General features: G+C 41.8%; 2 protein-coding genes and 1 non-coding gene across 3 annotated transcripts; 1 reads left to right on the top strand and 2 right to left on the bottom strand.

The window, feature by feature from the left end:
* The first annotated feature begins 5,591 nt into the window (after positions 1 to 5,591).
* SNX3 (sorting nexin 3) lies at positions 5,592 to 56,511 on the top strand. The gene is made up of 4 exons (XM_030316081.1): positions 5,592 to 6,019; positions 44,508 to 44,603; positions 54,376 to 54,500; positions 55,899 to 56,511. The coding sequence occupies exons 1-4, from the start codon at positions 5,858 to 5,860 to the stop codon at positions 56,002 to 56,004; spliced, it is 489 nt and encodes a 162-aa protein (XP_030171941.1). The 5' UTR covers positions 5,592 to 5,857; the 3' UTR covers positions 56,005 to 56,511.
* LOC115515198 lies at positions 10,785 to 10,891 on the bottom strand. The gene has a single exon (XR_003969229.1). It is a non-coding gene; the product is annotated as a U6 spliceosomal RNA (small nuclear RNA).
* Positions 56,512 to 78,875: 22,364 nt separating the features above from the next.
* Positions 78,876 to 94,858, bottom strand: NR2E1 (nuclear receptor subfamily 2 group E member 1). The gene is made up of 9 exons (XM_032593345.1): positions 94,777 to 94,858; positions 94,350 to 94,495; positions 90,824 to 90,911; positions 88,990 to 89,225; positions 87,503 to 87,649; positions 85,280 to 85,376; positions 84,743 to 84,892; positions 84,384 to 84,489; positions 78,876 to 80,494 (listed from the first exon to the last, which is right to left on the bottom strand). The coding sequence occupies exons 1-9, from the start codon at positions 94,856 to 94,858 to the stop codon at positions 80,332 to 80,334; spliced, it is 1,215 nt and encodes a 404-aa protein (XP_032449236.1). The 3' UTR covers positions 78,876 to 80,331.
* Between the last annotated feature and the right edge of the window lie 27,038 nt (positions 94,859 to 121,896).

Genomic DNA, 121,896 nt, shown 5'->3' with positions numbered 1-121,896 from the left:
GAGCAGTCTTCAGCCATTGGTTGGGAGCAGCTCATGGGAAATGTGGCCTTGGAGCAAATGCAGTAATGAATTTCAGAGCACAGCAGCTGAGGCCATAGGTTAATTATGTTTCCTGAGGCTGGAGATCTGAGAGGCACATTCTCATGGCTACCACAAAGAGAATGGAGAAGATATAGGAAAAAAGGAATAATTAGTGGAGAAGAATTTGAAAAAAACAAAAGAGAGTGGTTCTGATGTTAATACAACCAGCTGGACACTGCCTGCTTTACCAAAACAGAAGAGGCACTAAATAAAAAAAAGGGGGGGGGGCAGAATTATTTGTTTTGGAAGAGATATTTTGTACAGGATCTCAGGGTGGGAATTAAGACTCCTCAAAGGGCATGCCTAAAACACAGCAGGTGGTTACTAACCTGCCTGCTGACACTTAGAGTCACTTTACCCATAGGTTTTCTTTGTTGAGTGGGGTATGAAACCAGGGCCTGCCTGGCTAGCTCCAGTTCCAGGAACACTTAGCCTCTTTAAATAAAACTGTAAACAAATATACAAAGAAAATCAGTGTTAAGATGTATTTAGCTAAAGTATAAGCCTCCCAGAGACTCCAAACTCTTAGACTGTTTAAGGAGCAACCACATGCTGATCTCCTTGACTGTGGAAGTAGAGAGGTTAACCTCTGAGAGTAGAAGGATCTGTCTGATGTGCAACTAGAACAGAGTAACATCATCTCCAAAGCCTCTGATTCTCCAACACCAATTCAGTGTCCAACAATTCAAATCCATTCTGACACAAACTGCCTGAACACTTCAGACACCAGCCTATGCCAACGGGGTGCCAAAGCTATCCACTTCTGCCCCGTCAACTACACATTTGGGGCTTTCTCATAATCTCCTCCCTCTCAGGTTTGATAATTCAACTCAAAGATATCAGAAAAACACTTTCCTTATGCTTGCTGGTTTGTCCCTTCCATTTGGCTCAGGAACAGCCAAATGGAAGAGATGCATAGGGCAAGGTCTGGGGAAGAGATGTGTGGAATTTTTATTTCCTCTCCTGCCTGCCACCTTCCAGAAGATGAGGGTAGGGGAGGGGGTTAACATTTCCCATCCTCTCCTCAAGTATTTGGTCTTTCTGGTGACCAGCTCCCATCCTGAAGCTATCTAGGGGACCTGCCCTGACTCACCTCATTAACATAAACTCAGGTGTGATCAAAAGGGGTTCCTTAGAAATAACAAAAGACACTCCTACCACTCAGAAAATTCCAAAGGTTTTAGGAACTCAGTGCTAGGATCCAGGGATAAAAACTAGTATATTTTTTATTACACCAGATACAGTCTCAGGTACAGGAATGAATGAGAAATACAATTCTCATGTGACTTTAAGTGTAATAATACAACCATCTCCAGGCACCTGGGTGGCTCAGTCGGTTAAGCATCTGACTTCAGCTCAGGTCATGAGTTTAAGCCCAGCATTGGGCTCTGTGCTATTGATCCTGCTTCGGATCTTCTGTCTCCCTCTCTCTCTGCTTCTCCCCCTTGCATTCTCTCTCTCTCAAGAATAAATAAACATTAACAAAAATTAATAACCAAACCATCTCAAATCATTGAGTAAATAATAGATTTTTAAAAAATAGATTGCTTAATAAATGGTGTAGGAACAACTAGGTAGTCAAATGGGGGGAAATTTAGATCCATACTTATACTAAAAGAAATACTAGATACATCAAATATATTTTTTAAAAACTATAAATATTCTAGAAAAAAACGAATTTTTTTTATAAGATGAGGGGGACTTTCTAAGCATGCTTCAAAACTCAGAAGCCCATAAAAGATTGATAAATTCCACTACATAAGTTATATACAGAGTACATGGTAAAAACCGTTATCGGCAGAGTCAAAAGTTAAACTGAGGAAGATGTTTGCAATTTATATCACATGAAAGGGTTACCTTTTAATATTTAATAAACTCCAACACTAAAAAAAGGAAGTCAATGGAAAAATGGGCAAAGAATTTGAACATGTACATCACCAAAAAAGGAAATATGAATAGCTTATAAACATATGAAGAGATGCTCAACTGTGCTCAGTTGAATAAGGAATATGCAAATAAAAATACCATTTAGATTAGTGAAGATTAAAAAGTTTTATAACACTTCATGTTGGTGAAGGTATGGACAAAGAGGTACCTTCGTACATTGCTGAACAGGGTGTAAGCTGGTTAAACCTGTACAGAGGAAATTTTGCAATATCTCTGATAAGTATCTATACCTGTATATCCTTTAGACCCAGTAATTCCATTCACAGCAATTTATCCTATAAATATAATACCATGTGTGTGTAATGATGGCATATTCAAGGCAATTCATCACAATACTGTAATAATGAAAGGTTGAGACCCCATATATATTTGTTAATAGGTGACAAGTTAAATTATGGCACACCGCGTAATGGAATACTTTGCTGCAGTACAAGTATGGAACTATCTTCAAGATACATTGTTAAGTGAAATAAGATACAAAACTGTGTATCCTATGGTGTTATATATACCCTAATAGACTACTGAAGGGACACAATTTTTATCTCTCATGGCCCCATAGTAATACAGGCACACTATAATTTATTTTTTCTAATGTTAGGCGCTTAGGAAAACATAAAATTAGTAATATATTTCTAACATCTTAGCCTATCCCTGGAATATGCTGATGTCTTCCCATTCCTATCCCCACTACAATTGCCAATCTCTCTTGAGTTACCAGTATTAATACCCTGGTTATATATCTTTCCACACTTTGTCCCATGAACATACAAAAATATGCACATATAGATGTACATATCTTTATTATTTTTTTGTTCTGTTTGTTTACCCAAATGAGATAATATATTGGACATATTTTTCTGTGATCTTCACCAATACACCATGGATATTCCTCTTTTAATCCTAATAACTAAAAATAAATATAGTCTTCATTCTGACTAGACATTGCCTGGACAGAGAAAAACTATAAATAGGGTCTTTACTTTCATTCAGTCACTAAATTCTCCTGTTAATTCTAGCAGCTTATTCTTTTTGGGTCTTTCTAGGAATACAATCATATCTCCTGAAAAACAATTTTCCTGCCAATGTTTATACCAGGAAGCTCTTCTTAGCTGTACGACTGCTATAATGCTGGGTTACTATCCTCTCTGACTGCTTCCCACTGCAGGCAACTGTTGCTGCTGTCCAAAACTGCTCTGAGTGGCCTTCAATGAATGAGACAGGAGCTTTCTATGAGAACACCTCAGGATATTTTGTTCAAGTGTCACAGATGACAGCACAATGCAGCAGTTCCTGATCTCTTAGTTCTCATATACTCTAATTCAAAGTGTCATCTTGTAGGGGCCAAGAGCACACCATCCTAAAATATGCTACTTTGGCATACTATTTTCAATTTTTTTAGAGTTTGTTTTGAAAGAGAGAGAAAGAGAGAGAATAAGCAGGGTAGGGGTAGAGAGAGGGGAACAGAGGATCCGAAGCAGGTCTCTGTTGACAGCAGAAAGCCGATGGGGGGTTGAACTCAAGAACAGTGAGATGGTTACCTGAACTGAAATCAAGAGTCAGACTCTTAACCGACTGAGCCACCCAGGTGCCCCTGGCATGTTATTTTACATAAAAGTTACTTGGGAAACAGTGGGTGCAAGCACAGTCAGACCCTTCTCTCTGCCCCCTGAAAGCAGGAAATAAATCTCCCACATGAAAGGTATCCTTTTCACACTAAGTTAAAAAAAAAAAAAAAAAAAAAAAAAGCCTTATCACCAGAGATAGGGACTTTAAAGCCTAGAATGCTATAGAAAAAACCTTGGTACTTTTTACTAATCTATCATCCTAGCCCAAATTCTGCTCAGAATTCCTTACTAATTAAAGCTCCCAAGCTTTAATTAAGCTCTGTGTCAATTCTTCACAGATTTATTGGCTTTTTGTCTAAAAAGTATAAAAATTGCCTGCCTTAGTCATTTCTTTGGATCTCAATTTTCATTCTCATTGGGCCTCCATGAGCATGTAATTAAATTTTGGTGTTTTTCTCCTGTTAATCTGTCTTATGTCAGTTTGACTCTCAAACCAGCTGGAAGATCTTAAAGGGTAGAAGGAAATTTTTTTCCTCCCCCACAATCTGTACTCATTTCTTGAACTCACTGTTGTAATAATACAAGCCAAGTTCCCATTTGGTCTCTGGCAACAGGACACAGGCCCAGAAGAGTCCTGTCTGAGCATACTTATTCTGCTATTCCCTTTACTCTCTGAAAGAGGTATATTCTTGGAGAGGATTTTTCTGACCACCCTGTCTAATGAGCTTGTCTCATTCTCTATTACGTTATCCCAGTTTTATTTTCCTTTTTTTTTTTTTGTTCTTTGTTTTTGCAGTTTTACTTTCCTTACAGCACCAATCATATTGGCAAATTTATTATTTATTTGACTTATTGACTTATTATGTCCCCCCAAGATAGACCATATACTACACTATAAACTTGATGAATTTAGAGAATTTCCAGTCTTATTTGCCCTTAGCTCTCTAGCATGTACAACTGAAAAACACCTACTAGACCTTCAACAAACAAGTGTTGAATCAACAAATGTTGAGTTTTCTGGATAATAGTCTATATCATGTTAAAGTAATTTCTTTATTCCAACTGCTCCTAGTGTCATTAGGTTGCCAATGATCTGGGCAATTTTTCAACTTAAGGGACAGATCCAATTATTTAAAGTGAATGAGGTTTCTGAAACTCAACATACTTTTAAAAATGTAGATACAATTGCAGAGCTATGACATAAACAGAGACAACTCTCTAGGTAGATTTTTATCCTTCTACCTCAATGTTCCAAATCTGCATTTGCTAGAGATGAACTACCATCTACTTGTTTTAGCTTTTTTTTTTTTCATTTCTTATAAAGGCTTATCTGAGTTTCATTTCAAATATTGTAAAAATACGTTTTTGTTTTGTCTTGAACTTACTGGAACTTTAGGGAAATGAGGGAAGAAAGTTGCAGGTCACCCAAAATAGGTCATGAAAGGCAGATTTCAGCCTACTTACAACGTTATTTTGTTTTAGACAGCCGACCAGTCCCCAAATGGTGTGACCTTAGTGCTGTGATCTGCCAAGGTCTTTTGTCTGTATTCCACTCTACTACTTTATCTCCCTCCGTTTATCAATCCATACACGTGTATGGTCAAACTGTCAAGTTGATATCAAAATCATGACGTGAGGCACTTGTTAATGGTTGCCTAGAAAGGCATTTTCAGTGGTTCACGGTGAGACGTTTGGTAGGCTGCGACAGTTTTGTTTCGAATGCGGGCACACCCTCCAAAACTCGCCGTTTAACTTTTGTCCCCGCAGCAAGGCCGCGAAGACCATTTCCGTTGTTCCTCCCAACGCTCCAAGCCCAAGCTGCTTGCAGAAAGACAGGAAGCGCCCACCCCCGAGCCCCTAGGTCCCGCAGCACCTCGGCCGCAGCCAGGCGGCGACGCGCCCTCCCGGTGCATTATGGGCGCTGTAGTCTGGCCGGAACCTGCTCGCGACCAGAAGTCCCGTGACTGTCGCCGCTCCTCCGCCGTCTAGCCTGCAGTCCCCCTCCGCGGCCTCAGCTGGGCTTTCCGAGCCCAGGTCGCGGCGTCCCGGAGAGTCAGCTGTTTTTCCCCTGGGCATAAGAGGCGGAAGCCGAAAGGACGCAGGGAGGGGCTTCGCGCGCTGGGTGAACGCCCGTCCTACGTGCTCGTTCGCTTCGCGACCGCTGTGCGCGAGCCCGGTGTCCCCGCGGCGGGCAGCAGCGGCGGCGTCGGTGGAACTCGGAGGGGGCGGAGGGAGTCCGCGGCGGCGGCGGCTGCAGCAGCGAAATGGCGGAGACCGTGGCGGACACCCGGCGGCTGATCACCAAGCCCCAGAACCTTAATGATGCCTACGGGCCGCCCAGCAACTTCCTCGAGATCGATGTGAGCAACCCGCAGACGGTGGGGGTCGGCCGGGGCCGCTTCACCACCTACGAAATCAGGGTCAAGGTGAGGCCGTCTTTTCCCCTTCCAGGGAGACCCCCTCCCGCCCTCCGTGGTCGTCCCCAGCCAACCCACTAGCGAACCCCCTCTGGTGGCTACAGCCGCCCCGGCCAGGAGCCCTGGGCTGACTCGGTCGGGCAGCCTTGTCCACGGGCGGGGTCTTGGGCCAGGGCCCTTTTTCATGTAGGGTTTGGAAGGGGGCTGCGGAGTGAGCTGAGCCCAGCACTGGCCCTGGGAGAAGGTGCTCGAAGAAGAGGGCGTGGGTTGAGCGCCGCTTGCCCCTCAAGCAGCTGATCTGGGAATGACATTTGAGTTGGAAAGGTGTAGATCTTTCGAGAACGCTGTACTTCATCCGGAGGGGAGCTACATGTGATTGAAAGGGGGTTTGCGCAAAGTTGAAGTTTTCCCAGTTTTCTTTTCCCGGAGACTTTTTCCAGAGGTGGCCAAGCTGGTTATTCCAGGCCCTTCCTGAGCTACCAAAGTAATGTAGGTTGTACACTTTTCTGAACAGAATCTAGTGGCAGCTCACAAAAGCCTGACGAATTTGGTAGGGCTGAGCCTGGCGAGAACGGAGAATTGACCTTAGCATTCTGGGCCACAGTCGTGCTAAAGGCTGAGGTGTGGCAAGTGTTGTCTACTTCCCAATCCAAAATTACAACTGCCTTAAGAAAGCCTATTCATTTAGGGATCTTGCTCTCTTAATTTCGAGATTTGCACTTCACTGAATGAAGGAATCAGCTGAAGTAGAAACACACTTATAATTTCATAGCTAGTATTTGATGGCAGTAAGTAATTCAGATGATTTGAAAGATGCTAATTGAGAATAGTGCTTCACTTTCACTGTAGTTCACAATTAAAGAACTTGCTCGTGTATGGAAGTATCTTTAAAAATTAATTACATAAAACGAATCTAGCTGTTAAAAACGACAACAAACTGTTTTACTAAAAATTAAGTATAATAAGAATTTCACTTCAGAGTAATTGAAATTTACATAACAAGTTACTATAAATAAATTGAGTAATTTCTCATTAACTTGTGCACTTTCAGCGTGTGTGGTTAAAAAAAAAACCAAAACCTGTAATCTACCATCTTAACGCTCATTAGGTATACAGTTCAGTAGCGTTAAGTATATTCATATTGTGACACTTATGTACATAAAAATGATTTATCATGTATTGCTATGAAAATGTTAATGATCAAACTTTAAGATATGAAACTAATAGTTTAATGTTATAAGCCACCCTTGTGTCCCTTTGGATGTGTAAAATGTGGACCCTAAGCAGTCTTATTATAGTGAAATTGCAAACTCCAGGCTCCAGTATACTTAGCGAAGTACTTTACCACATAAGCCTAGTGAAAAAGGCCTTCCTTCCTTTCTTTTTTTTTTTTAAACTTTTGGTATGATTTTGGATACATGACAGATTGTTCACTAAGAAGAACTTCCTCTTATACCCTTATTTACCACCATGTTTTCCTTTCCTGTACTAAAACAGAACTTGGTATTCCTGTTTCTAAACTTCCATAGCTTGTACTTCCTGTCATGCAACTGAAGCAAAATCTCCTGCCTACACTTCCTCCATTTAATAACTTTGTGTTTATGTTGCTGAGTGCAGGGTATTAAATACACTCTAGTATAGCTTAATTATTTAAAAAAAATACATCTGATACTTTACTGAATAGCTGATGTGACACTTAAAATATAGTGTTCATTTGTATTTTTGAGACTAATTTTTTTTAATATTGGTTAATGAGTTATGGAATTAATAAAGTATACACCCACATCGGTTTTTTTTGGGGGGGGGGGAATGATGTTTATAGTCATAAATGCAAGTATCCTCTAAAAAACTGTGGGTTTCTAATGCTTATGAAATGCCACTGGAGTTTTTCTTAATATATAATATAAGTATAAACTTAGGATACCATATAGTAAAGACAATAGGTTTTAAGGAGCATGTGATTTTTGAGAGTAATTACAATCTTGTGTTAAGGGAGAATGGCCAGCGAGATGAATAGGTAAATCATTTTGTAATTTTATTTATTACTGCCTTTCTAAAATGTTGCTGCTGTCCCTAGCCCCTACTGCCTGCATTTTGCTGTTGAATTGCCATGTGGAGTTTGGGCCCTTAAACTATCTTCTAGTTACTCTCTAATTCTGGTCTTGAGAAAAATGTTCAATTTTATAGGCTCTGATTGAAATTACTCTAATTTACAGAGTAATTTTATCTAGATGGTGGCACTTTAGAATGCAAGTTTCCCAATCTCCATTTATCTTTTGGTTTAAGGGTAGTGTTTAAGACTATTAGGATCACTTGATTAGTATCTCTGGGCTTTTGAAAATAATTGGTACATTGTTAATGTTTTTAAAAATTGTTCTAATGGGTAGGTACAGCAGAGAGCACCATAAATGATGAAAGGTTTAGGAAAGCTCAGGGTCTAGAATTATTTTGTCATATTAAAGAGAAGTCTAAAGGGGAAATTCAGTCACTGTTTATGAAGTTTGTACTATAATGTAACCTTAATTTTCTGGGGATTTTGAATTAGTTAAGATCTTCTGTTGTAACTAGAGACAGTTGTCTCAAACAGGAATGAAGTTAAGGATCTTTCTTGAGCCCTGAGTTCAAAGAATAGATTTATCATTTATTAGCAGAATAAGGTACACAATCTAAGTTCCACTTCCCCTCTGTAAAATAGGTATGCTAACAATAGCATCTACATTGTAAGACTAAATGAGATAACGCACATAGAAGTCTCTTGAGCATTGACTGATAATACTAAGTGTTCAAAAGTTACCTTTTTCTAAATGTGGGTATCTTCTAATTTAAAAGGCAGTTATCAATTAACTACATTTTCTGTATTACTGTGCAGTTGAATTAACTAAAGTTGTTAGATTTTCTTGGCATGGAAGTATACTTTCATTGAGGCAAGCGTGGCATAGAAGAAGCCGTCTTGTTTAGTACTTAACCAAGTAGCTTGTTTGTTTTAAATTTTTATTTTTTGTGTGATTCCATGTAGAAAGTTGTGATGCCATTTGGAAGGTGGTAAATTGCATATTAAGCCCAAAAATATTGAGTAGAGTATTTCATATTTTAAGGTACCACATTTCCTATGATGGTACTAGTATTTTTTCCAGTTTTATTGAGGTATAATTGCTATGTAATGTTCATGTTTAAGGTGTTCAACAGAATGATTTGCTATATGTATATATTATGAAATGATTACTGCAGTAAGTTTAGCTAACATTTAACTCCTCATGTAGTTCATATAGTTACAGAAGTAGCCTTTTAAAATTGAGGCTTATTAAAATAAAAAGCTGAATAGTAAAGTTTGATAAACATTTTGACAAGAAAGATGGTCAGTAAAAGTATCATCTTGATAGTGTTTGCCATTCTAAACCTGTATTGGTGATTTTTCTCTAGGTGAGTCCACTCTTTTTTTTTTTTTTTTTTAAAGATTCTTTATTGATTTTTATTTGTTTTTTGAGAGAGAGAGACAGAGAACAAACCGGGGAGGGGCAGAGAGAGAGAGGGAGACATAGAATCTGAAGCAGGCTCCAGGCTCTGAGCTGTCAGCACAGAGCCTGACGTGGGGCTCAAACTCACAAACTGTGAGATCATGACCTGAGCCGAAGTCAGAGGCTTAACTGACTGAGCCACCCAGGCACCCTGAGTCCTCTCATTTTAAATTGGGAGTTATTAATATCCAGGTTGGAAGCTGAGAAATAAATTAATTCTTAGACTTGTTTTTAGGATTTATAAGAATGTATCATTAAAGGGCCAAAGTAATATTTTAAAGAATCAAGGTATTTTAGTGCCAAAGGACATCTGCAGTATCTATGCAGCTTTCTCAGTTGGCCATGAGATGTCTGATACACATCTTTGCTGCTGGCTAAGGTTGACATCCAGTATCTCCGTTAAGGAAGGGCATGTGGGGGCACCTGGGTGGCTCAGTTGGTTGAGCGTCCGACTTCAGCTCAGGTCATAATCTCACAGTCTGTGAGTTCAAGCCCTGCATTGGGCTCTGTGTTGCCAGCTCAGAGCCTGGAGCCTGCTTCAGATTCTGTGTCTCCTTCTCTGCCCCATCCCCCCTTTCAAAAATAAATAAACATTAAAAAATTTTTTTTTAAAAAAAGGAAGGGTATATAACTAGCTTTGAAGATTCTGTTCTTACTTAGTCCATCCCTTAAGTTGGGAAGAGGGAGTGGCCTTGCTATATTGGGTTATTAGGGACTGTTCTATCTGTATTGTTCATTTTAGTACATCAGGGGCCCAAGGCACAGAAAGTTATCTCTTACCCAAAGTAAATTATCTAACTAGTATTAGAGCCAGGGTTAGATTTGAAGTATTCTGGTCCTGGTTCAGAACTGCTTCACAGCCACAGTTCATTTAATTCAAAACAGTACATTAAAACCTTTGTTATCAACAGCCTACTGTTGGAGCATCCTCAGGTGTCTGAACCTTTTGAAGGAAATCCCATAGTTGGCACTATGCGGTAATCCACAGTAGGTCGGATGCACGCAGGAGAGAACAACTGCAAAGAGCTTGCTGTTAAATTTTGTGCTCTGATGAGATGACCTGAAGAGAAAGTGTTGTTGACTGGCTAATGATGTTATAAAAGAGATTTTTTTTTCCTGTGTGTGTTGAAGCTGAAGAAGAGATTTATAACTTGAGTACTTATTCTGTTCAGGGCATTGTGCATTTATATATACGTGCCATATATATATATATGTATGTGTGTGTGTATATATATATATATATATATACATATATATATATAAATATGGAATGCTTCACGAATTTGCATGTCATCCTTGTGCAGGGGCTGTGCTAATCTTCTCTGTATCATTCCAATTTTAGTATGTGTGCTGCTGAAGCGAGCACTGTTAAATCTATATAATGTGATCTTTGAGGTAACTAAAGAGAACAAATAATAATCCTGTTTTGCAGGTGTAAAAGCTGGGGTCCCTGTTGATCCTTTCTTGTCCCTCCCTCATTCTTACTTTTTGTTCCAGTCCTACTGAACTACTTGTATTTCCTGAAGAAGCTGAATTCTCTTTTATCTAGGCCTCTTGTATCTATACACTTCTTCTGCTGTTAAAAATAGTCTTTCTGGGGTGTCCAACTGGCTTGGTTGATGAAGCATGTGACTCTTGACCTTGGGGTTGTAGGTTTGAGCACCGCGTTAGGTGTGGAGATTACTTAAAAAAATAAAATCTTAAAAAAACAAAACAAAACAGTCTTTTCTTTAGTGGCCTCATTTGGCTACTATTACTTGTCCTGTAGGGCTTAGCCTTACTGTCACCTTTTTAGAGATTTTGTTCATCCTTAGAATTTAGACTGGACTTCCTTCTTGTGTGCGCTTGTAGCCCTATTGGGATTACGTTGTTTGCTGGTCTGTGATTTCCTTTAGTTCCTGTATCTTCCAGTGTAAGCTCCTAGAGGACAGGGACTGTCATTATCACCCTTACTCAACACCTGGCACTGTGCTTGGTGCATAGTGACATTATGAATAAGTGAAATTTAGGAAGGTTAAGTAACTTGCCCAAAGTCATGGGTATTAAATGGCAGAACTTGGATTTGAATCTAGATTCTTCTGACCTTCAGAGCCTTTAGTGAACATTCACCTGGAGCTTTGGACACTGTTGAGATTCTCATTTCATTAGGTAGGGGTGGGATATGGAAAGTGGGAGTTTAAAAAGCACCCCAGCAAGAGCACTTAACTGGTAACACAGCAAGGCTTGTTCCTGGATGCACCATGCTCTCTGTCTCTGAGAAGTATGAGAAAAATATATGGAAGCACAGTGATTGGTAGCCATGATGGGATTTAAAAAGGCAAATTCTAAATAAATAGAAATAAACAAATCAACAACTAACGAAAACAAAACAGTGCATCCTGACAGAGATCCGAGAGCAGAGAGGAAAACCAATGACATTTGCCAAAGATAGAAAACTGTTTTTGGAGGGGAGGCAATTTAGATAGTAGCTGAAAGCATAGCAACTTGTACAGCTTAGCTTTTTGGGAAGAAGGGGAGAATTTTACTGTATTCGGCCAAGAGAGATCTCTTCCCCCTTGCACCACCCTTGTCTATATCACTGTGTAATAATCATGGAGGTAAGCTGGGAGTTCAGAAAATGCAAAATATATATCCATATAAGAAATTACTTGGGGCGCCTGGGTGGCGCAGTCGGTTAAGCGTCCGACTTCAGCCAGGTCACGATCTCGCGGTCCATGAGTTCGAGCCCCGCGTCAGGCTCTGGGCTGATGGCTCAGAGCCTGGAGCCTGTTTCCGATTCTGTGTCTCCCTCTCTCTCTGCCCCTCCCCCGTTCATGCTCTGTCTCTCTCTGTCCCAAAAATAAATAAACATTGAAAAAAAAAATTAAAAAAAAAAGAAATTACTATATTTTATTAGTATTGCCGTTCTGTCTTTAAAGTGGAACAATCTAAAAGCACTTAACCTTTAGCTATCTTGGTGATTCTTTGTTCATAGAGATTTTCCCTCTCTTCACCATCATAATCATGCTTACCAAAAAACAAAAAAGAAAAATGCTGAACTGTTGTTTTTAGATACTTTGATGTTGTACCATATTGTGTTGCTTTTATATAAGCAGACCCAGCAATTTTTTGAATATCAGATAAGAAAGATGGTGTCCAAGAAAAGCAATACTATAATCTTGGTACAGCTGTTTACTGATTTATTAGTTAGATGACTTGAGGCTTTCAACCAAAGTTTTACTTCCTTAAGGAAATACTTAATTTAGAGCCTAGGAATTTTGACATGATGGTAAAGTGGGACATTTGATGTAGCTTTTGCAAGAAAGGTTGGATCAGTTAGGATACAGTTTGGGCCATTCTCATGGAGACTTCAACAGTAGTTTATTTTTTTACATGAGAGGTCTCAAGGGCAGTCCTGGGCTGGTACATGACTTGACTGTCTGCTTCCAGCATCACATCCATCTTCTAGCCAAGGGAAGGCATGTTCCTGCCCAATGCCCTTTCCCACAAAGGAAGCTGGGAAATTTAGTCTATCTGGGCAGCCTTGTGAAGATAGGGAGAACACTGTACTTTGCTTTGCCACAGTAGCAAATAAGTGATTGGGATTAGTTCCTGTAGGGTGTGGCTTTAGCAACATTCTGATCATCTTTCTTCATTCTTTCCTTTTTTTTTTTTTTTGTCTGTGCCTGATACTTCAGAGTTTAGAGAGAGTTCATTTGATTTGTAAGAAATAAAATTGATTTCTCATTAGTTTTGACAGTCTTCAATGTGAATGAGTTCTGATCTCTACCTGAGAATTAATTTTGATGAGTTGAGAAAGGAGACAAACATGAAGATATGGCATATCTGATACAGGGGTGTACCACGGGATTGGGGTTGGATTAGAGATACTGAAAATAGATGATTAACCTTTTTTTTCTTTTCTTTAGTGGCTGTATAAAACTATGTAGGCAGTTAGGACTAGCATTTTAACTGATGGTATTGAATGAGTATATAATTTGAGCCACGAATATAAATGAGATCAGTATCTCTTATCAGAGAATCATAGGAAGACTTAAAATAATTTTTATAAAATTACTTTGTGTCTCATAATATCAGAATGGGCACTTTCTAATTCTTTGCTCTTTAGACTTTGATTTTATCACTGATAAAAGCATCTACGTTTGCTTGGCTTTCCTTAAATTATTCCCACACCTGCCACCTATAGATTGCTTGCTGTTTTTCCCCATTCCTGCCTTGTGGGATGTTTGTCTATTCCATAGTAAGAAACAACATTTTGGGGCACCAGGGTGGCTTAGTCAGTTAAGTGTCCTACTTTGGCTCAGGTCATGGTCTCATGGTTCACAAGTTCAAGCCCCGCATTGGGCTCTACACTGACAGTTCAGAGCCTGGAGCCTGCTTCGGATTCTGTGTCTCCCTCTCTCTCTCTGCCCTTCCCCTGCTTATGCTCTGTCTCTCTTTCTCTCAAAAATAAATAAACATTTTTAAAAACCCAATATTTTGACAAGTGCAGTCTACTTAAATTTACAAATGCAATGACTTAAGATATGTAAACTCATTATAAAGTCAAAAATATTTCATAGTTTAACTAAAGAGGGGCACCTGGCTAGCTCAGTTGGTAGAGCATGCAACTCTTGATCTCAGGGTCGTGAGTTTGAGCCTTATGTTGGGCTTAGGATCTACTTAAAAAAAAAAAAAAAAAGTTGGGTACCTTACTTAAATAGGCTGTAGAGAATTATTTTTCCAAACTGAATAGAAAATTACCAAAAGACGAAGTCACTTTAGCTGTTCAGGTATAGGTCAAGATTAATACCACTAAACGACCAGTGCAGTTTTGTTTTTTTTCTTTTAAACTGAGTATAAGAGAAAGGAACCACATAGTCTTTGATACAGTGGTTTATCCTTGTGATCTTACGCCTTCTCATATGAAGGCACTAACTTCTAAAACTAGACAAATGTAAAATTATGAGTACTATATGGTGAATACTGTAGGTTATTGGCTTTTGGTTACAACTTAACTCAGAAAAGGTGTCATGCTTATTGTTAGGCCTCTGACCCTCCATAATTCCAAGCAAGGTCTTGGAAGCAATAATATCTTCCATTTACTGCACACATTAGGAGAAAAATACTTTGACTTTAGCAACTTGTGATTCCAGGTCTCAAAGTCTAAAATATATTTAAGTATTTCGGGCGATAAATGTATAACTACACAATTTCTTCTGATGTTACATTTTTTTTGTTTGTTTCTTGGTTTCTATTTTGAAAAGAAACCTGCATGTTAACTTCAGGCATTTATTTATAATGAGCGGGAATAATTTGTTCTTTTAAAAAATCCAGATCCATTTGTGACAGGATAGATTTTAAAAATCCAACTTAGAAGACTATGAAGTAAGGGCAGCTGGCTGACTCAGTCAGTAAAGCATGCAACTCTTGATCTCAGTGTTGTGAGTTCGAGCACCATGCTGGGTATAGATATTACTTAAAAAAAATTTTTTTAAATAAATAAAAGGCTATGAAGTAAAAAAATACATGTATCAAATATGTAAGGCACCCAGAGCTGCTATATGAAGAAAGTTCAAGAATGTCAAAGCTAAGGAAGCATTGTAGAAGAATTCTAATTATATAAAATCTGGTAAAACATTCATAAAAGTGAGAAAGGCTTTATAGGTTGGAGTAGGCCATCAGTTATGAATAAAAGTTCAGTGGATTATTTAGAAGGAATATGTTCTTCGATTTGCTTTTCACTAGAATTTTGGATATGCCTTTGTCTAAAACTGTTCTAACATAGTAGCCATTAGCCATGTAGGGCTGTTTAAATCAAAGTGTTAGATTCAAACTTCCAGACATCTATTTGTCCAGTTTCCCTGGAATGAAAGTTGACTTGTTGTTAGTTCATTATAAGTGATAATTGGCCTTGAATATACAGGATGGTTCATATATAAAGGAACCAGTATATATATAGGGCTGCTTCTCCTGAATTTCTTTAACCTTTTTGCCCCTTTTCACTGTGTTTGTAGTCATTGGTCCCTCCATAGTCTGTTCACTGTTCCCCTGTGCCAAACTCCAAGCATGCACTGATTTCAAACACCCTGTTCTCTGCTGATTAAGATAGACAAAATTGGGGGCTCATCTGTCTCTTGGTTTTGGCTCAGGTCGTGTCCCAGGGTCATGGGATCAAGCCTTGCATTTGGCTCCATGCTAACAGTGCAGAGCCTGCCTGGGTTCTGTCTCTTTCCCTATCTCTCTGCCCCTCCCCTTCTCGCTCACGTGTGCATGATGTTTTCTCTCTCTCAAAACAAACACATTTTTTAAAGATGTATGAAAAAAATCTCTAATGCTTTAAGAAAAAAAGGAGGAGGGCACCTGGGTGGCTTAGTTAAGTGTCTGACTTCAGCTCAGGTCATGATCTCATGGTTCATGAGATGCTAACTGACTGAGCCACACAGGTGCCCCAAAAGAGAAAATTTCTTAATCCAGCCAAAGGTTACAGACTTTTCTTTGTAGGATAATGGTTTTATATTAGGAAATTGAGCACACATCTATAAATTGTAGTTAGACTATAGCTTAATATAGCTTAACCGAAAGAACTGGGATGAGAGTAAATGGTGCCATTCAGAATGCATAGAATTTCCCTTTTCTTCAGTCCTGTACAGGTAGATGTAAAATCTGTGTGGTTCAGACAGATTTCAGTTGTATTTGCTTTCAGGTCTGTAGAGAGCCCCAAGGCCTTCCCAGGATATTTACATTAGGGCCCCTGAAGTAATTTCCTATTCTGCAATGAAGTTGGGTCTCTTACAGGCCTTGCTGTGGCCAGTGAAGAGGAAATGCTTCCCAAAATCCCTTCCTGCCCCACTTCCTCAAGGGTTTTTTATGAGGGCCTCAGAAAAAGTCTGTTAGATTAAAACATTTTGAAGTCTTTATGACTAAATTCTCATGTAGGCAAACTAAAAGCAACTCACCAGTGGATATTACGTCCAGATTTTAAAGCACTTTCGTAAATCAGTGTTGTTCCGCACTATACACTTTAATACCTTCTTTTCTTAAATACCTGAAGTTGGTGAGGAGTCCGCGTTGGCTGCAAAGGATTGAACAAGCTGTGAAACAAAAACAGCTTCAGATGTAGATTCATTGAAATGTCCTAGAGAACTTCCATTTTTATAACTTCCTAACTTAAATTCTTGGTTGTTGTTATAAAGATTGTTTGAATTGTTGCAACACTTTCTTTTAAATTAAAAAAAAAATTTTTTTTTAACGTTTATTTTTGAGAGACAGAGCATGAACAGGGGAGAGGCAGAGAGAGAGAGAGGGAGACACAGATCCGAAGCAGGTTGCAGGCTCTGAGCTGTCAGCACAGAGCCCAATGTGGGGCCTGAACTCACAGACTGCGAGATCATGACCTGAGCCGAAGTTGGATGCTCAACTGACTGAGATACCCAGGGACCCCTCTTTCGCAATTTTTAAAAAAATTTACATCCAAGTTAGTTAGCATATAGTGCAACAGTGATTTCAGGAGTAGATTCCTTAATGCCCCTTACCCATTTAGCCCACCCACCCCCACAACCCCTCCAGTAACCCTCTGTTTGTTCTCCATATTTAAGAGTCTCTTATGTTTTGTCCCCCTCCCTGTTTTTATATTATTTTTGCTTCCCTTCCCTTATGTTCATCTGTTTTGTATCTTAAAGTTCTCATATGAACGAAGTCACATGATATTTGTCTTTCTCTGACTAATTTCGCTTAACATAATACCCTCTAGTTCTATCCGCATAGTTGCAAATGGCAAGATTTCATTCTTTATGATTGCCGAGTAATACTCCATTATATATATATATATATATATATATATATATATATATATATATACACACACACACACACACACACACACACCACATCTTCTTTATCCATTCATCCATCGATGGACATTTGGGCTCTTTCCATACTTTGGCTGTTGTTGATAGTGCTGCTATAAACATTGGGGTGCATGTGCGCCTTTCAAACAGCATACCTATATCCCTTGAATAAATACCTAATAGTGCAATTGCTGGGTCGTAGGGTAGTTTTATTTTTAATTTTTTTTTTTTAATTTTTTTTTTTTCAACGTTTATTTATTTTGGGGACAGAGAGAGACAGAGCATGAATGGGGGAGGGGCAGAGAGAGAGGGAGACACAGAATCGGAAACAGGCTCCAGGCTCTGAGCCATCAGCCCAGAGCCCGACGCGGGGCTCGAACTCCCGGACCGCGAGATCATGACCTGGCTGAAGTCGGACGCTTAACCGACTGCGCCACCCAGGCGCCCCCTTTTTTTTTTTTTTTTTAATTTTTTGAGGAACGTTCACACTGTTTTCCAGAGTGGCTGCACCAGCTTGCGTTCCCACCAGCAGTGCAAAAGAGTTCCTCTTTCTCCGCATCGTTGCCAGCATCTGTTGTTGCCTGAGTTGTTAATGTTAGCCATTCTGACAGGTGTGAGGTGGTATCTTGTTGTGGTTTTGATTTGTATTTCCTGGATGATGAATGATGTTGAGCATTTTTTCATGTGTCGTTTGGCCATCTGGATATCTTCTTTGCCCATTTCTTCACTGGATTATCGGTTTTTTGGGTGTTGAGTTTGATAAGTTCTCTATAGATTTTGGATACTAACCCTTTATCTGATACGTCATTTGAAAATATCTTCTCCCATTGTGTCTGTTGCCTTTTAGTTTTGCTGATTGTTTCCTTCACTGTGCAGAAGCTTTTTATTTTGATGAGGTTCGAATAGTTCATTTTTGCTTTGGTTTCCCTTGTGTCCAGAGACGTGTTGAGTAAGAAGTTGCTGCAGCGAAGATCAAAGAGATTTTTGCCTGCTTTCTCCTCGAGTATTTTGATGGCTTCCTGTCTTACATTTAGGTCTTTCACCCATTTTGAGTTTATTTTTGTGTGTGGTGTAAGAAAGTGGTCCAGGTTCATTCTTCTGCATGTCACTGTCCAGTTTTCCCAGCACCACTTGCCGAAAGACTGTCTTTATTCCATTGGATATTCTTTCCTGCTTTGTCAAAGATTCGTTGACCATATGTTTGTGGGTCCATTTCTGGGTTCTCTATTCTGTTCCATTGATCTGGATGTCTGCTTTTGTGCCACTCTTTGGCAATTTTTGATGGCTTGTGGTTCTTATTAGCATTTGTTCTGTATTCACCTGACTTTATTGAGAGAGCACAGTTTATCAGTATCGTGGTTACAGAGACATCTTGGCAGTTTTTTGCTATCGGTATTGTCAGAAATTCTATATTCTGTGTCAGAATGTGCCGAGAAATTTTATTCTCTTAATTTATATATGCTGTTATTACTATTAATCCCTACACTTGCCCTGATACTACATTTTGTTGTTCTCATTCTCCATCAGTCCCTGTGTAGGGCTCCATACCCCTACCTCACTAACAGTCCTCATTTCTTGTTGGGTTTTGACTGATTTCATTCTCAGGGAAGCTAGACTTCTCTCCCAGTTGGTCTAAGCATCTGAGGCTATCTTTCCCTACCCAGTGATGGTAGAAAAGAACTGGAAACAGACTTGAGTATTATATGTGTGGGGAGGAGGTCGGGCGGGGGAGGTTGTAGCAGAGGAGCAAAACTGTTGCATACCTGCATAGCATGGACTTCCTTTTTTAAAAAAAAAAAATTTTGTAAAGTTTATTTTTAGTTATTTTGAGAGGAAGAGGGAGGGGCAGAGAGAGAGGGAGACAGAATCCAAGCAGAATCCACCCTGTCAATGCAGAGCCTGATGCGGGGCTCAAACCCATGAACAGTGAGATCATGACTTGAGCTGAAACCAGGAGCTGGATGCTTAACTGACTGAGCTACCCAGATGCCCCAGCATTTTTTTTTTTAAGTTTTTTTTTTTTTTTTTTTTTTTTAAGTAATCCTAGTGCCCAGTGTGGGTCTTGAACTCATGATCCTGAGATCAAGAGTTGTGTGCATCTCCAACTGAGCCAGTCAGGCACCCCTATAGCATAGACTTCCATTTTTTTAGAATTTCCACTGTTTTTGTTCTTTGGGGGATAGTGTTTATCTAAGAACACTTAAATTATGAATGTGAATTCATATCCCAGTTTGCCCAGCCTGTTGAGTGCCCTTGGGCAATTAACCCCTCTGAACCTGTTTTCCATCCTAAAGATGACAGTGTTAGTATGTTCCTTAGAGTTACATGAGAATTAAATGATATGTGTTATGGACTTTAAACACTGTCTCATTAGGGTGCCTAGGTGGCTGGGTAGGTTGAGCATCCAACTCTTGATTTTGGCTCAGGTAAGATCCCAGGTCAGGCTTTGAGCTGGGTGTGAAGCCTGCTTAAGATTCTCTATCCCCTCCATCTCCCCACCCCCACCCCCCACCTCTTTCCCCAACTCGTGCACTTTCTCTTTCTCTCTCTCTCTCAGATAAAAAATAAATAAAAATAAATACTGTCTTATTTAATATTAACTGTTATTATTATTACTATTATTATTACTATTATTATTGAGTTGGCTCTAGCTTTCTATTGCACTATCAGAAAAGAGAAGGGGGTATCTGGCTGGCTCAGTCAATAGAGCATGTGACTCGTGATATCGGGGGTTGTTAGTTTGAGCCCCAGGTTAGGGCACAGTTTACTTTAAAAAAAAAAAAAATACCGATTTCAGTAAATGGTTTTCTGACATACAGTACCAAATCTGCATTTTCTCCCAAAACTCTTCAGAATCTCTTATATTATTATAGAGTATATTATTTTAAACATGGCAGTGGATAGGGGCACCTGGGTGACTCAGTCGGTTAAGCATCTGACTTTGGCTCAGGTCATGATCTTGTGGTTCGTGGGTTCGAGCCCCGTGTTGGGCTCTGTACTGACAGCTCAGAGCCTGGAGCCTGCTTCGGATTCTGTGTCTCTCTCTTTCTCTGCTCCTCCCCTGTTTATACTCTGTCTCTCTCTCTCTCTCTCTCTCGCTCAAAAATAAACATTAAAAAAAAAAAATTTGAAACATGGCAGTGGATGGTAGTGATGGTTGCACAACAATGTTAATGTACTTAATGCTTCAGAATTCTGAGGGGCACCTGGGTGGCTCAGTCGGTTAAGCAGCCGACTTTGGCTCAGGTCATGATCTCGCGGTCCGTGAGTTCAAGCCCCGCGTCGGGCTCTGTGCTGACAGCTCAGAGCCTGGAGCCTGTTTCGGATTCTGTGTCTCCCTCTGACCCTCCCCCGTTCATGCTCTGTCTCTCTCTGTCTCAAAAATAAATCAACGTTAAAAAAAAAAAAAGAATTCTGTATACTTAAAAATGTATATTCTGTAACATAAAATGTGTGTTTTATCATTATAAAAAAACATGGAAACAGAAATAATGGAGGAGGGATAGTTGTTTAAGTTTATATGGTAGTCTTTTCTTTCAGATTACCAAAGCAGGGGAGGAAAGCAGTTCTTCATGACCCTTTAACAAGAATCTTGGTCCTTATTCATTTATCTTGTCTTAAAGTCAATTTTACCTGTTATTAATATAGTCACTCCAGCTTTCTTATGATTTTTGTAGGCAATATTATTTTCCAACCTTTCACTTTTAACCCATTTCTGTTTTTGAATGTTAAATGTGTCTCTTGTAGACAGTTTATAATGGGATCTTAGTTTTTAAAACTTTTTTTTTTAATGTTTATTTCTGAGACAGAGAGAAACAGAGCATGAGAGGGGGAGGGGCAGAGAGAGAGGGAGACACAGAATCTGAAGCAGGCTCCAGGCTCTGAGCTGTCAGCACAGAGCCCAACGCGGGGCTCGAACTCACAAACCGTGAGATCATGACCTGAGCCGAAGTCAGACGCTTAACCAACTGAGCCACACAGGTGCCCCAGGATCTTAGTTTTTAATCCAGGCTGAAAATGTTTTTTTTTTTTTTTTAAATTTTTTTTTTTTTCAACGTTTATTTATTTTTGGGACAGAGAGAGACAGAGCATGAACGGGGGAGGGGCAGAGAGAGAGGGAGACACAGAATCGGAAACAGGCTCCAGGCTCCGAGCCATCAGCCCAGAGCCTGACGCGGGGCTCGAACTCACGGACCGCGAGATCGTGACCTGGCTGAAGTCGGACGCTTAACCGACTGCGCCACCCAGGCGCCCCTGAAAATGTTTTTTGATTGAAGTGTTTAATCATTTTATGTTTAGTGAAATTACTGGTGTGATGGGTTTATTTCTGACATTTGATACTTACTTTCTTCTTTTTTTTCAGGTTTTTAGTTTAATTCCAGTTAGCTAACATACAACGTTTATATTAGTTTCAGGTATGCAGTACAGTGATTCAGCAATCCCATATATCACCTGGTGCTCATCACAAGTGCACTCCTTAATAACTTACTTTCTATGTCGCATTTTTGTTTTTCTATTCCTCCTTTATTGCTTTTTTGTTAAATAGATATTTTCTAGGTTTTAATTCCTAAGACCCTTTAAAATTCTTTTTAAAATTATTAGTGTTTGATCTAGGAATTACAGTGACTTAGCTTTTCACAGTGTAATTCAGATTAATGCTAACTTAATTCCAGTAAAATATAGTAACTTTGTTCCAATATACCTCTAGTTCCTCCCCCTTCCTTTGTTCTATTATGTCATGTGTATTATATCTTTATATGTTATGGGGGCAACAATACAGGTTTATAATTGTTTCATGCAGTTTTCTTTTTAATCATCTAAGAGAAGAAAAGAGAAAAGCACATTTATACATTTACCTGTGTAATTACCTTTACTGCTGCTTTTTATTTCTTCATGTGGACCCAAGTAACATCTGTTATCATTTCTTTTGAGCCTAAAGGGCTTTGTTTAGTATTTCTTGTAAGGCAGATCTACTTAACTTTCAATCCTTGTTCATCTGGGAATGTCTTATTTCATCTTTATTTTTGGAGGATAGTTTTGTTGGATGTATTAGTTTTCTATTACTGTATTAAAAATTATCATAAATGTAGCACCTCAGAATATTACCTTGCCTCTTTCTGTAAGTCAGAAATCTGGGCATGGCTTAGCTGGGCCCTTTGCTCAGATCTTAACAAGGCCTACAGTCAGAGTGTTGTTCAGGATTGTGGTCTCCTGTAAGGCCTGGGATTCCTTCTAGGCTCACATGGTTGTTGGGAGAATTCATTTTCTTGTAGCTGTAGAACTTACAGTGGCCTTCCTCTTCAAGGCCAACAGGAAAAATTTTCTTGATTTCAGGGGAACTGAAACCCTCTTTTAAGGGGCTCACCTGATTAAGTCAGGTGCACCCAAACATTTTTTGATGAACTCAAAGTCAAACTGGTTAGGGACTTTAATTTCATCTACAAAAGCCCTTCACCTTTGCCACAAAATGTAACCTAATCATGGAAGTGACCTCCCATCATATTCATAGGCCTCACCTACACACATATGGGAGGTGTATACAGCAGGGGTTCCCATATCACATTTCTGTCTAACACTGAATATAGATTTCTTTGTTGTTTTTCTTTTAGCTTTCTGAATTGAATATTCCACTGCTTTTTGGTTTCCATTAAGGGGAGAAGTCATCTGTTAATCTTACTGTGTGTCTCCCTATATATGATGAGTTGTTCTTCTTTGCCATTTTCAAGATTTTCTGGTTTTTGGCGTTTAACAGTTTGACCATGATGGGTACGTGTGGATCTCTTTATGTTTCTCCTACTTGGAATTCATGGAACTGCACAGATGTGTAGATTAAAGATTTTAGTCACATTTGGGAAGTCTTTGGCCATTCTTTATTGTTTTTTCTCTCACTGTGAGACACCCATTACATGTGTGTTGGTTCCTATGATGGCGTCTCACAGGTCTTTGAGGCTGTTTGTTCTGTTTTCTTCCTGTTTTTTAGAATGAACAATTTTTATTGATCTGTCATTTACTGATTTCTTTTGTCTGCCAGCTCAAATCTGTTGAGCTCATCCAGTGAATTTTTAATTTTAGTTACTACACTTTTCAACTCCATCAATTCCAATGTGAGTCTTCCTTATAATCTCTTTGTTGAGATGCTCTATTCATTGAATCACTGTCATCATTATTTCCTCAAATTCTATAAGCATAGTTTCTTTTAGTTGTTTGGACATATTTATTGTGTTAGCTGTTTTGAAATCCTTGTCAGCTAAGTCCAACATCTGAACCTCTTCAGAGAGTTTTGGTTTTTTTTAATGTTTATTTTTTTTGAGAGAGTGCACCCATGAGCAGGGTAGGGGCAGAGAGGGAGAGAGGGAATCCCAAACAGGCTCCACACTGTCAGCACAGAGCCCAATGCAAGGCTCAGTCCCATGAACCGTGAGATCATGACCTGAGCCCAAATCAGGAGTCAGATGCTCAACCGACTGAGCCACACAGGTGTCCCAAGATAGTTTCTGTTGAAAACAATTCTGTTTTTTCCCTGTATATGGAATACACTTTCCTGTTTCTTTGCATGTTTCATAATATTTTTTTGTTAAGCTGATCATTTTAGATAATAGAGACTCATGAGTTATGTCACCTCTCGCCCCTCTCCAGTAGGGAGAGGGTCTGTTACTGTATCTTTATTTTTTTAAGGACCTGCCTGCATGAAGTCTGGAGTATGCTGTTGCTAATATCTCTGATTTTTTTTCCCCACAATTTTTGTTTGTTTTTTAAGCCTGGTTTCCTAGAGGTCACCCTTGGATCAGTATAACCTAATGGTCAGCCAGTGACTTGGTCAGAGGTTGTGCATAAACACCTAGAGCCATGAAAGCTTCTGCCCTTTGACAGTGAATTTGTATGTAGGTTGAGGAATGAATTCAAAGCATAGGCCGTTTACAAGTTCTAACTTTTAGTTTGTGCCAAGTCTTCTCATGTCCATGGCTCTTCTGTATCTGTGAAAGACCTCACAGCCAGAGATCTGTAGATAAGTAGGGTCCTTGCCATCTTTTCTGAGTCTGCATGCAGCTTTGTGCAAGGACACAGCCTTTGAGACCACCAGGGATAAGGGGGAACTTAATTAAGGCCCATCATGGTTGTGCCATTCTTAGGACATCTCTGCTAAGCTTCCATCAAGTCTGCTGATTTGTTTCTTGTCCTAGTCAACCTTGGAATTGTCCAAAGTCAATCTTTGGCTGCTGCAATATTGGCCTTCCCCTTGTTTGCCACCAAGATCCCTACTGTTCTCAACAATATGCCCTGCATCTGGAACTTTTCTGCATTCTTATTTTAATCAAGTCACTCCCCTCTGGCAGTGATGGTGCTGGTTTAACCCCACTGGTAAAACTACCACAGATGGAGCTGTTAAAACAGCACAGACTTCACTGTTCTTACCTGAGGTTCACTATTTTTTCTTGAATAAGTGTTTTTCAATTTGTTACAGGTCTTTAGTCAGTTTTCAGAATCCTGATAGGGTTGTCTTTGACATGTTTGTCTAGGTTTTTTGTTTTTTGTTTTTGTTTTTTCTTTTGAGAGAGAGCAGGGGGGAGAGGGCAGAGAGAGAGAATCCCAAGCAGGATCTGTGCTGTAGCACAGAGCCTTACACAGGGCTCAAACTCACAAACCGTGAGATCATGACCTGAGCTGAAACCCAAGAGTCAGGTGCTTAACCTACTGAGTCACCCAAGTGTCCCTAGGTTTTTTTGTTTTTTGTTTTGTATCTAATGTTTATTTGTTTATTTAGAGAGAGGGGGAGGGAGGGACGGAAGGAGAATCCCAAGCAGGCTGCACACTGTCATTGCAGAGCCAACGTGGGGCTTGATCTCACAGACCATGAGATCATGACCTGAGCCTAAATCAAGAGTCGGATAGATGCTCAACTGACTGAGCCAGCCAGGCACACCAACACGTTCATCTAGTTTTTATCACTGATTTTTTGTAGAGGGGGAGGCTTTGCTTATTAGCTTTTTACTCCACCATTCCAGCAGCTCTACCCTTACCTTTTTTTTTTAATTTTTTTTTTTTAACATTTATTTTTGAGAGGCAGGAGGAGACAGAGTATGAGTGGGGCAGGGGAAGAGAGAGAGAGAGACAGACAGACAGACAGACAGACAGAATCCAAAGCAAGCTCCAGGCTCTGAGCTGTCAGCACAGAGCCCAATGTGGGGCTCAAAGTCATGAACCATGAGGTCATGACCTGAGCCGAAGTTGGCGCTTAACTGACTGAACCACCCAGGTGACCCTACCCTTACCTTTTTAAAAATTTTTATTAAAAAAATTTTTTTAATGTTTACTTTTTTTTTTATTTTTGAGAGAGAGAGAGAGAGAGAGAGACATGGAGCATGAGTTGGGGAGGGGCAGAGAGAAAAGGAGACACAGAATTCAAAGCAGGCTCCATGTTGTCAGCACAAACCATGAAATCATGACCTGAGCTGAAGTCAGATGCTTAACCAACTGAGCCATCCAGGCACCCCCACCCTTACCTTTTTACATTATACTTTTCTTTGAGATTTCATATTTTTAAGAGATCTTACTAATATTATTATGCTTTTAATGTTAACTTATGTGTGCTCAGAAGCACTTTTTGTGCAATGTTCAAGTGTTTTTAAAGGCTTCTTGATCAAGTTATTACTTAGTTTCTTGCACATAGTAGTTGTTTAGGTACTTATTAGATGCTTAGTGGAGTTTTTAAAGTTTTATTTATTTAACATCTGGTTTGGGTTAGGTACTATAAGTGTGCCTTAAGAGCATGTACTTTGAACTTGAACATGAATTCCCTCTCTCTCTGCCTATTTGTATGCATGTGACCCTAAGCAAATTACCTCACTCCACATTTTGAGTTTCTTCAGCCATAAAATGAGACTTCAGAGGATTAAATGTGACATATGGCATGACATTTGCCCTATACTAGGTAGCCAATAAGTGATAATGTGTGAAGTAATAGTAGTTCCTCTTTAATTATTGAGGTAAATGGCAGTATCTTCATTTTAAAGATGATGCAACTCAGATTTAGAGAAGGAAAGTAACTTGACATGGTCATACTGTTTATGAGTTCCAGAGGAGAACTTGAGCCCAGGTCTGTTTGAGTAATTTATCTGTTTCTTACTGCTTCCAGAAATCAGAAATGGTATCACAAATTTATGATTAGCTCCTACTATGCTAAGTTTAGAAATTTACAAAGGAAACATTGAATGAATATATACACTCACATATATTTGCTTGCATTCCCTCCCCCCCCCCATAATGTAGCATGTCAGAAACTTCCACTGAAAGTGGAATAACAATAGTTTAAACCTAAGATACAAGCGTACTCACTAGAACCTTGAATATCCTGGTGAGTGGAAAAAGCAGGGACTTTAAACTCTTCATCTACAGAATTGAACATCTAAACTTGAAGTTTTTTCATACATAATGATGTACACATAAAAGTATACCTAGAAAATATTTTTATTAGCTTTGAAAGGTTGTGTATACATGTCTTTTTCATAATAATGTACTCCCCAAACTGTGTACTGTCTTACAGAAGCTTGCCCCATGGTATCCTACTATTCTTAATTTCTCTGTCCTTACCCTTACCTATCCTTGTCTGTATAAAGTCTGCTAAATCAGGGACCATGTCCATGTACTTAGTGTTCATGGTAGATTCTCAATTAATGCCTTTTATTCTGTATTGTTTTTAGCACTCCAGGTAACATTAGTGGCTTATGAGACTTCATAATTAATACTTATAGATGTTATGACTTAAAATGTATCATTTGCCATACTTCCAAGTAGGGTTTGGGAGCTAGAAGTGAAGGATCTGGAATGATTTCCTTTCCTTACAAACTTCACAATTCAGAGGAGACAGCAGGGAAAGGAAAGTATGAGGAGAAAAGAAGCTAGACTGGGCCGCCTGGATGGCTCAGTCGGTTATACATCCAACTTTGGGTCAGGTCATGATCTCGCAGTCTGTGAATTCGAGCCCCACGTCAGGCTCTGTGCTGACAGCTCGGAGCCTGGAGCCTGCTTCAGATTCTGTCTCCCTCTCACTCTGCCCTTCCCCTGCCATGCTCTGTCTCTCTCTCAAAAATAAATAAGCATTAAAAAAAATTTTTTTTTTAAAAGAGGCTAGACCAGGTACTCAGAAATGAACTTAAATTATGAGGGACAGAACCAGAATACCCTGCTCTCCAGCCCCCCACCCCACTGCCAACACTGAGTATACCTAACAGTTAAAGAGAGTATGCTGACAAGAAAATTTTTTGAATTATACGGACTTAATAATGTATTGAAATCTTTGATGACAAGTTACAACTCCTCTTGTGACCTGTGCTCTTTCCAGTAGTTTATTATGAGGGTTCTTGAGAGAGTTATGTACTGTTTCTAATAAAAGGGTTTTGTGTTAGTGATTTGAGTACCTTCGGGTTATTAGAGCAATAATCACTCTTTGTGGGGCTTTATGAAAGGAATAAAGTATTGTAATGACACTGCTGTCAGTCTCTACATTTAAAGCATGCCATGTATATAGTATTTAATATCATTGTCTAGTTGCTCTTATTATAGCTAATCACTCTCCCAAGAAGAGAAAGGAGTCTATTAATATAGGTATCACTCATGTCTTAGAGAATTAAGACTCATTAAATATGCTTTTTCATGTTTTCATGTTACAGGTAATATTTCATTCTTTGAAGAAACACCTCAGCTTCTTTCTTTTATAATGTAGGTGGCAAATTATTTCATACTATCTATTCTTAGAAGTTTATCAGGTTAGTGCAGAGAAAGCAATTTAGTCTTAAATTACAACTTTTGTTTTGGGACCTTGCTTTTGTTTAGAGTAGGAAATCTTCAGTTCCATCAACTTCTTAAGTTACAGAGGAACACTTCCTTAACCGAATATTCCATAATCAATTAACTATTTTAGCTTTTCTGGGAACCTCAGCTGCTCAGAACATAGTTAAGAGCTAATAAGGAAGCAAAAAAGTTAGCAGCAAGGAGTTAATTAGGTACCGTATTTTTATAAGTGAAATACTGCCCTCTCAATATGCTTCTTATTTAGCATAATTCTGCCAAAGTCAGGTTACTGATTCAGTTATCTGTTACTGTGTAACAGACAACCCCAAAAGTTGGTGGCTTAAAACAACTAACATTCACTTTATCACATTTCTGCAGTTTGGTTCGGTCTTAGAAGGAACATCTTATCTCTGTTTTCCTTGATATCTGCTGGAGCAGCTTGACTGGGGCTGGAGGATTTATTTCCAAGATGATTCAGTCATATGGCTAGCTGGCAAGTTGATGCTGGCTACCGACTGGGAGTTCAGCTGGGGCTATTGATCAGGTCCTGAGTTTCCTCCATGTGGATGACTAGACTTTTTTTTTTTTTTATGTTTCTTTATTTTTGAGAGAGAAACAGAGTATGAGTGGGGGAGGGGCAAAGAGAGAGGGAGACACAGAATCCAAAGCAGGCTCCAGCTCTGAGCTGTCAGCACAGAGCCTGATGCAGAACTCGAACCCATGAACCACGAGATCATGACCTGATCCAAAGTTGGACACTTAACCGACTGAGCTACCCAGGCACCCCTGGATAACTAGACTTCTAAAAGAATAGTGGTGTCTGGGTTCCAAGAGAGAATGTCTTTATGAACAGATGTTCCAAGAAGACAAGCCCCATTCACAAATACTTGCTAATATACCATTCATCAAAGGCGTTCACATGGCCAAGTCAATATAGGAGATGATACAGAAAGCTACTGGGAGGCATGATTTTTTGCAGGCAATGTAAGTAATAGCCTACTACAGTTATGTACCTCCTCAATCTACAGCATAGTATAACCTCTTTGGAGGATATTTTGAAGCCTTAACATTTACAGCCTTTGGCTCAGTAATTTCACCTTTAGGACTTTGTCCTAAGCAAAGTATATAAACTCCCTGGATCTGTATCAAGGCTTCATCTAGCTCTCATCCATAGCATTTTGCCAAGGGTGAGATAGCTGGTTAATGCAGGAGTTGGGATTAAAACCAGATTGTCTGGTTCCAGAGCTGCATACTTAATTATTGTATTATACCACCTCTCGTATAAGTAATGTGTATATAATCATGTTAGTGATACCAATTGAGAAGCTCATAACATAGTTAATAAAAATAGAAGTTGTACACATAAAAGTCTGAAAGGATATATATCAAAATGAAATCTCTACAAAGGAATGTGTATTACTGTTCTAATTTTTTAATTGTATTGGACAGTTTTTGTTTGTTTATTTTGAGAGAGAGAAAGAAAGAGCATGTGCATGCAGGGGAGGGGCAGAGGGAGAAGGAGAGACAGCCTGCATACAGGGCTCAATCTCCGGAACTATGAGATTGTGACTTGAGCCAAAATCAACCTGAGCTTAATTGACTGAACCACTAAGGTGCCCCTAATTTTAAGGATACTTTTTATGAGCCTGCTATGCAAACTTAATGTGTTCTTCATATGTATGTGGTGGGTTTTTTTTTTTTAGATTAAAAAATTTTTATTTATTTTATTTCATTATTTTTTTAGTGTTTGTTTGTTTATTTTGAGAGAGAGGGGAGAGTGAATTCCAAGCAGGCTCTGCACTGTCATCATGAGCCTGATACGGAGCTCAAACCCATGAACCATGAGATCATGTCCTGAGCCAAAACCAAGAGTGGGACATTTAACTGACTGAGCCACCCAGGCACCCCTTATTTTATTTTTTAAGTTTATTTATTTTGAGAAAGAAAGTGCAAGTGGGGGAGGGGCAGAGAAAGAGAGGGAGAGAGAATCCCAAGCAGGCTCTGCACTGTCAGTGCATGTCCCAATGTGGGGCTCAAACCCACCAACGATGAGATTGTGACCTGAGCTGAAGTCAGATGCTTAACCAATTGAGCCACCCAGGCGCCCCAAAATTTTTTATTTTTAATCTCTACACCCAATTTGGGACTCAAACTCACAACCCCAAGATCAAGAGTTGTATGCTGCACTGACTGAGCCAGGCAGGCACCTCTTTATTTTATTTCTACTCTACCTCTTTAAACCCTCCCCACCCTCTGATTTCATGCTGTATCTCTTGAGATCTTTTTTTTTTTTAAAGGTTTTTTTTTAAATTTTTTTTTATTAATGTTTATTTATTTTTGAGACAGAGAGAGACAGAGCATGAATGGGGGAGGGTCAGAGAGAGGGAGACACAGAATCCGAAGCAGACTCCAGGCTCTGAGCTGTCAGCACAGAGCCCGACGCGGGGCTCAAACTCATGGACTGTGAGATCATGACCTGAGCCGAAGTTGGACACTTAACCGACTGAGCCACCCAGGCGCCCCTCTTGAGATCTTTTTTAGATCCCTGTAGTCCATATGTGCCTGATAGTACATAAATAGAAGTTTAGAATACACTTAATGAATAGTTTCTTAACTAATATTCTTTCATTGGTTTCCACATTAAAGTTTTCTTAACAGTGACTTTGCATCCCATTTCCACTTACCCTCCTAAGGATTAGTTCCAAATCACTGTCCTTGAGGAGGTAAAATATTGTTGCCCATAATTGTCCTGGCTAAACTCACTTGGTGGTCTTACAGATTCCTTAGCTCCCCTACCCTGTTTCACAGTTAGTAGGTATAGGACAGTGGTTCTAGAGCAGTGATTCTCGACCCTGGCTGCACCTTAGAATTACCTAAAAATACTGATGTTTAGGTTCCACCTCAAACTAATTTGAATGAAATTCTGTAGGTGGTAGCACTGGGGATGTGTGTGGGGGGGGTTGTGTGGGAGTGGGTGGGTGTTTAAAACTCCTGAGACAGTTCTAACCATGAAGCATGTTGGGAAGATACAGAAAATAATTTTGTACTTTTAAAATTGTTCAAAAAAGCTCGTAAGCTATTAATAGGCAGTTTTCTTTCAGGAGAAGCCTATATAAGCTTATGTAAATGTTCATAAACTATTACAAACAAATTTTTCTTTACAGTAGAATTATTACTGCTCGGTTTCCTTAAAGGTTGCTCATTGGAAACCTTGCATGAGCTCATAAAATGAGTCTTGTTGCCGATTCACAAGTGAAAGACTATGGACGAAGTAGGAAAAGTATATGGAATTACTTGATTTATGCATTAAAACAGTCTAGATAATTTCTTCTCTACTGTTTTGGAAATTATGCCGTAAAGGATACTTCTTTCGTGTTGTGCACCTGAAACTAATATCATATTGTATGTCAACTATACTTCAGTTTTTTTAAAAAAGGATACTGCTTTTAAAATAATGGGAAATTGTATCACTAGAAGGCCATGTCCTTATTTTTTTTATTTTTTTTAAAGAAAGAAACTAAACTAAATACCTTGGCTTAGTGACAATCTACATTTCAAAGGTTCTCTGGACTAAAAGCTTATTCTTCACTTAAATGACTTCTCCCCAGCCATATTTAGAGTTCATCTAGGTTATAAACCATATCTCCAGTTATTCATGCTGTTCCAGATTGGGTAAAACAAGTATCAAAAGTACTGAAGGGCGAGGTAATAGCTTAAGCACTTCTCAGCTTATCCTTTATCTCTAGATGTAGATATTTGGAGAAATGCAGCCGTTTAATGAGAACTCGAGTGAGGCATCCATTTACATCTCTTAGGATTGGTTAAATAGAGTATGGTCTATTGAGTATACTTTTGATGTTGTTGCCAGTCTCTTTTTTTCAAATGTACACGTGACACTATCTGAAGAAATACTAGAAACACCTAGTAAACATTTTTCTAATATCTATTGTTAAGCTATATTCAGGTGATCACATTTTGAGGCTCGGTTTTCTGTTTGGCTACCAGTGATAATCAGGTTACATATAGGATATCTATGAGCTGCTGACTTTAATAGGTCAGCCTATGTAAATGTGTAAGACCCAGCTTTTTGGAGACCAGTGTGACTGTTTCCTCTGCTTACATGTGAAGGGAACACTTATTTTAGAGCTCTATACTGTGGTTTCAAAAATCTGTTCTTCAGTATATAATGTCTGTTTCGATTCCTGATGATTTTACTCTGTGTGATTAGTAATATCTTCTGGGAAATGGCTGGTTTCTCTTTTATACAAATGGCAGGGTTTTTAACTGTTTATATTTGTGTATAGTTGACACAGTGTTATATTAGTTTTGGGTGTACAGCACAGTGATTTAAAATGTCTACAGGTTGTCCTATGCTCACCACTAAATAGCAGTTTTAGAGTCCAGGCATACAGACATCTCATGATGTTTCATCCTTTTGGAGTTTTGTTTCTAGTATATTATTAGAACAAATAAAAACCAACTAAATAATACTGAATAGTTTTCTTTAAGCCTTTACTCTCATTCTTTTCAAGTTTTCTAAATATCCCAGGTATCTGATATAATTAGCCCATCACCTTTTCACATGCTCTGCAAAATATATTCTCTTGCAAATGAAAAGGCAAGATATACAGAAGCTTGAGAATTGCCCTGAATTTCTCCTAAAACAAGTACAGATATCCATGGCTTCGTTTAGACTATAAATCCTCTTCTTAATCTATTTACTAAATCAAATTGTGAACATAATATACTTACAGATCTGTATGTTGACACTATATTTGGCAGAGAGTAGGACTTTCATGAAGTAAGCCAGCCTCCTCATCGTTAAAGTCAGGCAGATAACTTCACCTGAAAGTGTAAATTTCTCCAAGAAGCAGAATGCATTTTGTGCTCTGACGGTTCTGTAAGTTTAAGTTTAGGTGGATAAATTCCAAATGGCACTAAATTTTATTATGAGGGCCAAGTGCAAAAATAAGAAAAAACTTAGTATAAAAAGGAAAAAAGGTAATTTTACATTGGAGAAATCTGGCTGACTTAACCTTCATCAAGTGAGCCAATAATAGGACAAACTGACATCATGTCCCTTCTGATGTGATGATGCACTGAGAAAGCTTCGACATTCCTGCCATTAGGAACATTGCTGCCAGAAATGCAGGACATGAAACTGGTCATGAGGAAACAGACAAACTCAAATGTATAAAGTATCTCAAATATCTGGCCTGCACTGTGTAAAATTGTCAATGTCTTGAGTGACAAAAAAGTCAGGAAGGCTGTTCTAAGTTGAAAGACTAAAGAGATAAGACAGAACTTGATTCTTTTTTTTCCCCCCTAAAATATTTATCCTTTGTATGGTTTCCCAAGTAGTAAAAAAGAAATTATCTGGGCTAGTTTAACTTCTAAACCATCCATTTTGATATACTTTCACATTATTACCCCCAGTTTATATAGGTGAGCAAATTGAAAAACAGGTTAACTTGCCCAAGTCATACAGCTAAATGATAGTGCTGGAATTTGAACCTAGACAGAGCCTGAGCTCTTAACCACTGTTGTAATGTAGAATATTATAAAGTGTATGCTTTCATATTGAATGAATGAATCTCTGAGATTTGAAGGTAAGAATGACAAAGAGTAGGGTTACTGACTTTAATTTTCTTTGACTATAGAAGGAATAGTATGACTGCCTGTCGAAAGTTTTATAAAACAAGGTATTAAAAATAATCTTTAATTTCACTAAAATGTCATTTATTTGAAGCATTGAATGCTTTTCTTTTATATTTTCCCTTTTTCTGTTCTGTATTTCATTTGTTTCCACTTATTATTTCCTTCCTTGTTTTTTATTTAGTTTGTTCTTCTAGTTACCTAAGGTGGAAGTTTATTCATTTGAGATATTTCATCTTTTTTATTTTTTATTTTATTTTATTTTTTAAGGTTTATTTTTGAGACAGAGAGAGACAGAGCATGAACGGGGGAGGGTCAGAGAGAGGGAGACACAGAATCTGAAGTAGGCTCCAGGCTGTCAGCACAGAGCCGACGCGGGGCTGGAACTCAAACTGCGAGATCATGCCCTGAGCCAAAGTTGGTCACTCAATCAACTGAGCCACCCAGGCCCCCCTTGTCTTTTTTAATGTGGACATTTACAGCTGTAAATTCCATCTCAGCACTGTGTAGCTGCTTGTTGTATGATCTTTTGAACCAGTCACACGTGTTATAGTTTCTAAGCTTGTGTATTAATCATCTGGGGAACTTTTTTAAAGGCCTCTTTCCGCTAGAAACTGAAGAGGGGGAAGGCCTCTTTCCCCTAGAAACTGAAGAGGGGGAAGGCCTCTTTCCCCTAGAAACTGATATAATGGCTCTGAGGTAGTCCTCAAGACTGGTTGTTTGGTTTGGTTTGGTTTTTAGAGACTACCCAGATTACTACCATTTGAGAATGTATTGAGCTATACGTATACCTCAATGTTATTTGTTCACTTTTCTCTACTTGTGTTATATTTCCATTTAAGAAATTGTTTTAAGCTGGGCACCTGGGTGGCTCAGTCGGTTAAGCATCTGACTTCAGCTCAGGTCATGATCTCACGGTTCATGAGTTTGAGCCCCGTGTCAGGCTCTGTGCTGACAGCTTAGTGCCTGGAACCTGCTTCAGATTCTGCATCTCCCCCTCTCTCTGCTCCTCTCCTGCTCATGGTCTGTGTCTCTCTTTCTCTCAAAAATGAATAAATGTTTAAAAAAAAAATTTTTTTTTAAAGAAATTGTTTTAAGCTGCCTACATAGTTCTGAAGCATAACTGGGTTGAAGAATCACTGATGTCTTTGATTTTGGTAGTAGTGGTAGGATATAGAGTAGAAATTTTGGATTTTTTTTCTCTTTTTAACATTGTGTCCCATTTTTAGATGTATATTTTAAAGTTCCTTTCAGTGCCAGATGTGAACATTTCTTGTCGTCTCAGCTTTTGCCTCCCTTGATAATATAGGTAATTTATTTTATAGTTTTCCAAAGAAATGTTATTAAGTACTGGTGACAAATTTACTAGTATTTGGGTTATAATGATTAAAAAGGCATATTTTGGAATGGTGAATAGTTTTTATAGACTTTGTGAATTCCAGGCACCAACCTACTTATTTTCGAGAGGCAAATAAATGTAATTCTTTGCCTTTTAAATGTTAGTTTGGGCCATAGCCCTGACATAGCTTTAAGTGATTGTTGACATTGTGTTTCTTATATAGATCCTATGGGAATAGTTGATGGAAATGTTCGTAGGAGTCTGTGTCTTTCCTTCAGATGTATAGTGACACCTGATTTGTTCAGCTTTCATAATTCCATGAATGTAATTGAGAAGACCAGGCCTATTCAAACTTGCCTTCAGTTCTTACTAATGATACATACTTCCCAAATAGATGAAGACTATGACTTAGTTTATTGTTCTTGCCTGATAGTGGACTTAAGTTTTACTTGTCTCAATCTTGCCTGTCTCTGGTCACTGTTCCTACTAATAAAATACTGTTATTTTATACAAATGGCTGAGTTTGACACTTTTACTTACTAGGTAAAGTAACAGCTAGGCAGTAAATAGTGGCTTCTAGTTTATGCTCAGTGTGAGTTTAGATCACCTTCTAAAATTAGGGAGAAAATATGAATGTCAGGGTTACAGAATACTAAATGTTGCCTTTTAAAAGATTCAGAAGTTTTAGTCATCTTAAGTAAGTTAACCATATTTAAGTCTAATTTACATTTAATTTCAGAATTCATTTTATTTCTCTCGGGGTAAGTCTAAAGCATTTTAAATGAAATCCAAAGTAAAACTTATAAGGAACTTTTGCTATAATTTGCCTCCATAGTTTGGCTTTTGTCCATATTCTACAAGCAGATAAACCCTAGAAATAGCTAGAACCAACTTTTTTATTTTTAAGGTACAGTTGATGTATTATATTAGTTTCAGGTGTACAGCATAATGATTCCATATTTATGTACACTGTGAAGTGATCATAGGAAGCCTAGTTATCATCTCTCACCATACATAATTAAAAATTTTCTTGTGATGAGAGAACCAGCTTTTCTTCATGCTGCCTCATGCACAACATGTAGCTAATCTGTCCAGTTCTGTGACTTCAACTTTTGTGGTAACTTCTCTGTCCTATTTTTCTGTGTCAAAGTTATTTTCCTGTTGGGAGATGTTTATTAACTCCTGGTTCTAACAGATACATACTTCCGCCAGATACTCAGGGTACAGTTTAACCTTTTCAGTTTTCCCATGATCTGTGCACTTTAGACTACTCTGCATGTAGTTCACACTGTTTTCACCATTCTCCACGGTCTTCCTATAGTATGGCTTACTCCGTGTGTTAAAAGAAAACTGGCCAAATCAATTGTCAATTCCTTTATTATTATAGGAATATTATAATATTATTATATAGTATATATATACTTTACATATTTAATATATATAATATGTTATATATAAAAATACCATTATGATAAAAATGGTATCATACTGTATATACTGTTCTGAAAGTTCTTTTATAAGATTTTATTTTTTTATGTAATCTCTGCCCCCAACATGGGGGTTGAACTCCCGACACTGAGATCCAGAGTCGCATGCTCAAAAAAAAAAAAAAAAAAGAGTAGTATACTCTACTGACCGAGCCAGCCAGTCTCCCCTGTTCTGAAACTTATACTTAATATGTCTCAGGCAGGCTTTCCAATCAGTCTGGCTAAATTGTAGTTTGTAAAAGCTGTATAATATTTCATTTTATGTTTGTAACAGTTTTACTAGGTTTTGTTTGTTTTACTGTTACATGAACATGCTTAAGTAAATTTCTATATGCCAATATCTTTTTGTATATGTGGAAATATTTGTAGGATTAATTCCTAGTGGGATTGTTGGCTTAAAACATATATGCATTTAAAAGAGTGATAGATGTCACCAAAATGCCTTTCTTTTTTTTTTTTTTTTTAATTTTTTTTCAACGTTTTTTTATTTTTTTTATTTTTTTTTTATTTTTGGGACAGAGAGAGACAGAGCATGAACGGGGGAGGGGCAGAGTGAGAGGGAGACACAGAATCGGAAACAGGCTCCAGGCTCCGAGCCATCAGCCCGGAGCCTGACGCGGGGCTCGAACTCACGGACCCCGAGATCGTGACCCGGACCGCGAGATCGTGACCTGGCTGAAGTTGGAGGCTTAACCGACTGCGCCACCCAGGCGCCCCACCAAAATGCCTTTCTTAAAGATTGTACAGTTTTTACTACCATCAGCAGATTTTTCAAGTGTCTCTGTCTCTCCCCATACCTCCACTAGGTATTAAAATGTAATACCTGGCTGTCTGATGAGTGAAAATGGGATCTTACTGTTTTAACTAGCATTTCTTGTGTGAGTGAAGTTGAACATTATTGCCATGAGTCTTTCTGTGTTCTGCCGGTTTTATTCATCTTTATCCTTCACTGTCTCTAAGTTCTTTACATTTTAATAAAGCTATCCTTTTGTTTTATGTTGCAAATATTTCTTACAGTTTGTTCTTGGTCTTTCCGCTTTGTTTTTGTTTATGGTGTATGTTATTTTTAACCACGTAGATTTAAACTTTTTAACCTCCCTGTTATAGTATAAGCTTCATAAGGGCTGGGGCTCCATCTCAGTCATCTTTATATTCCCCACCTTACCTAGCACTAGCCCTATTATAGATGTTCCCAAACTGTAATTATAGCTTGAATCTTCCTAAACCTGTAGGGAAAAAAGTAATCATCCTAACCCTTCCCTGTTTAAAACACCAAACTGGAACGTTTTATGAGTGTTAAATAAGTTGAAAGTGACCAATGAAGTGTTTGTAATTAACAGTGGCTTAAAGAAAACACCTCACTTTTTCATTTTTATTTTGATCAAATTGAGTTGAAAAATAGTGTTGATCAAGAGGAAGTTAACAAGCAAACTTGCCACTCCAAATGTAATGTGTAAATATTAAGAATTACATGATGCAGGGAGCCTGGGTGGCTCAGTTGGGTGTCCGGCTCTTGATTTCAGTTTGGCTCATGATCCCAGAGTCATGGGATTGAGCCCCACGTTGGGCTCCACACCTAGCATGGAGACTACTTAAAATTCTCTTTCTCCCTCAGCCCCTCTTCCCTGCCCACTGTGTGCACTCTCACTCTCTCAAAATGAAAAATTAAATTTAAAATTAAAATTCCCTTAAAAAAACCAAATTGCATAATGTGACTTGATCAAAACTCTAAAGCAGTTCTCATATAAAGAGAAATCCTACCCAGCTGAGGAAACTAAATAAAAGAATTTTAAAATATATAATCTATCAAACTATTAGCTAATCATAGAAAGGAATGGACTTTTTCTCCATTCTCCCACTCCTCTTCTATTAAAGTGAATCAGATATAGTCATGATTGTGTCAAAAGTTCAAAAGGGAAAATGGAAGGTAAAATGAGCTGAATTGGCACTCTTCCCTCAACATTGTACCTGTAAGCTTGATATGTTGTTTCAGAGATTAACTTTATGGACTTCCGTACCCAGAAGTATGAAAATTCTTAGGGAACTCTTTCACAAGCTTGATCTTAACATATTGAATAAAGAGAGCAGCTAATCCCTTTTGTAAAGTAATTTGAGAGGAGGGAATTCAAAATGTAAAATCTCACCTGCAGAAAACACTCAATTCTATAAAAGCCTTTCTATCTTTAGACACTTACAAAGACTTAATATTTTAATGCGGAAGGGTGAGCTTGGTTAAAAAGCCAATGGGTGAAATTAGAGAGAAATAATCCAGTGCTTTCTTTCTGGGAATTATCATCCTGCTCCCCAGGGGACCTAATTTTATTCCCTGTGGGGAATGAGAATACCCTTCTGTATAGCAAGCCAGCATCTCTAAATATAAGCTTGACTTTTAGTATAATAAGAGTCTTGTTAGGTGCAATTTTGCTCTTAGTCATTAATACAATGAACAAATGTTGTGGTTACCTGGGAAAGAAAATTCAAGTGCTTTTAAACCTCCTGTGAGATTTGGTTTCATGCTTGAAACCTATCCAGTGTTCTGCCCAATAGCATCTGTAGAGGATTCCAAGCTATAAGGTATACAACATAGAGAAGCTAATACACTTTGGAAAAAATTGAGAATACTACAAAATGGGTTTAAGGTCCTGAATAAAAAGCTTTTCTTTTGCTGAATGACAATAACTTATCAGTGGCATTAAGCTTAACAGATGATTGAAATTTTCTTTTAAGAGTGAGTTTTACATAATGGATGATGTCCCTATATACAATGTATTTCTTCTGGTGACACTTTATTCTTTTCAACTGTAAAACATTTTGCTGTTCTATAAGTACAGAGACTGAATTAAAGACAAAATGTAATCTAAGAGTATATAGGGTTTTTTGTTTTTTTTTTTTATTTTGAGACACAGAAAGCACACGTGGGGGAGGGGCAGAGAGAGAGAATCCCGAACAGGCTCCACACTGCCAGCAGGGATCCTGGAGCGGGGCTTGAACCCACAAACTGTGAGTTCATGAGCTGAACCAAAGTCAGATGCTTAACCAACTGAGTCAACCAGGTGCCCCCTAAGAGTGTATAGTCTTAAATAGCATATTCAGTATGGTATGGCATTAATTGTTTTAGATCATTTTTGTCCCTTATAAACGTTGTGATATTATATGCATTTTAAGTTCTATTCTTGATAATAAAGTCATGGTGACATACTGCTTCTGCTAATAGTCCTTAATCATAAGCCATTCTAAATTGGGTTTGGTAGTATATTTTCTCTCTTTATAGGATCAGTATAAGATAATAGAAATCTTTCTTGTTACTTTAAGTTTAGAGGTTGTCATAAGTGGTACTTGCTATCTTGTAAAGAACAGTCTCCATTCCAATATAACCGCAAAGTACTGGGTATTATATTTTCAATTCTTAAACTTGCTGTCAGCCTGTAAAGCTGTGGATCTAATGTATGTAACTCATAATTTCACACTAGTAGTAAGAGTGCAGACATTGCACTCTTTCCCTACTAGTTTCTGGCATTCTTTTTGAAGACCATTAAGAATAATCTTTTATTAGAGGTCACAACTAACACTGCAGAAATACAAACAATAATAAGGGAATATTATGAGCAGTTATAAGACAATAAATTGGGCAATCTGGAAGAAATGGACAAATTCCTAGAAACATATAAACTACCCACACTGAAACAGGAAGAAATAGAAAACTTGAACAGACCCATAACCAGTAAAGAAATCGAATTAGTAATCAAAAATCTCCCAAAACACAAGAGTCCAGGGCCAGATAGCTTTCCAGGGGAATTCTACCAAACATTTAAAGAAGAGTTGACACCTATTCTATTGAAGCTGTTCCAAAAAATAGAAATGGAAGGAAAACTTCCAGTCTCATTCTATGGGGCCAGCATTACCTTGATTCCAAAACCAAAGACCCCACTGAAAAGGAGAACTATAGACCAACTTCCCTGATGAACATGGATGCAAAAATTCACAAGATACTAGCCAACCAGATCCAACAATACATTAAAAGAATTATTTACCATGATCAAGTGGGATTTATGCCTGGGATGCAGGGCTGGTTCAATATCGACAAATCAATAAATGTGATACATCACATTAATAAAAGAAAAGACAGTGGGGTGTCTGGTTGCTCAGTCAGTCATGCATGATCTCACTGCTCACGATTTTGAGCCCTGCATTGGGCTCTGTGCTGACAGCTCAGAACCTGGAGCCTGGTTTGGATTCTGTGTCTGCCTCTCTGTCTCTCTCTCTCTGCCCCTCCCCTGCTTGCGCTCTGTCTCTGTCTCTCAAAAATAAAAAAAACATTAAAAAAATTAACAAAACAAAGGACAAGAACCACATGATCGTCTCAATAGATGTAGAGAAAGCATTTGACAAAATACAGAATCCTTTCTTGATAAAAGCCCTAAAGAAAGTAGGGATAGAAGGATCATACCTCAAGACCATAAAAGCCATATACAAAAGACCCACTGTTAATGTCATCCTCAATGGGGAAAAACTGAGAGCTTTCCCCCTAAGATCAGGAACGGGGCAGAGATGTCCACTCTTCACCACTGTTATTCAACATAGTACTGGAAGTCCAGCCTCAGCAATCAGATAACACAAATAAAAGTCATCCATATCGGCAAGGAGGGTGTCAAACTTTCACTCTTTGTTGATGACATGATACTCTATATGGAAAACCCAAAAAATTTCACCAAAAACTGCTAGAACTGATCCATGAATTTAGCAAAGTCACAGGATATAAAAGCGCACAGAAATCAGTTGCATTTCTATATGCCAATAATGAAGCAGCAGAAAGAGAAATCAAGGAATCGATCCCATTTACAGTTGCACCAAAAATCATAAAATACCTAGGAATAAACCTAATCAAAGAGGTGAAAAATCTATACACTGGAAACTACAGAAAGCTTATGAAAAAATTGAAGACATAAAAAAATGGAAAAATATTCCATGTTCATGGACTGGAGGAACAAATACTGTTCAAGTGTCAGTGCTACCCAAAGCAATCTACATATTCAGTACGATCCCTATCAAAATAACACCAGCATTCTTCACAGAGCTAGAACAAACAATCCTAAAATTTGTATGGAACCAGAAAAGACCTCAAATAATCAAAGCAATACCGAGAAAGAAAACCAAAGCTGGCGGCTTCATAATTCTGGACTTGAAGCTGTATTACAAAACTGCGATCCTCAAGACATTATGGTACTTGCACAAAAACAGACCCTTAGATCAGTGGGACAGAATAGAGAACCCAGAAATGGACCTGCAAACGTATGGCCAATGAATTTTTGACAAAGCAGGAAAGAATATCCAATGGAATAAAGAGTCTCTTTAGCAAATGGTGTTGGGGAAAGTGAACAGCGACATGCAGAAGAATGAATCTGGACCACTTTCTTACAGCATACACAAAAATAAATTCAAAATGGATGAAAGACTTAAACGTAAGACAGGAAGTCATCAAAATCCTGGAGGAGAAAGCAGGCAAATACCTCTGACCTCAGCCACAGCAACTTCTTACTCAACATGTCTCCAGAGGCAAGGGAAAAAAACAAAGCAAAAATGAACTGTTGGGACCTCGTCAAGATACAAACTTCTGCATGGCAAAGGAAACAATCAGCAAAACTAAAAGGCAACCTACAGAATGGGAGAAAATATTTGCAAATGACATATCACATTAAGGGTTAGTATCCAAAATCTGTAAAAAAAACTTATCAAACTCAAACCCAAATCCAATCCAGTGAAAAATGGGCAGAAGACATGAATAGACACTTTCCCAAAGAAGACATCCAGATGGCTAACAGACACATGAAAAAAATGGTTAACATCATTCGTCATCAGGGAAATACAAATGAAAACCACAATGAGAGACCACTTCACACCTGACAGAATGGCTAACATTAACAACTCAGGCAACAACAGATATTGGCAAAGATGTGGAAAAAGAGGAACATTTTTGCACTGTTGGTGGGAATGCAAACTGGTGCAGTCACTCTGGAAAACAGTATGGAGGTTCCTCAAAAAATTAGAACTACCCTATGACCCAGCAATTGCACTACTAGGTATTTATCCAAAGGATACAGGTATGTTGTTTTCAAGGGGCACATGCACCCCAATGTTTATATCAGTGCTATTGATAACGGCCAATGTATGGAAAGAGCCCAAATATCCATCAACAGATGAATAGATAAGGAAGATGTGGTATATATAAACACAATGGAGTATTACTTGGCCATCAAAAAGAATGACGTCTTGAGGCACCTAGTAGCTCAGTTGGCTAAGCATCCAACTTCAGTTCACATCAGGATCTCACGGTTCATGGGTTTGGGCCCCACATTGGGCTCTGCACTGACAACTTGGAACCTGGAGCCTGCTTCAGATTCTCTCTGTCTCTTTCTTTATCAGAAATAAACATTAAAAAAAAAAAGTAGTCTTGCCATTTGCAATAACATGGATGGAACTAGAGTGTATTATGTTAAGTGAAATTAGAGAAAGACAAATATATGACTTCACTCATGTAGAATTTAAGACACAAAACAGATGAACATAAGGGAAGGGAAGCAAAAATAATATAAAAACAGGGAGGGGGATAAAACATAAGAGACTCTTAAATATAGAGAACAAACAGAAGGTTGCTGGAGGGATTATGGGTGGAGGGATGGGCTAAATGGGCAAGGAGTATTAAGGAGGATACTTGTTGGGATGATAACTGGGTGTTACATGTAGGGGATGAATCACTGGATTCTACTCCTGAAATCATTATTGCACTATATGCTAACTGGGATGTAAATTTTTATATATATGTATATGTGTGTGCGTGTATATATATATATATATATATACACACACATACATATGTATGTATGTATATATATATGTATATATATGTATGTATGTATATATATGTAAATTCATATATATAATTATATATAATAAAGAATAATCCTTTATTTCTTTTATTGTGAAGCATCTAATCTAATCATAATAACAAAATATTTTTTATTCCATTTCAAAGCAGTTAAGGTCTCTTTCCCCTGTGAGCATTGTATAGTAAGGTACTATCTAAACCAGCTCACAGCAGTCGGAGCTAGCTTTATTCTCACTCCTGTTCAGTTGACATTTGTACAGCTCACTGAAATAGAAAAAAAAATGGACTATATTTATGTAGCTGACCTCAGGCAGAATGATATCCTAAAGCATATGTACAGACATGCATTTTATTTTTTTTTTGTTTTTGTTTTTTTTTTTTAATTTTTTTTTCAACGTTTATTTATTTTTGGGACAGAGAGAGACAGAGCATGAACGGGGGAGGGGCAGAGAGAGAGGGAGACACAGAATCGGAAACAGGCTCCAGGCTCCGAGCCATCAGCCCAGAGCCTGACGCGGGGCTCGAACTCACGGACCGCGAGATCGTGACCTGGCTGAAGTCGGACGCTTAACCGACTGCGCCACCCAGGCGCCCCCAGACATGCATTTTAAAGGTTGTACTCTAGGGGTGCCAGGGTGGCTTAGTTGGTTTGAGTGTCCCACTCTTGATTTCAGCTCAAGTCATGATTCCAGGGTCGTGGGATCAAGCCCCATATCGGGCTCCGTGCTGAGTGCTTGGAACCTGCTTGAGATTCTCTTTCCCTCTCTCTAAAAATTAAAAATAAATAAATTGTACTGTTGTGTAAATGATACACGTTTTTAACATTTAGTGAAGTTTTATTTTGTTAGAGGTAAAAATGTCATCTTGATAACTTCATGATTTTCTTAAGATAACCAGGCTTGCCATATTATCAATTTGACAAACAGATCCCCCAGCCTCCTTATTTTGAAGTCCCTGTCCCATGCTTCAACTTAGGAATGATTTTTTTTTTTTAATTTCAGACAAATCTGCCTATTTTCAAGCTGAAGGAATCTACTGTTAGAAGAAGATACAGTGACTTTGAGTGGCTGCGAAGTGAATTAGAAAGAGAGAGCAAGGTAAGAATTATCTGTAATAGGACTTTAAAGCAAAACACTCTGACTTTTAATGTTTAAGAACCTTTCAGAAAACTTACCTAGAATGAAGGAGGTAAAAGCATATATGATTTCTTCATTTCAAGGAGTTCGATTTTATCTTATGGGAGATAGAGGAAGTCTAATTTTTGCTCAGAACTCTTTCTTGTTTACTTAAAGGCCCAGTTGAGGTCTTTACTAAGTCATAGTTGAGTAACACTTACTTCTTAGAACTTTTTTGCTATTACTTCCTTCCTTTCCCTCATCTTCCTATTCAGTCTTGCCCTCCCACAAACTCCTTGCCAAGTTTGTCTTCCTTAATACATCTCATGTATCAGTGGATTTCCAGGGTTTTTTTTTACTGACTCATAATAAATATTTTATTTCATCATCACACATGTATATATAACAAAAATTTTCAAAAACCAGTACTTACCTTACTCTGTGATATGTCCTTTCTTCAGCTTAGCTTTTTAAATGACGGTCATGGTCTCATAGGTTGCTACATGCGGTTTTTTTTCAAGTTTATTTATTTATTTTGAGAGAGAGCAGGGGAGGGACAGAAAGAGAAGGGGAGAGAGAGAATCCTAAACAGGCTCTGCACTGTCACCGATGCAGGGCTCAAACTTATGAACTGTCAAATCATGACCTGAACTGAAATCAAGAGTCAGACGCTTAACTGACTGAGCCACTCAGGCGCCCAACTACATGCAATTTTAAAACTGTTATATACCTTGGTAAGAATCATCTCCTCTTAAAAGAAAATTTGGTGACTTTGGCTGCAAAAAAAATCAGCAAGGCAAGGTCTCCTACTAGTCCCTTATTTCAGCCCTATGTCAGAAGAACATCAACAACATAGAGTTCTGGAAGGGCATGGTGTGCTCAGAATGATGAAAAGTTACTTTGTGACTACAGTATAATAGGAAACAAGTTGATATGGTAGGAGCCCTGAAGTAGGGTCGCTTCTACTCATTTCTCAAGTGTGATAAGTTGAAGCGGAAGGAAAACTTCCTTAACCAGACCTGTGGCTGGATAGAGAACAATATACACAAATCATAGCATTCCACCAAAATTTAAAGGAAAAACAACTTTACTCAACAGACTATCAAAGTATAGGGGCACCTGGGTGGCTCGGTCGGTTGTCTGACTCTTAATTTCGGCTCAGGTCATGATCTCACAATTCATGGCTTTGAGCCCTGCATGGGGGCTCTGCGCTGACAGTGCGGAGCCTGCTTGGAATTCTCTCTCTCCACCTCCCCTGCTCATTCTTGCTCTCTCTCTTTCAAAATAAATAAATAAAATTTAAAAAAAAAAAGACTATCAAAGTATAAAATGTTTATAAGTAAAAAAGAAATGTAAGACCATGTAAAGAAAATTTCAAAACTTAGAAATACTACATTCTTGTTTTGGAATATTCACTTTTTTTTTTAACTTGTTTTATTTTTTATTTTTTTAACTTTACATCCAAATTAGCATATAGTGCAACAATGATTTCAGGAGTAGATTCCTTAGTGCTCCTTATCCATTTAGCCCATCCCCCCTCCGGTAACTCTCAGTTTGTTCTCCATATTTATGAGTCTCTTCTGTTTTGTCCCCCTCCCTGTTTTTATATTATTTTTGTTTCCCTTTCCTTATGTTCATCTGTTTTGTATCTTAAAGTCCTCATATGAGTGAAGTCATATGATTTTTGTCTTTCTCTGACTAATTTCACTTAGCATAATACCCTCCCGTTCCATCCATGTAAGTTGCAAATGGCAAGATTTCATTCTTTTTGATTGCCGAGTAATACTCCATTGTATATACATACCACATCTTCTTTATCCATTCATCCATCGATGGACATTTGGGCTCTTTCCATACTTTGGCTATTGTTGATAGTGCTGCTATAAACATGGGGGTGCATGTGTCCCTTCGAAACAGCACACTTGTATCCCTTGGATAAATGCCTAGTAGTGCAATTGCTGGGTCGTAGGGTAGTTCTATTTTTAGTTTCTTGAGGAACTTCCATCCTGTTTTCCAGAGTGGCTGCACCAGCTTGCATTTCCATGGAATATTCACTTTTTTTAAACTTGTTTTATTTTTACTCTGTAAACATTTACTCTGTAAACATTTGAGAGCTAATTCTTTATGTTCTATGAGTTATAGATAGAGCTGTGAATAAATTAAGTTCCCACTTCTATGATGTTTACATTCAATTGGGAAAGTTGGGGTTGTGGTGAAGGAAAAGCAGAAAAAATAGTAAGATATATAGTATGTCTGATAGGAATATGTTCTAAAAAAACCAAAAACTATAGGAAGCAAGGAATTCCAGGAGAGTACTCTTTTATAGAGTAGTCAAAGGAAGCCCTCACTTAGAGGTGACATTTTAGCAGTAAACCTGATCAAAGTAAAGCATTACCTCCTAACTTACTTATGAATTCTTAAAATTCTAACAGAAATCTTAATGTTTTTTTTAATGAACTTGCAGATTTATATCTGAGCTTTATAATCCAAGAAAGCTCAAGAAGAGTCAGAAATTATTTTCAGCATGTACTAATAAGCATATGCAGACATCAGAGTTTATCTTAAGCTATAGTAATTAAAATAGTTTGCTATTGCTTTAGGAATAGGCAAATAGATTAGTTGAATGTAGTAGAACTTAGAATGAATGTATAGATCTTAGCAGCTGACTTACGTTTTTATTAGAAATTTAGTTCAGAACAAAAATAACATTGTCATTCAGTAGGGAAAAGAATTTATATTCAGTAAATGGAGTTGAAACATTTGGCTGTCTAGGAATAAAAATTTATAACTGTGTATAAATTACATGGTTTTAAGCTCTAAATGTACAAACCAAGTTAGAAAAGTTATGGGTAACAAAGAAGAAATGTTTTATGACCATAGGGAAGAAGTGTCCTTTTTCCCCAGCTTTAAAATTGAGATATAATTGAGGTGCCTGGTGGCTCAGTCGGTTAAGCATCTGACTTGAGCTCAGGTCATGGTCTCACATCACAGTTCATGAATTCAAGCCCCACGCTGGGCTCTGTGCTGACAGCTCGGAGCTTGGAGCCTGGTTTGGATTCTGTGTCTCTCTGTCTCTCTCTGCCCCTCCCCTGCTCGCACCCTCTCTCTGTCTCTCTCTCTCTCAAAAGTAAACACTAAAAAAAAAATTTTTTTAAATAATAAAATTAGGATATAATTGACAGATAACATTATGTAAGTTTAAGGCATACAGTATAATGATTTGTTATATGTATATATTGTGAAATGATGAACTCAATAAGCTTAGTTCCTATACCATCACTTCACATAGTTACTTTTTTTTTCCGTGGTGGTGGTGGTAAGAACATTTCAGATATGCTTCTCTTGGCAATTTTTAAATATATGATACATTATTGTTAACTATACTCCCCATGCTCTACTTTAGATCCCCAGAACTTACTCATCCTATAACTGGAAGTTTGTACCTTTTGACTAGCATGTTACCATTTCTCCCACCTGCCAATCCCTGGCAACCACTAGTCTCTGCTACTCTCTGTTGCTATGAGTTTGATTTATTTTAGATTCCACCTATAAGTGAGATCATACAGTATTTGTCTTTCTCTGACTTACGGGAAGAAGTGTCTTGATGGGCTTTGGGCTTTGCTTAACATAGTGCATGGCATGTTAGAGTGTTTAATAAACATTTGGTGAATGTATATAGCACTTTTTGAAAAAATAACAGCTTTATTGACATATAATTCACATGCCATACAATTCACCCATTTAAAGTGTAAAATTCAGGGGCCCCTGGGTGGCTCAGTTGGTTAAGAATCTGACTCTTGATTTCAGCTTAGGTCTTGATCTCATTGTTTGTGAGATCGAGCCCTAAGTCGGGCTCTGTGCTGACAGCACGGAGCCTGCTTGGGATTTCCTCTCTCCTCTCTCTCTGTGCCTCCCCCTGCTCACACACACATTCTCTCTCTCAAAATAAATAAATAAAAATAAACTTTGAAGAGTAAAATTCAGTGGTTCTTGATATATTCATAAAGTTGTGCAACAATCACTAGTCAGTTTTAGAACATCTTAATTACTCCATAAAAGAAATCCCATACCTATTAATAGTCGCTACCAATTTCTCCCCCAGCCCCTCCTCACCCAACCCTATACAGCCATTAATCTACTTTCTCTATGGATTTGCTTGTTCTGGACATTTCATATAAATAGCATAGAATATTTAGCCTTCTGTGTCTGGCTTCTTTCACTGAGTGTGTTTTCAACATTAAACACTACTTTTTTCTTTTCTTTTTTTTTTTTTTTAATTTTTTTCTTAATGTTTTTATTTATTTTTGAGACAGAGAGAGACAGAGCATGAGCAGGGGAGGGGCAGAGAGAGAGGGAGACACAAAATCCAAAGCAGGCTCCAGGCTCTGAGCCATCAGCACAGAGCCCGATGCGGGGCTCAAACTCACAGACTGTGAGATCATGACCTGAGCCGAAGTCGGACGCTCAACCGACTGAGCCACCCAGGGGCCCCACTAGTTCTTTTTTTCTTAACTCATTTCTTTTCATTGCCCAATAATAGTATTCTGTTGTGTGGATATAACACATTTATTAATCAGTTTGCAGACATTTGGTTGTTTCTACTTTTTGACTATTATAGATAATGCTGCTGTGAACATTTGTTTACAGGTTTTTGTTTGGACATATATTTTCATTTATCTTGAGTATATACCTAGAAGTGGATTTACTGGGTCCTGTGACAACTCTCTTTAATTTTGAGGAACTCCCAGACTGTTTACCAAAGCAGCTGAACCATTTTACATTCCCACCAACAATGTGCGAGAGTTCCCGTGTACTCCACATCCTCACCAACACATAACTATTATGTCTTCTTTATTATAGCTGTCCTAGTATGTGTGAAGTTGGAATATCATTATAGTTTGAATTTTCATTTTCCCAGTGGCTGATGATGTTGATCATCTTTCCATGTATTTATCAGATATATATATTTATTTATTTATATTTATATTTATATTTATTATCAGTTATATATATATATTTTTTCAGATCCTTTGCCCATTTAATCGAGTGTTTTGTCTTTATTATTGAGTTGTACCTAGAATATACAAAAAACTCTTAAAAGTCTCTTACAAGATAGTTGATTTGCCAAAATCTCTTTATCTGTGAATTGTTTCCACTTATTACTGTCCTTTGAAGCACAATACTTCAGTTTTAACAATAGACCAGTTAAATCTCTGAGGGATTTAACCTATGTGAAAGTTGTATTTTTATTATAGTATTGCTAAGAACAATTAATCAAGTTATTTTAAGTACCTTTTTTTTTTAATTTTTAAGTTTTTTTTTAGTTTTTATTTTTGAGAGAGGGAGACAGAGTGTGAGTGGGGGAGGAGCAGAGAGAGATGGAGACACAGAATCCAAAGCAGGCTCCAGGCTCTGAGCTGTCAGCACAGAGCCCAACACGGGGCTTAAACTTACGAGCTGTGAGACCATGGCCCAAGCCGAAGTCAGATGCTTAACTGAGTGAGCCACCCAGGAGCCCCTGTTTATAAGTATTTTTAATTAAATAAGATCTGTTATATGAGGCTAGGAAGTAGATGATATTTATTGTGTTTACTGGTCATTTATAGTGATATCTTTTTAGCTTTTATTTTAGTATGCTTTCACTATATTATGCTGGCCAAGTATTTTCCTGTCTACTTCTAACCCCACGTGTACACACGTATCTTTGGATTAATGATGATTAGATTGGTATAAGAATTCTATCAGACTTCAAGCTGTATTACAAATCTGTAATCATTAAGACAATATGGTACTGGCACAAACACAGACACTCAAATCAATGGGACAGAATAGAGAACCCAGAAATGAACCCATAAATATATGGCCAACTAATCTTAGAGCAGGAAAGAATATCCAATGGAATAAAGACAGTCTCTTCAGCAAATGGTTTTGGGAAAACTGGACTGTGACATGCAGAAAAATGAACCCGGACCACTTTCTTACACCATACATAAAAATAAACTCAAAATGGTTGAAAGACCTAAATGTAAGACAGGAAGCCATCAAAATCCTCAAGGAGAAAGCAGGCAAAAACTTTTTTGACCTTGGCAGCAACAGCTTCTTACTCAACACGTCTCTGAAGGCAAGGGAGACCAAAGCAAAAATGAACTACTGGGACCTCATCAAAATAAAAAGCTTCTGCACAGCAAAGGAAATAATCAGCAAAACTAAAAGGCAACTGATGGAATGGGAGAAGTATCAGATAAAGGGTTAGTATCCAAAATCTGTAGAGAATGTATCAAACTCAACACCCAAAAAACAGATAATCTAGTGAAGAAATGGGCAAAAGACATGAATAGACACCTCTCCCAAGAAGACATCCAGATGGCCAACACATGAAAAAATGCTCAACATCACTCATCATCAGGGAAATACAAATCAAAACCACAATGAGATACCACCTCACACCTGTCAGAATGGCTAACATTAACAACTCAGGCAACAACAGATGTTGGCGAGGATGTGGAGAAAAAGGATCTCTTTTGCACTGCTGGTGGGAATGCAAACTGGTGCAGCCACTCTGGAAAACAGGATGGAGGTTCCTCAAAAAATTAAAAATAGAACTACCCTATGACCCAGCAATGGCACTACTAGGTATTTATCCAAGGGATACAGGTATGCTGTTTTGAAGGGGCACATGCACCCCAATGTTTATAGCAGCACTACTGACAATAGACAAGGTATGGGAAGAGCCCAAATGTCCATCAATGGATGAATGGATAAAGAAGAAGTGGTATATATACAATGGAGTATTACTCGGCAATCAAAAAGAATGAAATCTTGCCATTTGCAACTACATGGATGGAACTAGAGGGTATTGTGCTAAGCAAAATTAGAGAAAGACAAATATCATATGACTTTACTCATATGAGGACTTTAAGAACATAAGGGAAGGGAAACAAAAATAATAAAAAACAGGGAGGGGGACAAAACATAAGAGACTCTTAAATATGGAGCATTGCTGGAGGGGATGGGGGGGTGGGCTAAATGGGTAAGGGGCATTAAGGAATCTACTCCTGAAATCATTGTTGCACCATATGCTGACTTGGATATAATTTTAAAAAGTAAATAAATTATTAATGAAAAATTAAAAAATTAAAAAAATTAAAAAATTCTAACTAGATCTTTCCAGACTTGTTCAGCAAAACTAATTTGATGTTGAAGAGGATCTTTGGACTCTTAGCTGGGCAAGCCACTCAAGATTTTTGTAGATCATTAAATCCTGTTACCTACAACCTCACCATCCATTTCAGTGACTGTTTTGAATATTATGTTAGGAAGAATATATCTCTGCAGATAATACATACTGATCTTAGGGGCGCCTGGGTGGCGCAGTCAGTTAAGCGTCCGACTTCAGCCAGGTCACGATCTCGTGGTCCGTGAGTTCGAGCCCCGCGTCGGGCTCTGGGCTGATGGCTCAGAGCCTGGAGCCTGTTTCCGATTCTGTGTCTCCCTCTCTCTCTGCCCCTCCCCCGTTCATGCTCTGTCTCTCTCTGTCCCAAAAATAAATAAATGTAAAAAAAAAAAAAAATACATACTGATCTTAAATTTCATGCTGAATTATGTCCTGAATTAATGGTAGTCATTTGTTTAGTGCATTGGTTCTAGATTCTTTAATAGTAGTTTCATAGATACAGATGTTTTCCCCTGTCCTTCAGAAAAACCATTCTGCTGGAGCTCTGTTAATGGTCATGATGTGTTTCTCAGTTGTAAGGTCTCTGCAGGTTTTAACACTCTACTTCACAAATATCAATGTAGGGAGAGAGATTCAAGAATACTGAGGCAGAGTTACAGAGACAAATCTCTAGATGTGTTAATCATTGGTCCCGGAGAGAAGACTACATTTAGGAAGGAATCATGAATTTTATGTTGGGTATTTGGTTTTGTGTTTCTTTTTTGCTGTCATTTTGTTCTTTGCTATTCTTTATGAAGTTGTGTTGCTCTTTCCCTTTTTTTACCCAGCTGGGTTATTGTTTTAGGATAGAAACTGCATCAGGGGTTTAAAATTTTTCCTCTTTTAGGGTATGTACAATTACTTCTGTTTACTATTTATATTTCTTCTTGTTTGATTTGTCACTTACACCTTCTCTCTGTTTTGGTGTAAGATATGGATCCCGCTAAGTGGTTAGTCATTTAACAGATATTTGAGTGTCTGTTGTGTTGTGTGCCCAACTTTTCTTTAAATAACCATAGGAAGCCTGAGACAGGATCCTTGAGTTGAAGGCATTAGTAGGATAAGTTGGTTTTCCACCAGTGCCTGTTTTATCCCCCAGGAGACATTTGACAGGGTCTGGAGACTGTTTTTATTGTCACTACTGGGTGCTACCCAGTCTAGTGGGTAGAGGCCTGGGATGCTGTTAAACATTCTGCAGTGCACCAAGAAACTCCTTCCCCTACTCTCCCCCCTCTACAAAGAATAATGTGACTCAAAATGTTAATAGTGCCATGGGTGAGAAACCCTAACTAACCTGTGAAGTAAGTAGCTAGGTGCTATTTAACTCAAATATTTGAGCTCTAGATAATTCCTAGAAGAGATCAGTATAAGTTGACCCTAGAGGATAGTTAGACTTTGAAGGGGAAAAATAGGATATTGCTATGTAGGAAGAAAGAAATGACAGGTCTTTGGGGAAAGATGGAGTAGTAGATTTGGGAGAATGTTGACATGTTTCTTAACATAGAAAAAGGAAGTGTGGGGCACCTGAGCAGCTTAGTCGGTTAAGCATCCAACTCTTGATTTCAGCTCAGGTAATGATCTCATGCTTCAGGAGATGGAGCCCTGCGTCAGGCTCTTTGCTGACAGTGTGGAGCCTGCTTGGGATTCTCTCTCTCTGTCCTGTCTTTCTCTCTGTCCCTCCCCCTGCTTGCATGTGTGCTGTCTCTCTCTCTCAAGTAAACATTAAAAAAAAAAAAAAAAATGGAAGCATGGTGACAGAATTGTCGACTTTTTTATCATCACCTCAAACACAAGTAGGAAAGACTGTATGAAGATGGTATGAGGGGCGCCTGGGTGGCGCAGTCGGTTAAGCGTCTGACTTCAGCCAGGTCACGATCTCGCGGTCCGTGAGTTCGAGCCCCGCGTCGGGCTCTGGGCTGATGGCTCGGAGCCTGGAGCCTGTTTCCAATTCTGTGTCTCCCTCTCTCTTTTCCGCTCCCCCGTTCATGCTCTGTCTCTCTCTGTCCCAAAAATAAATAAATAAACGTTGGAAAAAAAAAATTAAAAAAAAAAAAAGATGGTATGAGGTGGAGGAAATAGACCACAGCCCATGCTGGAGAGAATGTTGTTAATATTTTATTTCTTCATTAATTGAAAGTTGATTTTGATCTCTGTAGTTTTACATTGTAATAAAGCATGGTCTTCCCAGAGTGGCATCAAAACTGGAGGCATCGTAGGCTTCATTTCAGCATTGCTTGAATGCTCTTTTTGTATACTTATGCTTCAATAAGTTCAGGAAAACCTTAAGCTATGGGCCATGCCATTAAGGAGCATTGATCTAATGGGCTATTTATTGTCTACCTTTGGTTATCTTGCCTCCAAAACATTGACTGTTTTTTAGTGTGGTTTTTTTTTCAATGTGTTCTTTACTGATTTTTTTATTTAAACTAGTTGAACAGTGGAATAGCTGTCACAGTGAACATATACTTTGTCTTCATGTTGTGCTCTATAAATTTTCACAACCCAGTCAACATCTTCAAGAACTTTCCTATGTTTTTTTAGGTTGTAGTTCCCCCGCTCCCTGGAAAAGCATTTTTGCGTCAGCTTCCTTTCAGAGGAGATGATGGAATATTTGATGATAATTTTATTGAAGAAAGGAAGCAAGGGCTGGAGCAGTTTATAAACAAGTAAGTACTTCCTGTACCTCAAGAGGTATAAGAGCGAATAGTGTTCTGAGACAACTTTAAGCAAATACTCAAAATTTAGATATTAAGCTAAACTGTAGTATTGCTTTTCTTTTTTGGCCATTTCCTAACTAACATTTTGTATCATTTAAATAAAGTAAAAGTATATAACAAGTTGAATATCATGTGATAAATATTAACACACTTGAGTGATTAAAATGAGTATCTTTGTGTTGACCTAAGTTTTGTATTTGTTTTTCTTGGTTAATTTATGCAAATTACATTTAAAATTGCAGCATTTAAAAAATAGTTTTACTTATGATTCTTTCTCATTTAAGGTATGTTCTAGCATGAACAATAAAACTTGCGGTACACTTGCAATCATTTTGTTTGATTGCAAATGGAGGTATTATCAGCATGTCTTGTGTAAAGGTGCACATTCAAAATTTTCACAGCAAAATGTTTCTTTCCAAAATGCAAGAAGACTTTCAATTGTTTATCTTTTACTTTAGGAACTCTTAAACCAAAATTTCTAGCTTTTAATTTTATTCTTAATTTGAAATATAGCCATTTTTAAAAGCCAAAGTAACAGAGCTAATGTCAGGAAGGGGCTTGCTATAAATTGTGCATTGGCCTTAAATTTGACCAAATGAAGTCAAATGCTGAAGAATATAGTTGTACGAGGTTACATACTAACCAACAACTTCAATTTTTAGTAATTTGAAGATCTGTGAGTGGTAAACAGGAGGGAAAGTTGTACAAAGCCTTTAACTTTTAGTTTAGCACATAGCCTTCATTGTCTTTTATGAACATGCTTTCCTTTTGGAGAAGGTACTGTTAGCTGAGGTACTTTTGAATTCAGAAATAGAAGTCTGGTTACCCATTTTGATCTTGTGTTTAGTCTGCAATGGGAACCTTTAAAGCAGGCCAAAAAAAGGAAAAAGAAGAAAAACCTGGACACACTTGTGCCTCTTTCTTAGTGTTTTGGGCTTTTATTGAACTTCAGTGTATTTTTTTTTTTTTCAAATTCAGTATATTTCTCATTTTGATCCTATATCTTTTCCTTCTTTAAAATGGGTTCTTAGAATTAATGACATGTTTCACTTTTAACATTAAAATTCATTTAGGTTTTTTGTGAATGTACAAACTGCTATATAAAGAAGTTTATTGGGTACATGTGCCAGAAGCAGTGCAAATACAGTGATTAAATGTTTTCTAAATGACCCTTGTGAACCAAAGGAAATTTCCCATTAGTTGATAGAGCATAGCCTAATGGGCAGTCCAGAATAACACTTATTATTGCTAAATCATACATGCTTTTTAACTATAGAATATGTGTGTGTGACTCCTGACCCCACTTTTATAAAGTATTGGGACTAAAGTTGTAATTTTTATTCCTAGGGTCGCTGGTCATCCTCTGGCACAGAATGAACGTTGTCTTCACATGTTTTTACAGGACGAAATTATAGATAAAAGCTATACTCCATCTAAAATAAGACATGCCTGAAATTTGGTGAGAAGGGGCAAAAAAAAAAAAAAAACAAACCTCCTGTGACTATTAATGATTCGTATGCACCAGTGAAGAAGTTCTATCTAACTTTTAGCATGCTGCACAGAAACTGGTATAACATGCCTTCAGTATACTAACATTCATATGCTCAGTTCTGTTTTGTTTTGTTTTGGCAGTTGACAAGAAGTTAATTTGCTTTAGTGAAAATCCCTTGTTCCAGCCTTTCTCGCTCTTCCTTGCTGTTTTAATGTGGTACACGCTATAACCCCACAAACCTGTTACTCCAGTATGATCTGCAGTGTCCTAACTAAAGTTACTGACTTGGTCTTATCTGCACAGTTTTTGTGTCCTGTTTGCTTCTTGAATCTGATTAACTAGAATATTTCTCTTACCCCTTTTTAATATGTGATGTCACTTGTCCTAATTTATGTGTAGAAGCACTACACCATTGGTTTCCAGTCCCCTACGTGTGAGATACACACTTGTGTGCAGAAAGTATCTCCCTTCAGGCTTGTAATACCCTTCACATGGAAGATCAATGAGGGAAATCTTTATATTCTGTATAAAAACAAAATCCAATTTATATACTAAAATCATTTGTCTAAAAATTTAAGTTGTTTTCAAATAAAAATAAAAATGCATTTCTGATATGCACTGATTGTGTTGCCTCCAGCTTCTTTTTTTCCCCCTTTACGGCTGTCCTACTTAACTCACTTGTTGAGAGGGATTATTTACTAATTATATACTTCTCATTCCTGTAACTCCATTCCTCTTAAACAGGGGTGATATCAAATATGCTACCACCCTTTGAATTGGGGTATTTTCTTTTATACAACAAAAAAAGTGATGTACTAAAAGAAGCATTCCTTAAAGCTTACTGAGTTGTTATGAAGCACTTTGTGTATTTGAAAAATGCTTTGTAATCTCAAGTCATTCTTAAAAGGCCTTTTAAGATAAGTCAACACTGTGCCTCCTGTTTTTCAGAGGAATTTTTTTCCTAGTTCATCTAAGTGACTTGTTTAAACAAACTTAGCAAGGGTATAATAACGCTTTTCTTGATCAGCAGATTCACGCTTTCTCTTTAATTTGGCTTGGGATGGTGGCACACTTTATCCTCTTTAATCAAGGGAAAAGGGCACAGCGTTCTAGCCCGACTTGTATAAGTGATAAGAAACCAGAAAATGCATGACTCCTTGCTGTCTAACTTGTGTTGTAGCCAGACCTTTGCAGCCAGAATGTGGTCTCTGATTTGAATTTGAACATCTGGTGGTTTGGGAGGGTCCCATTGTGACCTAGAGTTAAACCACGAGGTAAGGAAGGTTCGCCTTCCCACTCCAGTGGTGTCTCCTCTAGAGACAGGTCAGTTCATTTGAGAGGACCAGCTTTGGTCTTAGCCAGACTAGGATGTCCACCTAGCAGACTGGAAGTCCTAGGAATTAGAGCAGCCCTGTAAGACCTTTTGTTGCTTAAATAATATTTCACAATTCCATAAACTGGACATTTCTGTTACTATAAATTAAGAAGGTACAAAGCTAAACAACATGTGAACTTTATTTCAGGGAGCTAGAGAAGTAAACTCAAAAGGCTGTCGGTTTTTGATACGCAGAACAGAGTCATGGTAGCTCTGAATCAGTTCCTCTCAAGCAGTGTTTCTCAAGCAGAGATGAGTTTGCCCCCAGGGCAATTTGGCAATATCTCGAGACATTTTTGGTTGTCAGAACTGGGGAATGCTATTGGAATCTAGTGGGCAGAAGTTAGACATGCTGTTAAACCTCCCACAGCGCACAGGACTGCCTCCTACAACAGAAAAACCTCAGTAGTGTGGATGTTTCTGCTCACTGGAATTCTTTTGATTTTGATCATTTATAGACAAAGGAATAATGTGGCTTAGGATGGGTTGTACTGGCCTGCTTACTTTTTTTTTTTTAATGTTTATTTGTTTTTGAGAGAGAGAGTGCAAGTGGGGGAGGGGCATAGAGAGGGGGAGACACAGAATCCAGAGCAGGCTCCAGGCTCCAAGCTGTCGGCACAGAGCCTGTTGCGGGACTTGAACTCACAAATGGTGAGATCCTGACTTGAGCCGAAATTGGACACTTAACTGACTGAGCCACCCAGGTGCCCCTGGCCTGCTTACTTTTAACCTCTACAATTGCATTAGGGTAGGTATAATCCTTAGAAATTTGAAGATTTGGGGGCGCTCTATAGCTCAGTCAGTTAAGCGTCTGACTTTGGCTCAGGTTATGATCTCAAGGTTCATGAATTCAAGCTCCACGTCGGGCTCTGTGCTGACAGCTTGGAGCCTGGAGCCTGCTTAGTATTCTGTCTCCCTCTCTATCTGCCCCTCCCCCACTCACACTCACTCTCTCTTTCTCAAAAATAAACATTAATTAAAGTTTTTTGTTTTTGTTTTTTAAAGAAAGTTGAAGGTTTTGGGGCACCTGGGTGGCTCAATCGGCTAAGCATCCAATTTTGGCTCAAGACATGTTTTCACAGTTTGTGAATTTGAGCCCCACTTCGAACTTGCTGTTGTCAGCACATGGCCTGCTTCAGATCCTCTGATCCCCTTTCTCTCTGCCCCTCTCCCACTCTCCCTCAAAAACAAAACAAAAAAAAAGTTGAAAGTTTCAAGTTAGGTGAAATGTTGCTTATTTCAGGTGATATGTTTTTGCCTAATGTGGGCAGGCACTTCTCACTGTTGTCTCTTAGAGAATTAAAACCATGGTCCATTTTAAAAGGACACCTTTAATCCTGTGAAGTAAAATGTAGTTGCAATTAACTCTAACCATATAGGAGGTTCTGGAAGCCCATAAGGGTCTCCTAAAAGTAGAAGTTAATTTGGCAGTAAGTTCTGTTACAAGAGCCTCAGGCTGTGTCCTCTCAGCAAGTCATTGCCTTATCTTGGCTGTTAGTTGTAAAAGGTGAGCATCAGTGGTACCTTTAGTAACTTAGAGTTTTTGAGGACTAAGTGTAAACTCCACAGAACAACAGTATCTGGGACATATAAAGACTTAATTATTTGATGGCAGTGATAGTGATCAATACATTAGTAGTAGCAGCAAATGGCACCATTAAATCCATGGCAGTTCATAGATAGGTTTATCTGGTATTTGGCTTCCTTGGAGGTTCTGCCATCATGACCCTTGGTTGTGATGATGACCTCTGAAGGGAGGATGTGGGGTGGGGGGTGGTGAGGGGCACATCTTTTTATTACATCCTGTGGCTTTCAAGCTCAGCCCTCTTGTTATGGTCACCTCTAGATTAAAAGTCCTTGTCCTGGGGCACCTGGCTGACTCAGTCGGTAGAGCATGTGACTCTAGATATCAGGGTTAGGAGTTTGAGCCTCATGTTGGGGGTAGAGGTTACTTAAAAATAAAATCTTTAAAAAAAAAAAAAAGTCCTTGTCCTGTTGTTTCAGCTTGCTTTGTCTATTTTGGTTAGTGGAGTGAGGATAAGTACAGCCAATCAAGGAGGAGGCTGCTGGCCTCCAGGCCTTCACAGTTAAAATTTGACATGTGGCTGGACTGATAGCATAACACTGCCTGGCATACAGGTTAACTGCTCATTGAGTACCAGCTGTGATTATTTCAGCGTGCAAGTGTTTGGACTGGAAATGAGCTAGAAACTGCTTTAGGAGGATGGAGTGTAAGTCTTCCTCAACACTTTGTGATCTCTGTCACAGAACCCTATGAAGTAAGTGATATTCTCCCTTATAGATGAGAAGACTGAGGCCCTGCAAGCTTAAGTGACATGCTCACAGTTACCCAGGATGTGATGGCTCTGGATGTAGGTTGTACGGATGTCTGACTCTCAAAGCCATGCATGAGCACAGTTCCTTCTTTTGGACAGGGCCTGTGACTTGGTAACCAGCCCTTACCTGGTGCGCAATAAATTTAGCGAATGAAGAGTGAATTTTTGATAACATTTCCTGTGTCCTCTAGGCTGAACATGAATGAATGAATGGATCAGTTTTGTTTGTTTTTTTTAGTTAGATTAAGTGTGGGTAAAAAAAGCACTTTTGGACATGAATAGCTCACTGATCAGAGGTATCTTATTTTTCTACACTTAGCTGTATACCACAATTACTCCCTAAGACTGAGTCCAAGAATTTTTTTTAAAGCTTCCTAGATAATTCTGCAACAGCTAGGTTTGGACATTTAGCCAGAAGGCCCTTTTCCTAGGATTTGGTCAGATTTGATCTTAACCTAGCTACTTAAGTCATTACAAAACGAAGTCAGGAAATCAAGAGAAAGACAAATATATGATTTCACTCATGTGGAGTGTAAAAAGCAAAACAAGCAAAGGGGGAAAAAGAAAGGCAAACCAAGAAACAGACTCTTAACTGTAGAGAACAAACTGATAGTTACCAGAGGGGAGGTGGGTGGGGGAATGGGTTAAATAGGTGATGGGGATTAAGGAGGGAATTTGTGATGAGCAGTGGGTGTTTTTTGGAACTGTGGGATGACTGTATTGTATACCTAAAACTAGTGTTACACTGTATGTTAGCTAACTGGAATTTATCTTTTTTTTTTTTTTAATTTTAATGTTTATATTTCAGAAAGAAACAGTGGTGGGGGGAGGGGCAGAGAGAGAGGGAGACACAGAATCTGAAGCAGGCTCCAGTCTCTGAGATGTCAGGACAGAACCCAAAGGCGGCTCAAACTTGTAAGCAGTGAGATCCATGACCTGAGCCAAAGTCCTACACTTAACCGACTGAGCCACCCAGGTGGCCCCTCTTTATTTTTTAATGTGGGGCTCCACACCTAACCTGGGGCTTGAATTCACAACCCTGAAATTCAGAGTCACAAGCTCTACTGACTAAGCCAACCAGGAGCCCCTAACTAACTGGAATTTAAATAAAAACTTAAGGGGTGCCTGGGTGGCGCAGTCGGTTAAGCGTCCGACTTCAGCCAGGTCACGATCTCGCGGTCCGTGAGTTCGAGCCCCGCATCAGGCTCTGGGCTGATGGCTCAGAGCCTGGAGCCTGTTTCGGATTCTGTGTCTCCCTCTCTCTCTGCCCTCCCCCGTTCATGCTCTGTCTCTCTCTGTCCCAAAAATAAATAAACGTTGGAAAAAAAAATTAAAAAAAAAATAATAAAAACTTAAAATGAAAAGGAAAAAAGAGTAAGGACTTCTCAGATCTTGAGAAGTTACTTTTGCAAATCTCGATTTACAATAAGTGAAATTTGCATTATTCCAACCTTGCTAAGAAAAGAAGACCTTGTGTTGTATGGAAACCAATTTGTCAATAAACTTCATATAAAAAAAAAAAATAAATATGATAATAACAAAAAAAAAAAAAAAAAAAAGAAAATAAAGTCACTATGTGGAGGTGAATAGGGCTAAATCCAGACACCAAGAGAAGCTATTTCTGATGACCTCAACTGAACTGTAGACAAGCTGAACCTGAAGCTTGCTCTACCATGAGACTTTGCAAATAAATAAGTCAATAATTTTCATTGAAGCCCAAAAAAAAAAAAAAAAAAAAAAAAAAAAAAAAAAAAAAAAAAAAAAGAAAAGAAGACCTTGATTCAGAGATGACAATGATTCATTTAAAAGCACAAAAGGGGGGCACCTGGGTTGCTCAGTCGGTTGAGCATCCAACTTCGGCTCAGGTCATGATCCCACAGTTCGTGAGTTCGAGGGCTCTGTGCTAACAGCTGGGGGCCTGGAGCCTGCTTCAGATTCTGTGTCTCCCTCTCCCTCTGCTCCTCCCCTGCTCACACGCTGTCTCTCTCTCAAAAATAAATAAAAATTAAAAGCACAAAAGGAAGTTTAGAGGACACTGGGTAACATCTCACCAGATGATTTGTACTGTTAGAATGTTAGAATGAAGGCCATAAATGGAAGGGATCCAATAAAGTCAAACAGCAGCACTAGACGTTTCACATATACAAAATATGAACATAGGCAAGAGGTTAACCATGGCCTCTTTTCTCAAGAAACTCAGTCTTGTTTCGACATCATCATGAAAAGACTCAGCTAGCATAGCCAGAGAAAGGTACAGCAAGAAGGGACACGGGAGTTCAAATGGAGGGAAGGGAATGGCTGTTCAGAATAAAGGGGACTTCCAGTTTTGGCTCTGACATGTACAGAGCTTAAAAGTTGGCACTCTTGTCCTTACAACAAATAAAAGCTGGACAAACTGAAAATCCGTGTCTTTTCCTGGACCCACCCATCAGAGAATTGAGATTGCAGGGCAAACAAACCATCACCCCAAAGTCTGGAGAGAGGGGCTCATCGAGAATTGATAGTCAAAATCTTTTCCTGCAACAGAAAGTGCTGGAGCCATAAACTGGTAGGAACGCTTACACAGTAATAATGGATTGCCAGAGGTTGAGTGTGGTCTAGCCTGAGAGTAAGAAATTCCTGGAGACTGCAGTGTTAGAGGAACTGCATATGTTCTTGGGCTTTTTACCCCCAGATACCCACAGTGAAGATCAAGGGAGATCCCCATATGGCTCTGGCAGGGAGAGATGAGTAATCATTGTGAAATACACCCAGAACCTTCTTTATTACAAAGGCCCACTCTCCAGGGTAAAAGACTTTGCCAGAGCCCTATCCCAGTTGGGGGAAGGGCATTCTTCTCACACCAGCCCCTTCAGCCTTGCTATCTCACCTAAGAGGAAAAATATATACAGTCAACAAGGGTCAAGACCTCAAGGAAACAGACTGGGAATGCTGTAGCCAGAGAAGGGAGGAAGGGGCAGAGGGGCAAGGCTATACCACTGCAGAAATACTTGTAGAGGTCACAGGCCCACCAAAACACAGAGATTTGATCTGGACATAATAGAATGCACACAAACCCCCTTCTTTACCCCCATACCCGCAGGGCCCCAGTAGAGTCACAGTGGATTCCAGCTGAAAGATGCAAGACAGGGGCACATGGGTGGCTTAGGCGGTTACGCGTCTGACTCTTGGTTTCGGCCTAGGTCATGATCTCACGGTTCATGAGTTTGAGCCCTATGTCAGGCTCTGGGCAGACAGCACAGATCCTGCTTGGGATTCTCTCTCTCTTCCTCTCTCTCTGCCCCTCCCCTTCTCTTTCTCCCTCTCTAAGTAAACTTCAAAAAAATTTTTTTAAAAAGATTCAAGACAGACTGCAGAGGAGTAATGAGGGGAACCCAAAGTTAAGAGACAAAAGCAGACACTAGAGGAATTTGAATCCTGTGGCACTGTAACTACAGCAAACACTGAACACATTCACTCCCTAGCCAGATTACCATAAATCTTCATAGACGCCTATTTACCTCACTTTCTGTTACCCAATACAAAATGGTCTGGCTTTCAACAAAAAATTACAAGGCATGCCAAAAGGCAAGAAGAAGTCTGAAGAGAGAAAGCAGTCATCACAACCAGAGTCAGGAAGGACACAGATTTTGGAGTTATCAAGCAAGGAATTTAAAATAACCGTGATTAATGTTAAAGGTTTAAAATTTTTTTTTTCAATGTTTATTTATTTTTGGGACAGAGAGAGACAGAGCATGAACGGGGGAGGGGCAGAGTGAGAGGGAGACACAGAATCGGAAACAGGCTCCAGGCTCCGAGCCATCAGCCCGGAGCCTGACGCGGGGCTCGAACTCACGGACCGCGAGATCGTGACCTGGCTGAAGTCGGACGCTTAACCGACTGCGCCACCCAGGCGCCCCAATGTTAAAGGTTTTAATAGGAAAAGACAACGTGTAAGAACACAAGGGTAATATAACCAGAGACATGGAAATTAAGAATCAAAAGGAAGTGCTAGAAATCGAAGTCACTGTAATAGAAATGAAGAACACCTTCCATGAGCTCCTTAGTAGGTTTAACAGTTTAGGAGGCATCCGCGAATCTGACAATAGAAAGTTCTCAAATTGGGGCATCTGGGTAGCTCAGTCAGTTGAGCATCCAACTCTTTTGACTAAGGTCATGATCTCACAGTTGGGGGATTGAGCCCCTCATTGGGCTCCATGCTGAGTGTGGAGCCTGCTTGAGATTCTCTCTCTCACCCTCTCCCTCTCCCCTGCTTGTGTGCACTCTCTCTAAAATTAAAAAGAAACCTCTCAAACAAATGCAAAGAAAAAACTAAAAAACCACCAGCAGAACTTGCAAAAACCGTGGGATACTTTCATAAGGTGTAACTGGAATGCCAGAAGGGAAAGAGAACGGAGCAAAAGAAATGCCGAAATAATCATGGCTGAGAATCTTCCAAAAATTAGAGACACTGAACCACAGGTCCGGGAAGCTGAGAGGATAGATATCATGTGGGACAAATTCAAAACAAAACAACATGTAGGCATATCATTTTCTAACTGCAGAAAATGAAAGACCAACAGAATATCTTGAGAGAAGCCAGAGTGAAAGAGTAAAGGGATCAAGAATCTCAGGCTCTTCCGACTGAACCAGCAAGGAGCCCCTGACTTGACAGTTTTTAAATGCTTTTTATCAGTAATCTTGAGGCCAGAGGTGGTGATATTGTTTAATCTAGAGTCTGAATCTGGATGGGGAAAAAAGTTGCATCTTTATACTTCATATTCTCTCACTGGAATTTAGGATTTCTTCCATTATGAAAGTAAGAGCAAACCATAGTAGTGGTATAAGCAGAACTTGTGATTGTCACCAATTTTAAAATGCAAGTATGGGGGCGCCTGGGTGGCTCAGTTGGTTAAGCATCTGACTCTTGATCTCTGCTCAGGTCATGATTTCGCAGTTCATGGGTTCAACGACCCCACATTGGGCTCTGTGTTCATGGTGTGGAGCCTGCTTGGGATTCTGTCTTTCCTTCTCTCTGCCCCTCACCTCCTTGTGCTTTCTCTCTCAAAATAAATAAACTTTAAAAAGATGCAAGTATGAATGTCATATTTGTTGTTGCAGATCTTGAAATACACTGATCACTACTTTATTATTTTTTTAATGTTTATTTATTTTTGAGAGAGACAGAGAGACAGAGCATGAGTGGGGGAGGGGCAGAGGGAAAGGGAGACACAGAATCCAAAGCAGGCTCCAGGCTCTGAGCTGCCAGCACAGAACCCGACACGGGGCTCAAACTCACAAGCCACGAGATCGTGACCTGAGCCAAAGTCGGACGCTCAACTGGCTGAGCCACCCAGGCGCCCCACTGATCACTACTTTAAAATGATTGTCGTTATTAGACCTACCGTGGACTCTTATTTAACGTGTTAAAGAAAGGCCTGTGTATTATTTTAACACAAGTTTTAAAAAACACTTTAAGTGTATTCAACAAACTGGCTTTCTTTGGAGTCATGTGTGTTTCATCTTATACTTTTATAAACATCTGAGTCAGGATCTTTGGTACAAAAAGGGTTAGGAGCCCATGATATAACAGATTCTGAAGCCTCCTGTCACAGAGTAAGATCTGAACGTGGCCCAAGATTGGAAGACAACCAGCCTCCTATCTGTTGGGTTCTTCAGTTTCAGCCTGGGCTTTTCCCATGTATTATCTCATTTAATTCTCAAAACAGCCTATTGGGTGGGTATTCTCACTTTACTAAGAGAAGAACTGAGACAGTATAAGTTGTTTGCCTAAGGTCACACAGTCAGTAAAAAGTGAAACTGGGATACAAACCCAGGTCTTTCTAATTATGGAACCTGTGCCTGTGCGATGCTGACCCCAATGTGCACTGTACGGGCTGCTGGCAGGCCAGGCCCACGCTGAACATCTGCCATGATAGCCTGTGCCTCCAGACTCTGGTGTGCCAGGGCCTGTGGCCTCCTGGGCATCGATGCTCCTAGCGCTCATACAGTTGCCTTGATACCCGTGTTGTTATCAGAGAGGCCTATGCAAACAGAGACTCGTTATCTGGATCTAAAGGAAAGTTAAACATTTAGGAAAACTTGGTTATAAAACTGGAATGTCCATCCATGCTTGGTACATATAAACACTGCAGCTTTGTCCTTACTTAGCGTTCTGGGTACATTTCCTTTCCTTTCTAGCTAGATTATACTTTAATCCAGTTGTTTTCATGTTCAGTAAATCCAAACCATGTTTAACCGGTTTATTCATTGGAGAATCTCTGAGGTGAAGAAAGTTTTGTCCTTTCAAGTGAACTGGGGATTTGCTGTCTTCTTTCTGTAAAGGGATTTTCCTGAACCTGTAATCTGAACATTTTGACCTGTGGGGTTTTTCTTCCCCCCGCTATGAGCAAATTTGTGAGGCTTGACCCTTTGTGTGCTGTGGAGCCGAGACAATGCCCTTCTGTGAACGTCTTCTCCTGAGGACAGTGGTAATTGACGTCAGGAATGTTAATCATTGGGCTGCCCCTCTTCACAGTCTGGCTGCACCCGGCTGGCCACTGCGGCCACCCCCCACTTGCCTGGGCTGCGTGCCTCAGAATGGACCCACCGTTCCGTGACAGCATTCTGCAGACGTTTGCTCATGAGCATTTCGGGAGCTGGCAGTCGGATAAGACTGAGGTGAACTGGTCTCGCAGACAAGTCTGTGAGGGTGAAACGGCAGGTGCTCATACATATACCTTGCCCGCTGGGAGGAGGAACTGTTGGCACAACTTCCAGGGAAGGCAATTTGGCAATAACAAAACTAGAAGCCCAACAATTCGCTTTGAGGACTGTATCTCACAGACACACTTTTGGTTTTGAGAAAGGATATTTATACGATATGGATACTTTCTCTGATTATTAGTTGAGTATCTCTGAAAGATTATGTAAGAAACAGGTAACACTGGTCCCCTGGCTGGGGAGGAACCCAGTCCCCTGACTGGGTGGCCCAAGGACAGAGGCGAGAGGACATGTCACTGTGTGCTCCAAAACAAAACACTTTTTATTTTGAAATAATTGAGACGCGCCTGGGTGGCTCAGTCAGTTGAGCATCCAACTCTCGATTCAGCTCAGGTCATGATCTCAGGGTTGTGGGACTGAGCCCCTCGTGGGGCTCCACACTGAGCATGGAGCCTGCTTAAGATTCTCTCTGTCCCTCTGCCCCTCTTCCCCAGTTCATGCACTCCCTCTCTCCCTCCCTACATCCCTCTCTTAAGTTAATTAATTAATTAATTAATTCTACAGAAAAGCTATAAAGATAATACAAAAGTTCCCATGTGGGGCGCCTGGGTGGCTCAGTCGGTTAAGTGTCCGACTTCAGCTCAGGTCACCATCTCACATTCCGTGAGTTCGAGCCCTGCGTCGGGCTCTGGGCTGATGGCTCAGAGCCTGGAGCCTGCTTCCGGTTCTGTGTCTCCCTCTATCTCTGCCCCTCCCCCGTTCATGCTCTGTCTCTCTCTGTCTCAAAATACATAAACGTTAAAAAAAAAAAAAAGAGTTCCCATGTACCCCCTCACCCAGTTGACATCTCATATGACCAGGGTATTTTTCGCAACACTAAGAAACCAGCACTGGGGGGCACCTGGGTGGCTCAGTCGGTTGAGCGTCTGGCTTTGACTCAGGTCATGATTTCCCAGTTCATGAATTTGAGCACCACATCGGGCTCTCCACTCTCAGCACAGAGCCCTTTGGATCCTCTAGCCCCCTCTCTCTCTGCCCCTCCCCTGCTCATATTCTCTCTCCCTCTCTCAGACATAAATAAACATAAAAAATAAATAAATTAAATAAATAGACTTATAGAGTCTAGGATGTTAGAGCTGTAAGGAATCTCAGAAGCAATCCAACCCAAGCCTCTTATTTTTCAGACACAGAGAGGGACTTGTCCAGAGCCCTCCCCTAACAGCAGCCCAGAGTCCAGACCAAAAGCCAAAAGGTGGGGGCCAAGGAATAGGAGAAAGAGGATAAGCTTCAAAGTCAACCAGACTTGGGTTCAAATCTCAGCTCTGTGTCCTCGGGCTAGGTGGTAAATTTTTTGTCTGGATTCTTTCACTCAACATGTTTTAAGATTCAGCTATGTTGTTGCATGTATCAGTAATTTGTTTTAAAGACCAAACAATAGTTCTTTGAGGAAGTAGTCATGATTTCTAAGAATTTGTTGAGAAAAGAAAGTGTTCTTTCATCCCTGATCTCTACTTGTACAGAAATGTGACACCACTGACCAAACTCTCTTCCCTTCCTGGAAACACGCACATGGAATCGCCAGGCCCCTGTACCGCCCAAGGGGAAGCAGTGGGAAGGGAAACTGAGAGATGAAAGCCTTCATTCCCCTGGGAGAGGGAGTGAGAAGAAAAGTAATTTCCCAACAGAGGCACTGAGTAGATACATTCCGCAGTAAGCAGCAGGGAATTGGTCTTTTGTATGGACTGCAAAATTCAGTTTGGGAAGCTGGGGAGAGTCTGAGCTCTGGGTCAGCGCCACTGCCTGACCTTGAACATGTCACTGACCTGCCTGGGCCTCCGTGTGAAGTGACGGGGTGCACAGCCCATCTCTAAATCCTGTTGGGTTCTTGCTGTCGTTTCTCTTTGCCACTCACTTACACCTCTCACAGATCTGCCTCTTCGGCTTCCACGCCCTTGTTTTCCCTGTAGGCATTAATGAGACACCATGGATAGGTAGATTTTCCCTGAACTTGCTTAGCAATTCCCAAGAAGGCAGGTACCTCCTTATACCTGCCAGAGTGCACGTACCTACCTCCACAGACCCTCCAGGACCCTAGGGGACCCCACAGCCAGAACTAAGGCAGACTGTGCTCCAGCCTTGGAAATTTTATTTTTTTAATGTGTATTTATTTACTTTGAAAGAGAGGGATGGAGAGAGAGAGAGAATCCCAAGGAGGCTCCGTGCTGCCAGCACAGAGCCCAAGGCAGGGCTCGATCCCCAAACCATGAGATCATGACCTGGGCAGAAATCAAGAGTCAGATGCTCAACCAACTGAGCCACCCAGGTGCCCCCCAGCTTTGGAAATTTTAAATAAATTTGTTAACTGTAAAAACAAATATAAATAATGAAAAAACTACCAACACAGATATAAATACAAGAAATATGTCAAGCTATTAAAAATAATAAAACCACCTCGTGGCGCCTGGGTGGCTCAGTTGGTTGAGTGTCCGACTTCAGCTCAAGTCATGATCGCAAGCTTGTGGGTTCGAGCCCAACACCAGGCTCTGTGGAGACAGCTTGGAGCCTGGAGCCTGTTCTGAGTTCTGTGTCTCCCTCTCTCTCTGCCCCTTCCCTGCTCCCACTCTGTCTCTCTCTCTCGAAAATAAATAAACATTAAAATAATAACAAAACCACCTGATCAATTGTTTAGGAAGTAGATAAAAAATAACTTACCCACAATTCCACTATTTTTGCCTATGCAAATTTTCATACACTAATACCTCCATATAATTTTGCAGATACAACAATTAATGTGGAGGGTATACTAAATGTATTTGTGTTACCTTCTAATATTGGAGATTTTTATTATTTCCATTATTATAAATAATAGTATGGTAAGCACCTCTGTGCATAAAACTCTTGCTATGTGGGGCACCTCAGTGGCTTAGTCAGTTAAGCATCCAACTTTAGCTCGGGTCATGATCTCACAGTTTGTGGGTTCAAGCCTCGCATTGGGTTCTGTGCTGATATCTCAGAGCCTGAAGCCTGCTTCGGATTCTGTGTCTCCCTCTCTCTCTGCCCCTCCCCTGCACATGCTGTCTCTCAAAAATAAACGTTAAAAAAAAATTTTGTTTTTAACTCTTGCTATGTTTTAGGGGGTTTTTTGAGCTAGAGCTCCAGAAATACATCTTAAGATATGAATGAATATCTTTGGCTTGTGATACAAGTTGCTAGGTTGTTTTCACAAGAGTTATGTACTAATTCACTGATATAAGCCTTTTGTAAAAATGCCTAATTCACTGTGGCAACTTTTCCTTTGGGGAAGGGGCCTCGTTGTCGGTGTATTCTTTCAGCAGGCAGGAAGCTGGCGTTCTAACTCCTCTGCTGGCTTGCTCTCTGGAAGAGAATACTATTCCCAGGCCTTAGCCAGCTATTTGGGCAATACAGCCTGCTGACCTTATCCTGTCTGGTGTTGACTGCTGACGTTCCTCAACTGTCATTGAGGCAGTGGTACAGAGTAGGCTGGACTGCTACCATTTTCTTTCTTCAGCAGTGTCTGAGTTTTACTTGCAGGTAAGGTGAATTAAAAAATAATAATAAGGTGAAGTGCTTTGGGACAGTGCAATATAAAGGAATCCATGAACAGACATCACACATTGGATTATGCTGAAGAGTTTGGTGGAAAACACAGGAGTCAATAATTCCTAAAGGGATTCAAGGTGACCACAGAGGTGTACTGACTGCTATTAGAGAAAGTCCCTAAGCCCCTCATGTTTTGGTCTTGACACCTGTCAAATGGATCAATGGAACCTATCTCCTCAGTATAATTAATTGACTCCATACACTCTACAGTAACACATCTCTTTATTCAACAAATGCTGACTGCTTTCAAAGTACGTCGGGGACCTGGGTGTCACAGTCTAGCAGGGACTGAAGGTGTGTCGGTACATAACAACTCAAGGCCGAAATCAATGCCTAAAGATATCTACACCCTCCAGAATCAGATTCCAATCTTGTTTCAAACATACCTACCATCAGCCGCTACCAACATATCCTCAACCTCTGAAGCTTCAACCTAAATATGACACTCAAACAGGCATTTGCACATGCTGTTCCAGCTAAACTGCTGAACCCAACTGGTCAGAACCTGGTTCACCCCTGCTCATCATTCAAAAGTCAGCATAACTGCCACCAGCTCGGCGAAGGCTTACTGCGTGTCCCAGGGTAGAGGTAAGATTCTTCTGCTCTCATGTCCCCTTAGCAAAGTGTCCCTGTCTCCATTTATGATGGCCCTCATCACTGCACTGTAATTTGTGTAATAGTCTCCCTTGCTAAACTGTGAATGAGCTTCTTGAAGGCTTTATCATTCCTCTCTGTGTCCTGACCGTGGAGCTCAGTCCCAGTACACAGAGGGCCCTTGGTGAGCCTTACCAGGTGAAGAAATGAGTGAATTATGAATATCGTAACCCATGGCGTTATGGCATCTCATTCCCTTACCCCAGTCAAAATTCTTATTTTGGATTATGGTGCTGGAAAGCCAGAATTGGACAAGAGTTTTCATATCTCTCTATTTTCACCCATTTCACAGTTCAAATGATTCACCAGCTCCTTAGAGTTAATGGAGGAGGATTCAAATGAAACTCTCACTATAATTTGGGGCACCTGGGTGGTTCAGTAGGTTCAGCATCCAACTCTTGATTTCGGCTCAGGTCATGATCTCATGGTTCGGGAGTTTGAGCCCTGAGTCAGGTTCAAACTAAACATGGAGCCTGCTTAAGATTCTCTCTCCCTCTCCCTCTCCCTCTGCCCCTCCCCTGCGCTCTCTCTCTCTCTCTCAATAAATAACTCCCCTACAATTCAAATTGCAGAAATATGCAATTTCTTTAGTTTTTCTACAATTCAACTGGTCTTCACAAATGCACATCTACTGTTTAGAGATAAACATTAACGTTGCATCTTATCTTGTGAGGGTGATTTAAATAGCCCTTTACGTAGTTTTCAGTCTCCCAGAGAGTGACCCCTTGTCCGTGCTTTTCTCCCCAAAAAGGTGCCCCCATATAATGGGGACTAGTGGCACAGAAGTGTGCTCCTAGCTGTAGGAAGAGCTGAGGTCCTCAGGCACAGCGCTCCCGGCCCACTGGACTCTGGAAACGTCTCTGCTGAGGGGCTGTCCACCAGTAGGTATTTGCACTGAGTATTGCAGCAGCTGTTAAGTTGTGGTCTGGGCTCCAGGTTTGGTCCTAGCCTGTGGCAGTCCCTGGGCAACAGGGCTCCACTTTAGCTCTTGTGACTCCTAGACCTCTGCCAAATTCTCCAGACAGTCGTCGACTGTCTGTTGGAATCCAGGAATCCACACCTACCCTCTGCTGACCAGTCTGTCACATTGCCCGTCGGTGGCCAGCCCCTAGTTCTTGAGTCAGCTTCCACATAACAAGAGAATGGAGAGAAACGGAAACCTTAGGACCTCACTTTTCTTTCCCCATGTTGTAGCCACGTTGCTATGGCTCACCCCAAGAGTATTGTGGAAGCAGCCTCAGAGTACTGTGGGTCACCAGAATCCAGGTTTAGAAGCAGAAAGCTCCTTCCCTGGAAGTTATCCTAACTTCCCCATGCCCCTCCCCCACACCGGGGGAAAGGTCCGGAAGTTGGGGAGCGCCTGGGTAGCTCAGTCCCTTGAGGGTCCAACTTCAGCTCAGGTCATTACCTTATGGTTCACGAATTCCAGCTCCGCATCAAGTTCGCTGCTGTCAGCGTCAAGCCCAGCCGGCTCAGGATCCTCTGTCCCGGTGTCTGCCTCGCCCCCGCGTTTGTGAACAAGCTCGGGGCACACGCATGCGCATACTTGCTCTCGCGCGCGCACCCGCACGCGCTCTCTCGCGCGCTCAAAAATAAAGATTTTTTTAAAAAAAAAGTTTGGGGCCCCTGAGTGCCTCAGTCGGACTGAAGTTTGGACTTCAGCTCAGGTCATCATCTCCGTGTTCATGAGTCCGAGCCCCGCATCGGGCTCTGTGCTGACAGCTCAGAGCCTGGAGCCTGCTTCGGATTCTTTGTCTCCCTCTCCCTCTGCCCCTCCCTGGTTCATGCTGTCTCTCTCTGTCTCTCAAAAATAAGTAAGTGTAAAAAAAAAAAAAAAAAGTCTGGAAGTTGGGACACAGACATGAGCCTTGTTTCCTCCACTTGACCCTGTTTTTCCTTCTTCCCATCATACTCAAGAAGTAGGAAGGAAGGAGCTTTTCTTTTACTTCCTCCCTTTACTTCGACCATCAAGCAGCACACTTCTTGGCTGCACTGTCATAGGCCAAAGCAGAATTTTCTCTTCACTACAGAACTCTGTGAACTCTAGGCTCCCACTTTGAAAAGGCAGAGAATGAAGTATTTGGAAAACTCAAAATAATAGCCTGGCTTGTAATGTTACGTTATTGTTTAAACCTATTTTTCAGATCAGAGGCAGGATCTTCATCCTCCTCCCCTTTCATTCCCTTTTATAGCAAATCCCAGTATTTCTCGCAGCCAAATGGATGGACATCTCAGCCACACAAAGGCAAGGGCAAAATGTTCAGAAAGGGATGCAAACAATATATTAAATCATTTTCAAAATGCTTCAAATATACAGGTACATGCATAAGAACCAGAAAAAATAGGCAAACATGGAAATAGTTGTGTTAAGGAGGTGGAATTATAGATGATTTTTCCCCTCCAGATTTTCCCATTTTTATCTAATAAAAGAAAGTCACTTTTAATGTTGTAATAATGTTTTATTTAAAATAAAAATAACTCCCCTATCACCTCTGGTCCACGAGTCACCCACCATGTATATATGAGATAATCCATTAGGCACTGTGTGTTCTAGAAACTGAATGAGCTAAGTCAACCCTCCCAGGAGGGGGAACTCAGCTACTGTCCCAAGGCCATTGTGTTCGCAAGCTCCCTGCACACAGGAGGAAGCCTGGAGGTACTCTGGGCTGGGGAAGGAAGCACAGGGTGTGCACTGCTCCAGGCTTAGCTGTTGTTTATGGGTTTCTGAAGTATCTCTGAACAACGGGATTGGGGAGGAGTGTTACTCCCTTAGGACTGACAGCCTGGACCCCCCTTCTGAACTGCAGATAATCTGGACCCACTGCCCCTTCCCGACAAGACTCTGAGTTGCCCAGTGTCTAAAGAATCCGTTGCTCTTTCCTATTCCCAAGTTCTGCAGAGTTTGGGGTGGGCAAGGGGTGGCCTGAAGTGCAGTTGCCAAGAACTGGTTTCCTCCTTTTGACATTTAGGGCTGCTGAAGCTGGGAGCTCGCTGGCCCCTGAGGAAGGAGGCCACAAAGGGCTTGCGGACTAAGTACAAGGGGGCACAGCCCCTCCCTGCGCACCAGGCCCTCCCCTCCTTCAGCCTCCCCACAGCCCCTGGATGCTCTGCTCCGAATCACAGGCCGCTGCCAATTACAAAAGGACTCTTAACTCTGTTTCGCAGCCCCTTGATTGATAGCACTGGTGAGTGAAATTATAAGCCTTAATGATCACATTAATTTCTGGGGAAAGGGAAGCGGTCAGAAGAGGTTCTCAATCACAAGCGCCACAATCAGCTGGGTGAGTTCAATGACAGGCCAGAGCAGAGAAAGAGGGGAAAGAATTAACTTTTTTAAAGGTCATCAGTGAGTAGTGGGAGAGTAACCAGACATGAGAGATGAGGGGCACAGAGGATCCTGGAGCCAGAACGTGAGCCCCCTTCCCAGGGCTCCTGACCAAAGGCTGGCATCAGTGCTCCTCATCCTTGGCCTTACACTGGAATCCTCGGGAAGCCTTCAAAGGCTGATGCCTGGGCCCTGCCTCAGAGATTCTGCTACAGTTGCACTTGGAATGCAGCTTGGGCACTGACAGCTGTGAGAGCTGCCCATGTGATTCTAGGAGCAGCCAAGGTTGAGAACGACTTGTCTAAATGAAAGGGTTTGGGGGCAAGTAGTCAGGATTGAGCACATTTGGAAATCCACTTAATCTGATCGGTTCTTGCCACCAAGGAGAATTTCTTCTGCTGCTCTCTTGGCCCCACGTGAAGACAAGAGTGAGAGTAAGAAGGGAAATTAGGCATCACTGCACCCAGTGCTCCTTTGTTCAGATGAAAACACTGAGGTACGCTGAGGTTAGCTGACTCGCCCAGGATCACATCGTCCATCCTGGAACCCCAGCCTCTTCATCCTAGCCAGTGCCCCTTCCACAAGGCTCATCGCTGGGCCAATGAAAAGAAGATGCCCTAGGAGGGCGTCTGTGTGGCTCAGTTGGTAAAGTGGTGGACTCTTGGTTTCAGCTCAGGTCATGATCTCATGGATTGTGGGATCCAGCCCCACGTCAGGCTCTGCACTGACAGCATGGAACCTGCTTGGGATTCTCTCTCCCCTTCTCTCTCTGCCCCTCCCCTGCTCATGCGTGCACATACTCTTTCTCTCTCAAAATCAATAAATAAACTTAGAAACAAGAAAAAGAAGATGCTCTGAATGACACTCGATGGGGCAGGAGCTGGGGGCTGTTCTCCAGCCTTCACGGTGGAGAAGCCAAGGCCTCTGCAGGCCCTTGCTCAGTGGCCGGGACATACTAATTGACGGATACTATAGATTACAGGGCCAAGACGGATAAGGACACCTGGCTCCCCCGAGGATGAAACCTAGGACCTTGGCTTCCTCAAAGCACTCACCCTACTCACAGTTTCCCAACAGAGCACTGCAACATTGGGGTATGTCAGGAAGCTCCCTGGGCTATGTGGCAACATCCTGGTTACCCCATTGGAGAGTCTGCCCTCTGCACATTGCTGAGGAACCCCACTCAGAGGCGGCCGAAAGCTCTGATGACCCTCCCTAATGGTCTCTATACAGGTCAGGGATAATCAGAGCAAAAAGCTACTTCACATTCCAAAAGAGGATTCACAAATTTAAAAAGATGATTTTAAAATACAGATGACATAAAATAAACCATTAGTCATTCATGGTAAAGGCACTGGAGTTAATCAAACTGAGTTATTGTTCAATTTCCCCGAGTGATTATAAAAAATGTTCTTGTAAAATGAGTGGCTTGAGATTCTTAGAACAGCATTTCAGCAGCAGAAAGTGTTTGCCAAGCTGCTTCTACATAATCATATATCAAAAAACAAAAACAAAAACGTTGTCATTTATCTACTTTCTCTCAACCTTCCTCGTGACATGGGTGTGCTCAGAAGTCTGCAGAAGGGGCCCGGACTGGAAAAACTGGGGGAGTCAAGCTCTACCATGGGTACAGGGTGAGATCTACTTCATGAGCCCAGTAAGCAGAGGCATATTCATAATAGAAACACAGGCATTCTCTGTATTTTTCTAACAGCTTCTGAAGTGTTCATCAAGCCTGTGTCTGATTAAGTACTTTTAAATTCTGAGCAATGAAATGGGCCCTCTCAGACCCTCTTGGCAGAAGCGCAAATTGATACGACCCTTTTGGAGAGCCATTTGGTTGTATGTATCAAAATTAAAAATGCATATAATCTTTGACTCAGAAATGCCACTTCTAAGAATTTATCCTACAGAAATAACCCCACATTCATGGAAGTGTACATAGAAAGATGGTTCTTTGCAGTCTAATTTATTACAGTGAAAAACTGTGAGTAACTCAAAGTCCACCAGTAAGGAATTAGTTGAATAAACTGTAGTTAATCCATAAAATGGAATACTAGGCAGATGTTTAAAAAAAAAAATGAAGTAGAGCCATATGTACCACCCGAAGGGACAGCCATACACACAAAAATAATCTACAGAAAAAATAGAGGGTTTCCATTTTTATTTAATTTTTTTAATGTTTATTTTTGAGAGACAGAGAGAGAGAGAGAGAGAGAGAGACAAGAGTGTGAGCAGTAGAGGGTAAGAGAGAGAGAGACACACACACAGAATCTGAAGCAGGCTCCAGGCTCTGAGCTGTCAGCCCAGAGCCTAATGTGGGGCTTGAACTCATGAACCGTGAGATCATGACATGAGTCGAAGTCAGACACTCAACTGACTGAGCCACCCAGGTGCCCCTCGGGTTTCCATTTTTATTTAATTTTTTTAATGTTTATTTTTGAGAGAGAGAGAGAGAGAGACAAGAGTGTGAGCAGTGAGACACAGAATCTGAAGCAGGCTCCAGGCTCTGAGCTGTCAGCCCAGAGCCCGATGTGGGGCTTGAACTCATGAACCGTGAGATCATGACATGAGTCGAAGTCAGACACTCAACTGACTGAGCCACCCAGGTGCCCCTAGGGTTTCCATTTTTATAAGGATTAAGGACAGCAACCACAGTGCCCACCTCTGGTCAAGGGGTTCAGTTCTTGGGCTCCTAAATTGGACTAAAAATCCCTAAACTATAAGTGAAATATTTTGGGGTCCTTAATTCAGTTTGTAAGTTAACCTCCTGTTCTTTCTCTTCCCCAGTATCAAAGGACAACTACAAATGATTCAAACACAAATGTAAGACCCCCTCACCTAATTGTCACAACATGGAAATAATACTTTTGAAAAGCAGCCCTCCCCGATTGAGAAAAACCATTTGTTAAAGGAGCACGGAGGATTGGTTTTGGGCTGCAGTAATCACTTGCCTAGGTCCATCTTCTCTTGTTTGTATATTCAAATTGCATATATTGGAATGGTAGGACTTAAATCTGTATATTCAGAGACTACCGTGTCACATCCCCCACAACTCTGCCGCCAACACCAGCCATGGAGGATATCTGCCTTAAAATCCATGCAAGCACTGAGGTTCTTAAAGTACCCAAACTGCATCCAGTAGAGATCCTAAAGTCCCCGAAGAGAGCGCTCTGAGGTTTTTAATTCTGGGCTTTTTCAAATCTTGAAAGCCAGCTTTGATTCTTGCCTAGAATGGTGGAGATGCCCAAAACAAAGGCGGTGGGAATCCCAGTGGGAATCTATTCTGTGGCATGTCCCAGGAAACTTACTCCTTTTTAACTTCACTAAGAATGTTTTCAGTGGATTAAGATAGATTATATGATTGTGACAGATTTTATTGTAGGTCAGCGATACCCTTCCGTCCCCCTCCTCCACAAGAGGAGTATACATCCCTGCCCACAGGAAGTTGGGTTTGGCCACATGTGTCTGGCTTGGGCCAGTGGAAAGCGAAAGAATGTGACATGAGCAGCAGCTTCAGACGCGTCTGCGTGGTTTGATTCCGCATCTTGCACTTCTGCATTCTGCCATGCGAAGAAGCTGCTTCGGGCAAGCAGCTAGTCCAGAATGAGGAAACACTGGAGCACACTTGAACCCAAACTCCAGCCTGGAACCAGGCCCGGCCGAGCCCCCAGGGACAGGCAGCCTCCCGTGAGCAAGAAATACAAGTCTGCTATCGTAAGCTCTGAGGGCTATTTGCTATTTAGTATTATTGAAGCAAAACTTGACTAATACATGGATGGATAGCCTCAGAGCCATTGCTCAGCTTTACCAGATCTTGTTATTGATCTCAGATTTGTTTCTGATTCGCTTTTGTCTTATGAAACAAGCCACTTCAGAAACATTTTCGAATCTTTTTGGTGCCTTTCACTAATCTCATACATTCCCAAAGGTAACCACTATTGTGCAGTTCGTGTGTATCCTACTCGTGTTTGTTTTAAATATTTGTGATATATTTATATACCCATAAACATAATCTGGTATTGTTCTGTAGGTTGTAAAACTTTACATAAACACTCAGCTGTATGTATGTTTTGTGATTCACTTTCCACCCACCCCCACACTGCATTTCACAACACGTACCCATGTCGAATACATTGGCTCTAGTCTATTCACTTTAACGAGGGTAATACTGTATACACCCGTGGACATTTTCATTGTCAAACATGAACAGTGTTGCAAGGAACATTCCTGCACTCATCTTTGAGTACCTTGCTTTTCTTTAATGCAACTTCTCCTCTCTGTGGACTCAGCAGAGGAGTGCGTGCCTGACTGAACTTCCACACGTGCAATCCCTAAGGTCGATTTAGCCAAGATTTGCTAGTACCTCTCCTCCAGACTGTTGCTGGAGCTGCTGCCTAGAAGGAGCCCAAAGTGCCCATGGCCTTGGGCACCTGGGATTTCCACCCCTGGCCTCTGGTGGTGCGGCCAGTGCCCTGAGATTTGCTGGGAACATCTGAACGCACTTTCTACTGCTCCTTCCACATCTTACTCACCAATGTAGATCGTCACACTTTATCTTTTTGATCACTAAATGATTTCAAGCTCCTGGTCAGGACTGAAATGTTGGCAAGAGAGAGGAGCGAGTGAATGAAGACTCTGCTAATCGGCCTCTTTCTTCTTCACACAGCAATTTTCCTAACAGATGCAATTACATTTGAGAGCTTCAGAGAACAGAATCTTATGTTTTATTTCTTTATTCATCATTTTACAAATGGGATTCACTGTAAAAAGGAAATTGCCTTTGTGGTTCGGTTCTTCAGGCTGGAGTGCTCTGAGCTTCAGTTTTTACACCAGCTGCTGCTGCCACCTTTTCTCTGGTGGGTGAGAACCAGCCAGGGAGGGAGGCTAAGAAATCAGGTAGAGTTCCTTTAAATCCAATATATTTTTATTCTTTGTAAATACAATGAGTACAACCTTTTAACTTCACAAATCAGTTAATTCACTTTGTACAAGAAAAGTTTTACTCATCCTATGATAGTCCAAGTGCTGAATATTTTTCCTCAGTGCTAGTACCTAATAAATCAAAATGTGAAAAGTACAGCAGCTATTTTAAAATGTTTGTTCTACATTTCCATAAGTATAGATTCATACCAAAGGAGCAGCTTATAGTGTAGGACGGTGTGTGTGTGTGTGTGTGTGTGTGCATGTATGCGTGCATGCGCATTCAAGGCTTTACTAGAAACCGGTTTTCTGAAAGGCATTGAAGAGTCTCAGGCTGTTAGCAACGGATCGATCAAGAAAGCTTTTAGCCTCCATCTCCTTGGGGTTCCTTCTGGCATCATGTCTCTGTTCATTTACTCTCTGGTGCGACTGACTGAAACACGAGTTCGGACCCCCATTGCCTTTGGTCGCAGCACTTTGTTAACGGGACAGCAATCTGCCTCATCATCCATCTCCACTTTATTTGGTTTGGCTGTTTTAATTCATCCTCCCTCAATTTGCATTCTTTTAGTAAAGCTCTTCAATTTTTGAGATGTTATCCAACCTGAAGTCTTGGTGAGAGTCTCCTTTTCGTCCACCAATTCCTTTGACAAGGTTGCCTGGCCTATGGTATCAAAGAGAAGTGGGGGGGTGGGGAGGAGAGGGGAAGAAGGGGAAGGAGGGGAAGCAGAAGGAGAAAAACAAAAGAAAGACAAAGGAAAGAAAAAAGATAGAGAAAAGCAAGCCTCACGGCATAAGCTACCTTTCATTCACTAACTCGGTTCTGAAGGCCACTTCATGATGTATTACGATAGAAGAAAAACTTTTGATAAAACTTTTGATTTAAGACCTAACCATTATTTTTAAAATAATTTCTCCAACATAAAATAGTTCTGAAGGCTGCTGTCTGATGTTATATACAGAACTATATTTGGTTACCCAACATTATCTGCTAAAAAGGAAAAGAAAGTTCTACCGATGTTTCAGCTTTTGAGAGTTCAGCCTGATCTTCCAGGTAAGAAGCAGAATGGCATGGCCTGTGGCAACCTCCCTACTATGGCCCCCCTTCCCAGGGAGCGGCTCTGCTCAGGTGGTCCTGTGACAACCCCTTTCCTTCCCAGGCTGCCCTACCCTGGCCGAGGCAGCAGGTCAAAGCGACTGGAACTGTTTTGTGTCAATTGGCATTTTTTTTTTCCTGAAGGCTACACATTCCCAGGTTTATGCTTCCTGAAGGGTTTGTTAGTTGAGGCTTATTCTCCGTGGGTAGAAGTTCATCAGATACTGTCCCATCCTGAAAAGTGGGGACTCAGAGCTTAGATGTCACTGGATTTGTACATATCTGAAAGCAGTCTTGTAATTGGCACGTTGCCGATGGTTTTTTTGAAAAACACTTCTTCTATCGTTGACGGACTAATAGAACGTAAAGCTGGCAAAAGCAACAGGAGTTTCCCAAAGCGACAGGGTTGAGTGGGATATCTGGAATAGGAGAAGCCATGACAGCAAGGTAAGAGCAACGACTCATGGGAATTCACATCTCATACGTGAACGCACACCATCTTCAGCACAATTTCCTGATTGGGCCTCTTTAATACCACACTCTCCCTGCGACAGAGACCTACGCAGGTGCTACTGGCCCTGTTGTGTGGGTTGAATACTTGAGGCATGAAGAACATAAATGATGCTGCCAAAATCACTGTCTTTACATTAGCAAAGGGGTTGCATTTCATTTGGAGAACAGGTAAGTTTAAGAAATACAGTTACTGGGGTGCCCAGGTGGCTCAATCGGTTAAGCCTCCGACTTTGGCTCAGGTCATGATCTCACTGTTCGTGAGTTCGAGCCCCGCGTCGGGCTCTGTGCTGACAGCTCGGAGCTCGGAGCCTGGAGCCTGCTTCAGATTCTGTGTCTCCCTCTCCCCCTGCCCCTCCCCCACTCGGCTCTGTCTTTCTCTCAAAAATAAATAAACATTTAAAAAAATTTTTTAAAGAAATATAGTGCTAAGTGTAGGTCAAATAATACACTAAAGGTTGCCAGTGTCGAAAATAACCATGGTGTTGATGATAAAAGTAGTGATAACATTCACATTTTCTGATTCTCAAGGCTCCCTCATCAGGCTAGTTCCCTCAAATAAAATGGTTTCCTTCTCGAAGCAATTCTCCAAATTATTATTCAGGCATTATACTTAGTCACTCTCAGGAATAATTCCATCCTTATTACACTGCAAATTAAAGACTAAGTTCTGTTGGGTGGCAGTGCCACCCAACTTTCATGTCAATGAAATTGGCATATAATTAAAGATGTGAGAAATTGCTTAACAATTTCCTCTCTTGATGTCCAACATGCGTCTGTGCTCAGATGTGCAAGTTCGATTTTCTGCTGCCTTTAGATGCCTGTAAGCCACTTCCTCACTGTAGCCCTGATATTTCTTCAGTCAATTGTTTGGAATCAGGCATCCACATACTTTACAGGGAGGTCTCCCTCCACTACAACAAATCACCTGGAGGACTGAGCTCCAGGGACACCTGTCTGTACCCAAGCTGGGTCTAACCCCTGGCCACAAGGTGCTAGAAACTGACAGATATCAAAATTCCTTTATAGGAGCTAGGTAGCTGAACACTGCATTTAACTGACCAATCACTCCAACCTGCAAATAGAATCCAGGGGAGAAATTGTCATGGCTGTCTGTTAGCTTTGGGTACCCAGGAGTCCCTCTCTTCCACCTGATTCGAGGCTGATCATTCTTTCTGAGCCTCTGAGGACCCCAATTGGCTCCTTCACTGCCCACCTTCATAATCACCCAGGGACAAGGACCACCAGACCACATTTAATAATGTGGTATGGAAATGGTGGAGCTTAGCTACATTTTTTTAAATACCCTAATCCCATCACTTATTCTCCTTGCTCAAAATATCTTCTATGTTTCCTGGAAAGTAATCCCCAAGACCCCCATCTCCCTTCCCCCTTGGTCATTTACTCTCTTCAACAGCTCCCAGGGTCAGGCCGAGCAGCAAGAACCCTGCATTGCGTACGCAGGGGCTGCCTAGACAAGCCTCCGCCATGTCTGCAGCACTCACCCAACATGCTGGAAGTTTCCTACAGTGAGGAACCACTGTGGGAAATAGTAACTTTCAGAAAGGATAGATTTGGGGGAATCCATAGACCATTAACTCTTGATTTTCTGCAAGTAGAAAATCCACTCACCTACTTACCCACTCCTTTCATTTCCTACTTAGGAAAGGACTGGATAGTCAACAAGAATTAATTGTCTGTTAGATGTCGAGTACTGTACTACCTAGAAACAATAACAATGCGTGTGTTTGTGTGTGTGTGTGTGTGTGAGAGAGAGAGAGAGAGAGAGAGAGACAGACAGACAGGCAGAGACATTGAGAGAGTCTGACTAATCAACATTAATTTTTAGAATATAGGGGCACCTGCGTGGCTCAGTCAGTTAAGTGTTTGACTCTTGATTTCGGCTCAGGTCATGATCTCATGGTTTGTGAGATCGAGTCCCACGTTGGGCTCTGTGCTGACAGCACAGAGCCTGCTTGGGATTCTCTGTCTCTCTCTCTCTGTCTCTCTCTCTGTCTCTCTCTCTCTCTCTGTCCCTCCCCACTCTCAAAATAAATAAACATTTAATGAACAAAATTCCATGTCAAAGCAGTTGTGTTCTTTCAATCAATAATTTCCTTGTTTTGAGGCTGGGGTAGAAGTAATATACTTGTCATTTTCCTAAAATAGACTTCTGTTAATTTGTGGTTTAGCTCTCTCAGGTCACCCTAGGAGAAGCTTCTGGTGCACCAGGCCCTCTCAGGCTCCCCTTCCTCTTTGCTGGCACCTCCCATGGCACCTCTACCAGTCCCTCTACTGGCTGTCCCTGCAGCCCTTCTCCCCTGCTGAAGTCCTGCCATTCAAGGACCAGCTCACATGTCATCTCCTCCATCACCCAGCCTTTCCAGACTTTCCTCAGCAACTAGAACTCATCCCTCCCACTCCACACTTTGCTTTTTCTCTCTTCTCTGTCCTCAATTGAATGAATACTTCTGCCTACTTCACGCAATGATAAGGGAAAGTGTCTTTTTCTTTCTAGTGTCCCACAATACTCACCAGGAGCCCCTCACGTAGCAGAGTACTCAGCAAATGCTTGACTGAATCAGTAAGTGGATATCACATTCTTTTCAGTGTAATGTTCTTTATGCCTCAATGACTATAGATGTCAGAGGTCAGATATGACATACAAGTTCGTTTTTAGTGGGGCGGGGGGGGGGGTAGTGCCCAAATTATGTACTGTTCCATTTTATAATTTTGAACAAATATTAAGTGCTTACTATACATTCTGAAATTTAACATGGATTTAAATGTTTAAAACCATAGCACTTTAATTTGAAAGACATATACACATGTACTATCACTCAGCACAGGTTCACTGATATTCCATGGACAAGGAATGGTTTTATTCATTAGTTTTCAAAAGAGGATTTATAATAGAAATAAGCAGATCATAGCAGAAGTGGTATCACCCCCAGTGAATACAGGTGACTTGGTATTTCGCCGACCCCTTAGGTGAGAGAGACATTAACTGCCTCTACCCTCTCAATGTAGTTACTCCTAACAGAGAGTCTATGGGTGATGTTGAGATGATCAAGACAGGTTTGTATGGGCTTCCTTTCAAGGTCAATTGAAGAATAAACAACAGTAGCAACTCTTTTCTAACCTTAGATCTACCACAGTCCTAACTTAAGAAGCTAGCAGGATTCCACCAACTCTTTAAAAGCCTTTTTTTTTTTCATCTTAAAATGGAATCAGAAAGTCTATAACTCTTGGTGGACTTGTCCATTGGTGCCAGGAGGAGTACTGCTGGAGCTCCAGTGGCTGAGAGGTCCTACAACTAGCCAAGAATATTCTCTGCCAGTGGGCCCTGCTTGGCCAGAAGTTGCTATGACTCAACAGAACTCAGTGGATACCAGTCATCAAAGCCAAACAGCAATCATGATGGGGCTAAAGATGGCCTCTCAAGGATGATGTGACCACTCTCTAATATATCAACTAATATACCACTTTGGCCTTCATTTTTGACCTTTCCCATATCAGGGTCCATTCACACAAATGTGTTCAAATGTTTTGATGGATCAACTTGTTCAGCCAGGACAGCCATAAGGGGTCTGGCAATGCTTTCATCTGGATGATCTAATCTTATCTGCTCCTCTCACCCATCCTGTGCAATAGGTGAGGACACAGATTCTAGCTAAATTAACTGGCTGGCAACAGGATGATTAGTCACAGGGTCTGTACTGGCTTATTACTGCCTGCTCACACATTCACAATGGAAGCAATTTTCTTAAGTGCACGTTCAAGGCAAACAAGAGTCACCTGGTATGGATGTAGCTGTTGAGGGTTAGCTGAGCCTCATCTTGAAGGGCTGCGATGGCAGCCGCATTCCGGAAACTTCTCAGTTCAGAACCACTGTGTGTAGGAACTAGAAATGAAGACCAGGAAACTGTGATAAGCGACACAGGAAATGCAGACGGGAAAGCAGCTCTCTGGACATGGATGGCTAGCAGGAGAACAGTAGGGTCCCCACTGTCGAGAATGGGGCCAGCCTAAAAGTATCAACTCCCTTAAAAACCATCACCTCTTTTTGCAATGATCAGTCTGGACTTTGAGATGGCAGAATTAGGGAGGTGGCAAAACTGTGGAAGGAGAAGAGACAGGGGTTGGCGTCTGCCTACCAGCTTTGAAAGTGACGATGCATTTTAGACAGGCAAATTCGGTAGCATCTAACCGGAGTTGTCTAAACCGAGCCACCACCTCTTGTAAAGCTTGTATTTCAGATATGATCTTGTTCAGCTTCTGGGAATCTGTGTTGTCACCATTCATGCCTAGAATAGAAATATGGAATAAATGCTCTAATATGAAGGCATTTTCATGATTTAATATTGATTTTTGACAGAATTCTGCATATCAATATCTATTCAATTGTCACTCTAAGATATCTGATTCCGTGTAAACTGGCTATATTGTATGAAAGTTAATATAAAATCTTCTCTTGGATGATAACAAACACAGTAATTTGCATTTAAATAACAATGCAAGCAGTCATGAATACAACAAAACAACATTATTTGCATTTAAATATAGATTTATAAATGACAGGTATACTCTATTGTTCAGCAGGAATTTGTTATTCTTTACATGTTGTTCTTTTTTCAGTAATGTATTTTTATGGTAATTTCTACAACAAAGTCATTAAATTGTGCAATTCTTACCAGATACAGCCAGTAGAGTGTTAGCATCAACCGGAATGGCCCATTGTGCTATTCCTAGAACAAACAGTTCTCTCCAAGCATCTTCCAAAAGCATCAGCTGTCATACAATAGATGTATAATATAATATAGTGTGTAATTTATAAATTTATAAACAATTTCAATATGTAAATTTCCATTATTTTAAACAGTGTTTTAAATGCCTGTCTTGGTAATTTTTCCCCTGAATATTCTAGCTTTCTTTTCTTTTCCATATTTTCTTTTTTGAAAAGGTGCCTATAGATAAGCACATGCATCTGAGAGTCAGCCATTCCAATTCCCCAAACTTTGCTTCCTCTGGAAAGGGGTTTACCCTTCATTTCCTTGCATCCATTCATTCCTGACCACCTAGAAACTTCTCCAGAGACCCAGGCTCTATGAAATGCCACCAGCAGCTCAGCAGGTGATCCCTTTCATATAAAATACTGATATTATCAGGGTCGAGGATTACAGACGAAGCGTGCAGATCTGGGCCCCCATCTTCCTACAAGGTTGGGGGGCTGGGCAGGGAGCAAGGAGAAATCACTAATTCCCAAGAGGCATGCAGGGAAATCAGGGTGTAATTATGTTAATCGGGTTTTGCTGAGTTTACCTCATCTCACTGCCTGATTTTTCTGAGACTCATAAGTGGACAGCATCAAGGTGCTTGTCATTTTCATTCTAAGAAAATGTGCTACTGAATATTTAAAATGAAAATCTGGCTCCTTTTCCAAATTAATATACTGGATTCCACTCCATTGCAGTTTGCTTGTTGTTGAAGGGTTTCCACTGAAGGGCTAAGTGGCAGACAGTGAGTAAATTTTGTTTGTATTAAAGAGTATACAGATACCTGTTTTGAGAAAAAATAGCCAGTGTGCACACATGCACGTGCACACACACGTGCACACACACACACACACACACACACAAACACACATACACACACACAGCAAATGGTTAGAGTCAGCCAGTAAACCTGGTCAAAGATAGAACCTAACCATTTTGAAAAAATCTGTTTTTGAAAAATCTCTCAAAAACCAGCCAATTCTGGATGATTTATGTGAAGGGATTTCCTTTTGAGAGCTAAGAGCTGAATTGTGAAGGCTTGTAACCAAAATCACAATAAGACCAAAGGTTTAATTTTGAAAATGCTTTATTTTTAGTTTTATTGCATTAAGTACAGAAAATAATACTTTAAAAATGCAAGGTAAACAATATCTAATTCTGACCATGTCTGAAAGTCCAGGCTATGGAAAAAAAGAACATCCCATGCTAGAAGATTAAATGTTTTGAGCGCATTGCTAGGTCTGTCTGTAGGAAGGATGCTTCATATTAAAGGGCACTATCATGATTTAATTAGGTATAAAATGAATTAAATAAATAAACCATTTGCTTTTAAAACTACTTATTAGCTTTTGGGAAGTTTGTCATTAATTTCCATGAATGTCTGGGTAACAGCCAATGGTTATTATGAACACTTCATTTTCTTTTTTCCCCTCAAGATTAGAAAAATTCCAGCAGAAGCTATTTCTGATATTCCTAACAACAAAATTTCTGGCTTTTGTTACAATGTAATTTTTAGCAGCACATACTCTTTCTCCCTCTGAATGTCATTTACAACTGCAGAATTATGCACAATGCCCATGTGTTTACAAAACCTCTAAAAGTACTTAAAGAATCAAGGGAGATCCTAGCCTAGAGTATGCAGTGTATCCTTTAACTGTACATGCTGATAAATTAGTGGTCAAGGCTGTATCACAATGGAAAATATAAAGCTCTGGGACATAAAATACTAAGACTAGCCCTGAAAATATTACAGGGGAATACTCTCATCATCTATTTCTCTCAGGTCCAATATTCTTAAGAAACATCGTTTTATTAGCAATTTTAAATATCATTAAGATTTCAAAAATTTGTGATTCAATTAAACAGAGAGAGAGGGAGAGAGATGTTCTTCTATATTTGTTTTTCATAGCCCAGATCTAACTTTCCTGAAATAACATAATTGCATCTCTTAGTAAGGGTTCCATAGCTAGATATTTTGAACCCACAGTAGGAAGCTAGTAAAAATCGTTTTCCCATTGCTGCTAGGAAAGGATGGCTGGCCTTCGTGATTTATCCAGATAACCTCCAGTTTCATAAGGCTGATGACTGTTGTTTTTTACCCACCCCCCCTTCCCCGAGAGCTCAGTACCCTCTTGGTCATACCTGGTCCTGCAAAGATAGCGTGGAGAAAGCTGGTACACTCTTAGCCCACTTGATGCTCATAAACAGAAGCCTGGCAGCTGATTCACACACTGACTCTGTGGCCACTTCATACAGATACATTGGGGTCCCATTCACTTCATGGGGGTACTAAGCAGGGAAGAAAGAGAAACACCAGGGAGTGAGGAAACCACAGCTTTGCAAGAAGAGCCAATCTTTTAATTTTCTAATTAGAACAGGGAAGGAGACAGGAATTTGGGTGTTCTGCTGAAACATGCAGTTGCCATTGGTAGATAAAAAACAAACATCTGTATCTATAGACTTTGAGAAATAACCACTGGGAAAGGCCCATTTCCAGTCTTTGGGGGCCCATTCCTTCCAGAGGGGCATCTGGTTTTTCTGTCCCCTGTGGCAAGTTTTCCTCAGGCTGAGCAAAGTGCCGGGCCTGTCTCCCAATTTAGACAAGAGCTGCTTGCATTTGTGTAAATAAAAATAGATGTGAAAAAAGTATAAATTAATAGGCATCCCAAACACAAATATGCATATGAGTATTTTTAGAAAGGATTAGTATATTATGGAAATATTTCAATTAGACATCTTAATCATTCACAGAGCATTCCCATTCATAACTGACAACATATTCATAACACTACTTTCCCAAGCTTATTATACACATCAAGGGTAAGAAAGCAATATTAAATATTGTGCTTGTGTGTGTGCCCAGGTGTTTGGCTTCCTTGCAGAGTGGGGCTGCAGCTGGCCCTCCCCTTCTCGGCCTGGAGTGGGTGCTTTGGGTAGGTACCAGCTGGAAGCCTGGAAGGCAGTCCCTAGGTGGCAGCCTTTTGAAATGGTTCAGGCTGTGGCCCTGCTAAGTAGAGACTCAGTCGTGATATAAATACATGCATCTCAGAAAAGAGGGAAGGGAGAGTGGAAACTGAAGCCAGATTCCTCAAACTGTCCTAACAGGGTGAGCTCCACACATTGTTGTTGCATTAGGGACCCACAGCTTTGCCCAAGGAAACAGATCCCTGAGATCTGCAACTCAGGGACTCTTTTCTACCAGCTGTAGCCAACTCCTTTTTGCTAGAAACCGAAGTGCTCTTCTGGTCTCCAGAAATACCTAGGTTGTTCAGCCAGGGCTCCACACCAAGGGTTTTTTTTTGTTTTGTTTTGTTTTGTTTTTTAACAGGTGCAGGTTCCTGGGCCCCACCACAAATTTGCAGAAACAGACTCTATGGGGAATGGGCCAGGGAGTCCACACTTGCAGCCATCTCAGAGAGTGACTTTACTGCCCACTAAAATTTGAACACTCCTGGCTGAACAGGGAAAAGTAGGGAGGGGGCCTACAGCTCCCTGCAGAGCCTGACTCGCACCCGCACCGTGGCCAGGTCTGTCTTTTGCTTGACCCCTCCCCGCTCAGAAGAGATGGGCAGGCCCTTCTCCTCCCTCAGCTAGGCACCAGACTTCCCGAGTCCAGCAGGGACACGAACCTTGGGCGTGGGCTGAGCCAGACTCACGAGAGTCTGCCGCTCCGGGGTGGCGGACACGGCGGCCAGCTCCAAGCCATGCGGCTCCAGCTGCGTGACTGCGGTGAAGAAGGCTGGCGCGGGCAGCGCTGCGGAGGGGAAGTGCGCAGCCGCCCCGTTCTCTTCCTTATGTCCACGGAAGTAGAGAGCCACCTGCTTGCGAATGGTGGACGTCCGAGGCCCCCGCTCGTGCTGCACCGCTGCAGAGACAGACAGATGGACGAATGCCCAGGGATCAAAGACTGGACAACACTTAGCCGCTGCCGCTCTCCCGGGCCAAATGCCCCATCTGGGCAGGCAAGGTCACTAGAGAGGTGAAGAGAGGGAGGGAGAGGGAATGTGTGCGCGGAGGACGCTCTGACAATGTCTTACACTGGAGGCATTAGAGAGCTGAGGCTGAGAAGAGGAGCCGGGCACCAAGTGTCTGATAAAGGCCACGCCTCAAGCAAGACTAGGTGTGCTCTCTGTGGGTTCAGGACTCTTTCCCACCCAGGGTGGTCGCAGGGAAACCAGAAACCTTCTGGGCAGGAGTAGTTAGATACCCTTGTATGCGACAAAAGGGAGAGGGAGCATTGCACCCAGCCAGGCACAGCGTCCCTGCACACTTTTCCTGCTCCCCCACCTCCACCCCCGCCGAAATGGCTTTTGGCCTCCTAGGGCGTCAGGAGAAAAAGACCCGAGCCCGGGGCACACTGTGGGATGGAAAGAGGGAGCGCCCGTCTTGGAGTGTGCTGGAGGAAGGCAAGGGAGATGTGACAATTACCGCCAACAGTTTAAACAAACAAATTAATTCAGGGCAATCTTCCGTTCGCAGAGCTTGACAACTTGTCAATACACAAGTTCAACAGGTTGGACGCTCCCTCCTGCTTCCTGTGCCGCGGAGGAAGGATCACTCCCCAGTGGGCGCTGTGCCTCCTGGTGCTGCCACCCAGCCCGGCCTGTCGCCAAGGCAAAGTCCTCTCAGCATCCTATCTTGAGACCCCATTCCTCCCTTTCGGCCAGGAACCCCCCCCCCCCCCCCCCCCGCAACCCAGGCCAGGCCTGGGGCGCCCTCGCCAGGACACCACCGGACACGCACTTGGACTAAGCTCTGCGCAAGAAGCATCTTACTGCCTAGTTCTTGCTGCACGCGTTTAAGAGCCTTCTGGGAGTTGGGTGTCAGAGGCACCCCCAGGCATCACCCTGCCTCTCCAGCCTCTCTTTGTAAAACCGAGAGAAGGCCCAGAAAAAGCCCAGATCGCCACAATGGCCATCCTGATTTTGGAATCTTGAATTAGCAAACAAGGGCTTGAAATTCCGAGTGCTTACGTCTCTGCCCTCCCTCCTCCGACACAGTGCCCCAGTCCCCACGATCTCCACCCTCGAAGGCTATCCAGACTGCGAGATTCTGCGGGAGACTAACAGGCTTAGAAGTGGCCACAAAAGAGCTGCAAAGAGAGGCTAGAAGAGGTATTAGGATGTGAAGCAGGAAATACCGCGCGTGTGTGCCCAGCAGACTGGGGCTCCCGGCATCGCGGTCTCCGTGGGGGTGGTTATGGGGCACAAGTTTCCAATGTGGCCATGGGCCATACTTGGAGAGTTCCATAGGATAGGGACTGGGGGGAGAGTTCCATAGGGGGTGGGGGGCTCATGCAGAGAGACGGAAGGATATGACTGGAAGTCCGAGGCCAATTCCCAGCATCTGGAAAGATGTGCTGGGGAGATGATTTACATTCATTGGAGTGCCACGTATTTTCTGTACATATAATTTGCTTACTAGTCAACCAACATTAGAGCGATAAAAAGCGGTACTGATTACCATCTTTGTTCATGTTGACTTCCAAACACTTCTTCAGCCGACACGCCCTGCACTGGTTTCTGTGCGTCTTGTCCACCGGGCAGCCTCCCTGGAACAGAGTGCAGGAGGTCAGCGGCCCCAGGGCCTTTAGACTGGAGACGCGAAGCCGGCGCCAGGTGGAGGGAAACGTGGAGGCGGGAACGGACCCCGCCACGGACCTAGGAGCTGCAAGCCTGGGTCCGCCAGACTTAAAGGTCTTGGGCATGAGCAGGGCCAGGCAGAGAGAGGGCTGGGATTCCAGGGGCTACTTCAAAAGGAATAGCCCCTGACCCTACGAAAGTGGACAAGGAGGAAAAGTCCTTCTCAAAGCAGGTGAAGTGTCCCAGCGCCTGGTTGCCCGACTGCTGTGCTGGAAGGAGCTCTAGAGGGGAACTTCTTCCGGGCGCGGAGGTGGTGCAGCAGGAGCGACACTTTTCAGTACCGAAGACAGCGACCTGGCCCAGAGGCGGAGGCGTCAGAGCTGGGCTGGGAGCAGGCATGCTGGTCGGGATCGCCGCTATGTCCAGAGTCTACCTCTTTCTGTTACTTTCTGTCAGGTAACTCTCTCCCACTTATTCTTCACTATGCTGTTTCCTTACTCTTGCCTTTGTACCTGAAGCCATTCTTATAACCAGCATGTGAAACTTGTCTTAAAGACTTGCCTCAGCACAGATTCATGGAAACAAAGCCATTCCTGGAAAGTGAGGCAGAAGCCAGAGTGATTAGGAGGGCAAGACCTACAGAGGTGAGGATGGGAAAGGAAGAGTCCAAGGCCTAGGCAAAATCTACAGATGCCTACTATGTAAATATGACCAGAAAGATAATGTGATGGACTGTCTGACAAAACGATAATATGGACTGAGAAAATTGGCATTATAACTGGGGGGAAAAAAGAGCTAATTACTGACTTACAAATATTTATTTGAGATGCACGAGAAAATAAATGTTTTAACTAATGACACTTTCTGGGAAACTATTGGCTATTAGAAGAGGAAATTTACAGGGGCGCCTGGGTGGCTCAGTCAGTTAAGCGACCAACTTCAGCTCAGGTCATGATCTCACGGTTTGTGAGTTCGAATGCCATCGGGCTCTGTGCTGACAGCTTGGAGCCTGAAGCCTGCTTCGGATTCTGTGTCTCCCTCTTTCTGTTCCTCCCCCGCTTGCACTCTCTCTCTCTCTCTCTCAAAAATAAATAAAGATTAAAAATTTTTTTTAAAGAAGAGGAAATTTACAGAGAAAGTTTCTAATGGAACTTCAGTGTTCATTCAGTGTTAGGTGTTATTACTGAGGGAACTTATACATAGATACATATAGTCACAGCTACATATGCATTTTATACACCAAAAATACAGAATAAGTTTGGTGCTCTCCTGTGTTTATATGACTTGCTACTGTTACATGTACACTGGGAAGAAAGAGAATATAATAAATGCATTTTATTTTGCTTCATAACCTAAAAAATTCATATACTCTGAATTTGGAGTATGCACACTTTCTGAAATAGCCCTTAGGAAAAAATAACACACTTGAATATACTTTTTTATGAGATCCCACCCTTCTGATTTAAAATATGTTGAGGTAATATTTACAATAAAGGTGGGGCAGAGGTTCATAATAATTTCCATATGTTTTAATTACTGTTAACAATAAATTAGAATATTATTTATCTAATCTTAGAATAAAAGAGATAAAGGAAATAATCTTTGCTTTCTAAGTGAATTCTTTAGGGCATCTTTGAGGGCCAGTGTAATAGCTCAATGTAAAGAGGTTTAGAGAACTTGTTATTAAATGCAGTCATATATCTATCCTCAAATGTCATCTTCCTAGTATTCTGATAAACAAGCTAATGCAAAATCGAAGCCTTCATTTGCTCTTAAGAGTGTCTTGAAATCAGATCATATGTATATAAATATCTGAAGCTTGAGAGAAAGATGAGTGCTTGAGCTCAGCCCATTTATTCTCTCTGTAAGGAGAGGACACCAAGCCTGATGAGTCTATTATCAATCCTTTACAAGGACTTGGACTGACATCAATATGTTTGAATTGATAGCCAACCCCTTTGAAAATATCAAGCATAACATCTGAGATTTTGATTCCCCAATTCTGTGCATTGCATAAAATTAAAAGGTAATTTAAGTAGCTCAAATCTGAGGACCCACAGTAATCTCATATTCCTGCGGGGCTACAGGGATACAGCCCTGCATGTGTATACTGTGATGTGTCCATATGGTGAGCTAGAAACTGATACAGAGCTGTGTACCCAATTAAACAGGTAACAGGGCTGGAGTTCAAAATAACTTATCCAAATGTAAATATCATCATGTTTTTGTTGATAATCCAAATCTATTGGAAATTAATATGAGCAGACATAGCTTTAGAAATAGAATAATTCACTAGCAGCAGACAATATTTGTGTATGTATACACATATATAAATATTAATTAGTGAAGATGTTTTACCATTTTGGTTACCAAAGGATGACTTCTGACTAATACTTTCTCCAGGATCTTCTTGGGAGTCAAAGTGGTGGCTCTGTGCTGAGGGTCTGTGTGCCTGGCTGAGGAGAACGCAAAGTGTGGGGCCAAAAGGCTGATCTCCTTGAAATGAGCCTATTGCTGAGCTGGGAACTGAGTCAGGGGGTCCTACTTGCTCTTTCTGGAAGCTTTGGCTCACTCTCAGCCCATGCTCTAACCCCCTTGTCTCTCTGAGACAGTTCTGCTTGCTCAAGACCAAAACACAACCAACCAGGCACATCTTCTAAGCAGAGAAAGAGAAGACATGGGAGTCTTGGAGAGGATCCAATTTACCTCTTCCTTGAGAGTCTTCTTTTCCTGTGCACTCTGCCTTTCCTGTGACTCTGCCTAGCTAAAGTCACATGGGTGCTGAAGCCCCACTGACCACTACCAGAGCAGTCCTGCTACTCTGAAGTTGAAAGGACACAGCCCTTCACAGGGCAAGCTCTCCATGTTCCAAATGATCATGCTCACTTTGGGTGGCAACCTTGACTGAGATGCCTTGTGCCTTTTCCTTCTACCATGGCAGGCAGTGGTCAGGTCACTGAGCTTGGGTGCTGCTAGGAATGTGGGTGGGTGCAGGCAACAGAACATAGCCTTTCTCCAGATTGCCCTTGTGGTTTAGATTCTGAAGTTCCTTAGGTCCCCTTCTCTGGCTTCAAAGCCACTGGGTGTGGGCCATACCCTGTGTCAAAGTGTGTCAAAGGATTGCAAAAAGTGGGACGTGTGTGTGTGTGTGTGTGTGTGTGTGTGTGTGTAGGGAGGAGCCGGGATTTCAGATTTTCCCCTGCAAACTCTGTATCTTCCCTTAGCTCTTCCCGCCTTTCCCACGCGGAAGGGCCTCTGAGCGTTGAGGCGGGAAGGAGGGAGAGGAAGGGAGAGGTCAGAGCTTGGTCTCTCCCCAGCAGCCTAGAAACTCGGAGGAGGCCTTGGCACAAACAAAGAAAGGGGAGGCAGCAGACGGAAGCCGGGCGGTGCAGCCCTGGCCGAGGTACCTGGTTTCCAGACTTGCAGACATACGTCCTATTCCTTCGGATACTCCGTTTGAAAAACCCCGAGCAGCCGTCGCAGGCGTAGACCCCGTAGTGTTTCCCCGAGCTGCGGTCGCCGCACACTTTACAGGGGATATCTAAAATACGGCCTGAAATCGCAGGAAAGACAGGGAAGGGGGGAAGGGGCGAGAGGGAGAGGAGGGCGGAGAAGAGGGAGGAAAGGGGAGCGGGAGAGAGAGATGCTAAGCAATCTGACCTCTGAAGGGATTAGCACCGAAGCTGCGGTAAAAGCAAATAATGAAGTGATTTTATAGCCAAACTTTTTTCCTTGAGCAAGTGTCAGTTTCCTACAATGAGCATTATTCATGCACCGCTACATGTATTTGGGTCTCTTCTAATCGCTGAGACCCATTTTGGAATAAAAGATTACAGCAGGCCGGGGCGGCAGCACGGCCGCCGCTGCCTTTCTGCTCCGCGGAAAGTTTGGCCGCGTCCCTCCCCCGCTCTCGCATTAAACAGAGAAAGTTGTTAGCGCGCGAGGAGACAAACTTGAAATGTAAAAGGGGAAAGAAGAAAAACAAACACGGCTGGAACCGGGGATGGCAGCTGGAAGGCAATCGAGTTTTCTCTGAGCTGCCGGGCGGTTGTTATTATTAGGATTATTATTGTAATGCTAATACTAGGATTATTAATGATAATAAGGGTAGTGGTAATTGCCCAACTTTCGCTTTACCTATTTTAAAAAATGCTCAGTGGATCGCTTTTGAGAAATTATTTCTTTTAGGAAAAGAACATTTTCCCCCCAAAGTAACTAGGACCGGGCTGGGCAAACGAGAGACAGTGACGCGTGTGCGATCCCTTAGCAGGTTAGCGCGGGACAGCCACCCCCTTCTCCCTCCACTCCCCAAGTTCTTCTTCCTCAAAGACCTGTCTCCTCACACTAGATCTCGGTTGGGTCCCTTCCTGCCTGTTTTCCACCACTGTGGGAGGCTGATATTTTAAAGGATGTCGCTGGTTTCTCTAGACTGTTCTCCACCCTTATTGGCCTCGACAGTCGCCTGGTTTAAGAGAACTTTCCTTGGAATCTCCTCAAGCCTGGGGTGGCCATGGACCTTGGAGGAATGTTAGGGAGAGGGTTGTATCCCAAAATTCAGAAGAGAAGGAACTATTTTCTCTAAGGTTCAAGAGTCCAACAAGCCTGAAGAGATTTATAGGGACTTAGAAATCTTTCCTCCCACAAAGTATTAAAGTGTTAACATTTTGGTAGTAACAACAATGATAGTAATAATTAACTTCTTTACATTAAATTTTCAAGTCGCTACTCGACCAAAGGCCTCCAGTCTGGGGCCGAGATGCCTCCGCCTCGATGAAACTCGACAGTTGCTCCCTGGGGCGCTCAGGTTCGGGAACCCTATCAGGCTGGGGTGCAGAGAAGCGAGTCAGAACAACCCCGCAAGGGGAATAGAGAAGGCGTGGGCCCCACGTCGGGAAGGGCCGCTGAGGTCTCAGAAGTGGAAACTTGCTCGTGGATTTTGAGGCGTCCTGGTAGGCGCGAACCCCTGACCAAGGCCTAGGAGGAGCTGCTGGGGGCCGGGAAGGAGGGACTTAGGGAAAGCGCCGGCGGCCAGGGTGGGGGTGGGGGTTCGGGAACGACCAAGCTCGGCCTGGGTAATTACAACCCCGCCATAGCACCTGCCTATACAGCCACCAGTGACCCGTCAAAAAGAGTAGCATGGGAATTCAGACGGCGACAAAGGCCGGTGGGGGAGGCGCGCGGCGAGGCGACCACCGCCTCGACGCCCCCTTTCCAGTACGGTGGGAGGAGAGGTTGTGCTGGGGGGAGGAAGGGGCTGGAGAGCGCCAGGCGAGGCCACAGCGGGTCTTGTCCCTCACCCCCTTGGGCCTGTCAGTGGGCCCAAAGGAACTCACAGCCGCCCAGCAACCGGGGACGCGAGCTCTGCTGCGTCGCACTCACGCTAGAAACAGTAAACTTGGTTTCCATATTTTGCAACCATCGTTCCCAGCATGACACACGCCCTCTGGCTGAGCGGGGGTCCATGTTTGGGGTTCAGCAATCTTGTCGCCCCAGCTGTCTTCTTCCCGGTAGCAGTTTTGATGATGCCAAGATGAGCGCGCAGGAGGAGCAGTAGTGGGCTTTCTTTTCCCCCCGCTTCCCATCCAGACAGAGGACAGGGACGCACATCTCTGGAGAAACCCATGGGACGCAGGGAGGACCAGTGCAGGGTGGGTGACTCTCCTCCAGCTGGGGCGGGGTGCGGGGCTCCTCGACAGTCGCCCCTCGGGGCCTCCACAGCTGCGGGTCGGCCCTGCCACGGAGCAGACCTCCGAGTCACGGCTCCTGGGGCAGATTAGAGGCAGGCGTACTCGCCTGGGGCGGGGCACAGGAGGGAGGGACGCGAAAATTCCGGGGCATAGCGGGTCTGCGCCTCAGACTCCGCCACCCAGCCACGTAAAGGTGACTTGGGGTCACGAGACAAGCTGGTTGACCCCGTTGCAAAGCTCCTCTCATTTAGCAAACCGAGCGAGCTCCGACGTGAGGCAGGCGGGAGTTTCCTGAGGCTGGAAAACCGTTCTTAACTTCCCTCGCCAGGGGGTCCCCTCGGGGCTTTTTGTGTGTCATAATTGCCTAAAGATATATGGCAGCTTCGATTACTGTAATTACCATCAGAGGCTGTTGAAAGAAGTTAGTCTGGGCTGCAGGGGTGACTGGCCGGGGTCTTGTTACCACCCAGGCGGGGCTCCCGGGTGACATCGCTCTGCCCTCCAGCTGTGCGAAACCGAGCGAGGCGGGGGCCGCAGACCTCGCGGCCCGGCTCGGTCCTGACCTCGCCCGCTGCGCGCCGACCTCCTTGCCGCCCGGGGCCCGAGGGCCGCAGGTCTCGGGCCCGGCTGCCGCCACCTGTCTGGAGAAGGCCGGGATGCAGCGGCGCCGCGGGCGGGGGCCGCCTTCCTGCGGGCCTGAGAAACTGTAACAGCTGCGGCCGAACCCGCGCCGGGTCTCAGGCTTCCGAGGCCGATCTCGGGCCCTTGGGAAGTTGGAAAGCTCCCAAGTTTCCCCAGCGTGTCACTCAGCCTTTCTTTCTGAGTCCGGGCGGTTCACCTAGGTGCCAGTCCACCGCGCGCGGGTGCGGGCCCCCAGCGAACAGAGCTTGGCGCCTGCCCCTTCCCCCTGTTCCGAGGCCTCGCTTTTCAGGCGCCCCCCGCCACCCCAACACGCATCAACCCCGCCGACTCCTCACCCCAAGTGGGCGAAGGAGTCCGAGGCTCCTTACTTCTAGGGAAGAAGGCGAGGGCCTGTCTCAGGGCGAAGTAGCCAGGAGGCCTGCCGAAGCCCGCAGGCTTCTGTTTTTGCATTAGAGGCTCGGAATGCTGCAGAAAAGGTTTCCTTCTGCCCGTCCAGGGAAGGACCTCACACTCCAGAACCTGGGCCACAAAAAGCCAGGCCGCCTCGCTTCCCAGAAATTGGAGCAGCAAGGGCCAGCGTAGGCCGGAGGCTAACTGGAAACGCCAGGCCTCCGCAAGGGTCGGCTCTGATTTGTGCGGCGGCAAAGTTTCCTGCTCTCTTCCCTCTGCCCTGGTTCTAAACATCTCTCCGTTTCTCTTTATTGTTCACGTTCACTTCACTTGAATTTTTAAAACGGTAACACCCAAACCAAAGCGAACGGATAAAGTGAATTGCTTGCCACTTAAGTGGGACTTCATCATCAGTTCTCAGAAGTATCTTGGATTCTCCCAACTTTCAAAGACTCAAGACAATGAGGGCGTGAGGGGAGGGGGTGTTTGAGGAAAGCAAGGAGCCGCAAAAATGCTATAGGCAAAGAAAACAAGGGCGGCGGGAGATCTCCGGGACGTAGGGACTGCGGCGGGGGGCTACCTCCAGTCTTGGGCCCCGGAAAAGGCAGCCCTGGGTCACCGGAAGGCGGGAACTGAAATGCCCCCGGGAGATCCGAGCCTTGCGACAACGCCCGCCCAGCGCCGGCTCGGGCCTCCACATTCTCGGGTTCCGCAGGCACCGGGAGAGCAGATGCCCTCACACACACAGACACGGAGCCCCCCACTCTGGCGTCTGGGGTTGGTTAGAGATAAGCCACGGCTCGACATTCTGACGGGGAGCTACCAGCTAGGCAAGTTTGAGGGAGGAGAGAAGCGCGCGAAGGGAACAGGCCGCACACTCCTGCCTCTGCCGAGCTCCCGCTCGAAAAATCCTTGGGATTAGGGATTTGGTCCCCTCTTTGCTAGAGCGGTTCGCCATACTTTAAATTCCCCAGTTATGACCTACGCGGATTTAGGATTAAGGAAAATGTGACTTTTAAATTGTTTCTGCTTCCCAGTTTGCAGGATTATTTGAAATAACTAGAAACGGGGTGCAAAGCATTCCTTTCAAATCCGCTTTGCGCAGAGTTGCTTTTGCGCGCTGGAGCTCGGAGTTTTGAGCGAGCGTGTTATTGTGCTGCAGCCTGGAGCTGCGGCCTAGTTCCCGCCCCCCGTCGACACTCCCCCCCTCCCCTTTCCCCGCACCTGGTCTCTAAGCGGATGCGACTCGCGGGACTGGCGGGCTGCATGGGTCTCAACCTTCCCACCAAACCGGGGGGGGGGGTGAGAAATCAAGCAATCCAGAGGTAACGAAATTCTTCCCTCACCACGAAACATCCCGACTCACGGGCTACAAGGAGCTGGGCCAAAGCGCACACGCCGCCGGAGTCCCTTTCCCGGGCTCGGAGCCGCAGCGTTCCGGGCAGGATCTCCCCGGACTCCTCTCCCGCCCACCCCAGGCTGCGCGCCTGAGCCCCGCGGCGGCCCGAAAGGTACCCACTTGTTGATCCGGCCGGCTTGCTCATGCTGGCTGTCCCGGGGCGGAGCGGTTGGTGGGCGCTGCCCGAGTCCCGGCCGGCAGCGCCCGCCTCGCCGCCGGGCGCCGCAGCTCTCCAGCCGCCCTCCAGCCTGCAGGCTCCCGGGCCGGACAGGTGGGTGTCGGTTGCGCGCTGCGCTGCTCCCTGGGTGCTCAGAATTCGTTCCACAGTGGGAATTTAAGCATCCTCAAGTTTCTTCCCGGCTCTTGCAAAACCGCAGCTGCTGGGAATGTTGCTTGGTATGGACACACGCATGGACAGACAAACGGAGAGACGGACGGGCAGATCGAGGAAGAAGGGAGGAGGACAGCGAGAGAGGAATAGTGAAGGACAGAGACGGAGACACGAAAATGGTCTTCCTACGGAGCAAAAAGGACAAGATCCCACTCTTTCCCCATCCCTGTCTCTCAGTCTTCAATTTCTCCTTCTACATTAGGCATGCAGAGTGTGGCCAGATCTCTACAGACCGCTGCTCTTTTAAGGAAAGAAGGAAAACACAACCGCAGTCTCAGGCAGATGGGCTCGGCGCTGCCCAAACCAGAGAGCGGAGTGGGAAACTAGATTGCTGGGAAGTCTTCCGAGGGAACAGGCAGCCGGGTCCCAGTTTCCGGGGAGAGCCGCGCACTGAGCGGCAAAGGGTCCCCGAAGTTCATTACCCCGTGACTTTGTGCTTGTCGCTGCGGGCTGGGTCCCCTGTAATATCTCCAGAAGCGCTCTGACAGGCAGCCGCGGGGAGGGGAATAGGGCGTCCCTGGCCCACTTAGCTTTTCCCCCAACTCCTGGCGGGGTCTGACGTCAGCCATGTGCGGGGAGGGGATGGGAAGAGGGAGGGGGTTAAATGCTAATGATATTAATGAACCTCCAAGCGGCTCCCAAAGAAAATGCAGGCGCTGTCGGAGCTGCCGAGTTAGAGTGTGAATATGGGAGTGTGGCTCTGTGCGTGCGTGATGGTGAGGACGGTGCTGCTCTTGTAATAAAAATGAATTATTATATTTCATGGCAAGGGGAAGGGGAGGGGAAATGGAGCATTCTCAAAACGCTTTCCCCCTTCTCTCCAGAGCGCCAGACAGATTCGTGGAAGAAACTGGGTGGCTGTGTGTTTGTGTGATTGTGCGCACCGGATATGGCCATGTGAGTTGGTTCATTCTTGGTCCCGTGCCCTTTCTGTTGGGTAAAACTTGGATCTGGTCCGAGGTGAGTAATTATTCATTTTGCAACTATCTACAGAAAGTTGTAGCTGAGGACGCTGTGTGCGGACTTGGGGCCTGGGATGGAGTCTCCTGAAGGCTCGGCGTTCCTGCGGCCTTCGCGGGGTCCGCTTGGGCACCAGCCTTGGGGAGGGTGCGCCCGCTTCCCAAAGCAAAGCCCATCCGGAGCACAGCGAGGCTCCTGTCGCCTCCATTATCTGCACTGGAGCGGCTGCAGGACAGAACTTACCCTAGCAGGCTTCGCTGCCCCCCCCCCCCTGCCGAGTAGCTTCCAGGGATTCTGGGGAGCTTCTTCCGCCTTACACCCCCAGTCTTCCCGCCTGCCTCCCCCCCCCCCCCCGACTCCAGTGCTCTCTCACGCCCTGGTCCCTGCGCCGCTCTGGGAGAGCGCACGCCTAGGGAGCGGTGATCCCCAATCTCCAAGAGATTAATTCTTATTTAAGCTCTCCCAGCAGCTTGAACTTGTCGAACAAGAGCTTGCCCGCCGGTCCTCCGGGCGTGGGCCGGCTAGGGGTCAGGGGTCACACCTCTTGCTCTCCCGCCCTCCGCGGCGCTTTTGGTGGTGGGGGGTGGGGTGGGGGAGGAGAACTGAGACCCGCTCTCCGAAATTCTGCCTGCCTTCCCCCAACTGCACTTTCTTCAGACTCAGGGTCAACCCGGGCTTTCGATCAGAGTTTGTGTGTGTGAATGCTTGCGTCCCCCGAGCCCTCGGAGGGCGCAGCAGCTCCTCCGCCCGGCGTCTCCCGGGCACAGGCTGTGCGCTCCTGCAGGAAGCCGCAGCACGTGACTGCAACTTTCCGCAGCAGCCTTTGCGGGGCCTGGACCCCCGGCCTGCGCACCCCACACGCACGAGAGCCCGCGTCCTTGCCAGGGTCATACAGCCTCCGGGGCTCGGGAGCTGGGGACACCCGGAAAAAGCAAGACAGGGGACGACTATTTCCCAAATTAACCCTCCTTGGGTTTTTTTTGTATTGGGACGAGATTAGGGAATCGTGGGACTAAACCATAAACCTGAGGGTATTTTTGAGGAGAATGGAAAAGAAATTAAAATTTTTGACAACCAAATTGGGCAGCGTACTGGCCGCGCACGCGAAATGGTACAAACTTTAACTCCGCGCTCAGAAAGGGAAGTGATTTCCAGGCGTCGTTTGAGAAACACAGTTATTGTCCGATGCTCGGTTTTGGAGCCTGGGGTTCTGGCTCCCGCCAGGGACCCACTTGTCCCGCCGCCGCTGCCTCTGCAGCCGCCGCCACCACCGTCACTATCATGTGGACGCAGAGTGGGGCGCTTCGTTAAGGACAAAGAACAAGATCCAAGTACAGTACTGTATCCCAGGCGAAGATGAAGTCCAATGTCAAAGACTAGACCTGGGCCTGTCCCTGGGGCAAAGCCTTAGGATTCTGTGGCAAGAAGGCGACCTAGAAACTGCTTTTTGGGAGGGGTCGCTTGGAGGTAGGAGGACTATGGCTCTCGAAGGGTCCAAACTACCTCTTCCTCTATTCCCCGACATTCTTGCCCTGCTGGCTCATTTGTAGGCATAAAAACTTCTGGAAAATACTCCCGAGGCTCATCAAATTGTCTCAAAATCAAAATGGGAATGCCTCCCTCTTTTTCCTGTCACCAGTCCCTAATCAAGCAGGGTATCCAGCAGTCCAGTGAATAGAAACGCGCGCGCACACACACACACACACACCACCACCACCACCACCACCACCACCATCATCATCCAGTCCTGGCAAAAGGCACAACACGCGCGCACACACCCGCAGCATGTTCGTCCTGTGTTCTGTGCGCCCGGCTGTAATTATCGGCGCGCTTTGCATAAATCACAATGCAGTTCTGAAATCATCATGATGACTTTCTGGCATGATTGGTTCAGTGGCAACAGCAGCTACAAGATCCAGAGTAGGCGGGAGGGGCTGGGGCGCTTGACGCCCACCAGGTCCAAGGGGAGCCTAAAGCCGAAGTGCCTGCAGGCTTCTGCTCATTCAAAGGTGTTGCAGGCCACAGGGCCCTCGGATCTAAGGTGTAGAAACTTGGGACTCTCCTGGGTGCAGCTCATAGAAGAAAGTCTCCGCAAGACAGACTGTTACTTTCCATCTTCCTATCAATGCGCTGCAGCTTGAATCACAGTAGGTGCAGCCTGAATCACAGCAGGTGCTACATAAATGTTAGGTGAATAAAGGAGGAAAGTCTGCAGATTTCCCAAGAAGCCCCAAGAGGCACAAGAAGGCTAACTTCTGGTAGCCAGGATGTGGGGGTTCAGCCTCTGTTCCAACTAGCTGTGTAACCTTGGGCAAGAGACTAGACCTCTCTGGGCTCCACTTGCCTGTAAATGATTATACCCTGTTCAACCTTAACTTTCAGAGATTTTTCCTGTGACTCCAGGAGGGGAAATGATTGCTAAGGGGCAAATGCCACCTATCTCAGAAATGCATTTTAACAGAGACACGTTCAAGGATGAGTTTATAAGCAGTTGTCTTGGGGAGGGAGTGGAGCCACACCCCCAGAGATTCTGAAGCCCTTCTGAAGCCCTTCTGAAGCCCCTAACTTCCTCTTTAGCCTCTTGTGAGTGTGGGGCTCTCCACCAAAATCAAAGTCAAAAACACAACAAAGGCATCTTTTATCACAGAACATTTTTACTTTGGCCCAGGAGGTAAGAAATAAGATCACGAGAAGGACCATGGAATCTAGGGTCTCTCTGTCCATCCATCAATCATCACTCCATTCATCACATACTGAGCACCCACTATGTGTCGGAGATTAAGGACCTGATCTCTTTCTCAAGGAGGCTACAGGGAGAGCAGACACATAAAAGGTGCTAAATGCATTGGCTTGGACTAAAACACAGAACATTCTGGAAAAATATACAAGGGACCCTAAACCAGCATGGAGTGAAATAGCCTGTGAGGGGATGCCTGGAAAGCTGGTCTTGTGTTACTGGAATCTACTGCCTCTGAAAACTGTCTTATAGCTCACTCTCCCTACTAATGCCCCTTCCCATCCACTTAAAAAGGAAAGTAGAGTCAGGTCAACTAAATGGTATGAGAGAGAGAGTCAGGGGTGCAAGGCACCCTTCCAGCATCAGATTATGTGGGTCTGACTCCTAGCTCTCCATTACACTAGCGTTCCTAAAAATGGTGCCATTTTCTCCAGTTCCCTTATCCATTCTTCTAAATTAAAACAGCAAAGGAGAAAGAAAAAACTTTTCTATCAGCAAACAGAGCTGAAGTTGGTGTGGAACAGAGACACCTCTTCCCCAACCAATGATCAATGCCCTCTCAGAGGTCATTCTACCTGTGGAGATTCATTGCTTTAAAATGCCCTTCACTTCACTGACTAGCAGAGTTGAGAAATACACAGAGCCAGGAAATGTCCGGGAAAATCTACCCGTTAAGCTTGGCTGAGGTTTGACGTTCTTTCTCCAAAAGATGGTCCAACACACGTTTTATTTATGTGTTTGTTTGTTTACATGAGGAAAAAGTTGATTTTCAAATCATAATTCAACCTATGGTTGGTTGTTGCTTCCCCAGTGGATGGGGCATTAGAGAGAAAACGGGTCATGGAGCAGATTGTCCAGCGCAAAATAGGTGCTCAGTGAGGGCTTGCTAAGTGAGAGAATGAAAGAAACCATCTCGTCAAGCTTGCTCCTGATTCTGCTGTGGGCCTCTCTACAAGTTGCTTGCATCTTGTCTAATTCTACTCAGAAAAGACACTGAGAACAATCCAGAATAGAGACAGGTGCTCTAGAACCCAACTGGTGCTGAGTTGTGGAGTTTTTTGTTCACACTTTCCAGGACTGTGTTCACTATGAGTTGTCTCTTTGCTCCCTACCAGTTAGGAAGATGAACACTGTTAACAGTAACAGGATTAAGAAAATGCGCTGTGTGACAGGCTTCTCTTTTTTTCCCCCTTAGCAAATAACATTGTCTCTACATTCATTCACACCCTCCCTCCCCTGGAACCACAGCAGCCAAAGAAATTCAGGCTGAGGATTAGAGTAAGATATTCTTCTTGTCCCAGGAATAATCAAATAGAAACATCTTTCTTTCCCTTATCCCTTACTTTATTTCCTACATAAAATTATTTATTCACTTATATCCTGTCTTGGTGCCAGAAGAATTTATCATAGCTCTCATGTCAAATTGCTTTATTTGGGACCTGGGCTCCCTCCCTCAAAGAAAACTCATTAGAGATGTATTTAAAACAAAAACAACCAAAGATGTTACCAGAAACATAGGAGCAGGAAAATAATGTGGTCTCCTTCTCTCCCCCCAGGAAGATGGGTCAACAGAGACAAAGCTGCCAGTTTCTTATTTCCTAATAGCAAGAATAAAAAGTTTATGGGAGACATGAGAGATGTCCAGCTCTCCAAAGGCCAGGGAGCTTCTTGAGACAGAGACTATCTGATTCATCTTCGGATTGTCAGTCCTAGCGCCTTGGCACATAGTGGTTCTTATAAAGTGGAATGCGTGAGTGACCCTGCCTCATGAAAGATGAGGTGTGAAGCGAGAGGCTTGCCTTTGCTCTGCCCCAGCAATTGGGAGAGTAGGGAGTAGGTAGAGACAGACAGGTCCTCTAGACCTCCAAACCTTGGGAAGGAATAAAGGTAATCTTTCAGCTTACTAACACAAAAGAATGACTAGCTAGAGAGACGAGAAAGCAGACTACATCCAGGGAGAGATTAACCACCAAGCCTTCTTCAACCTCTTAATTTCCTGTAAATTACATAGTCTGACTCGGTTTCCATTTAACCCAGAATGACAGAGCACATAAATCAGAAGGGACCCTTGAGATTAGTATTCATCTAATTCCATCATTTCATAGATAAGAAAACTGAAATCCTTAGAGACAAAGCTTGTCCTAGGTCACTCACCTAGAGGCAGAGGCCATCACCAGAACCCAGAACACTTGAAGCTGAGTCTAGCAACAGTTAATGGAGAAAACGGCACCATTTTTAGGGAAGCTAGTGAATGGAGAGCTAGGAGTCAGACCCAGATAATCTGATGCTCTTTGAAATATTAATTCCACTGCATTAAGCTACCTCCTATTTCCCAGAAGGGTTTCTAGAATCCCCAATTAAGGCAATTTCGCTTCACTTACAAGTGAAGTAATCAGAATTAAGAGACGAGTTTTGTGCATCTTGAAGCAATAGTTCAGTGTTTCTAGAACTTCAAACTCCTCCACTTCATAAGTTTTTCTTCAAATTCTTTCCCTGCCAGTACTTAAAATTTGCTGTGTCCCAAGGGAGAGAAAATTTGTCAGGTCTTTTTCTGTTTTGTAGAGAATGATGTGGGCTACAAGAGGAACTACTTAGAGATACTAATTGTAGCTGCTGAGAAAAAGTCAATGATTAGAATGAACGATTAATTACTAAATTTGATCAGAGTAGATTGCTAATCTGGGCCTTTCAGATTTTAAAAACATCCCTCTATTCCCTCCACAGCAGGGACCTGCTTTATCCAGATTACTGTTTCAACACTAGTAGAAACAATTGTTATGCAAAACGGGGTAGCCCGTTTAAATGTGGCTAACATATTTGAGAATACGCTACGATTTTTTATTCCATGAATACGTATATCAGGATCACATATTTGATCTCTGCCAATGCAGTGAGAAGCATACATTCTAGTATGCTTTGTTTCCAAATGATCTAGTTCACACAGTACCCTGTTGTCCTCCTATTCTTGTAAGTAATTTCAGAATTCACATCACTTACAAAGATGCCGAGTGGCTATTTAGGGAAGTCTGATTCAAAAAAAAAAAAAAACCCTCCAAAACAAAACAAACCTCCCCCTCTCTTCTCCCTCCCCCAAACCCCACGTGCTTTGTGCAAGACAGAGTCAACCAGTGGGATTCACAGGAGGTCCCCAAGTCAAATGCTGCAGCTGCGTTTTTAAAAAGGGTTGGATAAACTACAGCCGTTAATAACATCTGTATCTATGCAAGCTAAGATGATGATAGGGGTAATCAGATCTCATGCTTCAGGGCATAAGATGATTGCCTGCTGGGAGGGGGAGGATTTGGCCTTTCAGGTAAAGCAGTTCACAACTCAGGAGGTAGGTTGCAGACATTTCTCCCAGTTTCTAAAATTTCAGGTATAATTGACATGATTTTGGAGTGGATGAAACAGTGATTTGAAATCTAGTGTTTCTATCAGACTGAATAATGAGATATTTCAAATACTTACATACGTCACATACAACATATACGTATCTCGCTATAGACAAGACACAAATATTTGGATGCCTTTTTTTTTTTTTGAAGGCTGAGGTTCCTAGATATGTTTTGACCATCTTTTAGTGCAAAGTGGATGCTTCATAAATATTAACAGCAATGAAAAGAGTGGAAGTAAATTCAACTTTAGTCCATGCATTAATGATTAGCTAAGATAATATGTAATTACCCAAGTGTTCATAACCGCACATACTTGGATCCCTAAATATATCAATTTCCAGTTGCATTAGCTAAATCATGCTTGAGTTGCATGTTTGGAGTATACAAGGAATGCATTCATTTTAAAGTCCTGGTCACTAAAGTATTTTTAAAAACTTAATATTTGTCTGGAAGTGAGAAAGGAATTATGCAAGCTAAATCTTACCTTCTCTTTTGATTTCTTTCACATTCTCAAACCCCAGGAGGGGGACACGTTAGTACAGTTGCACAATTTAATCAATTTTGAAAACACTTCTGCAAGTGTGAGCAGGGTAAAAGAACTCCCTTTATTTAGACACGTCAACCCATACCGCAGGGCATACAACATCAGACAGCTGTCCACATTTCAGAGAGGTGTAGAAGCTTTTGAACGAGTAGGTTTCTAGCAGAATGGTTAGAGTCCTTTTGGCATGAAAGACATTCTTGCTACTGGCTTCATCATTCTTACTAAGCCATTCACTTCTATTCCACACAGAGGGACTGTTCTGAGGGATATGGCTGTTAAATGCAATTTTTAAAATGATGCACATAAACAGTTTTAAAGGGGGAAAACCCTGCAGCTGTTTTGGCTGCAGACAGGCATGGGAAATTAGTCAGAAGCCCAAAGCATCATAGTTAATAACCATTATTCTGTTGTCTGGGATGTTTGTTTAAATACTATTGACACTGTGTATGTATTGTCATCTTCTCTAAATTGTAGCTCTTAGCCACTGAAATCTTGTTAAAGACCACCTAGGGTTTCCTCTGTATGATGCTGAATTGTGTATTCACCTGATGGATAAACAAAAACCAGATTTTTTTTTGTTTCAATTTTTCTCTCATGTGCAACTAGCAGGAAATTTTCTGGACTAAAGAAAGAGATTGCCTGAGTACAGAAGAAATAGCCGCCGTGGGGTCCCAACCTTCGTTATTTCTCCTCTAGTGATAGAAAATGAACAAACCCATCAACTGATTAATACAATTCAGTCTGCTTAAAATTCACAGATCTGTTTGCTATGAGGCTGTATTTTAAAAGACTCATACTTGCCATTAAGTGTGAAGAAATCAGTAACTATTCTTTTCATCAACAGCATGTTGGGTTCCCCCCTCCCCCCATTTCGATTTTGCTTAATAAGTGAGGTCATTTGGGAGAAGAGCGGCTCTGGTGGGTGGGAAAAAAAAAATGTAACAGCCCGACTCCCAAGTTGAGAGCTCCAGATCACGGGCCATTCAGTACAAAGCGTTTTATATCTTGACTTATGAGGGGACAATAGCCGGTTTTACAAAGGCACCACCTGTGATTTAGCAAGGATGACATCTTTGTTAAGGAGGAGCCGGAGGGCAGAAGAGAAAACAGCACGTGCACCATCCGGAACGTGTTACCCTGACCCACCTTCAAGGCCCTTTCGCAATGTCGCCGAGGCCTCGTCAGGTATTTTGCTTTAGAGTTTTACAAAAGGAAGTGAAGAGAGAGAAAGGAAATGAATGTTGTCCACGCGAATTGACCCAGAGCTCTGGACTTACGGCTTGCCAGCGCCAAGCTGTCCCATTTTACAGATGGGTAAACGGAGGTCGGGTCCGCGGAGTGTCTGGCTCAGCAGGTGCACTGGGCTGGGGTCCCCCGCGAGGCTTCGGGGCCGCCCGGGCCGGGGACGCGGAGGGCGGCGAGTCCCCGTCTCCGGCCCAACCTTCAGGCCGGTGGCTTTTTGCTTCCTTCCCGAAGGTCGTTTCTGACAAATCTATCTATTTGGGGCAAATTGTCAGTGAGAAACTTCCGCTCGAACTGCCCTGGACAAAACCGGCTGTTTGAAAAGGGTAAATCCCGCGGCCCGGCGAGGCGAACAATGGGCCGCTGGTGCTGCTGCGGCGGGGGCGGCCGGGCGGGCCGCACAAAGGGCGGATTAATTGGGGCCGCGGCTGAGCGGTTCGCGCTAGCTCCACTCAGCCAGCGCTGCGGGGCGCCCCATTGACTGGGCCCCGAGCCCCACTTTTCACAAACTCCAAACAAAAGTCAATTTCTTTTTTATAAGGCGGGGGAGGGGGCCGCAGCCAAAGATTCTCCACTCGCTCATGCGCCACATTCTTGCAGCATAGGGGTAAGGGGGGTGCTGGAGGGAGAGGGATATGGGGGAGCGGAGGGGATCCGAAAGGGACCGGGTGCTGCTACCGCATCCCTGTCCCCGCCTCCGCTGCACCCCCACCCGTCTGGACACCCGTCGCGCCCTCCTGACGCCCCTACCTTCCACCAGGTGGGAGCTTAGATCCCTGCGGGAGGCCTGGAAGCGGCCGAGGAAAGCGGCTGGGGTGACGGGGACCCGGACCCAGGTGAGGGTTGGCACCACCCAGTGGGGAAAAGTGTAGGAGAAGAGGAAAGAGAAGCCCGCTAAGGATTCTAGACCTCTGGAGGTGGGCCCATTCATCAGATATTTATTGAGCAACTACTTTGTTCCTAGCAAGGCGGAGACAAAAGAGAGTTTGCTCTCAATTTGCACACAATTGGGAAGGCTGACTCCTGAATCAATTAGCAGGTCGGGGAGGGGCATGCCACGATAGGGGCCCCAAAGAAAGGCATCGCCACCTTCTGTAAGGTTATGCGACGGACTTGCCTGTGTAACATATGGAAAAAGATATCTAATTACTTTGTAGACACACCCTATCAGAAGTTGCGGTAATTAAAAGTTGTAGGATTAATATGGTCACGGTCTGAAGACCAAGTATGGAGAGACCAGCAGTTCATCTCCTCTTGTTTCTCTCCTTTCAAGATGGGAGAATGAGTGCAGAGGACTCTTTAAGTGACACTGAGAGGGGCAGGAAATTCCATTAACAATAAAATGCGATACATTCTCCAGCCCACAAGCCTCTGTTGTAAGCTGGGTAGGCAATGGTTGCATACAAGACACCCCAGTCCTTGTGGTGAGTGCAAAGGCCGCATTCTTCTTGGAGGACCGGCTTGCCAAGTGAATCAACGGGGAGGAGGGACCAAGTGCAGGTGGAAGGGGAGCCATTTGTTCCATGGAGGGCTTGGAGCATGTGCTCACAGATTATATTACAAGGTTTTTATTTTATGCGAAATACTTCTGCTCTTGGATCACAGGCACTTGTGTTCTCTAAGGCTGGCAAATTGAAGTCTTCAACAGCTAGGCTTTACTATAGAGACCCTCCAAAGGCATCAGGCCATGGTATTGGCACTCCTCTAGACGGGCACAGTAGAAGGGAGCTCTGATGGCAGGTACTCAATTTGTGGTAGGCTAATGACAGGGGTGAAGAAAGCCTTCAAGGATGGGCTGACACATGGCTGGAGGCAGAGAGACCTAAACACTGGCATCAGGAAGCAACAGCAGCAGAGGGACCAGCTAGTAGAATCCAACCTGGGCTCCTTTCTAACCACGGTGTGAAGCTGCAGTGTTAAAATGATCCATTCTGGGCCGGACTGTGAACCCTTCCAGATTTCTGTTGAATCAGAGGCTGTGCAAATATTTATCTAAAGATGTCACAACTTTGAATTTCAATAATAATTTGTCTGCTAATCTCTGGTGGAAATCTAGAACAGCTGTTACTCCATTGTGTATTTTGAATTTCCAAAAGATAAATTGGGGGATCAACATTTTTCTTCCACCAATTCTCAGTATGCTTTCTTTTAGTTTTTTGATGCCTTGGCAAGTTCACATCAAGTAAATGATAGGACCTTTTGCTTATTATGAAAGTTATTAAAGCCTACCCAAATATATATGGTATTTAACTTTTATTGGCAAGTGTGACAATGAGGCATGTGTCCATGCCAGCAAAGGTTGAGCGAGGGTAGAAAGATTGAGATGTTGCATTCTTAGGAAGAAAAAAGAAAATAGGAGTATGAATCAGAGTGATAAAACTTCCAACATCAATGTGTAGGTTTAGACAGAACTGATGACAGGCTCTACTATCTATTAATGGAAAGCTTACGACCACAGCTTCTAAGAACACCCAGCATGATTGTTTATAATTTCTACTTTACAGAAGAAGTTCTTTAGAGAGGGAGACACAAGGTGATTTTAATAAGGTCCACCCACGAAAGGGGTGATGTACTGGCATTAGGCCTTTTCCATTACTCACTCTGGTTAGCTTTGAAGGCCTTGAATTACTCTCTGTCTTTCAGAAAGAATTATTTTAGTATCATTTGATGTGAACATCATTAGAGGAAAAGAGCTCCTGGAGATCTGATTATAATTAAACTTCATTTTTTTCTCTTATACTTGCTGGCTGAGGAAACACTGCTGCAAGGGAAGGATGCTGATCTTGGTACCCTCAGTCTTAGGATGCCAGAAAAATACAGAAATCTGCCTTCTGATAATGGCAGAGCAGGGGCCAGTACAGCACTGGACCTAGAATACGGTAGTCATGAGCCAAAATGAAGGAGCCCTCTATCTAGGAGTAGACTAGCTTTAAATAAACAAAAGAATAGCATTTTCTAATGGCTTTTTCTTGAAGAGGGAAAACCAGGGTCCAACAAGGTTAAGCTTTGCTATGTTAGCCAAGATTCTAGAAATAAAATGGCCGTCATTTGATTGTGAAGTGTATCATACATATAAAATAGTATATGAATGTATCTGTACAATTTAAAGAATGGAATGAAATAAATGCTCATATCCTAGCAGCTGTATTTAGAAATAGAATCTCAGTAGTATCTGTAAGTAGACTCCTTTGTGCCCTCTTTGTGATTGCATGTCTTCCCCCACCAACACATACCAGAAGTCATTGCCACCTTGAATTGTGTTTTGCTCAATTGTTTACTTTCTTTATAAGTTTACTACTCATGTATGTATCCCTAAATAATATAGTGTGAAGTTTTGCTTTTGAAAAACTGTATATAAACAGGGGCACCTGAATGGCTCAGTTGGTTAAGCATCTGACTTCGGCTCAGGCCATGATCTCATGGATAGGTTTGTGAGTTTGAGCCCCTCATGGGGGGGGGGGGTCTGCTATCAGCACAGAGCCTGCATCAGATCCTCTGTCCCGCTCACTCTTTGCCCCTCCTCCTCGCATGCGCTCTCTCTCAAAAATAAATAACCATTAAAAAAATTAAAACAAAGTTTATATAAACAGAAGCATACATTATACAGTCTGCGGTGATGTGTTTTTTTCTCCCGATGCTGTTTGTTTGTTTAGTTAGTTAATTAATTAATTGTGGTACATTCGTACAATGTGGTTTCTTCACTCTCTTTGTTGTATAGTACTCCACTGTGTGAGCATGCCACAAGCCATTGGTCCTCACTGCTATGAACAGACAACAGACATTCAGGTCCTTCATTTACTTATCCTCTCTATCTCTCTCTCTATCCTTTCTTTCTTTTTTAATTATAGTAAATGCTGCTATATGTATCTCTTGTGCATGCTTCCTGGTACGCATATGCCAGAGTTTATCTAGTATCTAAAACCAGGTATAGAATTGCTTTCTTATTTAATTTTACTAGATACTATCAAACTGTTTCCCTTAACAGCTGTGTTAATAATTTACACTCCTACCAGGAGGTGATAAGAATTATCATTTGTCAATATTTATTATTGACTTATTTAAAAATTTTTGTTATGCCTATGGAAGAAATATCTGTTTGTAGTTTTAATTTGCATTTCTCTGATTACTAATAGGGTTGAGTATTTTTCAGGTGTCTGTGGGCCATTTATATTTTCTCTTTTATGAAATATGTTTGTGACTTTTGCTATTTTCCCATTGGGTTGTTTTTCTCTTCATTCATAGGAGCTTTAAAAAATCTTTTGGATAATAATCCTTTGTCTTGATTAAATGTATGACAAATATTTTCTCACCTTTAGTTACTGTCTTTTCACTCTCCTAATGTCTTTGATGAACTAAAATTTTAATTTTATGTGGTAGAATTTATCAGTATTTTCCTTTATAAGTAGATAATTTTGTGTCTTGTTTTAGAAAGCTTTCCCTGAGGTTATAATGGCATTCTCCTAAGTTGTTTTCTAAAAGTTTTATAATTTTTCCTTCCACATCTATGTCTTTAATCCAACTGGAATTGATTTTTGCATATGGTGTGAGATAGGGTTCCAATTTTGTTTTTTCAAAGTTGTTTAATATGTTTTGCTAGTAGCATTGACTGAATCTTCTATTTATCTCTAGTGCCCACTATATTATAAAAGCAAATCTCTATATGTTCATTGATTTGTTTCCATGTTCTCTATCATATTCCTTTGGAGTCTTTGTCTGGCACTCTCCTGGTATCCCACTTTCTTGCTATAGCTTACATAGTAAGTCTTGATATCTGGGAAGGCAATTCTCCTGACCTTAAACTTTTTTTCTTAGGGAGTCTTGACAATTTTGGATCCTTTCCTCTTTCATTTCAATTTTAGAATTAGCTTGTCAGGTTCCATAAACAATATTGTTGGGGTTTTTCATTGGAATTGGATTTAGTCAACATGGGAGAACTGACATCTTCATGCTACTGAAGCTTCCTACTGACAACTTGGTGTTTCTCCATTTATATAAGTCTTCTTTAATGTTTTTTCGAAAGGTATAATTTTTCTCTCTCAATGAGGTACACAGCTTTAGTTAGATTTGTACCTAGATTTATTATATATTTTTGCTCTTATAATGGCATTCTTTTAAAATCATATTGATTGTTTTTGCTCTACAGAAATGTATAGTGATTGAAAACACTCTCTTATGAATTCTAATAATTTACCTACAGTTTCTTTTTTTTAATTTTTAATTTTTTTTATTTGAGAGAGAGAGTGGCAGGGGAAAGTGGCAGAGGGAGAGAGAGAATCTTAAGCAGGCTCCACACTCAGTCCAAAGCCTGACGTGGGGCTCCTTGCAGGGTTTGACATGGGGCTCCATCCCACGATCCTGGGATCATGACCTGAGCTGAAATCACAGGTCAGAGGGTCAACTGACCGAACTACCCAGATGTCCCTAATTTACCTATAGTTTCTTTCGAGTTTTCTATGTGGCCAATAATATCATGTGCAAATATTATATCTTCCTTTTTTATCTTTCTTTTTAGATCCTTAAATCTATGATTTATTTTCTGTTTTTGTCATACTTATATGGTTTAGGATTTCAAATACAATATTGAATAAGAGTGGTGATAGCAATAACTTTGCATTTTTCCTGATATTAAAGAAAAGTATATGATTGTTGGTGCATGTGAGATATGAGTGTAGAATTGGCATATCTTGTGGTGAATTCAGCAGCAGCTAATTTTATTTCTAGTAATGCTTTGGCTGTGGTTTATTTCCTCTGATATTAATTTAGGCATACTAGCTTGCTTCTGTTAATATTTCATTTTCCATGCTTTGACTTTCAAACTATCTTGTATTTATGTTTTAAAAATCTCTTGTAAACAGTATATAACTGGTTTTTTAAAAAATTCATTCTGACAATCTTTGCCATTTAACTGGAGTCGTTAGTACATTTATATTATTGTACATACTAATATACTTGGATTTATTACTACCATATTTTTGGTGCTTTATATTTCTATTTCTGCTCCTTTCATTTTTACTTCTTTTGTATCAATTGAGGATGTTCCTCCTTAGTACAGTTTCCCCCTTGTTCCTGTTTGGAAGTTATATTTTTTGAATATCTATCTTTTTAGTGGTTTTAATATTTTCACTTAACACAGTTAATCAAGACCTTTCCTCCTTGTGAACAATATGAGAACCTTAGAACTTAGAAATCTTTTCATGTTATCCCTTTCTAGTTCTGGAGTCCAGTTCTAGCTTAACCCTCCCCCCCCCCGACTAGATATTATTGTTAATACAATCAAATTTATTTAGATTTACCCACAGATTTACCTATATATTTGCTGTCTATTTCCTTCCTTCTGAAGCACATCCTTTATCATTTTCTTTAGTGCAGGTCTGTTGGTGTTAAAATCTCTGGATTTTTGGTTGACTGAAAATATTTACTTCTTATACTCATTCTTAGGTATTTCACTGGGGATAAAATTCTTGATTTGAAGTTCTTTTCTCTCAGCACATTGATGATATGATTCCACTATCTTTGGTTTTTGTTCGTTTTTGCTGCTGTTAAAAAACACATTTGCACATAACTTGTGTTTCTTCTCTATTTTTAAAGTTACCTCTTGCCTTTGGAGCTTTGCATTTTTACAGTCATAGCTCTACATGTTGATTTATTTATCCTGCTTGGGATACATTTGGCTTCTGTATCTGAACTCCGGCATCTTTAACAAAATTCCCAGCTATTATCTCTTTGGAAGTTGTCCTCTCTTTGCTCTATTATTTCCTTCATGAACTCTAATAAGGAATTATAGAACTCTTAACATATCTTTCATAACTTTTGTCTCTTTCTGGTTTGTATTTTGGAAAATGTGTTAAAAAATTTTTTAATGTTTATTTATTTTTGAGAGACATAGACAGAGTGTGAGTGGGAGAGGGACAGAGAGAGAGAGGGAGGCACAGAATCTAAAGCAGGCTACAGGGTCTGAGCTGTCAGCTTAGAGCCAGATGTGGGGCTTGAACTCCTGAACCAGGGGATAATGACCTTAGCTAAAGTCCAGCACTCAACCAACTGAGCCAGAAAGCACCCCTGGAATATGTATTTTTTCCAGGGGCACTTGAGTGGCTCAGTCAGTTAAGCATCTGACTGTTGATCTTGGCTCAGGTCATGACCTCACAGTTTGTGAGTTTGAGTCCCAGGTCAGGCTCTGTGCTGACAGCCTACTTGGGATTCATTCTCTCTCCCTCTCTCTCTGCTCCACCCCATCTCGGGGCACACTCATATGCACGTGCTCTCTCTCTCTCAAAATTAAATAAATAAACTTAAAAAAATACATTTTCCAGTCCAGCAATTATCTTTTCTACTGGGGCTAAGTGGCTATTTAAGCCCCTCATTTTAAAAAGTAATCATTTTATTTTTCATTTCTTGAAGTACTGTTTGGTTCCATTTCAGATCTGCTTGGATGTTCCTTACCATCTCTTGTTCCTTGCTAATATTTACAAGCTCCTTTTTTATTTCATTAACTATATACAATTTATATTTGGTCACTAATAATGTCAATATTTGATGTCTGTGAGGGACTGCTTCTGGTGTCCCCTGCTTGCTTCTTCTGGTTTTTCCTTCATGTTTCTTCCTAGGCTTTGGGATGTTTCTGTCCTTTGAGCTTCTCATTGTCGTGGTGCTTTCTGTCTGGGGGGTCTTAGAGGCCAAACTTGAAGGTGAATTTGTGCAGGGAAGATTTGCATTTGCTCTTTCTAGTCAAGTCACCTGGTTGTACTACCAACTTGGGATCCTTTTATTTTGAAATATTCCATTATTAGACTAGCTGTGCTTCCTAATTCTTAGAAAAGTTTCCTTTCTTTCTTTTCTTTCTTTCTTTCTTTCTTTCTTTCTTTCTTTCTTTCTTTCTTTCTTTCTCTTATCTGTCTTCTCAGCATCAAGTATAAGATAGCAAATGTCCTTGCTGTGGCACCCCTCTTTGAGTAAATTTCTAAATTTATCTTTATGCTGAGGATATAGCCCCTTATGTTTTCAGTCTAATGCAAGGATTCTTCTAACAGGTTCCCTAGCTTGGTCATTCCCTGAGCATTATCTCAAGAGTTGAGATTCAGGTCTCCAGAATCTGACAGAAACTCTCAGGGTGAAACCTGGCTTTGGAACTTGCTTACCTACCAGGATTCCTGTTTCCATTTACTTTTTGGGATCTGAAAATCCCTCCCATTTGTGCTGGTTTGTTGATGCATTTTAAAAGATTTTTTTTTTTATTGTTGTTTTTGTTATTAAAAAAATTTTTTTTAAAGTAATCTTTATGCTCTGCGTGGGGCTTAAACTCACAACTCTGAGATCAAGAGTTGCAGGTTCCACGGACTGAGCAAGCCAGGCACCCTTAAAAGTATGTTTTAAAAATATTTTAGGGGTGCCTTGGTGGATCAGTTGGTTAAGTGTCCTACTCAATCTCAGCTCAGGTCATGATCTCACAGTTCATGGGTTTGAGCTCCGCATCTGGCTCTGTGCTGACAGTGTGGAGCCTGTTTGGGATTCTCTCTCCCTCTCTCTCTGCCCCTTCCCTGTTAGCTCTCTCTCTCAAAAATAAACAGAGAACATTAAAAATAAAAAAAAAATATTTTAATCAAGGGGCGTCTGGCTGGCACAGTCTGTAGAGCATGTGACTCTTGATCTCTGAGTCATGGGTTCAAACCCCACAATGGGCATAGAGATTGCCTAAGGAAATAAAAGAAAGGAAGAAACTTCAAAAGAATTTTTGTTGGGATTGTCATCCAGGGTATCTGTATTAGTCAGGGTTCTTCATCTAAAGAGATTGTGTAAAAGAGATACAGTAAGAGAGAAAGATTTTAAGATTGTGGGGGCTGCAAGTCCAAAATCCACGGGGCAGGCCGGCAGCCTGGAAATTCCAGCAAGAGTGGATGTTGCAGTATGGAGTCCGAAGGCAGGTCTGAAGGCAAAATTCCTTCCTCTTCAGGGACTTTTCTCTTTTCTCTTAAGGCCTTCAACCAAGTGGATGAGGCCCACCCATATTACGGAGGGTAATCTGCTTTACTCAAAATCTGCTTTAACCACTTATAAGAAATTCCTTCATAGCAACATCCAGACTGGTGTTTGACCAAATGCTGGGCACCATAGCCTAGCCAAGCTGCCACATAAAATTAACCATTACAGCATCTAATCCACCAAAATGCTGGAAACAGAAGCCAGAGGGATAATTTCTCATGATGAAATGATAGCACAATCAAGGGACACAATAATGTCATGCTCCAATGCAAATAGGTCTAAGGTGACACTGGGCATTTTCTTAGGAAGCTGACAGACTTCCATTTTCTCAGTCTAGTGCTTACTATAGGCTTATAATGCTTACTATAGGTGGTACAGGTTGTGGCAAAAGTGCTCTTCCATGTAAAATTACAGGAAAAGGAGGTCACACTTAATTGCCTCAAGTTGTAGGCCATAATGATGCAAACTATCTTGGAAAAGTATATTATTTACTCAAATTTGCCAAAATTCAGTAAGTATCTTATAAAAATATAAAGAAACCCAAACTGACAAGAGAACAACATTGTAGGGTGATCAGAATAATGATCGTCCCTGTGTTAGAATCTAGAGGGTATTTTCAGGTGATTAAAAAGATTCTTTTTCTCCTCCTCCTGGTTCTTCTGGACATTCATGGTTTCTTAGAAGTCTAGAAACAGATGACAATCAAAAATTTTAAATCCACGAATTACCTAGCTATCCACATATAGAATGTTGATACTTTCTTCACAGTGAATAACAGTAAGCTAGTTTATAATGCTTTTCAGGTTTGGAAAAGCTTTTTTTGTCCTATCTGATTTTGGGGAATGCCTCTGGGGAGGAAGGAGTAGGGGAATGGTGTCAGCCATCAGGAGGAAAGGAGGCAAGAGAATCTTGCAGCCTCTCTGTTCTTCTTTCTTGGTGTCTCTCTCTTGTTTTCCCTTTCTATCATGAAAAATTGGACTCTGCCCCAGCATGAAGCATTATTGCAGAAAATGAAACAATGAAAGTTTAAAAAAAGGATTTCAAGAGGGACGCCTAGGTGGTTCAGTCAGTTGAGCATCTGACTTTGGCTCAGGTCCTGATCTCACGGTTCAGTTCATGAGTTTGAGCCCCGTGTCTGGGCTCTGTGCTGACAGCTCAGAGCCTGGAGCCTACTTCAGATTCTGTGTCTCCCTGTCTCTCTGCCCCTCCCCTACTCATGCTCTCTCTCTCTCTCTCTCTCTCTCTCTCTCTCTCTCTCAAAAAGTAAACATTAAAAAAAATTTTTTTAAAGGAACTTCAAGATAGATGTGCAGTCAAGAGACTGGAAGAAAATATGAATAGTGGTTATCTGGAGGGTGGAATTATCAATTATTGTCTTCTTTATATTCTTCTGTCTTCTTTCAAAGTCTCTACAACAAACACAACTTTATACTAGGAGCAAAATTATCCTTAAAATTATTTTACAGAACAAGAACCTAAAATACCTTGAGGATTTTGTGTGTGTGTGTGTGTGTGTGTGTGTGCGCGCGCACGCAAAAGGTGATTTTATTAAAGCACAGGGACAGGACCTGTGGGTAGGAAGAGCTGCCGAGGATTTTTTTAAAACACAAATGGGTTTTCCCGACGCACAGGGTTTAAGACTAAGATTTTAAACACTATAACACCATTTCCAAATAAGATATTTCGGTGTCAAAAAACTTATTTTTACGCTAGCAAAACTGAAATTTGCCAACTGGTAACACATTAAGATAATTTGATAAATTTGTGTGGAAATTTTTAATATTTGAGCTCAATCCTCCAGAACTTATGAACTTTTCATTGTATTATCACATTTTAAAACTGTTTTGCTACAACCAACATTTTTTTCCAGATTTTAATTTAAGCTGGTATTTTGTTTTTGAGATATATAGTGGCCTCTAACATTTGTTACCTCTTTCAAATCCCTACAGTCTACATGTAGGCTACCTGTAGTAAGAACTCTTAGAATCCCAAATCAAGAGGCAAGTTCATTTGTAAAAGCTATGACTCTTTGAACTGCATAAATATGGAAAGCCCAGGAAGATCAGTTTAGAAGCAGAGGGGCTCAAGGTAGTTCCTTCTGGGGAGTAATCACATAAAACAGGAAATCTGTGAACACAGATACATTCTTAAGTTTCTCTGCAGAGGGTAACTACTGGCTGAGCTAGAGAGGAATTAGTATTATTGGTAAGACCTCCTAGGACTTGACTGGCTTTTCTTGAAAGGGGAAAAAGAATACTAAAAGGTTAGGCAATAAAAAAAAAAAAAAAAAAAAAAAAAAAAAAAAAAAAAAAAGTTCTGCACTGGCATTCCATTGTTCTTCCCTGGAAAGTTATAAGGATGGTGCTCAGTGACCTCTCTGAAATATCACAAAGAGCAGTGGCATCTGGATTAGTAGAGAAATTAACATGCAGAAGAGACTTCAAAGGCCCCTGCACAGATCCAGAAAATTCTTTAATGTATCCGTATACATAAATTGCATGTATACTAAATTAAGCTGTGTAAAATATCTCTAGATAGACCTACAGCCTCCTTGTTTGTCGGGTGGCTATTAAGAAGGGATGCTGGACCACCTGTAGTTCTTAACAGTAAACAGATCGACCTTTCACTCGGCAAAGCAAAATTCAGAATGAAGACTTTAGAATTTCAGAATCAAGACTTTGTCACTTTGCCAAAAAACATTAAATATACTACTACAGACTGATGTGCTAAAAGAGAAGGGGAGGAGAGTTGAGAGAAATAAAATGGAGGTGCAAAACAGGAAGACAGAAGGGAAGAGAAGAATAAGACAGGGTGAAGGGGGACAGGAAAAGAAAACGTGGATTGAATGAGGGGATTAAATTGGGGGGAATGGGGAATAATGCATCTCTGCAGGGCCCCTCTTCCCAGGAACTTTTAAAATAGAGAACCCAACCCATAAACAAGATGTAACCTTTCAGCAGAGAAAACATCCAACTTTCTTAGTTGTTAGGAAGTCTCTTCACACTGGGAGGAAATCTTCCCCCTTGTGGGTGGGTCTCACTCATGTTGAGAACAAAGAAAAAGGAATTGATACTAGGGGTGGTGTACAACGGTGAGGTTGCCATCCATTATTTCTGGCCCAGTTTGGTGATATCTAATCCTATTAATGCTTGGTATTAGAAGACTCTTTTATTTCCATCCTTCTCTCTGTTCTTTCTGTTTTTGTGGGGTGAGGTGAGGGATGGTTAGAGAGTTGGTGTGAATACATAGAACTGATCCTAACAAGATTTTCTAATCTCTCTAGCAAATCACAGACTTGCTCATCTCTTCTCGACTTTTCCCTGGCCCTTGTATTTTTCTCACAAGAGCAAACAGGAAGACTAATGAAGCGTATTGATCTAATGGAAACTTGTGACCAGATAAATGATCGAAACCTGGATTGAAACCTGGAAGAATGCACTTGAAAACTGTGCCCTACTCATTTTCTCCATGCTTGTCCTTTCTCATAACGTTTGATATCTTGGCCAGTGGGAGATATTTTGCCGTTTGTCCATCATTTGTCATGTGTTATGTGATGGAGGGGTCTCGTAGCAGCAGAAAAAAAGAGCAGCTTGTCCTGGGCTTTCCTTTCAAAGTCCCATTAACAGGTTGTGTGATGCTGTGTAAATCACTTAACTAAGCTTTCCCCAGAAAGATGGGAGATGGGAGGACAGAAGTTTGGCCCTAGCAAACCCCTACCTACCCCCAAACAATCGTTAGCTCAGTTTGTAGCCTATCAGTGTCAGTATATGTTAAACTGTAGGCAAAATGAAAAATACTGCACTCAAATAAGGTGTGTGTTATAAATTGATAAGTGGAAAGAGGAGGTGAAGGAGACAATTAAAACACTTGTAACATAGGCTGAAAGTTGACCAGTTAACTAAAAGGCCTTTGGTTCCATAAACTTAATGGAGCAGCTGAAAAAGTAGATGTTACAGTCATTTTTAGGACTGCAAATCTATTATATTTTAGATTTTTTTTCATGTACTTCTAGACCTGTAAAATCTTATGATTGCTGAATCTGAATTTCTAATTATTTTTTATTTCTGAATCTGAAACTCACTAATGTCTTATTTAATTTTGTAACAAGAACAAATACATATTTGAAAAATAATAATGTGGGTCACCTGGTTGGCTCGGTCGGTGGAGTGTGCAACTCTTGATCTTGGGGTTGTGGGTTTAAGCCCCATGTTGGGTGTACAGATTACTTGAAAATAAAATCTTAAAAAAAGAAAAGAAAAGAAAAATGATTACTCAAGATTTGCTCATGCCAACTGGTAAGAAATTTCTATCTCTTGTGATGAGTGGATATAGCGTCCCAAGATACAATAACAGTAATAACAAAACAGCAAAAACTACCTCTTATTTTCTTAATCTTTTTTTAAATGTTTATTTATATTTGAGAGAGAGAGAGACAGAGGGCAAGTGGGGCAGGAGCAGAGAGAGAGGGAGACACAGAATCTGAAGCAGGTTCCAGGCTCTGAGCTGTCAGCACAGAGCCCAATGTGGAACTCGAACTCAGGAGCTGTGAGAGCATGACCTGAGCTGAAGTTGGATGCTCAACCAACTG

The sequence above is a fragment of the Lynx canadensis genome, chromosome B2, assembly GCF_007474595.2.
Source record: "Lynx canadensis isolate LIC74 chromosome B2, mLynCan4.pri.v2, whole genome shotgun sequence".
Lineage (NCBI taxonomy): Eukaryota > Metazoa > Chordata > Mammalia > Carnivora > Felidae > Lynx > Lynx canadensis.
This window is presented reverse-complemented; position numbering and strand designations above follow the sequence as displayed.

Excerpts from the sequence above, each read along its gene's own strand:
- SNX3 (XM_030316081.1), top strand. The coding sequence starts at position 5,858 with ATGGCGGAGACCGTGGCGGACACCCGGCGGCTGATCACCAAGCCCCAG. Across the intron at positions 44,604-54,375 it reads AATTAGAAAGAGAGAGCAAG|GTTGTAGTTCCCCCGCTCCC; the intron begins GTAAGAATTATC and ends ATGTTTTTTTAG. Across the intron at positions 54,501-55,898 it reads CTGGAGCAGTTTATAAACAA|GGTCGCTGGTCATCCTCTGG; the intron begins GTAAGTACTTCC and ends TTTTATTCCTAG.
- NR2E1 (XM_032593345.1), bottom strand. The coding sequence starts at position 94,858 with ATGCGAGAGCGGGGGAGGGACGCGGCCAAACTTTCCGCGGAGCAGAAA. Across the intron at positions 89,226-90,823 it reads AGTCAACATGAACAAAGATG|CGGTGCAGCACGAGCGGGGG; the intron begins GTAATCAGTACC and ends CTGTCTCTGCAG. Across the intron at positions 84,893-85,279 it reads CACTCTACTGGCTGTATCTG|GCATGAATGGTGACAACACA; the intron begins GTAAGAATTGCA and ends TTTCTATTCTAG.